This window comes from Bufo gargarizans, chromosome 3 (assembly GCF_014858855.1).
Source record: "Bufo gargarizans isolate SCDJY-AF-19 chromosome 3, ASM1485885v1, whole genome shotgun sequence".
Classification (NCBI taxonomy): domain Eukaryota; kingdom Metazoa; phylum Chordata; class Amphibia; order Anura; family Bufonidae; genus Bufo; species Bufo gargarizans.
Genome location: NC_058082.1, coordinates 32,873,201 through 33,008,353, shown reverse-complemented (window position 1 = coordinate 33,008,353; position 135,153 = coordinate 32,873,201). Strand labels below are relative to the sequence as shown.

The following is a 135,153-nucleotide window of genomic DNA, read 5'->3' as shown; positions in this document are numbered from 1 at the left end:
CCTGAGCAGGCGTCCTGTTGCCATGGGAACCTTCCCCGTCTGCCACAACTTCGCAGACGGGGAAGCGTGAGGACGGGGCTTCGGGGGGCTGTCTGGGGGCTCTCTCCCTCTCCCATCGGGGGGCTGCAAAGGCACAGCAGCCCCCCGATCGGAGAGGGAGGGAGCTCCCTGCGCTGTTAACCTTTTCCATACAGCGGTCCGTACGGACAACTGTATGGAAAGGGTTAAACGGCTGACATCGCATCAACGATCTCAGCCGTTTATACCAGGGTGCCAGCAATGTGCTGGCACCCTGGTATAACCCACTAGACGCCAACGATTATTCAAGGGGAGGCGGGCGGGGGATCGCCTCCCGCAACGCCCCCACCGCCTGCGACACCCCCCCTGCACCACCCGCCGCCATCAAATCGTGCAGGGGTGCAGGGGGGGGGGGTGAAAATCTAATTTAGGGACTCTAAAGTTTCTGATCCCCGCGGGGACCGTGGGGATCAGAAACTGCAAAAAGCGCAGCAAACCGCAGGTCTGAATTGACCTGCGATTTGCTGCGATCGCCGACACGGGGGGGTCAAATGACCCCCCCCTGCGTTGTTACGGGATGCCGGCTGAATGATTTCAGCCGGCGTCCCGTTCCGATTAACCCCCGTGGCGCCGGAATCCCGATTTTTAAGTCAGGACGTACCGGTACGTCCTGTGTCCTTAAGGACTCGGGAAACGGGGCGTACCGGTACGTCCTATGTCCTTAAGGGGTTAAAGGGGTTGTCATATAGGTGCAGGTCCCACTGCTGGGACCCGCACCTATATTGGGAATGTAGCCCCGCAAAGTGGTGGCGGGAGGACTTCGGTCCAGCCACCACCAAGCGCTCTCCCCATAGAAGTGAATAGAGCGCACTACGCACAACCGGCCACCACTCCCATTCACTTATATGGGCCTGACGGAAATAGCCGAGCTATTTTCGTCGGCCCCACAGAAAATTAATAGAGGGCGGTTTTGCATGCACAGTGCGACCTCCACCACTTTCGAGGTTCTGTTCTCGATATAGGTGCGGGTCCCAGCGGTGGGACCTGCACCTATAAGACAATGGGGGCATATCCTACTGATATGCCCCCATTGTTTGTGATGAGACAACTCCTTTAAAGGGCTTTTCTGGGATTACTATGGTCTTTAACAGATAATTGCTTACATCATCTTCCCATGCTTTTTTTTCCAGTTTGGACTCTCCTGACCTGTTTTCACCATGTAAACCAATCCCTCTGGTTTGTTTCCATCCTGTATGTAGCTGTCACAACCAGACAGCTGAGAAGCTCTGACAGAGGCCTTTCAGAACCTCCTCCTTGAGTTTCTGTGTTGTGGTATTCAGCTCCTCCTCTCGTTAGCCTCTCTCAGCTGTCATGTGTTGGACTAATTGCTTCCCTTTAAATTCTTCCCCAGAAGGCTTTTCTGGGCGGCTTATACTACTTCCTGGAGTGTGTGTGCACGCTGACTCTGTCCTCCTGTTTGCTTCAAAGCTAAGTGTTGTACCTTTATCTGTTATTTTCTGTTTGCTGGATCCCAGGTGACCCTGACTCCCTCCGTATCTTGTGTAGGGAGCCGGTGGTCGTGTCCCCTCACTATTGTAGGGTGCTCAGGGCTTTATAGTCAAGGTTCGTGGATATGCAAACCTCCACCATTCGGATCTTTGCATAGGCTGAGCAGCCAGGGAAAGTGCCAGGTCTTCTGCAGGGGTCTCCCTTGGTTCCTTAGTTTTTGGATCCAGCGAGTCGTTTATACATGTTGCTTTGCCTTGTTTCCTGTACACCGTCCGTGACATTATAAGCCGCCATAACCGTCTCAAGCATGGATCCGGTTTCACTTTTGGCTGAACGCTTCCAGGGTCTTTCATTGGAGGTAGCTGATCTCCGTAAGACTTTTTCTCAGCTTCAAGTGACCGGTTCAGCTTGCGTTCATGGAGTTTGTTCTGAGCCTAAGATCTCGCTCCCGGATACGTTCTCCGGGGGTAGTGAGAATTTTGTGCGTTTTAGAGAGGCTTGCAAACTCCATTTTCGCCTTCTTCCCCACTCCTCTGGTGATGAGGAACGGAGGGTGGGGATCATTATATCGCTGCTCAGAGGTAACGCTCAGTCCTGGGCCTTTTCGCTGCCGGAGGGGGCACGGCCTCTCCGTTCAGTGGATGAATTCTTTTTAGCCCTGGGTCAGATATATGATGATCCGGATCGTATTGCTCTGGCTGAGTCTAAACTACGTCTATTATGCCAGGGTAAACAATCCGCAGAAATATACTGCTCAGAATTTCGGAGATGGGCAGTTGATACTGGTTGGAATGATGCTGCGCTCCGAAGTCAATTTTGCCATGGTCTTTCAGAGGGATTGAAAGATGCATTTGCCTTTCATGAGAGGCCTATTTCTTTGGACTCTGCTATGTCTCAGGCCGTTCGTATTGACAGGCGTCTTAGAGAGAGAGGAGAGATGTCCCCTTCCTGTCATACTCAGTCCCAGGACAGTGCAGCGGTCCCGTTCTGTGCGCAGGGGTCTCAGTCGCCGTCAGCCCCTTCTGAGCAGGAGCCCATGCAGCTGGGGTTGATTGCTTCTGACAATAGAAGATTCAGCTCGCATGGGAGGGTTTGTTTTTGTTGTGGAGGTATAAATCATTTGGCAAATATTTGTCCCTCTAGGAGATTCAGGCAGTTTTCTGGGAGTAATAAAGAAACAAACAGGAAAAAATCTTTTAAAAATGTTCCGTCTGTTACTATTGGCAGGGTTGAGGCGGAAATTGAAGGTTTTCCATTTGCTTGTAGTTCCCGTTTTGTCCTGCCGGCTAGGGTGGCGCTAGAGAGCAAGAACATTTTTTGTGAGATTTTTGTGGATAGTGGAGCAGCGGTTAATCTCATTGATAATCAATTTGCGATAACTCATGGTTTCCAGGTGCGCACTTTGGGAAAGGATATTCCTGTTTTTGCTATCGATTCCGCTCCACTTTCTCAAAAATCATTAAAGGGCATAGTTCACAATATCCGTTTAATTGTGAGTGATGCTCATGTTGAGGATGTGTCATGTTTCGTCCTTAGCGGTTTACCCACCCCTCTGGTGTTGGGGCTGCCCTGGCTCACTAAGCATAACCCCACCATTGATTGGCAAGCGAGGCAAATAAATGGTTGGAGTGACTTTTGCAGAGAGAATTGCCTCATGACATCTGTTTCTGAGGTTGCTACTAAGACTGTACCATCTTTTCTCTCTGAATTTTCGGATGTCTTCTCTGAGAGTGGAGTTCAGGATTTGCCCCCGCACAGGGAGTACGATTGCCCTATTAATCTCATCCCAGACGCCAAGCTGCCTAAATCTCGTTTATACAATCTTTCCCAACCTGAGAGGATCGCTATGCGTGCTTATATCTCTGAGAGTCTGAGAAAGGGACACATACGACCCTCGAAGTCACCTGTTGCCGCTGGTTTTTTCTTTGTTAAGAAAAAAGATGGTTCTTTAAGACCTTGTCTGGATTTCAGGGAGCTGAACAATATCACAATTCGTGACCCTTATCCGCTTCCTCTGATCCCGGACCTATTTAACCAGGTTGTTGGGGCTAAAGTCTTTTCCAAATTAGATTTAAGAGGGGCATACAACCTGGTCAGGGTCAGAGAAGGGGACGAATGGAAGACGGCCTTCAATACCCCTGAGGGCCATTTTGAAAATTTGGTTATGCCTTTTGGTTTGATGAATGCCCCAGCCGTTTTTCAGCATTTCGTGAACAGCATTTTTTATCATTTGATGGGAAAATTTGTATTGGTGTATTTGGATGACATTTTGATTTTTTCTCCCGATTTCAAAACTCATAAGGAACATTTACGTCAGGTCTTGCTCATCCTGCGGGAGAATAAATTATATGCGAAACTGGAAAAATGTGTGTTTGCGGTTCCAGAAATTCAATTTCTGGGGTTTCTTCTCTCCGCTTCTGGTTTTCGCATGGACCCCGAGAAGGTCCGCGCTGTGCTTGAGTGGGAGCTTCCTGAGAATCAAAAGGCGCTGATGCGTTTTTTGGGCTTTGCCAATTATTACAGGAAGTTCATTTTGAATTATTCTTCTATTGTTAAACCACTCACTGATATGACCAGAAAGGGGGTAGATTTTTCTTCTTGGTCAGTAGAGGCGCGTAAGGCTTTTTCTGATATCAAGGAGAGTTTTGCTTCCGCTCCCATCTTGGTGCAACCTGATGTTTCTTTACCCTTCATAGTTGAGGTTGATGCTTCTGAGGTGGGTGTGGGGGCGGTCTTGTCTCAGGGTTCCTCTCCTGCCAATTGGCGACCGTGTGCCTTTTTCTCAAGAAAACTCTCCTCCGCAGAGAGAAATTACGATGTGGGAGATAGGGAATTGTTGGCCATCAAGTTGGCTTTTGAGGAATGGCGCCATTGGCTAGAGGGAGCCAGACACCCTATTACCGTATTTACTGACCATAAAAATCTGGCCTACTTGGAGTCAGCCAAGCGTCTGAACCCGAGACAGGCCAGATGGTCGTTGTTCTTTTCTAGGTTTAATTTTGTTGTCACGTTCCGCCCTGGAGTTAAGAATGTGAAGGCAGATGCCCTGTCACGTTGTTTTCCGGGAGGCGGGAATTTTGAAGACCCGGGTCCCATTTTGGCTGAAGGTGTGGTGGTCTCTGCTCTTTTTCCTGAATTGGAGGCAGAGGTGCAGGCAGCCCAGTCAGAGGCTCCTGATCTTTGTCCTCCTGGGAGGTTGTTTGTGCCTCTCGCTTTAAGACACAAGATTTTTAAAGAACACCACGATACGGTCCTTGCTGGGCACCCGGGGGTAAGAGCCACACTGGATCTCATCGCTCGGAGATTCTGGTGGCCTGCGCTTCGTAAGTCGGTTGAGGGTTTTGTGGCAGCCTGCGAGACTTGCGCTCGTGCCAAAGTCCCTCATTCACGGCCATCAGGTCCTCTCCTTCCCTTACCCATTCCTTCCCGTCCTTGGACACATCTGTCCATGGACTTCATAACGGACCTGCCTCGTTCCTCGGGGAAGACTGTGATTCTGGTGGTGGTGGACCGTTTTAGCAAAATGGTGCATTTCATCCCTTTTCCTGGTTTGCCCAATGCTAAGACGCTGGCGCAGGCATTTGTTGATCACATTGTCAAATTGCACGGTATTCCTTCAGACATAGTCTCTGATAGGGGCACGCAGTTTGTTTCCAGATTCTGGAAGGCTTTCTGTTCTCGCTTGGGGGTTCGGTTGTCATTCTCTTCTGCTTTCCACCCGCAGTCGAATGGCCAGACAGAGCGCGTCAATCAGAATCTGGAGACATATCTGCGTTGTTTTGTGGCGGAGAATCAAGAGGATTGGTGTTCTTTTTTGTCCCTTGCTGAGTTTGCTTTAAATAACCGTCGTCAGGAGTCCTCTGATAAGTCACCATTTTTTGGTGCATATGGGTTTCATCCACAGTTTGGGACTTTCTCGGGAGAGGGGTCTTCTGGTTTACCTGATGAGGACAGATTCTCCTCGTCTTTGTCATCTATTTGGCAAAAGATTCAAGATAATCTAAAGAGCATGAGTGAGAGATATAAGCGTGTGGCTGATAAGAGACGTGTGCTTGGTCCGGACCTGAATGTTGGTGATCTGGTGTGGTTGTCTACCAAGAATATCAAATTGAAGGTTCCCTCCTGGAAGTTGGGTCCTAGGTTTATTGGGCCTTACAAAATCCTGTCTGTCATCAATCCTGTTGCATACCGTCTTGATCTTCCTCAGACTTGGAAGATCCATAATGTTTTTCATAAGTCCTTATTGAAACCTTATGTTCAACCCATTGTACCCTCGCCTTTGCCTCCTCCTCCGATTATGGTTGATGGGAATCTTGAATTTCAGGTCTCTAGGATTGTGGATTCTCGTCTTGTCCGCGGTTCTCTTCAGTACCTTGTTCAGTGGGAGGGGTATGGTCCTGAGGAGAGGATGTGGGTCCCAGTGACGGACATTAAGGCCTCTCGTCTCATCAGGGCTTTCCATAGGTCCCATCCTGAGAAGGTGGGTTCTGAGTGTCCGGAGTCCACTCGTAGAGGGAGGGGTACTGTCACAACCAGACAGCTGAGAAGCTCTGACAGAGGCCTTTCAGAACCTCCTCCTTGAGTTTCTGTGTTGTGGTATTCAGCTCCTCCTCTCGTTAGCCTCTCTCAGCTGTCATGTGTTGGACTAATTGCTTCCCTTTAAATTCTTCCCCAGAAGGCTTTTCTGGGCGGCTTATACTACTTCCTGGAGTGTGTGTGCACGCTGACTCTGTCCTCCTGTTTGCTTCAAAGCTAAGTGTTGTACCTTTATCTGTTATTTTCTGTTTGCTGGATCCCAGGTGACCCTGACTCCCTCCGTATCTTGTGTAGGGAGCCGGTGGTCGTGTCCCCTCACTATTGTAGGGTGCTCAGGGCTTTATAGTCAAGGTTCGTGGATATGCAAACCTCCACCATTCGGATCTTTGCATAGGCTGAGCAGCCAGGGAAAGTGCCAGGTCTTCTGCAGGGGTCTCCCTTGGTTCCTTAGTTTTTGGATCCAGCGAGTCGTTTATACATGTTGCTTTGCCTTGTTTCCTGTACACCGTCCGTGACAGTAGCACTTCCTGTTCCTGTATCCAACCAACCCCATGATGCACTTCTTTCTCTGCCACACCTCCTGCCCCGCCCCCTGCTTATCTAAATTATAGCTCCTTCCACCTAGCTAGTTATATAAACCCTCCCCTATCACTCTCCCGTCCATGGACAAAACATCACAGGAATTATGAGAGAGCTGCCTGGACATGGTCATGTGACTACAGCCGGTAAAGAAAGACAAGAGCAATAAAGGGAACAGAAATACATTTGAAAATGACAGCGACCTTCGTAAAGAATTATTTCAATGGATGTTGATGCCAACCAGAAAACCCCTTTAAATGGAGATTAACCCTATTGTTTATGGATTTGATCCCTTAACAGATTGCATGTAAATATCATAAAGCAAAACTGTACGGCACACTATTATATTTTAACACCTCCTATTGCCTACGTTTTTGTCTTTTTTTTATTTTTTATAGTGGGGTGTTAATGTAGACTGAACGGTAGGTACGATAAATTCAACCACTGGCCTCACTGATCACTTCTGGCTTAAGGGACATGGTCATATCTGCCGACAGTCACCATTTTCGCGAAACTGTCCTGCGAATGGGGCCAGAAAAGAGGCAGGGAATTTGGGGCTGTTCCCAATTGGAGCAAGGCTTAAAAATATTGGTTTTTGGTGCAAATGTGTGCGTGTAGAGTCATGACCATAAGACTGACAGTCCTGAGTAGGGTGATAGCATAAATATTCAGAATTCAGGGAAAGAAAGTGGATTTCAGACTACCTCATAATTCAACGGACAGTGCATCACTGCTGGAGTCACTGATCAGTACTGTACCCAAATAGAAGCCAAGTTGCCATCACTGAGGAATAAATTTACAGGTAATTATCCTTGACTAACCCATTAGGGCAACCATTAAGCATATGCACATCACAGAGGAAGGGGTGTCCCCCTATTAGTGACCCCAGCTAGTATGGAGAACCACCAGAGGACTTGGTAGAGCTGTAGTTGGGCCTTTCTTTCCTTTAATGCCCTAGCTCTGTACCTAAAATACCCTGGCCTATACAGAGTGCCCCCTCGGCCAGACAGCACCATATGTACCAACATTGCAGTTGGTACATTCTAGGCAAAAGCTCCACCCATTTTAGGCCTAGAACAGCCCAAAATTGGCCATCACATACCTCTTGCGATTAAGTGGAGAGGGGCTCTACGTTGATCCCCTCTCAAGAGGACTTGCAATGGAATGAGGCCCCCACACTTCTGTGTACACGAGTGAGCAATGTAATTACATATGGGGTCATGTGAAATCAAAACCTAATAGGTGTAGATTTTGCACATATACATGGGAATTGGTATGTCCAACACCACCTTATGGTTTGTGGATCACTAGAGGTAACCACCCTAACCATACATAAGAATGTGCATAAAAGCCATAAAGTAACAGTAGTCATTAGTAGAACTATTCTAGTTTCTCCATGCTTTGGTTTAGGTTCTTCTGCTTTAATTTTCACCTAATGTTGTGATTTGGGTTTGAGTTTATGCAAAATATATATAAAGAATCCAGCTTCTAATACACAGTCGAGTCACATTATTCTGACCACCAACTAATCTCCAGAGTAACCGCCGTGTGCAGTACATACAGAAGCTAGATGGGCTGGAAGTGACTTCCTTAGGTCATGGTAGGTTGTCACAGGTATGTGGAGCCATGCTGACTACAGTGCATCCCACAGCTGCTGGAGGGGGCATGGGGGGATCCATAGAGTGAATACGACCATCGACGTGGTCACAAAGATGCTCAGTTGGTTTCAAGTCTGAGGAATTAGGGGGCCAGGGTAGTACTTGGAAGTCTTGCTCATGCTCTTCTAACCAATGTCGGACATTTCTAGCCATGTCACATTGTCTTGCTGGAAGATCCAATAGGTCTCAGGGAAGACCATCAGCATGTATAGGTGTTTGTGATCTGCAAGGATGGATTCATACCCAAATTAGTTGAGACTGCCTTCCACATGGATGAGTGGCCCAGAGCATGCCACAAAAGCATTCCCAAGACCATAACGCTATGACCACCAGCTTGTGTTCTTCCAGCAATGGTTGCAGGGTGTTTGTTCTCTGATGTTTCTCGCCTGACACGCCAACAACTATCCGTTTAATGAAGCAGAAAACGTGATTCATTAAATGTGAGAAGGCAACACTTTGGCAATCAGTGGAGGTCCAATTCATATACTGCCGTGAAAATGGTTTGGTTCACGCTTGTTTTATAATATTCTAGGGGAGCTCTGCACAAGATGTCACTCCAGGAAACTCCCAGGCGGTAGCCTTGTTCACTGAGCTACCGGCTACTCAGGACAGCTCCACTCCTAAACCTAGTGAATAGTTTCCTAATCAGCCACAGTTTGGAACCTCCTATATAAACCAGACCTTGTCACTCCCTCCTTGCCAGATTATTGTGCTTCCTGCCTCTATCTAGCTCCTGAGCGTCCTCCTAAACTGCTGCATTTACTTGTGTACCGAACTTGGATTGTTACCTGACCATGCTTCTGCCTTATCCTAAAACTGCTGTGTTTACCTGTTACCAACCCGGACTGTTATTCTACAATGCTTGCTTCCGTTACTCCAGTGCTCCAGATTGTCTCAGCCATTGGACTTCTTACCTACGGTACCTTCCAGGCCTAGATGATTCCTCATTTCAGGTGAGCAATTGTGAAATCACTCTTACAGTTGGGTCCTCTAGGTGTGGGGGGCTCTATAGCTTCTACACAGGGCACCCTTAATGGTAGGTTCAATAAGATCTTGTCTGCAGTCCTCATGTTGAGAAGATGTGGTAGTCCATATTAGTACACACCACCAACACTTCAAAAAAGAAGTCCATTAGGAACCATTCGCTGGATGTTGCTTCTCCCTGCCAAACTTTCTGTTTAATAAAATGGGCAGAAAACAGGTTAAGGGATAGTGGACAAGTAGGTGAAGATTGGTACAATGATGACATAGCTGTAATTATCTACCTGACACATTTTTGTTTGGCTTCCCAGGTACACCTAGGTCAGATCACTGCGTACTACATATCCAGAGCGTAAAACCTGCATTCTGTTGTGAATTTGCTGTGGGGTTGAGAAAGTGATGATGATTTGTCGTGGACAATATTTTCCTCCACAGGTTGATCAGTTCTTACAAAATGTCATGGGCTGTAACCTGTAGAAGATGGCATAGGCTATAAATGTCTGGTAGATGAGTGTCCTTCCACTGAGCTAGTCAGGTATTGAACAGGAATCCCCAGACTTGTAAAATACGCAGCCCCTGATGGTCTCTTCAAGTAGAAGGAGAAATTGGGAAGAACTGGCCATAATCTTTAGCGTTGAGCGAATCGAAGTTCATGAAGTGGCCCTCGATCCGAATTTCAGGAAAAATTTGATTCACTGTGAAGCTGAATTTCCTTGTACTCCGTGGTAACAAATTGATTTTCCATGAAATGGTGGTAAAAATAAAAAGAAGAAAGTTAACATTTGAACGCGAAGCGGCAGCCACAACCATCTTGCTTGAAGATCCCACACAGAATTTCGTACGCGGTGACGTATGCTGTCACTACACCAGCCGATGTGATGAAGTCATCACACGCCACGTGATGACTTTAAAGGGAACCTGTCATGTGGATATTTGATTATAATCTAACTAATTATATACAATCATTAACTACTAAAAAGTACCTTAGATGTATTCACTTACTAGTGTGACAGATGGTTACCTCATAATATACACACAAAGATGCCACATGCTAATGAGCTGATTTGAGTCCAGCATGATGTCAGTGAGTCCAGCGTTTATTTAATTCAGAGCTATAGCCACTCCCCTGCCCATCTGCTGCTGATTCATATGGAAAATAACTGTCAATCAGCAGCGGGTGGGCGGGGAGAGTCAGGAGCTCATGAATATTCATGACTCATCATTATCAGCTGGAGTTTTTCAATACAAGATGTTGGCAGATTGACGGGGTCAATTAAAGAAAGTGACCCAGCATTTTGCTAAGAGAATCAGTCACTTATTTATGTTGCCCTTAGTTAGGACACCATAAAACTGGTGACAGGTTCCCTTTAATAGGATGTTGGGCTTGACTGAAAGGAGAATAAGCCTCTTTCAGATCTCTCTGAAACCACTAATGACCACCATAGCTTGAGATCCAACATGCCCGATTCTTCCTCCCCTATGGTCTGCTGTCAGGGGACTATCGGGCTGCCCGTGTGTCCTAATATCTGTGTCTAGCTGGTTCCCTGTAATAACTGTGTATGGATTGATTCCAATCTCCCCGCCTGCTGCATGAGATCTCCTAATTTCCTAACCAGTCTGACCCGTCCTACAGCATTGTCTGTCTGAGTGTGAGCTGCAGCCACTGACTCAGGCTTCTCTCACCCCCCGTCAGTCACTAGAGCCGCAGACATGTGGCTGACTGAGGGGGAGAGAAGCACCCCGGCTGCTCCCAGCTCACCTTCCCCTCAGAAAGTTCTTCCCTCTTCTTCCAATCGTTTTTTTAACAGCCGGTGATCGGGGTGGGGCTTCACTAAGCAGAGGGCGTGGTTTATCTGGGGGCATGGCCGGTGAGGTCCGGCTTTCTGGGGTAAAGCCAGGGCCACCCTACTGTACGGATATGGCGTTCTTTGCTAATTTGCTCATCTTAAAAATTGCATTGATTCATGCTGAATAAAGTTGCAAGTACTTCAAAAATACACATAGGGGGAGAGGTATCAAACTGGTGTAAAGTAGAACTGGCTTAGTTGTCCATACCAACCAGTCAGATTCCTCCTTTCACTTTTCACAGCTCCTTTGGAAAATGAGGTGGAATCTGATTGGTTGATATGGACAACTAAGCTAGTTCTACTTTACACCAGTTTGATAAATTTCCCCATAGTGTTTTATGCCATGCAGAAAAATAAAAAATTGTCTTTTTTATTGTGAATCTTTTGGTTGCAGATCTTGGACAGGAAAAGCAGGTTAAAACAATTTCATATTTATCTACCATCTATCTGTATCATGTCTATCTATCTGCAGTGGTGGGACCCGCACCTACGCTGAGAACAGAGCAGGGCGAGTGGTGGCTGGAGGACCCTGGGTTTCCCAGGGCCCCGCCACGGCCAAGCATTCTCCCCATACAAGTGATTGGGAGCGCACCACACTTGCGCAGCCACTACTCCCATTAATTTCTATGAGGCTGACAAAAATAGCAGAGCCAGCGCTCGGCTATTTTGAGTGGCCCAATAGAAATTAATGGAGGGCGGCTGCGCATGTGCAGTGAGCCCTCCGCCACTTTCCCGGCTTCGTTCTCGGTGTAGGTGCGGGTCACACCTCTGGGACCCACACCTATCAGACAATGGGGGCATATCCTAGCAATATGCCCCCATTGTCTGTGATGGGCACATATGTCATACATGACCCAGGGCATTTCAGCTGCAATTCTTATTTTGGTCAGCAGGCGGCAGGCCAACATAAGAAATTAGCAATTCTGACCATTAAATGGATGTAAAAAATCCATGAATGTTCAGAATTAAAAACAAAAATGGATTTTGTAGGCTTAAATACGAGCTTCAAAATCATAACAAAAAAGTAAAAAAACTGTTTGAAAATATATATAAAAAAAAAAAGAAAGTTTAAATCACCCCCTTTCCGTAGAATAAAAAAATAAATACATAAATAACAAAATATAAACATCATGGGTATCACCGCGACCGAAAACACCTGTAATATTAAAATATGGCAAATGGACGGAAAAAGGGTCAAAATTGCCAATTAGCCATTTTTTTCATCACTTCTCAAACAAAATGTAGTAAAATGTGAACAAAAAGTTTCACACACTCCAAAATGGTATCAATAAAAACTACAGATTGTCCTGCAAAAAATGAGCCCCCACACAGCTCAGTAGATATAACTATAGTTATGGGGGTCAGAATATGGTGATGTAAAAAATTTTTTTTTTTTAAGTTTACATTTATTTTTACACTATTTAGACATTAAAAAACCATACATATCATATGTGGTATCGTTGTAATCATACTGACCCAGAGAATGAAGGCCACAGGTCAGTTTTGCCACAAATGGAACGCCGTGGGAACAAAACCCGTAAAACGGTGGCATTTTTCTTCCAATTCCCCCCCCCTTTGGAATTTTTTCCCCGCTTCCCACTGCAGCAAAGAGAAAGGTCCCACTTTGGAGAGAGAGAGATCCTGATACCAGGAGGGTCTCTCGCCCTCTAGTAGGAACAGCAAGTGCGGCCCCTGAGACACTGTATAATTTAGGGCTCATGCACACAGCCGTTGTGCGGCCGTTTCATGCATTGGGGACTGCAATCTGTGGTACGCAATGCACGGGCAACATCCGTGCGGCGGCCGGGACGAATCGAGACCTATTCAACTTGAATGGGTTCGTAAACCGTCTGCACCGTAAAAAAATAGAACATGTTCTATTTTTTGCGGTGCCGAGGCACAGACAGAAACACCACGGAAGCATTCTGTAGTGCTTCCGTGGGCTTCTGATCCGTGCTTCCGTTTCACACCACATCTCCTGTATTGCGGACCCATTCAAGTGAATGGGTCCGCATCCGTGCTGTGGGGTGCACACGGCCGGTGCCCATGTATTGCAGACCCGCTGTATGAGGGCCACAATACAGCCACAGTCGGGTGCATGAGGCCTTAAACCAATTCCACAGAGACTGTAGAGACACCCTCCCTGCTGTCAACTTCAGTTTCTTAAAGAGTTCCTATTGAATATAAATTTACAAGTTTGTTGCTGTACTGCAAAATTTCAAAAGTTCTAAAATTTAGTAAAGCTGTTCAAGTGTTCCTCAGTTGTCGTTCTGATTTTGTCGCCATCCACCTGCGTACCTTAGACCGTCATACCATCATTGGCTGCCAAGGGACCCTTCCTTGCACCTTACTATTCATCACCATCAAGAGCACCCCGATCTATCTAACCTTCCTGCATAAGAACATTCCCCATTAACACCTTACTTATGGGCAGGGTCAGGATGATGGGTAGATAAGGGTAAGTGCTTGCTTAGGGCGTCACCTCACTACCCATAAAGGGGGGTGCAATCATGGCCGCATTTGCGACCATTTAACTTAACAAGCCTCAGGCCGCTAGGCCTGACGCCTGTGAGGCAGTAGAACAGGGCAAAAAGTCACGATGATGGTGCCGGTGGAACGGGAGTGAGGTAAGTGTTTGCTAAACGTCAGTACTACTGGGGGCACCAGGAAAGGGGGGAGGAGGAGCATTATATATACCTGGCACTACTGGGGGCACCAAAGGGGAGGGCAATATATGGACCCGGCACTACTGGGGGCACAAAGGGGGGAGAATTATATATACCTGGCACTACAAGGGTAGAATTATCTACTAGCATAACAGGAGGAATATTATGTGCTGGTACTATAGGAGGCATTATAAATATACGGGTTGGCACTAAAGGGGGGATTATATATACTGGCACTATGGGAGGCTGGAGGAGCATTATATATTGGAACTATGGGGGGAGCATTATATAGTGGCACTACAGGGGGCATTATAACACAGGGGGGCATTAGAACTACAAGGGGCACTGAAGGAGGCGCTTTCTAAATACTGGGGACACTATGGTTATATTACTATTGGGGCATTGTAGGGGCAGTATTATTATTGGGCACAAACTGTAGGCATTGCTACTTCTGGGGCACACTTGGGGAGAATCATCACCATTGGGAGCACTTTTGCTAATGAGGACAGTCAAGAAGCCCTATTGCTGTGGGAGGACTATTTGTATTACACTGGTTTTTCTGACAGTATATAGTTTTTGGACATGGGGGAACACAGAGGGCACGGTATTGGGAGTAGCAGAAGGATGACAGTGGCCTGTATAAATAAGGAGGCAGATCTGGGATCTGTATAAACTTGATTTCTGAGTTGCAAATCTGTTACAGCCCCCAATCTACCATGTGCCGTATAATAATACTGGTGTCTTCTTATGTCGCAGAGGAGGCAGCAAACCCCTGACCAAAGATGTCTGCCCGTGATGTTCTGGACCAAATGGAAAAAAGAAAATCCATGGAGACGTCACCTGTACTGGATCTGCCCTGGACTGCGTCTTTTTATCTGTCCTTTACACTTACTCTCCTTGACTCCTCCTGATTTTGGCTTCCAAGAGATCTGTCTGCATGGCCATACCCTTAAAAAGTAGGGTCACTTTAAATTGTTTTGGGAGGGGGTTGGACTTGGTGCAACTTGCCTGCTCCGCCTAGTGCACCGACATACTTTGTCCCAGCCCTGGCTATGGGCACCAAGGAATGACTCTTTCTCCTGCATCTGGAGACCAGTGTCATTACTACACTATGATGCTGAGAAGGGGACAGTTGGTCGTCAGTTGCTGATGAAGCTCATGTAAGTATTCCGTGGAGTGATGGCTCTAACCACCCCATAGGCAGGTAAAGTGTATTGCCCTTGCCCTCTGCATTGTCTTCTCACATTTCTATAGCGCTAACATATTCCACGCCGCTGGCTGTAGCTCGTCGTTGCTTACTGTCCACATTGGGGCTCGCCTTCTCAATGGAGATGGCCTTGCGGTTCTGCGAACTTTGCTCGTTCGCGATTTGTCAAACATGCGAACATATGGCGATATTCGCATGCGCCATTTTTTTTGCATAGCGCCGAAATTTGACCCATGATACCATCAGGCGGGACAGGACAGCCAATTGAGACGTTTCAGCACATAAAAAATAGAGTTAGGTGGTCACTTGGACCTTAGCGTGTCTCTGCAGCCTCTCTGACCAGTATTACTAAAACTAAATCTTTATTATAAATGCATTAAAACACATATAAACTTCTTGGGAACAAATTGTTAAAACTCTCAGGAATAGGTTAGGTCCGGGATATGATAACTTGTGCTTGTGTGTAATTCACATGTCATTCCATGTTGACCCAAAAGGGTTAACTGCTCTCTAAGATTCTCGAGCTTCTTAGATTAGGATTCCCTATCTACCCTTCCTGACCTAAAAATTGAAGAGCCTGTATCCCTACATGTTTCGCCAATCGATTCGGCGTCTTCAGGGGATACTACACCTGTGAATCCTAATCTAAGAAGCTTGAGAATCTTAGAGAGCAGTTAACCCTTTTGGGTCAACATGGATTGACATGTGAATTACACAGAAGCACAAGTTATCATATCCCGGACCTAACCTATTCCTGAGTTTTAGTAATACTAGTCAGAGAGGCTGCAGAGACACGCTAAGGTCCAAGTGACCACCTAACTCTATTTTTCTGTAATAAATAGCGTGGCAACCTCCTGTGGGATCCTATCATTTGTTATATTAACCGTTTCAGCACATGGACACACCCCCAACCTCATAACAGAACCCGATCTGGCAGCCATTTTACATTATGTGTTTTGCCAGTGTAGGGAGAGGTTGCAATTTGGAGCAGGGACAGTTAGGGACACCAAACGCTAGCTAATATGGCCACAAAAGTCCTTTTAAGGACTGGTATAGGTGTGCTATCGATAGGTGTGATATAGAGGGGTGTAATATACTTTAATATAATTACTATGTTAGAAAGTATATTATTAGTGTATTTGTATTGTGCAGCAGTTGTGTGCGGTTCTGCTGCGATACTGCAGCTAGATAGAGGGTCAAACGCTATTGCAGTAACTAATTGCAACGGGTGTGATATACTTGAGGGCTGCGATATACCTTCTTTCACAAAATCCTGATTGAGGGGTGCTATATACCTGTTTCCGCCAAATACTAATTGAGGGCTGCAATACACCTGTTTCCACAAAATACTGATTGAGCGGTGCTATATACCTGTTTTCGCAAAATACTGATTGAGGTGTGCCATATTCTTTCTTCCACAAAATACTGATTGAGAAGTGCTATTGCTATATACCTTCTTCCACAAATACTGCTCTTCTCTACGGACTTAGGCAGAGGGTCATTTAGAAAATGACAGGAAGAGGCAGACCGTTCCGCAAGGAGGATAGGGGTCGGGCAGGTGCACCATGCCGGAGTGGGAAGTTGGAGAAGGCGCGTGTGATAACTTCAAAGGACGCACCAGGGTTGGTTGAGTGGCTCACTCAGCCTTCCGCTTCGGCACCCTCCTAATCCTCTGTATCTGCACCCTCCTCACTCTCTGCTGGGTGCACCCACAAAGACACCACCACAACCATAGCCCCTCCACTCGAGTTAGAGGAATTATTTTCCCATCCATTCCCAGACCTTACCGATGCGCAGCCATTCTTAGCATCGGGTGAGGAAGAGGAGGTAGCAACGGCTGCCAGACAGCGGTCTGATGACAGTACCCAGATGAGCCCAAGGAGGGTTCTCCCCGCTGTTGCTGTCTACTCTGAGATCTCTAATGTCAGTGGTGAAGGTGACGATGATGTGTCGATGGACGTCACTTGTCGATAGACGCCTACAAGAGAGGAAGAGAAGGGGAGTTCAGAGGGAGAGACGGAGCAGCAGATAGGGAGGAGAAGGAGGAGAAGCAGGCAGAACTCGCAGTGCACAGGAGGCAAAAAGCAGACTGCAAATGTATCTGGAGCGAGCCATCCACCATGCACGGTCACATCTTGCGCTCCCAGGACGCCGGCACATGGCTCCGCAGTGTGGGCTTTTTTTAACGTGTCAGCTGCTGACAATAGTGTTGCCATCTGCAGACTGTGCTGTTAACGCATAAGTCGCGGTAAGCCCAACACTCACCTAGGGACGACCGCCTTATGAAGGCACCTGGCCTCCCATCACCGAGCCCAGTGGGAGCTCAGAACCCACAAAGCCACACTCCCAGCGCTCCACGTCCTGCCTCTTCTCCTCTCTCCTCCCATTTGTCCTCCACTCCACCTTCCACCGTGCTGTCGTCGCGTTCATGTGGCACAAGGCAGGCTTCCGTGGCCCAAATGTTCGAGCGTAAAAAAATGATGACGCCGGATCCTCTTGGCCAACGGCTGACCGCCAGCTTGTCGGAACTGCTAGCCCTCCATCTACTGCCAGATAAACTGGTGGACTCGGAGGCCTTTAGAAAATTTGTGGCCATTGGCACACCGCAATGGAAGGTCCCCGGAAGGAAATATTTCTCCCAGAAGGGCATCCCTGAACTATATGGCCTTGTTCAGCAGCAAGTTAATATATCTCTGGCACACAGTGTCAGTGCCAAGATACATCTGACTAAAGACATGTGGTCTAGCAAACACGGGCAGGGAAGGTACATAACTTTTACTGCCCACTGGGTGAACCTTCTGACGGCCATCAAGCATGTAACCCGTGGCTCCCGTGTGGAATTGGTGTTACCGCCACAGATTGCATGCAGGCTGGCCTCCTCTTCTCCTCCTCCTACTCCATCCTCCATCTCCTGCTCAGCTGACTCCTCCTTTTCCACTGCTACCGCCTTTCCCGCTGCACCCCCCCCCCCCCCCAAGCTCCCCAGAACCTATTCGAAGCCAAGAGCCATACCGGTCCTGCACTCCTTTCAGCTTTGCGGTCACAGGCCAATCATTGGCTAACCCTGCTCAATTTGACAGTTGGTAAAGTGGTGTGCGACAACGGTGCCAATCTGCTGAGCGTGCTGAAACAGGGCAAAATGACACATGTGCCGTGCATGGTACACATCCTGAACTTAGTCGTGCAGCGATTCGTGGCCAAATACCTTGGGGTCCAGGACGTCTTGCGGCAGGCCGGGAAAATATCTGGCCATTTTAGAAGATCTTACACGGCTATGGCTCGCCTTGTTGATGTTCAGCAGCGACACCACCTGCCCGTCAGATGTCTGATTTGTGACTGCGACGCGCTGGAATGCCACCTTGTATATGCTTGATAGGCTGCTCCAGCAGAAACATGCCGTTAACGACTACCTGTACGAACACTGCGGCAGGACAGGTTCTGGGGAGCTTGGTTTCTTTTCACCGCGCCAGTGGCTGCTCATGCGCGACGCATGCAGACTTCTGCGGCCATTTGATGAGATCACTAAACTGGTCAGTCGCAACCAGGGCGCCATCAGTGACATCGTACCTTATGCCTTTTTTTCTGGAGCGTGCATTGCGTTGTGTCATTGATAAAGCCGTCGAGGAGCAGGAGCTGGAAGATGAGGAAGTCGCAATACTGAATGAATACCCAGGGGGCTACTCCATCTGAGACAAGTCAGCAGGAATCTGAAGAGGAGTCAGAGGAGGATGGTGGCTGGGCGGAGGAGGAGCAAGAAGAGGAGAGCACAGGCTTTAAACTTTTTGGGGATCCCTGGTGTTGTCCGTGGCTGGGGGGAGGAGACTGGCGCTCCACCGCTTCCAATTTAGTGCAAATGGGACCCCCTTATAAAAAGCCTAAAGGGCAAGGACCTATACTGGGTGGCAACGTACTTAGACCCCCGGTACAAACACAAAATGGCGGACATGTTACTAGCATCACAGAGGGCTGTCAGAATGCAGCATTTCCAGGCCTTGCTGCATTCTGCTGTTGCGGGCACTGGCAGAGGAATTTCAACCCACAGCGAAACAGGTGTGGGTACCAATCCTACCACGCCTGCAAAAAGAGGGCGGTTTGAAGATGTGTTGGTCACTTCGGATATGAGATCATTCTTGCAAACAACCCATCGACAGCCCCCCTCCGGATCCAGGGAACACCTAGACCGGCAGGTGTCCGACTACATCGGGTTAACGGTCGATGTGGATGCTCTAATAAGCGAGGAACCTCTGGACTACTGGGTGTGCAGGCTTGACCTGTGGCCAGAGCTGGCACAATTTGCCATGGAACTCTTGGCTTTCCCCTCATCGAGTGTCCTGTCCGAAAGGACATTCAGCGCAGCAAGGGGGACCAATAAGCGCACTCGCCTAGCTCACGTCAGTGTGGAGTACCTAACAGTTTTAAAAATGAATGAGGCTTGGATCTTGGAGGAATTCAACACCAGCCCACACATATCCACCACCACCCAGAACAAAGAATGGTCCTTGCCTTATGTATATACAGCGGCATAAAAGGCCTTTTCTTTCAGGTGAAAGCCTATTTTTTGGGGCCTGTACTCGCCAACATTTACATATTAATCCTGTGACCGCCTAATGTACCTCCAGTCACAGAATCCAAAGTTCTTTGCTCTCAGGTGAATGCCTATTGCCTAATTTTTGGGGCCTGTACTGGCCGACAGTTACATTTTTTATCTCTAGCCGCATAATCACACCCCTGTCTCACCCCTCTACCTCTCAATATGGTGGCGTATGAACCGCATTCACTATAAGGACCTTCTAATGTCACAGGGTCATGTGACTTTGCCCCCCACCCCGTACTGTGCCCCCTTATACCCTTTTATCCAGTCCCAGTATGGCGGTGTTATCCGGTCACTGTACAGAGGTGTTATCCGGTCAATGTATGGCGGTGGTATCCAATAACTGGATGGCCATAACTGTATCCCTTTCCCTGCCCACAACATCCTTTTTTAGACCTGGCATGAGCAGGCAAAATATGTAGATTGCGGTGCTAAGGACCTTTGCGCAATAATCTGTGTCAGAAATACGCCTAACATAGACGTATTTCTATATAATAAATGACTCCCTAATTGTATTATTATTTGGGGGTAGAGATAATATCTTTATATTATATAGATTCTAGTGTATTATACTGGGCCCTGTATTTCCCAGTAGATAAATGATCCTTGGGAAGCACAGTCCTCACCCCTGACCACCAGGACCAGGTAGCTGTCAGTATATGGCGGCCTCCCCTCTCCGCCACGCTGCTCCGCTGTGTACTGGTGCTTATTCTGACACTAGGGCTGGGTTCACATCCTATTTTTGCCATCCATTTAATACCTACCAAAAATGTATGCGCTAACAGATGCCTCAGACTGATGCCGTACAGTGGGGTCCGTTCACCATACAGTTCCATGGTAACGTATGCATTTTTTACTGGACTCTGCAGGATACAAAAACGTGGAGTGCTGCACATTTGTATACATCAAACCGATAGGAAATAACATTTCTCTAGGCTCCAGCAGGGCACATTTTTGAGAGTTTCCCTTTAAGACGCATAAAAATGGCCCCTGATTAAAATACATATTTTTTGTAGGAATTTTTGCCAAGGATCCCCCCCGCCCGGTATATCACTGTCCATGATGTGGGACTATTTGTGTACTTCCAGTAAGTGTTTGCTGGCTGCAAATATGACCTGAAGGATTTTGAGGTTCGCCTGCCATTAGAGTAAAAGGGGCCCGCCACGAACGCGCGGTTTGCGAACATTTGATCGCAAACGCGCGTTTGCGAATCGTCCCGGCCGATGTTCGTCCATCAATATACCTGAGTGCTGCAAGGCTACCCTGCTTACCACTGAGCCGCCATGCTGCCCCCTACAGGCTGTCATTTTCCTGTTTCTATAGAGCTGAAGTCGTGTATATGGATTGATCCCAATGTGCCGACCTCTTCTGGAATCTGCAAACCAGTCTGACCAGTCCTTCAATGGTGTGTCCTGCAGTGCAGGACTATAAATCTGAGCGCACAGGCAGCCTACCACTGTAAAGGTGATTAATCCCTAATTATTAGCTCCACCCCGGACAGCTGCCTCATCCTGGGAACTGCAATGATCTATGCTACGTCAAAAATATCCTGAAGAAGGTATCTGCACCGTAGCACACACCACTTGGACAGGTGAACGGAGGTTGTTCCAGACATCTTGGAGACGTAAGCACAGATCTTCTGTGGAGGTAGGCTTGCTCAAATCCTTGTGTCTCTTCATGAAATCCCAGACAGACTGGATGATGAGATCAGGTCTCTGTGAGGGCCATATCATCACTTCGTGGACTTTTTTACGCTGAAGATAGTTCTTACTGACACTGGCTGTATGATTGGGGTGGTTGTCCTACTGCAGAATAAGGAGCCAGGCACCTCCCTGATGGTATTACATGATGTTATCTGCCTGTATTTTGCAGCATTGAGGACACCAGTAATCCTGACCACGGTGAAGACTGTGGACACAATGCTTGGCCAAGAAAAAAGTGCATAGTGACGCAGTATCAGACACCTGCTTGCTACACAGTGAATACATTAGTTGCACATCAGACAATCAGGATTTCTATACTATGGGTGCCTCATTTAATGCATACTTTACAATATTGCTACGTTCACGATTACTCATAGATTTCCCCAACATAATTTTTGTACGTTTTCAGAAAAGCTGCACTGATTTATTAAAAAGGGTTTTCCAGCTTTCCGCACTTTAGTGCAGAGGACCTGTCACCAACATGCAGAGCCGTCTGAAGGCCTCATGTTCTAGAGCAGGAGGAGCGGAACGTGCCGATATATAGCTTCATGGGAGAAGATTCAGTAAAACTTGTAACTTATACATTTATATCTCTGCTCTCTCTGACTTCCGCTGTACATGGGGGATTGTTATCGATGATTGGTAGCATTCCTTGTGTAAGTGTGTATAGAGAGAGCTGTCCGTTACTGATAGCTGTACACGGGGCTGACAAATGTCAGAAAATTGCATTTATCATGTAGAGAAAGTTACTACAAGGCACTCACTAATGTATTGTGATTGTCCATACTGCCTCCATTGCTGGCTGGATTCATTTTTCCATCACATTATACACGGTTTGTATCCAGGGGTTACGACCACCCTGCAATCCATCAGTGGTGGCCGTGCTTGCACAATATAGGAAAAAGCTTCGGCTTATGTGGACTCCCGCTGGCCACTAGAGAGGCTGGTGCCTTTTTCCTATAGTGTGCAATCATGATTCACGACCACTACTGCTGGATTACAGGGTGGTCGTAACCCCTGGATACGAGCAGTGTATAATGTGATGGAAAAATGAATAAAGTCAGCAAAGGAAGCAATATGGACAATCACAATGCATTAGTAAGTGCCTTGTATTAACTTTCTCTGCATGATAAATACCATTTGCTGAAGTAACACAACCCCTTTAAAGGGGTTCTGCAGGTTTTTTTTTAAACTGATGATCTATCCTCTGGATAGATCGTCAGCATCTGATCGGTGGCAGGTCCGACACCCGGGACCCCTGCCGATCAGCTGTTTGAGAAGGCAGCGGCGCTGGCAGTAGTGGTGCGGCCTTCTCGCTGTTTACCGCAGGCCCAGTGACGTCACGACTAGTATCCAATGGCCTGGGCGCGGCTAAGCTCCATTCAAGTGAACAGAGCTTAGCCCCACCCAGGCCAGTAATACTACTTGTGACATCACTGGGCCTGCGGTAAACAGCGAGAAGGCCGCACCACTACTGCCTTCTCAAACAGCTGATTGGTAGAGATCCCGGCAGACTTTAACGTCCCCCCCCCATCACTACAGAAATACAGCGCCCCATGCCTCTTACATCCAGTGACGTCTCCTTTGATGTAGATGTTCTCTGTCCTCGTCTTCTCCTTCTCCTTTCAGACCAGACCACCATTTTGTCGCCATTTTCCATCTCTGCAGTTTGACAAAAAAAAATAAAAAATCTTAGGTTACTACTTTTCCATCATCCTCCCATCTTCTGGAGAAATCATCCTACCACCAATACTGTACTGCAGAAACAGATAATACCCCAGATAATACTAGTACCACACAGAGCCCCCCATATAAAATACCCCTTCTTTGTGGCCCCAGTTGAAGCTCTGATAGTGCCCCATAATAATGTGACAGTATCAAGTGCCTTTCTTCCCCCCCATGTCCCCCATGTGCCAGTACATGTGCGAACCCCCCATGTGCCAGTATCACGTGCCAAACCCCCCCATGTGGCAGTATCAAGTCCCAACCCCCACCCATGTGCCAGTATCAAGTGCCAACCCACCCATGTGCCAGTATCAAGTGCCAAACCCCCCATGTGCCAGTTTCAAGTGCCAACCCCCATGTGCCAGTATCAAGTGCCAACCCCCACCCATGTGCCAGTATCAAGTGCCAACCCCCCCCCCCCATATGCCAGTATCAAGTGCCTCCCGCTCCCCCCATGTGGCAGTAACATATAGTCCGGTATTTAAAAAAAGAAAAAACACACTTATACTTACCTCCATCACACAGAGATGCGATGTAGGCCTCTTCCGGCCTGTGTTCCGCGCTGTACGGCTCAGGCGGTGCGATGACATCATTGCACCGCCTGCACCGGCTTCTGATAGGCTGCAGGCACAAGGCTTGCAGCCTATCAGAGGAACAGGGAAGGGACACGCCTCTCCCTCCCCTGCCCCACAGCACAGCCATCTGTATCACTATCCTGAGGACGGCGATACAGATGACTATGGAGATGAGCGCTTCCACAATGAAAGCGCTCATCTCCCTGTGCCCTGCCGTTAGTTGCGGGCCGGTGTCGGGTGGTGGGCTTGGGGGCCTCAAAGGACTCAGGGGCCCGGGGGAAATTGCCCCCCTTGTGTATATGGAAGCGCCTGCCCGGGTGTCGGACCCTTTCCGATCAGATGCTGATGATCTATCCAGAGGATAGATCATCAGTTTAAACAAACTGCAGAACCCCTTTACGTATAGAAAGAGCAGAGATATAAATTAATAACTTTATAAAACTATGTACAATTCTGCTCAGCTCCTCCTGCTCTATATCATGGTGCCTGCAGATGGCGCCGCCTGTTGTGGTGACAGATCCTCTGCAGATCTCCGCCCCGGCTTGCTGTACCTGTTGGAAACAAAGACGTACTTACCTGCTCTCTACCGGCCACATGGCTGCAGGGTCCCAGGTCACCAGCTGGAGCGCTGCATGTGACCCTGTCCATATGGGTGTTTATAGGAAGGGGACCACCAGGATCGGAGGAGCAGGGCACAGGTCAGTATGGATTTTTCAATAGGTGCAGCAGGTGGGAATTATACAAAGTGCACACGGCTGGACACCTGTTGTAGGGATTATACAGAGTAACGACGATGCACAGTACACGTCCCATACAGTCGTATCTTTACAGCAAGATAACAGACAATTACCGACCGCCCTTCACAACAATAGAAGTGCATTGAAATACAATGGGTTTCAATGTAAGAACCCAGGAGCAGAGACGGCGGGATCACAATACACCTAAACCTAGATAATCCCCGCTGGTTACAGGCAAACAGCCGGCGCCCATCCTCGTCCTGATAATCCAACACAGACCGTAAAATACCGTAATCTGGACTCTCACAATATCAGCAAACGGAGGTTAGACATCCAGCTAGAGGCGTGTAGAGAAATCGCAGGGCCCCATAGGAAGATAAATCTGTCCGGCTAACCACATAGTAAGGCCTCTTTCACACGGCCGTATGGCTTTTTCAGTGTTTTTCACGGATCCGTTGTTCCGTTTTTTTGTTTCCATTGTGTTGCCGTTCCGTTTTTCCGTATGGCATATACAGTAATTACATAGAAAAAAAATTGGGCTGGGCATAACATTTTTAATAAATGGTTCTGCAAAAACGGAACGGATACGGAAGACATACGGAGTACATTCTGTATGTGTTGCGTTTATTTTGGCGGAACCATTGACTTGAATGGAGCCACGGAACGTGATTTTCGGGCAATAATAGGACATGTTCTATCTTTCAACGGAACGGAAATACGGAAACGGAATGCATACGGACTTTCCTTTGTGTGAACGAACACTAAGGCTGAGAAATGTCGCTTTGTTTTTTCTGTGTGAATAAACACTGAAGTTTTGTTTTACAAACTGTTTTTTTGCCTCTGTTCTGCTTCCGCTTACCCTGCCTACCAGAGCACCATATAGTGACTGAATAATACTGCCATACAGCAATTGAATAATACCGCCATAAAGTGACAGAATAATACCGCCATATATGGCTGAATGATACCAATATATATTGACATAATAATACCACCATACAGTGACTTAATAAAACTGCCATACAGTGGCTGAACCACATCACTATACATTAATTAAATAATATTACCATATAGTGACTGGATAATAAAACCATACAGTGACTAGTTCTGAATAGTACCGCCATACAGTGACTGAATGATACCACTACAGAGTTATGGTACGGCTGGATGTATGGAGGCTAAGCTCTGTCATTGGCTGCCGTGTGTTGCCACTCGTGCTGTCTGGCCATACCCTTAGGCCTCATGCACACGACCGTTGTTGTGTTCCGTTCCGCAAAATGAGGTTCCGTTGTTCCGTGATCCGTTTCCGTTTTTGTTTCCGTGCGTCTTCCTTTATTTTTGGAGGATCACCAGACATAAAGGAAAGTAAAAAAAAAAATGTAAGAAAGGTTTGCCATGCAAATGAAAGGAAAAAAATGGACGCGAACGCGGATGACACTCTTGTGTGCCTCCGTGTTTTTTCACGGACCCATTGACTTGAATGGGTCCGCGAACCGTTTTCCACGAAAATAATAGGACAGGTTATATATTTTTGACGGACTGGAACCACGGATCACGGACGCGGATGACAAACGGTGCATTAGCCGAGTTTTCAACGGACCCATTAATAGTCAATGGGTCCGCAGAAAATCACAAAAAACGGAACAACGGACACGGAATAAAACAACGGTCGTGTGCATGAGGCCTAATACTACCAAACAGTAACTCAAAAATATCAGCACAGGTGGACCTAAGAATACCACCATTATGTTGGTGAATAAGACCGCCATGCAATGACCATATAATACCGCCATACTAGACTGAATGTCAGTTGTACGCAACACAGCTTCCCAGAATTAATTTAAGGGTGGGTTCACACTAGCGTATCACTAACAGGGTTATAACGGAACATAACGGAATCCATAAGACGGAAGGGCGGATCCGTTCTCCTGCCCATAGACTTACATTATGACGTTTGCTCTCCGCCCTAATAGAAGTCTATGGGAATCAAAACGAATCCGTCTGGTTCCCGTTATGCAAGACGGAAAACAAAGTCCTGTCGACAGGACTCAGACCGATCTGTTATGTTTTCCCATAGACTTCCATTAGGACGGAGCAAAACGGAATGCCTCTTAAAAGCTTCCGTTTTGCATTCCGTCCTATGGATTCCGTTATGTTCCGTTATAACCCTGTTATAACGGAAAGCCATAACGCTAGTATGAACTCACCCTAACACTGTCAATGACATTTGATAAGACAGAATGTTTAATAATCTGCTATTTGTAATGTGTATATAGCATTAATTATATATAAGTTCTCTTGTGTTTTTCTCTTCATCCAGGCTCCAGACCTTATCCACCTGCTCCACTTTATAGTAACGAGCTGTCATGCTCCGCTGCAGACGCTAGGTGGCGCCGGTATTCACGTTCTGCAATAGAAAACAAAAGTTTTAAAAGTTCTTGAAGTTCTCCCTCCTTCTCAGAAGGTTTTCTGATCTCTCGGGAGCAGGGAAGAAGACGATCCGGGGAGGTGAAGCTCGTCATGCCGAGGAAGAAGGGAATAAAGCGAGCCTGCCTGGTGGTCATCATGTCCCTGGCTGTGCTCTTCCTCCTGGGAGTGCTTGTAGGTGAGTCATATCTGAGAACAGATGTTACCGAGTTCTGGTGTCCAGCAGGCTGAAGTCGCATGCTCCTCAGGTGGTCAGGCTATGGTCAGGGGGGTGTGATGGGGAGCAGGGGCCACTTCTGAAGTTCTGAGCTAAAACGCTGAAGTGCACAGAAGCAGGTGCCACATTAGCCCCCACTGTGTGCGCTGACTGCAAGCTGTTTAGTTAGGCTAGGGGTGAAAAAGTCTTGCAACATTTTTTAGAATGATAGTCAGGCCTCTTTCAGACTACCGTATGGCTATTTCAGTGTTTTGCGGTCCGTTTTTCACGGATCCGTTGTTCCGTTTTTTGTTTCCGTTATGTTTCCGTTCTGTTGTTCCGTTCTGTTTTTCCGTATGGCAGATACAGTATACATTCATTGCATAGAAAAAATTGGGCTGGGCATAACATTTTCAATAGATGGTTCAGAAAAAACGGAACGGATACGAAAGACATACGGATGCATTTCCGTATGTGTTCCGTTTTTTTTTTTGCAGACCCATTGACTTGAATGGAGCCACGGAACGTGATTTGCGGCCAAATATAGGACATGTGCTATCTTTCAACGGAACAGAAAAATGGAAATACGGAGTACATTCCGTTTTTTTTTTTTTTTTTTGCAGAACCATTGAAATGAATGGTTCCGTATACGAAATGCAAAAAACGGCCCGCAAAACGGAAACAAAAAACGGTCGTGTTAAAGAGGCCTCAATGGTGTCGCACTGAAACATGCGACGTAACAGTCCCAAAAAATCCATCCAAGTTGGATTTTTGTGTCACTGTCGCGACACCGTAGACTATCATTACAACACATGTCGCGACACCATAGACTATTATTACAACATCATTACCACTATTGTCACTGGGTAGCCCCAGCCTTATATCGCCTATTAATTGTGGGTATTATATGTTATTATGTTAAAGTAATAAGAAATAATAAAAATAAATAAGTCATATATATTACACAAATTAAATTAGCATTTATATAATAATTATAAATAAATACAAATATACTAATAAAGTAAATGTAATTTTAAAATATATACCAAGAAAATAACTAATAATATTTTACTAATAAAATAACTTTAATGTGAAATCTAGGAATAAGAAATGAATATACTAAAATAACTTTAAAGGGTTTCTACCACTTCGGTTTCACATATTTGGCTGTCAGACACTAGCGATCCGCTAGTGTCTGCTCTGGCCAACCATCCTAATATAATTGCTTTTGGGGCGGTGGTTTGGCTAAAAAAACTACTTTTATTAATATGCTAATGAGCCTCTAGGTGCTATGGGGGCGTCATTAGCACCTAGAGGCTCCGTCTACCTTCAGAAACTGCCGCCGCCGAGCGCGTCCCTCCAGCCCGCCCATCTCCTCCTGAATGCGATCCTCGTATGTATTCTGCGCATGCGCAGTGAATGTCTGACCGCTTCCTTGCTCAGACATCTCCACAGCGCCTGCGCGATGACGCCATAGTGCTCCGAGGAACAGGCGCAGTGGAGATGTCTGAGCAGGGAAGCTGTCAGACATTTACTGCGCATGCGCAGAATACATACGAGGATCGCATTCAGGAGGAGATGGGCGGGCTGGAGGGACGCGCTGGGGGCGGCAGTTTCTGAAGGTAATTTCTGAAGGTAATGACGCCCCCATAGCACCTAGAGGCTCATTAGCATATTAATAAAAGTAGTTTTTTTAGCCAAACCACCGCCCCAAAAGCAATTATATTAGGATGGTTGGCCAGAGCAGACACTAGCGGATCGCTAGTGTCTGACAGCTAAATATGTGACACCTAAGTGGTAGAAACCCTTTAAGAACATTAATGATAATAAAAAATATACTAAAAAAATTATTACTTTATTAATCGAATAATAAAATAATAGCTTTATTAACTATACTGGTAATCATAAAAAATAAATATACTAATTTAGTAATTGCTTTACTAATAATACAGTAAATATACCGTAATAAAAATATGAACTAATCATCGTAAGGCCTCACGCACATGACTGTATCCGTCCGCGAATTGTGGATCCATCCAGCCATGTGCGTCCTGCATTTGCCCTTACCGCACATCGCTCCCTATGTAAAAAAAAATATATTCTTCTTTGCAAAATGGATGTTCTATCTCTATCTATATATATATATATATATTATGTATGTATATGTATTATAATCTTTTTTTTTTTTTTTAAGGAACGATGGAACAGACATATGGATGCAGACGGCATGCGGTGTGCTGTCTGCATTTTTTGCAGCCCCATTGAAGTTAATGGGACCTGCAAAAATGTAGATCTGATGTGAACCAAAAATGCGTCCGTGTGCGTGAGCCTAATACGCGATGTTTTAGAGAAGGGGTGAACAACCTTTTCTTTTTAGTTGGGGGACACATTGTCAGACTGAAGAAATCTTAAGGCCTCTTTCACACTTGCGTTGTCCGGATCCGGCGTGTACTCCACTTGCCGGAATTACACGCCGGATCCGGAAAAACGCAAGTGTACTGAAAGCATTTGAAGACGGATCCGTCTTCAAAATGCGTTCAGTGTTACTATGGCAGCCAGGACGCTATTAAAGTCCTGGTTGCCATAGTAGGAGCGGGGAGCGGGGGAGCGGTATACTTACAGTCCGTGCGGCTCCCGGGGCGCTCCAGAATGACGTCAGAGCGCCCCATGCGCATGGATGATGTGAACCATGCGATCACGTCATCCATGCGCGTGGGGCGCCCTGACGTCACCCTGGAGCACCCCGGGAGCCGCACGGATGGTAAGTATGCTGCTCCCCCGCTCCCCGCTACACTTTACCATGGCTGCCAGGACTTTAGCGCCCCGGCAGCCATGGTAACCATTCAGAAAAAGCTAAACGTCGGGTCCGGCAATGCGCCGAAACGACGTTTAGCTTAAGGCCGGATCTGGATCAATGCCTTTCAATGGGCATTAATTCCGGATCCGGCCTTGCGGCAAGTCTTCAGGATTTTTGGCCGGAGCAAAAAGCGCAGCATGCTGCGGTATTTTCTCCGGCCAAAAAACGTTCCGTTCCGGAACTGAAGACGTCCTGATGTATCCTGAACGGATTTCACTCCATTCAGAATGCATTAGGATAATCCTGATCAGGAGCCCTAAGGGTCAAAAATAAAAGCTAAATCGGTATTACCAACTGAAATACTGTATGACGGGACGAATGTATGTTCCGTGATCACTCAAAAACGCAACCACAGATTTCAAAGATCCCTTACTACCTGGAAATAAATCTTGTGAGGGTCTCCGCTCTCTAGGACGTACCGTTCCTGAGATATTCCCCCCAAATGACCTGCATTAGCCAATACAAGCCTGCAAGTCTTTCTCTTCATATCCCGACTGCCATACACACGGTCACATGACCCTTATCAGCCAATAGAAGCTCGCAGGCCCTTAGTCTCCACATACACACAGTTTTACTGCAGGTTTCCATAACAACCCAGCCATTTTTTTTCACTGCTGTAGGTCAGATTTAAAGGGGCAGGGCGCTATAGATGACACTATTAAGGGAGTAGAGTGGCGTGCTGTGGAGGTCACAGTTCAAGGGGCAGGTTGGGTGGCTATTCAGGCCACCCTCAAAAGATGGACTTGAAAACCCCGCCCCCAGGTCCCACTAAGCCACTCCCCCGATCTGGTTAGGCCGCGCCCCTCCCACCCTCAGCCGACAGGGATTGACAAAATCAAAGTAAAGATCAACTTCTGTCAGCTGCAGGGGTGGGAATGAGGGTGACTTTCTTCCTGCAGCTCACACTCAGACAGCACAGTGCTGCTGCCTGAGAGTGAGCTGTTCAAAAAGACATCCCTGTGTCCGTCCAGGCCCTGTGCTGGACAGAGGACAGGGAGTCTGAAAGCTGTACTGTCCTGCCTAAAACTGGACCTCTGCCTACCCTAGGGGCAGGCTGCTGTGGAGGTCACAGTTAAGGGGACGGTCCGCTATGGGGGTCAGTGTTAAGGGGCAGATTGCTGTAGAGGCCACTGTTAAGGGGACGGAGTGTTGTGGAAATCACTGTTAAGGAAATGGGGTACTGTGGAGGTCACTAATAAAGGGGCGGCCGCTGTGGAGGTCACTGTTAAAGGAGCGGGCTGCTGTGGAGGTCACTGATAAGGGGGCAGGATGCTGTGAAGGTCACTGTTAAAGGGGCACGCGCTGTGGAGGTCTCTGTTAAGGGGACAGGGAACTGTGGAGGTCACAGTTAAGGGGGAGGTCCGCTATGGAGGTCAGTGTTAAGGGGGCGTGGTGTTGTGGAGGTCACATTTTAAGGGAATGGCGCACTGTAGAGATCACAGTTAAGGGGGTGGGTTATTGTGGAAATCACTGTTAATGAGACTGGGTACTGTGGAGGTCACTAATGAAGGGTCAGCCGATGTGGAGGTCACTGTTAAAGGGGCAGGACATGTCACTGTTATTGTGGATACTGTCGATATGTCCTAACGACACACACAAACATTAAAGGGTTTCTGTCATCAGAAAAATCGCTATGTAGCTGGCTGACCTAAGCGATGTGCTAATGTCAGCAGAACATAACGGTATGACTTATATCTCCCTGCCTGCCGCCGTTCGCGCTAAATAATGACTTTTATAATATGCAAATGAGCCTCTAGGTGCTAGTGGGGCGTTGCTGCAGCACCTAGAGGCTCCGCGAATCTCGCAGTTTTTATTTATTTATTTTTTCTATGTTTTTCTTTTTTATATATTTAAATAGTTTGGACTTTTTGGACATGGCAGTATGTCATATGTTTATTTATTGTTTATATATTTTATAAAATGTATACTTTAATAATTTGTTTTTTACTTTTTATTTAATAACTATTTCCCCCTTAGGGGCCAGAACCTGGGATATTTTCATCCCTTGTCCTATTCACCCTGATAGAGCTCTATTAGGTTGAATAGGACCTCACACTGTCCCTGCTGCCCTGTGCATAGTGCACACAGCAGCAGGGAGGTCACTGCTGGGGCTCCGATCAGAAGCTGGCACTGCCACCAATGAGGAGGAGGGGAGGGGACCCTGTGGTCACTGCCACCAATGATTTTAATACTGGGTGGGTTGAGGGGGGGCACATTGTGCCACCAATGTTTTTAATACTGGAGAGGGGGGGCGGATGCACTGCGCCACCAATGATAATTACCTTTAATACAGGAGGCGGGTGTCGGCAGCAGAATCACATAGCCGGCACCCTGCCCCTGCAGCTAACCCCTCAGTTGCGGTACCTGTATTTGTATTAACTCTTTAAGGACCCAGGACAAGACTGCTCGTCCTAAATGGCCGGTACTTTGTGCACCAGAACGAGCATTCTCGTCCTGTGATCCTGTGCGGTGCCGCGATCAGCAGCAGGAATCCGACTGTTACTGACAGCCAGATCCCTGCTGCATCCACCAGCATCGGTGATGATGCCGGTGTATTAACCTCTCATATGCCGCGGTCAGCGCTGACTGTGGCATATGGGAGGTTTGCGCTCCCTCTCTTTAGCCATCGTAATTCCGCGCTGCGCTGGCGGGAACCCGATGGTTTCCATGGCAGCCCCGATGCCTTACACAGGCATCGGAGCCTGCCGGCTACGGAAGCCCAGGAGATCCAGCCTGAGGGTTAGGTCTCCTAGGTAACTGTCAGCGTCTTAATGTGCAAGACGCCGACAGTTCAATTCAGTTCAATACCGAATGTGAAAGGTGAAGTCCCACAGTGGGACAAATATAAAAAGTGAAAAAACAGTTTTGTTTTTTGTTATAATAAAAAAATAAAAAGTTTCAAGTAACACCAAGGGATCAAAAAGGCGTATGCCCCCAAAAAAGTACCAATCTAACAGTCGCGTCATCCTGCAAAAAATGCGCCCCTACCTAAGACAATCGCCCCAAAAATAAGACTATGGAGACACTAAAACATGTTATTTTTTTGTTTCAAATATAATAATTTTATTGTGTTAAATGTAAAAAAATAAAAAATGTAGGCATATTAGGTATCGCCGCGTCCGTAACAACCTGCTCTATTAAAAAAAATAGCACATGACCTAAACCCTCAGGTGAACACCGTAAAAATTAATTAAAAAGTGTCACCTTATATTACAGAAAGTGTAATACCAAGCGATCATACGCACCCCAAAATAGTATGAATTAAACCGCCCAAAAAATAAAATTAAAAAAATATGGATTTCAGAATATGGAGACAAAAATGCATTATTATGTAAAACTGAAGCAAACAACCAAAAAAAGTCATATCTGGTATTGTCGCGTCCGTGACCACCTGCTCTATAAAAATACAACATGACCTAACCTGTCAGATAAACATTGTAAATAACAAAAAATAAAAACGGTGCCATATAGGGCTGAAACGATTATTCGAATAACTCGATTAAATCGAGTCAAAAAATTCATCGATGCAGTTTCCCTGCATCGAGTAATCGTTACATCACATGATCACGGAGCGGGAGTGAAATTAAGCGTCTCACTCATCGCTTCCGTGTCCTCCGGAGGCCAGAGAGGCAGGACTTTGCGTAATGCGCAGTTGTGCTCATACATCATCAGCACGCTGGCTAACGATGTGCGTCTGACGTCACTTAAGGTCCCAGTTAGGGGTGGGCGGTATAGGCGATATAGGAGATATGCGATATGAATTTGGGCCACGATATGGATTTTTGCCATATCGCCTATATCGCCGGAACGCGATATGATCATTTTCTCCTGAGCTGGCCGGCACAGCGGAGGGAGTCTCTCCCTCCCCACTGTGCGCGGCTGCCGCTGAACACCAATGAGGACAGAGTAGGAGGAGGAGGGGAGGGACTGTGGCCACTGCGCCACCAATGAATGTGCCGGCCATATCCCACAGGGTCCCCCTCCTCCCCCCCCCCATCATTGGTGGCAGTTTGCAGTGCCGATAGGAGCCCCAGCAGTGTAATGCTGGGGCTCCGATCGGTTACCATGGCAGCCAGGAGTCACGCTACTGAAGCCCTGGCTGCCATGGTATGTAAGTGAGCAGCATTATACTCACGTGCGCCGTGGCCGCCGGTCGCTCCTTCTTCTGTCTGTGCGGCGGATTGCTAATGCTTACAGCATTAGCAATGCGCCGCACAGACCTATGAGAAGGAGCGACCGGCGGCCACAGCGCACGTGAGTGTAATGCGCTGCTCTCTGCTCACTAACATACCATGGCAGCCAGGACTCCAGTAGCGTGACTCCTGGCTGCCATGGTAACCGATCGGAGCCCCAGCATTACACTGCTGGGGCTCCAATCGGAACTGCAAACTGCCACCAATGATGGGGGGGGGGGGGAGGGGGACCCTGTGGCCACTGCCACCAATGATTAATACTGGGGAGGGAGGGGGGGTTTGCGTTACCAGAGGGGGCAGATCAGAGGCTGGGGGGGGGGCAGATCAGAGGCTGGGGGGGGGGCAGATCAGAGGCTGGGGGGGGGGGCAGATCAGAGGCTGGGGGGGGGGCAGATCAGAGGCTGGGGGGGGGCAGATCAGAGGCTGGGGGGGGGCAGATCAGAGGCTGGGGGGGGGCAGATCAGAGGCTGGGGGGGGGGCAGATCAGAGGCTGGGGGGGGGGCAGATCAGAGGCTGGGGGGGGCAGATCAGAGGCTGGGGGGAGGCAGATCAGAGGCTGGGGGGAGGCAGATCAGAGGCTGGGGGGAGGCAGATCAGAGGCTGGGGGGAGGCAGATCAGAGGCTGGGGGGAGGCAGATGGAGAGAGAGTGGTTAATGGAGGCTGCAGGCACCACCTTGGCATGTATAAAGTTATTGGTTTAGAGAGGGGTTAATGAAGGCACCTCCAAGGTGCTTTCATTAACCCCTTCAAACCAATAACTTTATACATGCCTAATGCCAAGGTGCTTCCATTAACCCCTCCAAACCCAAGGGCATGTATAAAGTTATTGGTTTGGAGGGGTTAATGGAAGCACCTTGGCATTAGGCATGTATAAAAGTTATTAACCCCTTCAAACCAATTACTTTATACATGCCTAATGCCAAGGTGCTTTCATTAACCCCTCCAAACCCAATGGGCATGTATAAAGTTATTGGTTTGGAGGGGTTAATGGAAGCACCTTGGCATTAGGCATGTATAAAGTTATTAACCCCTCCAAACCAATAACTTTATACATGCCTAATTACGTATGTTATTTTAAGTAGCTTTTTCTTAGTGGATTACTCGATGAATCGAGAAATCTAATCGATAGAATACTCGATTACACAAATATTCGTTTACTGCAGCCCTAGTGCCATATGGGGAATATAAAGTAATAACTATTTTTGGAGTTATCACTATCTATTATAAAAGTAGAGAAATTGAAACTTTTCCCAATTTTTCCACATTTTTGGGAAATTTAGTTTTTTTTTATAAATAAAAATGATTTTTTTAAAATTAAATTTAACCACTGTCATAAAGTACAATATGTGATGAGAAAAAATCTCAGAACAGCTTGGATAAGTAAAAGCGTTTTAAAGTTATTACCACATAAAGTGACACATGTCAGATTTGCTACAAAATGGCCTGGTCCTTAAGGGGTAAAATGTTAACTTTCATTGGTGGCGCAGTGCGCCTGCCCCTCCTCCTCCAGTAGTGCAGCCTAGTATCAATAAATGTCAAATCCCAGTATCTTATCGATACCGGGACAAAAGTATTAATTGGGTATCGATATTTCGATACCTGCAACAACCCTACTATAAATGTCTGGTTACACCTCCAGGATTCCCATCTAATGGGAGAATACATAAAAAATTGCATGTGAGCAGCCACATGAAACACGACATACATGTCTGTCACCAGATGGTTAGGGGAAGCACAGAATGAGATTGAGGGGTGCATGTGGCCCCCCTGGGCCGCAGGTTGTGCACCCCTGTTTTAGAGGCTATCACATAAGACAGACATCCTTTATATCTTCACCCTGCACCCTCTTCCACATCATCATGATAAAGATGGACATGCAGGACATGAAGGCTGAATGTTAGATTTGGGAAGGACTGTTGTGATCACTGGGGGTAGAATTGCTAAGGAGGCTTGTTAAGGGTAAAAGTAGAATTGGAATGGACTGAGGAGAAAGTTGAGAGCAAAATTTGGAAAGACTGTTGTGACTGGTGAGTATAGCATTGGAAAGGATGGGTAGAATTGCGAGGAACTGCAGTGGGTAGACCTAAGAAGGACTGTTGTGATTGCTAGAGGTATAATTTAGAAGGAGACTTGTGAAGGTTGATGTTTGAATTGAAATGGACTGACAAGAAGGTTGAAAGCAGAATTTGGAATGACTGGTGTGAAGGCTGAGGATGGATAGAATTAGAAAGGCTGGTGAGGGGTGAGGATAGATCTGTGAAGGACTTGTCAAGTCTCTGGCCTGAATTAGTAAGGATTAATGGCAAAACTGAAGTCAGAATTGTGAAGGAACGTGTCAACCAATATAAAAGCAAATAGTCCAGTATGAAATTTCTGTCACTTCTGGGAATTATGGGTCCTTGAGGCTTGAATAGTGGACACATAAAGAACATCTACATATTGACTTTACTCCCATATCTCTATCATCATGGATAATAACAAGTCTTAAGAATTAGGTTCCTCTTAGAAGGGCCAATTAGGTGTTAATCTAAAGTGCCTTTCACATGGCCCAATGCCAAGTGAAACAACCACAAACTATCTTCCCCCAATCATTTTGCATAATTTTGGCAGCACATCCCTTGTTCTCACCTGTTACCTGAGGTCAAAGGCACAAGTTTAACTGGCAAGTGGGTCAAGTGTGCTGCCATATAACACATTTTAGAACAAACCTCATGTGATTATATGTTTACAAAGTGTACTTACCCTACGAGTGATGGATCCAAACACAGTTTCCATTCCTTTTTGTTATGATTTGAAACCAACCCTTTCACTGAATAATTATGTGATCCTAATTATTATTGTAACCAGCTATTTCATAACAGTCTATTACAGAGTCACATGTCATCCTATTATGTGTTTGGGCTAGATACAAAAACATTAAGTTCTTTGATAGAAACATTTTAATAATAACTAGATAGGGCGTGCACAAACCCATTAGATGACTTAAGTCCCCTAATTGATTTGTACAACCCCCATCTAGATATTATTCAGATTTATTAATTTATTTATTTGAAAAAAAAGGGCCACAAAGAGTTAAAAATAAAAGGTAAACCATACTCCTCCTCCCTGATCCCCCGTCACTCCCGGTTATTGGTACTGATTGGCTGAGCAAGCTTTTCTTGCCGTATCTAGAATTTCAGGCCAGGACCAGGAAGTGAGGAGCATCAGGAACCAGACCAGTGTTAGAATGGTGAAGGCGAGTATGGCTTTTTGTTTTTATCTTTAACTTTTTGTGGCCCTTTAAAAAAATGGAGGATTTTAAGGGAAGCTAGAATCTAGATCTACCAATTGTCAAACCATGTCTGTCTTAGAGATAGGTTATAGCAACATGTATGAGTTGTGACCTTGCCAGGCACCCCACACACTTCAGAAGCCATCTGGCTTAATGGGTACTACTAGTGGAGCTCTAATATTATTACAGCTGGGATAGGGCTACTGCTCCACCGGCTTGATCTTTCTTATTTAATACCATTCACTAGAGATGAGCGAACTTCTGTTTTAAGTTCGGCGTCTAAAGTTCGGGTTTGGATTAGCGGAGAATCCCGATCTGGAACCGGATATGGATTCCGACTTCCGTTGTGGTCCGTGGTAGCGGAATCAATAATCGGCCATTATTGATTCCGCTACCACGGACCACAACGGAAGTCGGAATCCATATCCGGTTCCAGATCGGGATTCTTCGCTAATCCAAACCCGAACTTTAGACGCCGAACTTAAAACAGAAGTTCGCTCATCTCTACCATTCACCCATTCCTCAATATTCCGAGGGGGAAAAAAATTATGGAGGGTCCAAAACTGCATTCTTTCATGGTCATCAATATATGGGATGTGGACATCTTGGCATCACTCAGAAATATTCCCATTTCTCATGGCCAGCTATCTAAAATCAAAGAGAAAGATCAGTAGAAACTGAACCCATTGAAATTAGTCATTAGTGTCTCCCCACTCTAAGGAAGATGATGGCTAAGACCTAATGGCAAGACAATATGTTCCTGCTAAGTATGTATTCATTTCTAATGGTGTGGTATATGTTGGGGGTCCACAATGGGGATTGGGAAGGGCGTTTGTGTCTCCCTGACAGAATTCTCAGTTAACTATATTTTTAGGTAATATTTTTGAGATTCTTTAGACTTCTATTTTTCAGGTTGGCTTATTAGACCATCACAGGGACGTTACGGTGTCTCTTATCAATCTCGAAATATTCAGAAAGAACTTATATCTGAAATGAAGGCAGAAAACATAAGAATGTTCCTGCGGTAAGGAAAATAAAACAAAGTTGATCCCTCCCAAAACAATTACAATTTGTAAAAAAAAAAACAATCTATTCTACTTCGTCTTTCAGAGATTTCACTAGAATTCCCCATTTGGCTGGAACAGAACAAAACCTTTTGTTAGCCCAAAAAATCCAAGCCCAGTGGAAAGATTTTGGATTGGATAAAGCTGAGTTAGTTCACTATGACGTCCTCCTGTCCTATCCCAATGAAACGAATCCCAACTACATCTCCATTATTGATGAGCACGGCGCAGAGGTGAGACCAGTTTTTTATTTTAAAGTTGAAGATCAGTTCTAAATGTGCCTCAAGGTTTACTGTGTAGCCATGAGGTCACCCATGTGAGACAACCAGTTACCCTTATAGTTTTTTCAGCTTTGCTGTGTAGATTGAGATAGTTTTAGCAGAGTCATCTCAGTTTGATTAGATAGTGATTGACAGGGGAGAGTCATCTCAGAATTAATGGCAGTTCTGTTGTATTACTATGTAATATGTAATACTATACACACTTTATATAATGTTTTTTTTTTAAATACCCTTTCATCCAACTGGACCTGTCAAAGGGAAGCATATTTACCTACTCCCCGATGCACAGTTCTGACTCCCTGGCTCCAAGGCAGTCCTCACTGTGCTTCAGTCCCTGCATGTAAACTTCTTGCATGAAAGCGGTCACGTCGACAGTGGTGAAGTGTCCCCCAACCAGCACATGACCCAGCTGTGATGTTCCACTTGGGAACACGTCACCGCTGTGGCCAATCATTGACTGCAGCCCCTCACATGTCCCTGTCCATTCCTCAAGATTACATCTGGGGACCAAAGTAAAGTTAGCAGTAAACCCATGGAGCCAAACCGAGTGTCTGGGAGCAGGTTCCTTCTACAGTTTCTCCTGGTTGGGAGGTATTTAAAAGAACTATATAAAGTTGGACAACTCCTTTAAGTTGCCATTAAAAATAAAATGATGTGAGAAGGTTGACGCTGCTGTAGACTTCCTCCGAGCCATGGATCAGTCTGAAATGCAGTTGCTAAGTAAAAGGGCCAAATAAATGGGACATATAAGACTTGTACAAAGCAAATGTTGAATACAGAGGGTAGGCCACGAAAAACAGACCCTGTTCCAATGTGAGGATGATGCTCATTGGGTCTCATTCATCAAGACTGTCTTCGTTGCCCATAGTGACCAATCCGACCAATCAGCTTTCATGGTGGAGGGCAGTAGTGTTGTGCACATGGTGTATTCGATTCAACAAAGAATTAGTGGAGGGAGAGGTACGCACAGGCCTCTTCAAACAAGGACAGGTTCTGCTGGTCAATTATCAGACTTTCCTGTTCCAGCAAAAAAAACTGTATACATGGTTTGTGTTTTATTTATTTCTTCAATAGCAACACAAACAAATAAATTGGGGTCAGCAAATCTTTTATTTCCTGTCCCAGGGTAAAATGAGAATTGTTGAGTATTGTAAGTGTTCATCCACGTAATTATAAGAGCTGAAGTCAGATTATTGACCCATGAAGACAACTCTGCAAATGGCTAACAAACCCAGGAGAAGGCTTCACGATGGGTCCTTGTAGGGTCAATGGGTCCACTAGAGATCTGTACATTGCATGTAGAAAATGGTATAACCTTTCCTATCTCAGAGAAGGTTCTTGATCCTCCTTTGCTGTCATTTTACTTTCAGATATTCAATACTTCCACGTCAGAGCCACCACCAGAAGGATATGAGAACTTCACTGATATCGTCCCTCCATATAATGCTTTTTCTGCTAAGGGAGAACCTCAGGTAAGTGGACCTGACCTAGTGAGCACTTCCCTTTGTGATCTATCTGACTTGTGTTTCGGTGACTATATGGTTCTCGTGTTTCTTAGGGATGCATAGGAGGTGCATGAATTCTACTTTGCCCATGATAGCTTACCAGGATGGTGCCGCTACCACCCAAAGGTGTCATGTGCTAAAGTGAGGTTTTAGAGCCCCAAGTTATGGCCCAAAGCTACTGTGAAAGCATTTTCATCAATTCTCTATTAAATTAGGATTTATGATGATTATGACCTTGACTCAAGTCTTATTCATCCCCATAAAACGTAACTTTTAATGTTAATTATAAACCTTGTTACTGACCATTAAATTATAGCCGTTAAAACTATCAGTTGTGTCGCCTGCTGAGATTCCTGTCGCTCCTCCCATAGCCAACATCTCCATCTTACCAACGCTATTTCCATATTCTCGCGTTAGCTTCTTTACGTTCTGCGCATTTCAGTGGACTTTGGCTGATTCTCGTAGCGGGAACGCTCGGGAACTTAGGATTTCAGCTCCGATATTTGCTTCACTGCGCTTGCCTACCGTCTTAGGTTCCGAGCTCCATTCTAATACCACTGCGCCTGTCTGGGATCTTTAAAGCTCGACTGATTCTCTCATTATTCCATATTGGATTCCATGATTTAATATATGAATAGGTATTTCAACATATGCTATTTTGCATTTATAAGTACTATAATTATTCATTACCTCATAACCCTACCATTTATTTATATTAGCCGGTTCCACATGATTATATATACAGACATGGTTGGTGGCATGAATTATACATTAGTTTGTAATCATGTATTTACAAATAGTTTATAATTGCTCTACATTAGAGATTTTATTTTTCAATAGCTACTTCCAATCATGTATTTACATGAATTATAAATAATAAATAAATATCATATTTCAATTCATATGTCGCCTCCCAACGGTCTTTTTTTTTTTTTTTTAAATTGATGTAAATACATGATTAGAAATACCTATTGAAAAACAACATGATTGGTATATTTAATCAGGATGTAAATACATGATTAAGAACAACTTAATCAGACTGTTGGGATGTGACATTATGAATTGAAATATGATATTTATTTATGAATTATTTATAATTGATGTAAATACATAATTGGAAGTGGCTATTGAAAAATAAAATGAATGACCGTAGTAGTGATTGTTCATCCCCATACAGCAGTGATCATTTCTGCATCTACAATGCAGGTATAGCGAGTGAACAATGATCAGGAATGAAAGTTTCTCATTCCAGATCATTGTCCGTAGTGATAAGCGAACCCGACGTGTTCTGGTTGTGGTGGAATTCCGTTATTCCGGAATATAGCAGAATTCTATGACGGAATGCCTCTTAAAGGCTTCCGTTTTCCATTCCGTCATAGAATTCCGTAATATTCCATGATAACGGAATCCATAAAGGAATTCCACCAGAAACCGAACCTGAAAATGTCGGGTTCACTCATCCCTAATTGCCCGCTCTGTTGGCCCCTATGATTAAATCCCAAAGGCTGCATGTAGTTGTTACTCTCCACCTGCCTGCTCCATCTCCTCCAGTCCATTGGTTTGAGTAGGATTTCCGTATCATACTAAATTTAAAAGCTCAGTCAAGGTTGTGGGGTTTGAGGGCCCAAGATTTTTCGAAAATGGCCTCTATTGGTATCCCAAGTCCAAAACTGGTTGTTCGTGAGAGCAGGGTTCATCGAGCCGTGCACTCCAAAATCCTGACTTCAAAAAGTTGCAAAAATTGGGCTTTGCATCTTTTTGGGTTCATTTTGAGCAAAAAATAAATAAAAATTGCAACATTTTGCATTTTATATGACTTTATGAACTGTGAAAAATTGTCACAATCTTACCCCAGTATAGCGGTGGCATAAAAAGCACATCTCAAGACAGGAGACCTAAACGGGACCTGTCACTTCTCCTGACATGTCTGTTTTAGTAACGACTTGCATCTCCCATGTTATAACAATCCTGGAGGATCTGTTCTTATGGCTCTATGTTGTGCCATTGCTTTATTATTCCTGCCAGAAGAATTAATTACTAGCAGTTTGCAGTGAAGGTTCAGCTGGGTGTTACCAGTTGGGTGGTGTGTCTCTGCACAGTCTGATACTATCCAATCAGTGCTCCCAGTGTCAGACTGTGCAGGGACACACCCCTAAATGGTAACACCCATCTGGACCTTCATTGCAAACTGCCAGTAATTTATACATAACTTCCAGCAGGAATAATTAAGGACTGGCACAACATAGAGCGATAAGAATAGAGGCTCCAGAATTGTTTTTACATGGGGAAGGCAGGTAGTTACTAAAACAGACAGGTCAGAAAGGGGAGAGATTCTCTTTAAAAATGTGATAAATTTGGCACGAATTACAACAACAGGCTTAAAAAATTGACATTTTGAGGTTTTTTTATTAGAACCTTTATAGGTCGTCTGTCGAAAAGCTGACCCCCCACCCCCTTCCCCTCAGGAAACCTGTCACGCTGAACTTGTTGCCATATCTGGGGGCATCATGTGATAGAGCAGAAGGAGCTGAGCAGATTTATAGATTCTGCAGAATTTGTATATTTTTTCATTGAAATAACTTCTCTCTCTATGATTAGGAGTCCAGTGGGTGGACACATTGAGTAGGACCGCCCACAGGACTCCTAAGCCTGGACAGAATAAGTAAAATATATGTTTTACTGAACATTTCCCAAGTAAGATAAGTTCTGCTTACTCTTTTCCCATAAATCTATATATCCCTCTGCTCCGCTCCTCCTGCTCTATAACCTGCTGCCCACAGATGGGTGTCCTGAGGTGTTTCAGGATTGGGAGAGTTCAATGTGTTCATGAGCTTCTCGTACAACCTGGTTTCTTCTTGCCTCCTGGATGCCCTCAGTGAAATCACACGCCAATTAATAAGCTGGAGGCTGAGGATACGGGAGAATGTGCTAGAGGTGAAGGAGGAGAGGACAGGGTCCATTTAATATCTACTGCCCAAGGTTCATCTGCTTCCACTACGTAGCCCCCTCTCATTGGGTGGGGAAGAGGGAAGGTTGGTCTCCAAACTTATCCACATTGCAAATAAGAAGGCTGCACCCTCCAGTCTGGGCTCACGTTGGCCCCCTAGAAAAGGAGATTCTTATATAATATAATACAATACTCCTATATTATTTCTTGCAGGGAGATCTGCTCTATGTGAATTACGCCCGAACAGAGGACTTTTTTTATCTTCAGCGAAACATGAGCATCAATTGTACTGGAAAAATTGTCATTGCCAGATATGGAAAAATCTTCCGAGGAAATAAGGTAGGAACGTGATCAATTTATTCTGCATTTTTTTGAGGTAACCAATAGATTGAGAATTCATGCACAATCGCGACTTCAGTGCACGAAGAGGGCTGCCATTGCTCAGGGTACTGCAAACATGCGCACAAAATCGGTACGTTTAACCCCTTCGCCTCCTAAATTGTGACCTACGGTTACGTCATAATGCTTCAGGGGATGTCTGCAGCGGGCCCGCTCCATACACGGCGGGTGCCGGCTGTATCATACAGCCGGCACCCGCCTGCACTAACAGGAAACGGGGAGGGATGCGGCTCCCCCGAATTCACTGCAGGGGCTCCGATCCGTTGCCATGGCTGAAGCGCTCCAGGCCTGCACGAGGCACAGCTCAGAGTAAAAATCCTATTCAGGCCTCTTTCACACTACAGTTTTTTTTTTTTTTTTTCGTTTTGCGGGCCGTTTTTTGTGGTCCGTATACAAAACCATTCATTTCAATGGTTCCGCAAAAAAAAAAAAACGTAATGTACTCCGTATGCATTCCGTTTTACTGTTCCGTTGAAAGATGGAACATATCCTATTATTGCCCGCAAATCACGTTCCGTGGCTCCATTCAAGTCAATGGGTCCGCAAAAAAAACTGAACACATACGGAAATGCATCTGTATGTCTTCCGTATCCGTTCCGTTTTTGTGGAACCATTTGTTGAAAATGTTATGCCCAGCCCAATTTTTTCTATGTAATTACTGTATATACCATACGGAAAAACTGAAAGGAAACGCAAACACAACGGAAACAAAAAACGGAACAACGGATCCGTGAAAAACAGACCGCAAAACACTGAAATAGCCATACGGTAGTGTGAAAGAGGCCTCATAACGATCTATTAGGATGAATAGGAGAGGGGATCAGAAGATTCCGTGTACTAGGCCCCTAAGGCACCTTTCACACGAGCGAGTTTTCCCATGGGGGTGCAATGCGTGTCGTGAACGCATAGCCCCAGCACTGAATCCTGACCCATTCATTTCAATGAGTCTGTGTACATGAGTTTTTTTTTTTTTTCACGCGTCAGTTCTGAGTTGCGTGAAAATTGCAGCACGTTCTATATTCTAGGTTTTTCACGCAGCCCTGGGCCCATAGAAGTGAATGGGCTTTAGTGAAAAACACATTGCATCCGGAAGCAAGTGCGTTTTTCACTGATGGTTGCTAGGAGATGTTGTTTGTAAACCTTCAGTTTTTTATCACGCGCGTGAAAAACGCATTAAAACACATTGCACCCGCGTGGAAAAAAACTGAACGCAATTGCAGACAAAGCTGACTGAACTTGCAAAGTGGTCCAATTTTTTTCTGAACGCATCCGGACCTAATCCGTCAACCTCATGTGAAAGAGGCCTAAGGGGTCTATGGCCTCTTTCACACGGCCGTTGCAGAAACATGTGCAGGTGTGTTGCGGGAACACCCGCGATTTTTCCGCGCAAGTGCAAAACATTGTCATGCGTTTTGCACGCGGTGTTCTGTAGATTGTATTATTTCCCCTTATAACATGGTTATAAGAGAAAATAATAGCATTCTGAATACAGAATGCATAGTATAATAGTGCTGGAGGGGTTAAAAAAATAATTATAATTTAACTCCCCTTAGTCCACTTGCTCGCATAGCCGGCATCTCCTTCTGTCTTCATCTTAGCTTTGTGTAGCAACAGGACCTGTGGTGACGTCACTCCGGTCATCACATGATCCATCACCATGGTAAAAGATCATGTGATGGATCATGTGATGACCGGAGTGACGTCACCACAGGTCCTGTTCCTCCACACAGCACAGAAGACAGAAGAGATGCCGGCTGCGCGAGCAAGTGGACTAAGGTGAGTTAAATTATTTTTTATTTTTTTTAACCCCTCCAGCGCTATTTTACTATGCATTCTGTATTCAGAATGCTATTATTTTCCCTTATAACCATGTTATAAGGGAAAATAATATTGATAGGGTCTCCTAGCAACCGTGCGTGAAAATCGCACCGCATCCGCACTTGCTTGCGATTTTCACGCAACCCTATTCACTTCTATGGGGCCTGCGTTACGTGAAAAACGCAGAATATAGAGCATGCTGCGATTTTCACACAACGCACAAGTGATGCGTGAAAATCACCGCTCATGTGAACAGCCCCATAGAAATGAATGGGTCGGTATTCAGTGCGGGTGCAATGCGTTCAACTCGCGCATCGTATCCGCGTGGAATACTCGCCCGTGTGAAAGGGGCCTAATAGTTTAAAAATAAAAAGGGGAAAAAAGTTTAAAAAACTAACAATATATTAAAAGTTTTTAAATCCACCCCCCTTTCCCACTTTTACATATAAAAATATATAAAGAATAAAAAAATAAACATATTGGGTATCGCCGCGTCCAAAAATTTCTGAACAATTAAAATAGAAAAATAAATAAAATCCTGTACGGTGAAAAAAAACTTAACGCGCGATTCGCCATTTTTTTTGTCATCTTGTCCCTCCCAAATTTTTTATTAGTGATCAAATGTCGTACATACCATAAAATGGGTACCAATAAAAAATGGTTAGTTGCGCAAAAAACGCACCCTCATACAGCTCTGTAGACCGAAATATAAAAAAGTTATGGCTATCAGAAAATAGCAATGGTGGTTTTATTTTTTTTTAAAGTAGTAAAACAAAAAAAATAATATGCACGTTTGGTATCGCCGCATTTGTACTGAGCCGCAGAATAAGGACGTCAGGTAATTTTTACCGCACAGTGAACGCTGTGATGTCAAAACCCCCAAAACCTTGGCAGAATTCTGTCTGTTTATTTGTTTTTGTTTTTTCAATTTTGCCACACAAAGAATTTATTTCCCATTTTCCAATACGAGATATGGTAAATTAAATGGGGGCTCACCCCAAAGAGTTCAGTGACTTTAGCATCTATGTTACCGTGCCGCGCTGTGAAGAGGTGATCACAATAAAAAAAAAAGCATCTTGTCCTGCAAAAAATAAGCCCTCGTATAGCTATGTGACCGGAAAATGGTTATTGGCACGTGGGGAGGAAAAACCCAAAATGCAAAAATGAAAATAGGCCTCGACGCCAAAGAGTTAAGCCCCACCCCAGAATTGCCCACTTTTTGGTTAGGGTTTCTGCTAAACCTCACCCCTTTTGCAGAATGGGTGTATAAATATAATTTATCATTTATTTATTTATTATATAATGTCGTTTTTTTTTTTTTGTGTTCGCCAAAAGTCAAAAAATTGTCCTTGGCAGTGAAAGGGTAGAGCGAGAGCTGTAATCCCAGGGTGGAATTTTCTTCTACTCCATACCCTTTCATCAGCACCAGTTATGTGGGGAATGTGTGGAGATTAATTTATTTAGTGAACTCCCACCATGTAACGTGTAGCGGGGACCTGTCGGTGATTGGTCCCTCTCTTCCATGGACCAGATGGAAGATCTCACCTCTTGACTTTTTGATGGCTCTACCAAGGCTCCAGGTCTACAACCATTGATCCCAGTCTGCTAATTACTCCAGGAATGTTGTAGTCAGCAACTTGTGGGAGGCGGAGGGGGAGGCCGGTCAGCACATTGCTTGGTTGTGCATTAGCCGGTCCAGCGGTTTTGTGTGGTTAATGAATATCCTAATACTAAAGGTACTTTCACACAAGTGTTTTTCTTTTCCGGCATTGAGTTCCGTCCTCGGGGCTCAATACCGGAAAAGAACTGATCAGTTTTATCCCTATGCATTCTGAATGGAGAGCAATCCGTTCAGTATGCATCAGTTCAGTCACTCTTACGGTATTTGGCCTGAACACTTGCCTGAATGCTGGATCCGGCATTAATTTCCATTAAAATGTATTAGTGCCGGATCCAGCATTAAAATTGCCGCATTGACTGACTGATCCGTTCTTCCGGTCCGCACATGCGCAGACCTTTTAAAAATGTGAAAAAAATAAATCCGGATGGCAACCGGAAAGACTGATCCAGCATGGCAATGCATTTGTCAGATAGATCTGCATCCTGATCCGTCTCACAAATGCATCCGTTTGCGTCCGGATTACCGGATCCGGCAGGCAGTTCCGGCCTAGAAAGATGCCGCAGCGCTCCATTGATCTGTGGGACCCACAGAACGGGCCCCTGAAGTGGAAAGCACACACACGCCATTCTCTCTATTAAAGGGGTTGTATCATTAAATAGCCAAGTGCCACGCTTGGCTATTTTGGGAAGTACCATTGAACTGAATGGAAAGTGCAGCCGCTACTCCATTTGCCTCTATGGGGCTTACAGAAATAGCTGAGCCAGCGTTCAGCTATTTTTGGCACTCCCATAGAAATGAATGGAGGGCGGCCGCGCATGCGCAATGTGCCCTCCTGCACTTTGCGGGCTCAGTTCTTACCATTTATCATATATTGGGGACATATCTTATCCTAGTGATATACCCCCAATGTCCAAGATGATGCAACCCTTTTAACTGCTATGGGAAGTCCCAAATTCCCATAGCGGTGAACGCAGAGCGCACTGCGAATGGACGACCACCTCTCCATTCAACGCTATGGGACTTCCGAAAACAGCCGAGCCGGGGCTCTCAGCTATTTTTGGAACTCTCATAGCAACAAATGGAGGGTGGCCGCGCTTCTTCACTTCAGGTGGCCCTTTCTTGAGATGGGAGCTGTCCCAGTGGTGGGACGTGCACCTATATGACATTGAGATATTCATTGAGACTCCATGACTTTCTGTAGGTGAAGAATGCTATGCTGGCAGGAGCCAAGGGGATCATCCTGTATTCAGACCCGGCTGATTATTGTGCTCCGGGCGTTAAGCCCTATCCTGATGGCTGGAACCTGCCGGGTGGTGGTGCCCAACGTGGTAATGTCCTCAATCTTAATGGAGCCGGAGACCCTCTAACGCCTGGCTATCCTGCAAAAGGTGAGTGAACATGAGAAATCTAAGGTTCACTGTGGAGACCTTGTGTGGATCCAAGTCACCATCCACGACCACGTAAATCACATTCGGACATTTAGGTGGTCATTTACTAACAGAAATTCATCTATTTTTGGCGTATTTATGGCGCAGATTGCGGCACAGAGGTTATCTGCGACTATTCCCCGCTCTGCCAGGTCTGAAAAAAAGAAAGAAAAGGGGGACGGGTCGGCAGGCCTGTCTTATTTATCATTTTCTACACCCGTTTTAGGTGGTCTAAATATAAGACACCAAGGAAGCTGGTGTAGATTTAGACCGGCGGTCAAAGCACCGAAATTGGGTAGAGGCCGGTGCCTTTCCATAACTTCGGTGCATCCAGCGCACGGGGTTATTAAGTTTTAGACGCCGGGCTTAATAAATGACCCCCTTAGTACTTAAGTAAATGGGATTTTTTAAAATTGCACTGGAGAGCAGCAATCCCTGACCTGTCTCGTCCTGCATTACAGAGACTGCCCATTGTTTTCAATGGGAATTCTGTAATACCTTATTTCACCAGTGATCGCTGGCGGTTTCAGCAGCCCCTTTAAATCTGCAGCATGTGAATGAATGGGGAAAAGACAGTTACAGTAGTCGGCATGTGATTTGGGGAAGCCGTTCTTGCCTCTGCCTATAGAGGAACCCTACAGGCAGCAAAGCTGAGAGATGTCTAATATGTAAGGGGGACGCCCCCACTATCTCCTCTCTGCAAATGTTTGGGGAAAGAAGGGTCCGGCAGTTGGCTTCACTCTCTCCCACTCAGAACACGTGCACACTTGGCCGAGCATGCATGTGTATGAGAGGGTTGGAAAGAATAGCAAAAAATGTGTATTGGCAGCCTTAGTATTATTTAGTACTATGATGGTAGGAATGTGCTCACCCCCCCCCCCCTAAAAAATAAAAAATACTGTAGAATTGGGATTTTACCTGTTCAATATGATGTATATAACACTGCAGCCATTGGAGGAGGATGCGATCACATGACAATGGCCTACAGCCGTGAGAATTACCGGACAGGGGCCAAGCACAAGTTTTTTTTATTTGAAAACGGATACGCCCATGTCCAGAAAAAAAACTTTTTTCAGTTCTGGGTGTTCACAAAAAAAATCACAATATGATCTGTCAACAGCAGTTAACCTACTTGCTGATTGTTTCCAAGCAGCTGTAGATTTTTCTCCACATTTTGCACAGAACAAAATAACTAAAAAATAAATAAAATCGGCAATAAAAATAAAAAAATTATTCATTATGGGAGGCTTGGGCTTGGGCTTGGTTCACATCTGCATCATGTCTTCCGTTATAGACGACGTGCTGGATCTGTTGTTCGATGGAGACCACAGCTGGCAGATCCCATTGTCTTATAGTGAAACCTGTGGGGGATCCATCAGGGCACCTGTCTTTTTTTGACAGCAAGAACAGCGCTGCATGATGTGTTATTCCTCCTGTCAAAGTGACGGCATTGCAGATGGAGGCTCCGACGCAGATGTGAACAGAGCCATAGAGGAGGCTCCCGTCCCATGTAACACTCTCCTGACATATACTTAGGTGATAACAATTCTGGAACATCTACTCTTATGACTCTATGTTCTGCCATTCCTCTACTATTCCTACTAGAAGTCAGGAATGACTTACTTGCAGTCTCCAATAAGGCCTCATGCACACGACCGTTGTTGTGTTCCGTTTCCGCAAAATGGGGTTCCGTTGTTTCATGATCCGTTTCTGTTTTTGTTTCAGTGTGTCTTCCTTTATTTTTGGAGGATCACCAGACATAAAGGAAAAAAAAAAAAAAAGTCTAAGACAGGTTTGCCATGCAAAAAATGGACGCGGACGACAATCTTGTGTGCCTCCGTGTTTTTTAGCGGTCCCATTGACTTGAATGGGTCCGCGAACCGTTTTCCGCGAAAATAATATGACAGGTTGCATTTTTTTGACGGACTGGAACCACGGATCACGGACACGGATGGCAAACGGTGCATTAGCCGAGTTTTCAACGGACCCATTGAAAATCATTGTGTCCGCAGAAAATGACGAAAAACGGCGCAACGGACACGGAATAAAACAACGGTCGTGTGCATGAGGCCTAAAGGTCCATCTGGGAGTTACCAGTTGGGGAAAGGGGGTGTCCCTGCACAGTCTGACACTATCCAATCAGTGCTGCCGACATCAGACTGTGCATGGACACCCCCGCTTCCCAGCTGGTAACACCCAGACAGAACTTTATTCGAGACTGTAGGTAAGTCATTCCTAACTTCTAGCAGGAATAGTAGAGGAATAGCATGGCATAAGAGTAATGCGAACAGATGCTCCAGAATTGTTTTTACATGGGGGATGCAAAGCGCATGTGTCAGGGGTATTACATAGGATGGGACCCTATGTAAGACTGTTGTAGACTGCTGGTAATTTAGTCATACATTTCTAGCATGAATAATAGGGGGATGGCACAACATAGAATAATAAGAATAGATGCTTCAGAAGTGTCATTACATGGGGGGTGCAAGTAGTTACTAAAACCGACATGTCAGGAGAGGGGAGATCTCCTCTTTATTGTACTTTGTGGATCCTACTCTTTGTGACGTATTATCCTTTTCCTCTCCGGCAGATTTTATGTATAGATATAAGGCAGATGAAGGCGTGGGACTCCCCAGCATTCCCGTCCATCCCATGGGATACCACGATGCTGAACAGATACTAAGGTATGTAGAAGCCAAGTTATTCAATTTTACAAAGGAATGATAGTTCTTGCCTAAGTCTCTCTTAAGAAAAATCTGATTAATAGTGCCAGATGAGCTGGAGATTAGTATGGTGTGACTGCCGACAAGTCCAGCTTAAAGGGGTTATCCCATGATTATTGTGAGACATCATATAGTACAGGACAATCTTTCTAACAAAGCTAGAACCAGCCCTGTACCTCACATGGATCCAGAGATCTCCCCATTAATTGTTCTGCTAGATTTATATCAAGCTGACAGCTCAAGGGGAGTGTCTTTTCTGCTGCAGCTCAGGAGGCGTGTCCATGTTCTCCCTATCACAGCTCAGGAGGCGTGTCCATGTTCTCCCTATCACAGCTCAGGAGGCGTGTCCATGTTCTCCCTATCACAGCTCAGGAGGCAGTTGATGGATGAAACTGAGCATGTGTGGCCATCTCAGTGAGCAGGACATAAAAATAAGAAAAAGTACAAACAGCAGGTGGCGCTATACAGACAGATTTCCGTGAATAACTAAATTTTTAATTACATGCAATTACAAAACTATTCAGATCCAGGAGCTGGTTTGAAAACTGTAGAATATTTTTTTTGTGGGACAACCCTTTGAGAGCCAAGTTATACCCGACTGTTAGCCAGGGATGCTCACTTCATTTTCAGTAGGTAAAAATTTTTTGGGATTAGCTGGGATTTTCCTATTGATGGCCTGTCCTCGGGATAGGTCAGCAATATCAGATCGGTGGGGGTCTGACTACCAGCACCCCCGCTGATCATCTGTTTGAGGAAGCCGCTGCTCTCACTGGAGTTCCAATGAGCGCTGCAGCCTCCTAACAGCTCCCCGAGCGCAGCGCCGTCCATTGCATAGTGGCTGTGCTCGGTATTGCAGCCCAGGAACATGCCCATGAATGGGACTGAGCTGCGCCTAGGCCATGTGACCGATGTACGGTGACATCACATCGCCTAGAAAGAGTCCTAAGGGCTCACAGACTGCCATGACCTCACTGAACAAATCCTCTCACACTAATGACCTATCCTGGGGATTGGCCATCAATATGAAAACCCCGGAGAACCCCTTTAATACAGACTTCCAAATGAAATCGCCAAACCTTGGTGGCACCGCATGAGCGGCAGAATGTATCTGGCTGGAATTTTTGTCTTTTTACTTAATTTTTCTTTTATAATCATAACATTTGATTGTTTCTATGTTTTTTGGGGGGGAGCAGAATCTGGCAAAAAAAACCTGTGTGAACTAGCTCTTAGATAGTTTTCATATTTCTGCCTCATGTTTTAGGACTTTGATCCTTATACTGCAACTAAAAGAAAACTCCAGACAAGGCCGAGGCAGATATATGCAGCCCCCATAGCAACCAATCACTGCTCAGCTTTCATTTTTCAAGAGCACTATAAGAAATGAAAGCAGCACTGGGATTGGTTGCTATGGGTAACCAAGACCGTGTTTATTCTCTGCAGTGGTCACAAATCTCCCTGTGTTTTCCAGGTGCGGGGCCTGAGGGGGCAGAGCATGACACATGGGTTCAAAGAAATCCCTGTGTCATGCCTAGGGTTGCCACCCCGGCACGGCTGGTAATTTAGTGGCAGTATTTTCCTATATGGACTGTTACTCATGAGCGCTTCCATTGTGGAGCGCTCATTACTACAGCCTTTACTTCCACACTTGTGTTAATAAAAAAAAAAACACCTCCTCCATTTGCTCGAGCTGCTCACTGGAAGTCCAGGACGGGACCTGCCAGACGTCATCACACGCTGGAGTGCAGGTCCTGTCCTGAGCTTCCAGTCAGCAGTGAGCCTTTGCAGCGGTGCGGGCAAATGGAGAAGGTAAGTGGTTTGTGTTTTGTTTTTTTGTTTTTTGTAGAAGCAGAGAAGGGGGCACTAATGGGTGGCATTATTCTACCTGGGGGCACTAATTGGGGGGCATTATTTTTACTGGGAGGCACTAATGGGGCCATTACTCTTACAAGGGGGCACTAATGGGGGCATTAATTCTGGGGAGCACTAATAGGGAACTTACTATTACTGGGGGGCACTAATGGGGGCATTGTTATTGAATATTAATTCTGGGGGCTCTAATGGGGGCATTAATAATGCTGTAATGTAATGCTGGGGGGCACTAATAGGGGCATTATTAATGCTGGGGGGCACTAATAGGGGCATTATTAATTCTGGGCAGCACTAATGGGGGCATTAATATTACTGGGAGCCACAGTATGACAGCGACTTAACGCCTAGTGTTAAGCCACGCCCCCATAACCACACACCCTTTGGGGTGTGGCTTAACTTGGCCGCTATTTTTTGTTGGGAAAGGTGGCAACCCTAGTCATGCTCCACCTCCTCATGCATGCAACAGAGTTTGAGGTTTGCTCAAAGTGTTCTTCTAATCTTTATTCACATAAAACAGGACAGCTCCTTTAATCAGTGAACATGTGTAACAAAGGGTTAAAGAGACCTAAGAAAGCAGAGGAAGGACCCCCCTGGGTGACCCCACGAGGGGTAATTATGACCAGCAGGAAGTTGAGGCCCGTCTTTTATAAATACCTCTCCATTTTCACATTGTCTTCCTCCAGGTTGATGGGAGGTCCAGCTCCACCAGCTTCATGGAAAGGGAACCTAAACGTCTCGTATAACATCGGACCTGGATTTTTAGGGACCTCCTCCAACCGGTAAACTGTTCTCCTATTCATTCTTTGTACTTTGGACTCCAAAATTAAAAGGGACTCCCAAGAAAATCATCCTCTGATCGCAGACACGTGTGATCATTCACATGGGTCTTTCTGGTTGTAGGCTAAGCTGCAGTACCATACACAGCCACACGAGGAGGAATGGCGCTGTGTTATGGCACTGCAGTGCCAGGGTTCAAGCCCTCTGCTGATCGTTGGAGGTACCAGGGATCGGAATCTCACTTGTCCTCACTGGAGGCGTGCATTAGAGAGCGTCCGTTAGTGTTACATTCTGGAAGACCCCTTCAAACTATATGGTCTTTAAGAGCAGATATCGCTAATTAAGGCTAGCTGAAGAGGGTGGCGGCAATGGACAAGAACATACAGAAAAACAGCCGCTATCATGGTTAATTAGCACAGTTCTGTTTTTCTGGGGACACGTGCACCCCATTAATCACCTTTATTTATATAAAATTCCAGAACCCCTTTATTGTAAATCAATCAATCAGACCCTAAATATATTATAGGGGGGGGGTCTGAATAGAGCAGATGGCGGATGTCCCCTCAATGTTTGTCTGAGGAATACATTGCATTTCCAAGGGGTTGCCCATTACTGCTTCCTTCCAGAAACAGCGCCACCCCTATTCATGGGTGGTATCTGGTATTGCAACTAAGCTGTATTATAGAGCAGCTCTCCCCTCTCCTGACATGTCTCTTAAAATAACAATTCTGGACCATCTATTCTTATGATTCTATGTTGTGCATTCCTCTGTTATTCCTACTGGGCGTTTATACATGAATTGCTAGCTGGAGATGTGTCTCTGCTCAGTGATTGGACAGTGACAGATTGTGCAGGGGGGACGCACCTCCAAGTGGCAACATCCAGTTGTCAGTTCACCCAGTCTTTTAGTGGGAATAACAGAGGAACATCACAACATATGAGTCATGTAAAAAGATGAGGAATACAAGTAGTTAATGTCATTGGAAGTGACGGGTCCTTTTAAAGGGCATCTGTCAGCAGTTCTGTACCTATGACACTGGCTAACCGGTTACATGTGCGCTTGGCAGCTGAAGGCATCTGTGTTGGTCCCATGTTTGTGTCCGCATTACTGAGAAAAATGATATTTTACTATATGCAAATGAGGCTCTAGGAGCAACGGGGGCGTTTCCATTACACCTAGAGGCTCTGCTCTCTCTGCAACTGCCGCGTCCTCTCTACTTGGGTTGGCAAGACCAGACAGTGAAAACATCATCACACCTGGTCCTGTCACCTGTCAAAGTACAAAGGGTATGGCAGTTGCAGAGAGAGCAGAGCCTCTAGGTGTAACGGCAACGCCCTCATTGCTCCTAGAGGCTCATTTGCATATATTAAAACACGCGGGCACAGATGCCTTCAGCTGCCAGGTGCCCATGTAACAGGTCAGCCAGTGTCATAGGTACAAATCTGCTGACAGATGCCCTATACAGAGACTGAGCATGAGCTGTAATACCACACACAACCTGTGCACAAGTGTGGCGCTGTTTTTTTAATGTATAAACAGTAATCTTTTTTTAACCCTGTATAACCCATTTTATGTTGGCCTTCCACCATTTGCAGTCCAGAGGTCTGTTACTGTGCAGATCTCTGCAGACCTCGTGCACATGACCACATCCCCCTGGATCCGCAAAATACAAATATTGGCCCGTGTGTCCTGCTTTTTTTTTCTACTAGAAAAATCTCTATTCTTGTCCCCAAAATGGACAAAAATGGGACACGTTCTATAATTTGCGGAACGGACATGCAGATGCAGACACATAGAAATTAATAGGTCCATGTGGGATCTGCAGGGGAAAAAAAAAAAATCGGACACGGATCCAAAATATGGCCGTGTGTAGAAGTCCTCAGTCAGTAGGACCACATTGTCCCATTTCTCTGCTTGCCTATGGCATCCATTATGCGGCCAATGCACCTCGTGTGACTGAGCCTCAATCTGAACAATGTTCGGCGATGACCAGCAGTGTTCTCCCGGCCTCCATCAGTCCGACCTTACGAGCCGCCCGTATCCGTGTAAATGGCTCCTCGCCTCCATTCAGACAGATGAAAGCAGCCGACTTAATTTCCTAATGGAAAGTAACCTTTGTGCAAATGTCACCTCTTCTCAGTGCAGACAGATAACCGCGTACCTGCCGTGTGAGAACCATTTATAATGAGGTCGCCTTCAGAGCTGGAAACGTTAACGTGACAAGTGTATAGAAGCGGAATTAAAGGGAAACTGTCATCAGGTGGGGAAGGGGGGGGGGGGGTGTTGCAGCGCTCGGGCTCAGAAGTGTTGTCTCAGTTTTCTCTCTGCCTCGTATGATCCAGAGGGAACACGTAGGGGCCAGGGGCCACATCTACGTGTAGCCTGCTCTGCGTTTATTGGCACCTCGGGTTATTTTAGTGAGTGAGGAGCCCGCGCATCGGGTTACCGCCGTGCCATCGGTTTTATACGCATGGAATGTCTGTGTGAAGTGTTCACCTTGTGTGTAATTATGTTTTCACTTGCGTTAATGAATATTGTATATAACTTCAGACAAGTCAGGATGCACGTCTACAACAACAATGAGGTCACCAGGATTTATGATGTCATCGGCACCATTCGGGGAGCAGTAGAACCAGGTGTGTACCTATAAGAAGAGATGGGATGCTGGGCAGCAGTTAGATCTGGCAATGATGTCCACATAGTGCAGGGCCCTGGCTTTAAGTCTGGCCTAGATCCTTGGTGCACAGCGGGGTCCAACATTGGGACATCGACTGGCGGTTTACATATAAAAGTCTACATAAGCATTTACTACAATCTATACATTCCCTGCATTATATATTTTGTATTTTTGCTGGGTTACATCCTGTATTATACTGCAGAGCTGCACTCACTATTCTGCTGGTGGAGTCACTGTGTACATACATTACATTACTTATCCTGTACTGATCCTGAGTTACATCCTGTATTATACTCCAGAGCTGCACTCACTATTCTGCTGGTGGAGTCACTGTGTACATACATTACATTACTTATCCTGTACTGATCCTGAGTTACATCCTGTATTATACTCCAGAGCTGCACTCACTATTCTGCTGGTGGAGTCACTGTGTACATACATTACATTACTTATCCTGTACTGATCCTGAGTTACATCCTGTATTATACTCCAGAGCTGCACTCACTATTCTGCTGGTGCAGTCACTGTGTACATACATTACATTACTTATCCTGTACTGATCCTGAGTTACATCCTGTATTATACTCCAGAGCTGCACTCACTATTCTGCTGGTGCAGTCACTGTGTACATACATTACATTACTTATCCTGTACTGATCCTGAGTTACATCCTGTATTATACTCCAGAGCTGCACTCACTATTCTGCTGGTGGAGTCACAATTTACTTACATTATTTATCCTGTACTGATCTTGAGTAAATGCACACAGCAACTCCACCAGAAGAATAGTGAGTGCAGCTCTGGAGTATAATACAGGATGTAACTCAGGATCAGTACAGGATAAGTAATGTAATGTATGTACACAGTGACTGCACCAGCAGAATAGTGAGTGCAGCTCCGGAGTATAATACAGTATGTAACTCAGGATCAGTACAGGATAAGTAATGTAATGTATGTACACAGTGACTCCACCAGCAGAATAATGAGTGCAGCTCTGGAGTATAATACAGGATGTAACACAGGATCAGTACAGGATAAGTAATGTAATGTACACAGTGACTGCACCAGCAGAATAGTGAGTGCAGTTCTGGAGTATAATACAGGATGTAACTCAGGATCAGTACAGGATAAGTAATGTAATGTATGTACACAGTGACTGCACCAGCAGAATAGTGAGTGCCGCTCTGGAGTATAATACTGGATGTAACACAGGATCAGTACAGGATAAGTAATGTAATGTATGTACACACTGACTGCAACAGCAGAATAGTGAGTGCAGCTCTGGAGTATAATACAGGATGTAACTCAGGATCAGTACAGGATAAGTAATGTAATGTATGTACACAGTGACTGCACCAGCAGAATAGTGAGTGCAGCTCTGGAGTATAATACAGGAGGATGTAACTCATGGTAAATAATGTACTTACAAAGTTAACACTTCATGTAAATCAATTCTATACATAAACTGTACGATGGTTTTGGGCCTCTAAGTAGTGACGGGTGAATACACCTGCCGGCAGGGAGAGCGGCAGCACCAGTTAACGTGTCAGAGCCCACTGATTTCCTGGGGGGTCCAGCACATGTTCCTCACCAGTGTTGTCCCCTTACTTGTCAAAGACCCCTTAAAAACGAGTCATTAGCATTTATTACAGTTATTGTGGTATCTTCTCCAGATCGGTATATTATTCTGGGAGGTCACCGTGACTCGTGGGTGTTCGGAGGAATCGATCCAACAACCGGGGCCGCAGTCCTCCAAGAAGTTGCAAGGAGCTTTGGAGCAAAACTAAGACAAGGTACAGATTTTAGAAACCGCATCATGGAAATAAGTGCAGTGGTAGGTTGTGATTGGCGCCAGCCCTGGGACCTCAGATAGTAGGTGAGTGCGCTTACTCGGTGAATGCAAACTCATTTTTGGGATTGGAGTGGATCACAGAGGTGGGACCTGCACCTCCTGGGATATTTATGGCAGATGGGACAGCTCCTTTATTGGGGACCTCTCCCCTCTCCTGACATTCCCCATGTAGTAATAACTCTAGAGTCTAGGATGTATCGTTCCTTTATTATTCCTGCTAGAAGTTTATAAATAAATTCCAAGAAGTCTGCTACAAAGATCCAGAAGATGGGTGTTACCAGTTGGAGGTGTGTCCATGCACAGTCTGCCACTGGTAGCACTGACTGGATAGTATCAAACGGTGCAGGGACAACCCCCAACTGGTAACAGCCATCTGGACCTTTATTGCAGACCGCTGGCAATTCATTCATAGGCTTTCTAACAGGAATAATAGAGGGACAGTGCAACATAGTCATAACAATAGATGCTCCTGAATTTTTATTTCATGGGGGATGCGTGTAGTTACTAAAACAGACACGTCAGGAGAGGCGACAGCTACTTTTTAAAGGGGAAGTGTAGCATGCCGCCGCCGTCATTGCAATGAACAATAATATTGTTCTCCTATAAACCTTCAACATAAAATTCTTTTGGACCCTAAGGCCGAGTGCCAGGTGAATAAGACATCTGGACAATGTAGTGTGGTGGAAGCCAAGTCTGTCAGGAGATGTTGGCCGGTTGGCATCGTTTCTCACTTGGCAGTGTAGTGGACACGCGCGGAGCTTCGTCAGGTTAACCCTTTGTGGCCATTCTGTAATCCCGAATGAAAAACACAGATAGGATAGCAGTGAAGCAATTCCAAGATCAATCCCATTATAATTAATGAGTTGAAAAGTGTAAAAAAAAACACAAACAAAATAATTGATTGCACTTATAATTGCACCTAAGGTACTGACAGTATATTATATACCAGACTGTATGATGCCCTTAATGGGGTCCTGGTCAGCTATAATGGTATAAACTGAACTGTCTTACCGGATGCAGATGCAAGTACTGATGATCCGGTACTGGTCCTTAAGGAAAAGGTCCCAGACTTGGTTTAAGGAAATCCTCATGAGGTCGGGTGTCCGTATGATAGGAACTGCTTCAGGAAGTAACTGTCCCTAGATAACCCTATGATAAAAGGTGTGTGGGGGGGGGGGACGACGACTAATATATCTATCTATACAGAGCACCCGCCTCGACCCCATTGTCCGGAACCTGCTCCTGCACCGGCCAATTCCATATTCGTCCCTTAATCCTAGGAAGTTCATAGGTGACATGTTTCATGAATTACCAGCCCTTTAAAGGGGTTTTCCAAGAGGTGTTTTTTTTTTTTTTTTTTTTACTAATGAGCTATGCTCTGGATAAGTAATCAGCATCTGATTGGTGGGGGTCCGACACCCCACCAATCAGCTGTTTGAGAAGACACCGGCACTTGCAGTAGCACCGCGACCTTCTATCAGCTCACCTAGCACGGCGCCATCCATTGTAAGGTGGCTGTACTTGGTATTGCAGCTCAGCCCAATTCTCTTCAATGAAGATGAGCTGCGCCTAGGCCATGTGACCGATGAACATGGCGTCGCTGGCCTAAGCTAGGACTGCGCTGCTACTGTGAGCGCAGCTGCTTTCTCAAACAACTGACTGGCGGGGGTCCCCTACCGATCAGATACTCTCAGCAAATCCCTTTAAGCCAAAATCAAATGTCTATGCAGAGGATTTGGAGCTTTGCATCAGAAAAACAAACCTCCGAACAATGTGAAGATGCATCGATCGGCGCAACTGGCTGAACCTGTACAGGTTAAAATAAACAAAATTGCATTTAAGCGGGTGGGATTCGCCGCAGGTTACGTAATACTTTGGGGCACCGAAGTGAATCGTAGCTTTGGATGAAATTAACGGCTAGCTTAATCCTGGACAAGATGCTCCTAAAGAGTTAAAGAAGTGGACAGGAAGAGATCAGACCATACAGCTCGCCGAACCAGATTTACCGGAATGGAAAGAGACTACTCCCAAGGAGTGTGGTGTCAAACAGTGACGCAACCGCCGCACAGTGCCGGTGCCATGTTTAGGCTCCATTCACACATCCGCAATTCCATTTCGCATTTTGTGGAACGGAATTGCGGACCCATACATTTCTAAGGGGCCGCATGACGTGCGGCCCTGATCGGAATTGCGGACCCGCACTTCCGGGTCCGCAATTCCGATCCTGAAAAAAAAATAGAACATGTCCTATTCTTGTCCGCAATAGCGGGCAAGAATAGGCATATTCTCTTAGTGCCGGCAATGTGCGGTCCGCAAAATGCGGAAAGCACATTGCCGCTGTCCGTGTTTTGCGGATGTGTGAATGGACCCTAACAATAGAAAGGAACATAAAGGGATCTCCCCACAAAGACATGGGGTATTTTTTACATTTGCACCCAGTTCTATGCTGTATTAGGACGGGCCCTATTTTAGTGTAGTCCCCCCAACAATAGTTCCCCCCCCCCCCCCCCCCCCCATGTTGAAATCAAAATTTTATTGGTCAGGTTGGTTGATTTCAGAAATGATCAGGATCTGTGTGAAGCTGTCCAGCTTCCTCCTGACACTGAGCAGACAGATACTTAACACTTGCATTGAACATTCAGAGATTTACTACATAATGAAAGTACTAAATCCAGACACAGAATAAAAATAACAGATCCGTCAACAGCATCTTGTTGATGGTTTCCATGGCCACGGGAAAATAAAATAAATAATTGAAAACACCAGAAACCTCTTTACCGGCTGTTGTCCTGGGTCACGTCAGGTGGAGGAGTAGATCTGGCAGGTTGATATGTATTTTGCCTGCGGTCCTATAGTGAGGCGACGCACTGTGTAGTGTTTGTGCCGGATTTACCTTATAATTAGTCTAATTAACCCTCCATGTTTCATAATAAACAAGCGGTGAGAACAAAGATTCCACTGGGAAATCGCGGAAATTTACAGAACGAGAGTAGTGCGAAGGCTGAAATCAAGGCCACGACCGGAGGATAGCCGGGGACCAGCAATTTACTTACACCGCAGCAGCCATTTTGTTGTCGAGGCATGGGTATAGCAGTGACATTTCTATACACAAGATGTGAGGGTAATACATGTTGTAGGAAGGCTCAGGGCTGGATTATATAGAGGGCACATGAGGCGCTTGCCCCCGAGCCACAACAAGCCCCTGCCAGTCACTGCTTATATCAGTCTGGCCAACTTTGAGTGAGGACATCCTAGAGATACTGAAAGGGGACGTATAAATGCAACATTTGTGGTCTGTACCCCATCCATTTACGTAGGACACACCTACTACCTACAGTATTTGGGTTCCAAAAAGTGCATAGGACCCCCTTCATTACAAACTAAAACAATTAGAGATCACCAGACCCCTAAATAAATATAGACCCCAGACCAGACCCCCTAACTAAAAGCAGATCTCAGGCCAGACCCCCTAAATCAGGGATCAGCAACCTCCGGCACTCCAGGGGTTGTGAAACTACATGTCCCATCATGCACGCTTGCTTGGCTCTTCTCTGAACTCCCACAGAAGTGAAAGGAGCATGCTGGGAGTTGTAGTGTCACAACAGCTGGAGTGCTGAAGGTTGCTGACCCATGCCCTAAATAAATACAGCCCCAAACCAGACTCCCTAAATAATACAGACCTCTGATCAGATTCTTCAATACTGACCCCAGACCAGACCCACTACATAAATACTGACCCAGACCAGACCCACTACATAAATACTGACCCCAGACCAGACCCACTACATAAATACTGACCCCAGACCACACCCACTACATAAATACTGACCCCAGACCACACCCACTACATAAATACTGACCCCAGACCACACCCACTACATAAATACTGACCCCAGACCACACCCACTACATAAATACTGACCCCAGACCAGACCCACTACATAAATACTGACCCCAGACCAGACCCACTACATAAATACTGACCCCAGACCAGACCCACTACATAAATACTGACCCCAGACCAGACCCACTACATAAATACTGACCCCAGACCAGACCCACTACATAAATACTGACCCCAGACCAGACCCACTACATAAATACTGACCCCCCAGACCAGACCCACTACATAAATACTGACCCCAGACCAGACCCACTACATAAATACTGACCCCAGACCAGACCCACTACATAAATACTGACCCTCCAGATTACCCCAAAACAATGAAGTCTCAAACATAGATTACTCCAAATACAGACCAAAAACCAGTTTCCCCTAAACACAGGCCCCAGATCAGTTGTACAGACATCTTTCTGTCCCTCTCAGTCATACGACAGTCCCAGGCGCCAATGGTCATCTGCCAAGGTGTCCATGAGTTTGGAGGACTGCACGAAGAGATGAGTGTGTTGTAAAGAAGCGGCACCTGGAGAATTGCCTACTCTTTTGGTAATTGTCTATACACTGCTCACCCATTAGGTCTTCTGATGTTTGGTGACCCTATCCAGCTAAAAATGAGTGGCGATGTGACCATAAATGTATGTGGCACTGGCAGACCATGTGCATGTGTGGTCACCTCCTATTTGTGGCTGCGATAGGGGGTCAGGTGAGATCCCATGAAACTCTGTCCCAGAACTATTTAGGGGTGGAATACAATCTGAATACTACTAGATGGACATTCTGGGGGTTGAACACACAGAAGGCTGAAGCAACAGTGATGAAGCAATGTTCAACAATATTCAAGCATCACTATAGTTGCTGACAGTCACAAATTTGATGGGATTGTCCCCATTTTTTGGGGTAGGGCCATAAACTACACCAGCAGAGATCTGAATTTTGGGGCCTGGTCTGGATTCTGAATTGCAAAATCTGGTCTGAGGTCTTTTTTTTTTTTTGCGCCTGATCTGGGGTCTGAATTATGGGGTCTGGTTTGAGGTCTAAATTTTGAGGTCTGGAGTTTTGTTTCTGGAAACCTATTCACAGGTTAGAGAATGTATCTGATCGCTGTGGGTCCACCCACTTGGACCCTCAGCGATCATGAAAACAGAGGGAAGCAGTGGTGTGCATGCATGTCCACAGCTCCATTCACTTTGATGAGACTGACGCGTACAACGCTCTATGCGATTTCCTTCAGTCCCAAGTGAACGGGGCAGCGATCACATTTCTGCACCACCACTCCATTCTCATAGAAAACTCTGGGCCTTCAGTTTCGGCGACTGCTGAGTGTCCCAGTGATCGGGGCACCAGCATTCAGACGCACATTCCCCATCCTGTGGATAGTGTTTTTAGTGGTATACATCTAACCAGACACGGTTTGGAGCGTTATAAAAATTTGTAGGTGTATACCACTAAAAACCACTATACCACTAAAAACACTATCCACAGGATGAGAAATATGTGTCTGAATGCTGGTGCCCCGATCACTGGGACACTCAGCAGTAGCCAAAACTGAAGACCCAGAGTCTTCTATGAGAATGGAGTGGTGGTGCAGAAATGTGATTGCTGCCCCGTTCACTTGGGACTGACGGAAATCGCACAGAGTGTTGTACGCGTCAGTCCCATTGAAGTTAATGGAGCTGTGGACATGCATGCACACCACCGCTTCCCTCTGTTTTCATGATCGCTGATGGTCCAAGTGGGTGGACCCACAGCGTTCACATATATTCCCTAACCTGTGAATAGGGGATAAGTATTCTCAGTGGTAGAACCTCTTTATGGCACCTGCACTCACTGCTATATTTCACCCTGGGCTCTGGTACTGACCTCGTGGCAAATCGATGTGTCTTTCTGAATCTTTCCCAGACTAGCTTCCTCTGAGCTTCCTCCCTAAATCAGGATGCCACCGTACTAGTACTCCTAGGGTTAAGATTCCCATGGATTTACTCACTCACTTCACACACACAACCAAGACAGAAGCTGGCACCTTCAACTTCACGCTCCCAAGCAAAGCTCACCCCTACGCAGTATATACACTCTGGCTCCCACGTCTGGGCTGCCAGCTGGGACTAATCCACTGCCGCCTCCTAAGGGGAGATCAATTAAGATGCCCCAGTCCAGATCCTGCAGGTCTGCCGCCTCCTAAGGGGAGATCACTTAGGCCTCTTTCACACGGGAATTGCAGGAAAATGTGTGGGTGTGTTGCGGGAACACGCACAATTTTTTCCCGCGCGAGTGCAAAACATTGTAATGCGTTTTGCACTCGCGTGAGAAAAATCGGCATGTTTGGTACCCAAACCCGAACTTCTTCACAGAAGTTCGGGCTTGGGATCGGTGTTCTGTAGATTGTATTATTTTCCCATATAACATGGTTATAAGGGAAAATAATAGCATTCTGAATACAGAATGCATAGTACAATAGCGCTGGAGGGGTTAAAAAAATAAAATAAAATAAAATTTAACTCGCCTTAATCCACTTGATCGCGCAGCCGGCATCTCTTCTGTCTACATCTTAGCTGTGTGCAGTAACATGACCTGTGGTGACGTCACTCCGGTCATCACATGATCCATCACATGATCTTTTACCATGGTGATGGATCATGTGATGACCGGAGTGACGTCTCCACAGGTCCTGTTACTGCACACAGCTAAGATGAAGACAGAAGGAGATGCCGGCTGCGCGATCAAGTGGATTAAGGTGAGGTAAATAAAAAAAAAATTTTTAACCCCTCCAGCGCTATTTTACTATGCATTCCGTATTCAGAATGCTATTATTTTCCCTTATAACCATGTTATAAGGGAAAATAATAATGATCGGGTCTCCATCCCGATCGTCTCCTAGCAACCGTGCGCGAAAATCGCACCGCATCCGCACTTGCTTGCGGACGCTTGCGATTTTCACGCAACCCCATTCATTTCTATGGGGCCTGCGTTACGTGAAAAACTCAGAATATATAGCATGCTGCGATTTTCACGCAACGCACAAGTGATGCGTGAAAATCACCGCTCATGTGAACAGCCCCATAAAAATGAATGGGTCCGGATTCAGTGCGGGTGCAAAGCGTTCAACTCGCACATCGCATCCGTGCGGGATACTCGCCCGTGTGAAAGGGGCCTTAAGATGCCCCAGTCCAGGTCCAGCAGATATTTACCGTAGTCCCCCTGGGCTACTCCATCTGCCACCTCCTAGGGCAAGATCTGTAAAGATGCCCCAGTCCAGGTCCAGCATAAATCAACTGTAGCCCCCCCCCCCTTCCCCGCCAGGGGAAATCTCTTGCTTTGCTTAACTGTTAACTGTGAAGGTGCCTGACACAAACCACACAGACAAACACACACAGTAGAGCAAACTCAAACTTTTCGGATTCTAGGAACTCAGGATTTTACATCAACCGAAGTTGCTACTACATAACGTCAATAGCAGAACAGATCGTCACAGCACAGTGGAGAGGTAAGAGGCAGATGAGATAACCAAAATGTTCTCACCTTGTCTCTGACGCTGCAGTCCTCCTCCTCAAGCGTGGTCCACCCAGCTCTGGGAACCCCAAAACTTCGGCTAGCGACGTTTCTTTTCCTGAGCCCCGCGTATTGGGCGCCAACTGATAAAGATGCCCTCAATCGGGCTGATTACATTTGCTCTACTGCTCCAAATTAATAGTAACCCAAGGGTTTTACGTGCACGGAATAAAAAAATTGAGACACGCACACTGGGGTCAAAGCAAATTTTTGTTTCTTACAGGAAGTACAGCAGTTTTGTAAAGTCATCAGAGGGGCATTCCCCCTGAGGCATGTGGCATTGTTACATCGGCGAAAATATGAAAAGAGATGACACTTGGTATCTGCCCATTGTGCATTGTTTTACTAACTGTGGTATGTGAACTATGTAAATATCTAGCTATAGGCGCCATCTTGTAATGGCGTTTTCACTAACAGCAGAACAGCATATTTGACGTAGCAAGGAGTCGTGTTCTCTTCGGTAGGATGGAACCTTTTTGCTCTGGAGAAGATAAGGTGTTGTCTGAGAGCTAAAGTACGTGGGATCTTTCTTAGCTGAACCAAAGAATGTAGTCCAAATCTCTATCAAGACCATTGTTTGACATTGTGTTGATTACACCTTCATGTGAGGAGTGAATAATTACTAACACCGTTATTATTATCAGGCTGGAGGCCCAGAAGAACAATCATCTTCGCCAGCTGGGATGCAGAAGAATTCGGGCTGTTGGGATCTACAGAATGGGCTGAGGTGAGAGAATTTAGTCTTTGGTGCCAAAAGCTCCAGTTCCATGGACAGGGTCGTAGCTATGGGGGGGGGGGGGGGGGGGGGGGGTACAGAGGGAGCAGTTGCACCCTAGGCCTGGGGCCAGAGTTGGACTAAAGACAGCTCTGCTACATGAGGAGACACCAGGCACATTGGCATAGGGAAGTGGGCACAGCCACTCTTCACACAAGTATGTGTGTAACTTCAGTTTCTATGGCTCAGCAAAAGAATAAAATATTTAAAGGGGTTTTCTGAAACTTTAGAACTGATGACCTATCCTCGGGACACCCGACACCCATAACAGGAGCCCCACCGATCAGCCGTTTGGGAAGGCAGTAGCGCTGCGGCCTTCACTCTGCTTTTCCTAGACCAAATGACAACAGGTTCATATGGCCTAGGTGCAGCTCAGCCCCTGTTGGTAAGCACGGAGAAGAACACGACGCTCACAGGACCACTGGTGCCTTCTCAAATAGCTGATCGGCGTGTGTCCCGGGTGTCAGACCCTACCAACCAGATACTGTTATCTAAAGTCTTGGAAAACCCTTTTAAGAGCTTAAAAGTTACGTCATTTAGCGTCTACAGGGGACGATTACCTGCATCTTGCTCAGATTTTATTGTTTGGCTACGTTTTTACTCAGCTCTATTAGGACAAAGCTGTGATCTGTGACTACAGTTTAGCTGCAGAGACTACAGGGAGCCTGAGGTAGTCTCAGACACACCCCCTGCAGCATCATTGGTTCAGGCTGCTGCTCTGTACCTCCTCCTGCAGCTTGGCTTCCTCTGATTGGCTGCTATGTATAAACACAAACCTATCACAGGCTCAGCAGGAAGTGCTGATTTCTATTACAGCGAGGACAGTAGAATTATCAGGTGACTGATGATTATCAGGTAACTGCCGCACTTGTGCTTCATAAATGGGAGCCTGGTTTTTAAATAGGATTGCTGGGGGTGGTATATAGTGACCTGAGTCAGCAGGACTAGAACTTGCAGCCAATCAGACTTTTCACGAGAATGGGGGCACCATACCCCGTGTGACCCCCTGAAATGAATGGAGCGGCATGTCGAGCATGAGCACTGCCGCTGCTTTCATCTTCATAGGATTGCTGGTAAAAGCAGAGCACTGTACTCCCATAGTCTTTCATTTCGGAGGGCCCCTCGTGATTGGTGGGAGTCCTGTGGATAGTGTGTAGTGTAGTGTAGTGTGACAAGTGTACATAATCACAGTACCGCTTTAATTTCTTGTGCTTGCACCTAATGAAAGGGGCACTGGAGGCGAAACTGATGGCACCGTGTTATGCATAGTGCAGGGCCTGAGGAGATTGAGCACCTTAACGTAGATACATGTCATACCCCACCCTTTGGACCTTATACTAGGCGTAACACAGGGAGTGTTTCTGCACCAAGACAATATACAGGTCCCCACATGGCAATAAGCTGGTTCCTTATTTTTTTTGTGGAGGAGCCCTCACCGCGGCGGAGCGTCTGCAGAGATGTTTAGTATGTGATACACACAATAGTACCACCCTGATCTTGGCCTGTGGACAGTTGTCATGGTATGAGACTCCGCAAGTAGGAATATTCAGACGAGACTCAAGGGTTCTCCTGCACTCCTCGCTGATTATCCTGGCACTTCTTCAAATTAGTATACAGACATAAACAGGTAAAAAACATCCAAAGAAAAAAAAAATCCACTATGGGTGCTGAAAGCCCCACCACCTTCACAGGTTGACCCTCTCAATTCATCACATGGATATCGGTTCAACTTGTGGAGATCCAGCAAAACGTAAAAAAGACTTTCATGCAATGCTTTCTGGGTAAAATACCCCATCAGACTCACTAAAGCGGTGGCTGTAGGAGGTTACCCTGTACGTCAATCGCCGAACTTCCTCCGAATCTTCTCTTGTTGGGGCTTTGGTGAAGTTCGTATTCATTACAGGGGTGTTCATAGGATGTGCAATTGTCACGCTTCGGTGTGGGAGGGAAACACCACACCGAGCATAGGAGGGAAGGGGGAAACGGGGAATCAAGCCTGAGAACTAGGGAAGGAAAATGGACACCTCCTAGTGAAAACCCTAACCAAAATCCTGACTGACTACCAGTATGAACAGACCCCAGAGGTAGGCGAGTTCGTACGCAGGAATACCTAGAGTCCTATCTAGCCATATAGGACCCTGGTACTAATGGCAGGGACGAGACCACCTGTTCCTCGAAAAGGAAGCACGAACTGGAGTCTCCTTCAGGCCTAATACAAACAATAGGGAAATGCAACACACAGAACCCAAACAAAATGCAAAAGGGAAAGGAAAGACTTAACTTCAAAGGAGCAATGGAAGCACCAGGAACTCAGCCGAGATCCAAACACAAACAATCCAAAGGTCCAAACAGAAGCTATAAACCGCACAGCATTGTGGGAGAAGCAACTATAAATAGAGAATGTTAAATGACCCTAATTGGGCAGACTAGATGGGCCAAATGGTTCTTATCTGCCAACACATTCTATGTTTCTAATAGCCACACCTGGGGAAAGAAGGTGTGGCACCCACCACAAACAACACAGACGTCATTTGATCCAAACAGAAAACATGTCAGATCAATCCACGTGTTTCCAGTCTCGCTGATCTCCTGCCACCTGTCGTGGGAAGTCCGTGACGGCAATAAATGCTTGATAGATGGGGGTCTTACTTCTGGGACCCCGCCGTATCAGTCACAGGAACCCGTTCTTCTACCATTGACCTATTCACAATGGATGCTTGAGCTCAGCATAGAGGTGGTGGCTGTTACCAGTCTATGGCAGGGATGCCCAACCTGCGGCCCTCCAGGTGTTGCAAAACTACAACTCCCAGCATGCCTGGACAGCCTACAGCTATTAGTGCATGCTGGGAGTTGTAGTTTATTAACAGCTGGAAAGCCACAGGTTGAGAACCCCTTACAGAAAGAACCAAGTTCAGTGGGGAAAGCAACTACAGTGAACTGGAATCACTGGACCCCAGTTCTCCTTATACTTGCCAACCATGTTGCAGTTGATAAATTAGGGACATGTATCCCCAGGAAGGCCCCAAACCATATGGCACCATCCTTTTTATGGGTGGGGTTTATAAAAGACCCACCCATAACTGTCTCAGAAAATTAGGGACAGTCGTTGCAAATTAGGGACTGCTGGCAGCTATGTGTGAAAGTGGAATAGCCCTTTAATTGTCTATGTGAATCCTTGGACACGCTATTCCACAGGTACATTGCCGTACAGCAGGGATCTGCAGCCTCCGTGGTGAAACTATCACTCCCAGCATGCACACTTCCTTGACTGTTGTCAGAACTCCCATAGTACTGAATGGAGTATGCTGGGAGTTGAAGTTTTACCACCGCTGGAGTGCCGGAGGTTGCTGATACCTGCCTTACAGGATAGCCACATGTAGGTGGCGCTAAGAAGACCTTTTGTAGGACTTTTTGTATATTTTATTAGGTTGCGCCAAAAGTAATTTCTTTTTAACTGAAAAAAGAGAATTATTGCGCATATATGGTTCCCGTCTCGCCATCCCTTTTATATTCTTGTTCACGTGTGTTTATTTCATCTGCAGGACAATGCTAAAATTCTTCAAGAAAGAGGCGTGGCCTATATCAATTCCGATTCTGCGATCGAAGGTAATTACTCTTTACTTCTACCCTAGGACTATCTACAATGTTTGTCACATCCAGCCTGCTGAGCAGGAGCGCCCATGGCTGGTCAGGTCTTAAGTGATTATATTGCCTCCTTTCTGCCTCCCATTCTGAAGATCAGAGTGGTGGTTTAAACCCGCAACTGCCCTAAGAAGGGACATGTCCGTTGACATCGTGGCCGTGGCTTTACACCGCTGCTCCGCGTTCCTCAGCGCTGTTTCTCATCCAAATGAAGGGGACGCAGACCTCTGCAGCCAATTACTGGTCTCAGTGATCGCATGAATTATATGTGACTGCTGAGGCCAGTGATTGGCTGCAGTAGTCATGTAAACTATAAGTGCTGCAGGCCTAGCAGGGTTCAGAGGAGCGGGGAACAGAGTTTTTTATGACGGAATTTCGCTGAAATCCTGCCGGCAGCTAGATCACAGAGTGATGGTTTAAACCCGCGACTGCCCCAAGAAGGGACACATTTGTTCACAACGTGGCCATGGCTTTACTATGCCGCTCCGCTATAATCAGTGCTGCCTCCCATTGAAATGAAGGGGAAGTAGAAAGCACAGATTTTGGCAAAATTTCTGCCTGGCCGTCAATGCCAAAATGCAGTGTGAACTTTCCTTTACAGCTGTCTAAATGGAACACTGTCTGCAACCAATCACAGCGCAGCTTTCATTTTCCCATTGCAGTTTAAGAAATGAAAGCTGAGCTCAGATTGGTGGCTGTAGGCCCTGTAGACAGTTTTGATAAATCTGGGTGTTCCCGAGCAAGGGGCGTCCGTTTGCTGTAACCACGGCATTAACCCTTTCTAGAGGTTCCTGTCATAATTACCAACATTCTTGTTGAAAAATGTGGGGGGATTAAAGCTCTTTCCGGGAACGCCCCACGTCTGACTAATGGGTGGAGCCTTTTTATTTTTGGCCCAGAAAAGTCAAAATTTGAGGGACACTCCCTGCACTGTTGGCAGCAATGGCTCCTGCGCTTCCTTTAGAACTCCCGTGTAGGCCGGACATGTATGCGCTCGGCCTATTTATCACAATGTTTCTCACATTTAATTTAATATATTTTGATTTTCAGGCAACTACACGTTAAGAGTTGATTGCACCCCGTTGTTATACAGACTTGTGTATAATGTGACCAAACAGGTGAGTCTTAGAGGGATGTTCCAGTTGTGCGGCACGCCGGCCCACAAGGGAGGCGTGGTGGTTGCTGGAGCGGGGGGATGGTGACAGGGGCAACAAGGGTGGTTGTAGTGCTTACAGTGGCTAGTCCTGGCTTCGACACTCCCTGCGACGCATGTGCAGTGCTTGGGGGAAGTGGAGGGGTGCAACTGTTCTTTCCCTCAGGGCACAGCCTGGACTCTGTAATCTCCCACCTGTTGGTGGCTGGGGGGACCTTGACAAACGGGTAGCAGGGTGCAAGGCAGGAGAACAGGTGAAGAGGGACAGCAAATGGTGGAGGCAATGACCAGGCCCACTTGCTTATAATAAATAAAGTCTCTCTTTATGCGTAGATGATGGGGTTGTAGTACAAATACATGCAGTAGGTACAGTTCTGAGGTATACAACACTGCAGGTTTATCCAAAGGGCTGTATATAGGTGGTGGATGTAATGATGGTCCTCCCTTAGCCTCACTGTAGGTACTAGCAATAGGTGCAGTCATAAATCGGATTGCCAATCCGTATCCAAATTGTGGCGGGTGCCAGAAGCAATTAACCCTAACCACATGCAGCAAAGTCCAAAGCCATAAACGTTCGTTACTTTTGTTGACGCAGTCCAATCATGGCCTTTATTGTCCATTGCCTTCTATAATAATTCAATGCTTCCTTCTCTCACAGGTTAATCCTTAGTAGAGTTGCTTTCCTGGAAGCTTTCCATTCTTAGGAATGGCGTTTTCCTGGATAAAAATCTTTAACCCTACTTGGCTGCAGCAAACACCAAACAGGTCTTTTCTCTAGCTTGCTCACTATCAGACTGTCTAACCAGGCGGCAGGACCAGCCTACTGCAGCCCAGAACTGCCAGTTTAACTATTTCTACCTATACATAGCCTTTGGGACACACAGTGCATAGTTCAGTCAGCATCGCAGTAGACAGTTTAAAGTAATAGACCTGAGAATTAACCCTTTTGCAGTGAATCACAATATTAACCCCTTTAGCAATGCATCACAACATTAACCCCTTTAGCAGTGATCCAGTGGGCCACCGAAGATGTAGCTTGTATCCATCAGTGGAAATTAATATCAAAATCGCCCTCCAAAATAGTTCTTTAACTTCCACACGTCGGTCAGATCGTTATAATGGGGGTATTTCTATATTCACATGATATTCCATAAATGTTTTAAAAATGTGGTTCCCAGCTCTGAGACCCACACCTTTCTCTAAATCGGGGGGGCCCCCCCGCCTGCCCAGGGACGTTTACAAAACTCCCATTCACTTGTATGGGGGTTACAGAAAACTGTGACAGAGTTGCGTTTTTTTTCCCATTCCACCCCATTTGGAGTTTTTTTTACCCGCCACACCTTGTGATATTGCAGCTTGGTCACATTAACTTCAGCTATGCTGAGCTGCAGTACCTGGCACAGTCCAGGAAAGGTGTGGTGCAAGTCCTGGGAAAAAAAAAAAACAGCCCTGTTTTTGGAATCCTGTATGACCTATTACTATGACTAACAACGTTTTTTGAAATATGTGAAAATTGGCTGTGAATGGTTCATCTAGGGCAGGCATGTCCAAACTGCGGCCCTCCAGCTGTTGCAAAACTACAACTCCCAGCATGCCTGGATAGCTTACAGCTATTAGGGCATGCTGGAAGTTGTAGTTTTGCAACAGCTGGAGGGCCACAGTTTGGACATGCCTGATTTAGGGGAAGGTTTCTGCAAAGGTTTGAAATGGAAGACAATATGCAGGATCTGCTCTGTCACTGCTGGAGAGACTACAGATTGTGAGGCAAACAAGTTTTACCACTTCATGTTTGTACTGAATACTATTCTATTATATCTGGCTCTTTCCTCTGGCCTGTGCCTTGTTTATAGTGTATACTGCCACCTACAGGAAGATGAAGCTACTGCAGGAAATCGACTGAGTATAACGAGTTACAATTGCACTGTGACCCTTTATTTCTGAGAGGGCCTTGTATGGAGCTACACACACATATACAAAGATACTGTGTGTGTGTATATACACACTGTGGGGACTCGCTCTGGTAGACGGGATTAGCGGACGCAGTATAGAGGCAATAACAAGTTCTTTGGATCAAACAGTTCAGTGTTTTATTCACACTTTAGGCAAGCGACAAAACAAGCCGTCATAAGCAAGCAAAAAGTCACCTTGCGGTGTTGGTGGTAATTCACACCATGTGGCAATTCTGCTTCAAAGAGTCCTTGCTCATAGCAGCACCAACCTTTTTTCACGCCAAACAGGTAGCAAGCCTTCATCCAGACACAAGGCTCCCAGATCCCAACACAGAGACCTCACTTCTGAGCCCATCTGCCTATTTAAGGACAGCCAGGTGCTGCCAAAACCTGGACCGGCACTTAAAATCCGGTCCGGTATTTGACCTCACCTGGCTGTAAATCAGCTTAGCAGCACCTGCTGGGAGGAAAATACCTGTTTTCCCAGACAAAACCTCTCACTGTGTCACTATACACCCCAACAATAAAATACTGCACCCAGATGAAAATGTCGGATTGCTGTAAAACATGGCATGCAGTTATGTCTTAAGGCTGATATGTAACTGATTACAGGTGTGGTCTGATTGAGCATCAGGTCTTGCCACAAGAGGGCATAAAAAGGCTTTCCCTGCTACCCTATCAAAAGACTCTCAGAGGCTACTTTTGGGTAGTGTATCTCTTGGTGAGACATGCCTCTGCGACGCACTCAAAGACAGTTGACAGACTTTGAGAGGGAGCGCTTTGTTGGACTAAGAGCAGCAGGATGGTCGTTTTGACAGACTGACCACCACCTAGGCCGTTCTGACCTAGCTGTTAGGAGGTGTTGGGAGCAGTGGTTACTCTAGGGCGCACACACAGCAAACAGGCTCCGGATGGCCAGAGAGATCAACAGCAGAGGGGATCTTTTGATCTGTCAACAAGAACGAGCAGCTCCCACAGTTTTGTTGTCCACCATCCAGACACAGGTGGCTACTTCATTACACACCCGTCTCTGCCCGGATCACTTCCAGGCAGGTACTTTAGCAGAAGGAGATTTAGTGTCGTGGTGCCCATAACATGTCCTGCCATTAACAGCCAGCCACCGCCACCTTCGTTTGCAGTGGTTTAGTGAACGAGAAACCTGAACTGCTATGGACTGGAACCATATTGTCTTCATCGACGAACCCAGGTTTTCTTTGGGATCTAATGGCGTTTGGATTAAAGCATGGAGGCTGCATGGTGAGCGCTTCAATTCTACCTTTGCTGTGGAAGCGAACTGATCTGGGGACCATCACATATGACATACGTTCACCCCTGGTAGTGATATGAGGGACATTAACAGCTCAGTGATGTCCAAGAATATCCGCCGCCACATGTGTTCCTCTCATGGCAGGGCTTCCAACCGGCATTTTTCAGCAGAATAATCCACATACAGCAAGGGATTCCCAGGAATGTCTCCTCCAGATTACAACACTTGCTCAGCATTTATAGGACCAGCTGGGACACCAGCTTCAGCAACCTACGGGTGTGCAGGATCTACAGGCTAAACTAGGAACATCTGTGGGAAAATGTGCAGCAGGATATCATACAGAACTTGTATGCCGTCCCCCATCTTGTATCCAGGCCAGAGGCCGTCCCCCATCTTGTATCCAGGCCAGAGGCCGTCCCCCATCTTGTATCCAGGCCAGAGGCCGTCCCCCATCTTGTATCCAGGCCAGAGGCCGTCCCCCATCTTGTATCCAGGCTATAGGACGATGTACACAGATCACACCTGTGTATCTACAGCACATGTTCGCAGAGTCACACTGGCTCTTTCCCCTCCCAAATCTGTGGAGAAAAAAAGGTTAAGGGCATATACAAATCATACAGTACAATACCTAGGCTTTCTAAACTACCACAGGATAAAATGACCATTTTGTGCGTTAGAGTCCATAGAGGCAGTCCATGAGAGCAATGAGATGAGGGCATTTATCGAAGTGGCAAAGTGGAAAATGTAGCCACCAACTCTGGTGCGGGAAATCTCTCTGGTTCTCCAGGTGCTTTCTTCTGCAGACACGCCTGTATCTCCCTTATAGCCTGTGTGACACAGTGAGGGGTTGTGTCTGGCAAGGCAGGTATTTTCCTCCCAGCATGTGCGGCTGGGCTGGTTTCCAGCCAGGTGAGGCCAAATACCGGACCAGAGTTTAAGTGCCGGTCTGGGTTTTGGCAGCACCTGGCTGTCCTTAAATAGGCAGATGGGCTCAGCAGAGATGTCTCTGTTTTTGGGATCTGAGGCTTTGTGCCATGCTGGAGGGCTGAGATCCGCACGCTGGGGAAGCAGGCCCCCTAAAGCGTGCTGTTGGCTACTTGAGGCAGAACTGCCAGCAAGGTGACTTGGGTTATATGAATATTCCATTGTGTGTGAATTAACACCAAGACTGAAAAGTTACATGCTGTCTTGTGCAATTGCCTCAAGTGTGAATAAACACTGACGTTTTGAGTTGAGAACTTGTATTTTGCCTCTGTACTGTGCCCGCTTACCCTATCTACCAGAGCGAAACCCCACACCGGAAGCACTTCAGGCTCATTGCCCCACGACATTCCACCCCAATCTGGCTAACACGACCTGCTGCTCACCATCGCTGATGCTTCTGTGGCGCAGTAAACAAATCTGGGAGATGGCGGATCCTGGCGGGCAATCTCTCTTTTCCTGCACTTGTCTTGGCGGATCCATATTTTCCCACGCTTGGAGCGGGACGGCAATATAAGCGTGACTTGGCCAAGATGGCCGATTAACCCCTGTTCTGTCGGTGCACGTGATGGCACAGTTTCACTGGTCAGAACAATAAGAAAGTCATTCTCTAGGAGGGTCATTAGTGACGTTGTGGGCATTCTGTAGTAAGGCACAGAAGTATATATCCTGTTCATGATGCTAAATGCAGCGCGCTGATCCCCAGGGGAGTAGTCCCTGTGTGTAGGATGCGAGTGGTATACTGTGGCCTAATGTTTGTGTCGCAGTGCTCCTACCTTCAGACTGTTGCTTCCTGGGGGTCAGTCTCTGTTGCAGAGATTGAGTTGGAGCGAGGAATGAAATGAAGTTCAGACTTTGTGAAGTTTAACTTTTCTTTACTTGAAATAGACTTGCAGTAATAGTACTTGATATTTCTCTTTCTTGGTTCCAGCAGTATGCACAGTTCTAGCAGATGGCCTTGACTATTTATTCTGTAATGCTGTTTTTAGCTTCAGGTTTTGGTTACTGTCTAAAACAGAGTGGGGTGTCTTGGACCCGTTGTCCCCCTCTAAGATTCAAAGTCCTATTAATATCAGTAGTATGATGCTCTATGAGCTGCTTTCCCAAAGCTCCTGCAGCAGGAGGGGAAAACACTTCCCTCATAGTGCCTTGCCAGGTTTCTTTGGGACATAATGTAATGGTTAGTTCCATTCTTTCTAAAGGAATCTGCCAGAACATATCCCAACTGCTGGAAACCCAGATACATCACATGTAAGAACAGTTGCATAACAATAGTAAGGCACTAAATGAGAAGACCTTGCAATACTTATACTGATGGGATACATTGCTAGACTTGGGAACCTATAGCCAGGTGACAAAATGGTAGTGCCCCGCTCTGGGCAACTACGTATGTTCATACAGGCAGCATGTCAGTGGTAGCGTTGACATCACTATTAGTGGATGACAACACCATGGATGTACACTATAGGGCTCTGTTCACCTTGCAGTTCAGGGTTCCATCTGGAGCCTCCAGGAGCTGTTTCCTCACTTTGGGCGTCAAGGTATGTCACCTAGAGATATTTAGTCTATGCAGCTGAGCTGGAGGTGATGAGTGCAGGGTAAGTGGGCCTTCCTATATCTGAGACAGGCTCGTCCCCTTCATCTCTGCGTTGTTCCTAAGTAGTACAGATCTATGTCATGTTACTTCCATGTGGTGAGCTGAGAACCAAAACACCCCATAGGGCTCATGCACATGAACGTATTTTTTTTTCTGCATCATACATTTTCCCGTATGAGGAATCATTCAGTTCAATAGGGCCGCAAAAAAAAAAACGGAAATTATTCTGTGTGCATTCCTTGTCTGTATGGCCATTCCGCAAAAATAAATAGAACATGTCCTATTATTGTCCGCATTATAGACAAGGCTAGGACTGTACTATTAGGGGCTGTCCATTCCGTTCTGCAAAATGCAGAATGTGCGCGGCCAGTATCCGTGTTTTGGACTGCAAAACAACCAACGGTCGTGTGCATGAGCCCTAAGGCAAATAAATATAGCATTGTCATAGAACAGTAGGCATTGCATGCCATGACTTCAGGTTATGCACATTTTGCATGTAACAATCATAGCATTCACTAGGTGGCATCAGCGCTCCACTGTCAGTATATAGTGATGTCCATATGCATTTAGAGGGACTGGCTCTACAGTGCATCAGCTTTGCAATTTCTCTACAATTTTCTGTGTTCAGTAAGTAAAAGGAAATCCTTCCTTGTCCTCCTCTGCTGGAAGATGCCTCATTGTAGTATGCGATGGTGGGAATCTCAGGAAAATGCTGGTAATTCTCATAATTGTAAAGCTGGGATAAAAATCAGACCTTGTTGGATAGTTTAAGGGCATTTAGTAACATTTCAAGTGCATTTCTTTATTTAAAGGGGTTGTCTCAGCAAGTCAGCCCCATCCTTGTCCCCTATTAGGGCATATAGATGTCATACAGTAAGGACCACCTAGTGTAGCAGCCTAAAAAAGACTTCTCCATCCATCCGTGTAACACACAGATGCTCATCTAAATGGACATTGTGTAATACTACACGTCACCAGTAGTGGCCGCTGCAGGGAAGATGTTTGGCTGAACACAGCCAGACCCGCAGCACTCATTTGATCGCTTGGATGTTTTCAAGGGGTTGATGATTAAACGCCTTAAAACTATATGACCTACCTGTATGTAATATACATTAGGCTCACGCGCTAAGCTTGCTACATACACAGAAGGTATAATACAGCAGGCAGCCGTCAGCAGTGACCGGGATCGGAGATGGCGCTTATCATTACCACTGTCAGTCCTCCCATCAGGGCCCCTGTGGCGAAATCGCAGGCTTTAATCGGTTGTTAAGACAGCCTGGCACCTTGTGAAGGCTTCCAGGTCTGTTATAGTCAGCTGCCTGTAAAGCCACACCCAAGGCACAGCCTAACAGGCAGCCTGTGAACATCCCATTGACTGCAATAGTATTCTATTGCAGTCTATGGTGCAAGTGATCAGAAGATCACATGTACAAGTCCCCTAAGGGAGTAAAGAGTACTGTTAAAAAAGTAAACATAACATATCATTTTTTTAAATGAAAAACAAAAATATAAATAATTCAAATCACTCCATTTCCCAGGTTTACATACAAATAAACAAGCAATAAAAAAATAAACATCATTGCTACCGTTGTGTCCGAAAACATCCAGACTGTAAAAATATTGTTAGCGGTAAATGCCGTAAAAATTTGCTGTTTTATAGTCATGTTGCCCCCGAAAATTTGTATGTGGTACCAATAAAAACTACAGCTCGCCCCACAAACAAAATGAGCCCTCATGCAGCTCTGTAGACGAAAAAGTAAAAGATAAGAGTTATGGCTGTCAGATTTTTTTTCTCTTTTTAGAGTAGTAAAACATAAAAGAGAAACTATATAAATTTGATATCGACATAATCGTACTGAACCCACAGAATAAGATTGACGTGTCACTTTTAGTGTCTAGTGAACGCTATAAAAAAAATTAAAAAAATGGAATTTTGATTTTCTTTTTTAATTTTACCCCACAAAAAGAATTTTTTTTTTTCCCCCCCGTTTTCCAGGGCAAGCTATGGCAAATTACATGGTGTCATAAAAAAAATACAACCTGCAGAAAGTAAGTAATTTAGTAATACGGGAATGGAAATCTTTAAACGTTATAGCTCTTGGAAGGAGGAATAACATGAAAATGCAAAAACAAAAAATTGTCTGGGTCCTTAAAGGGGTTTTGCCATAACAGACAATAGGGGCATATCGCTAGGATAGGTGTGGGTCCCACCTCTGGCATCCCACACCTTCATAGAGAATGGAGCAGAGGAAGGTGGTGGAGGGCGCACTGGGCATGCGCATCCGCCCTTCATTCATTTCTGTGGGGCTGCCAAAAATAGTGGGGCCGCCAAAAATGAATGGGAGTGGAGGCCGCGCATGCGTATGCGAGCAGCGCTTGGTGGTGGCCGGACTCCGGGAAACCCGGGATCCTCCAGCCGCAACTCTCCCCGCTCTGTTCTCGGTGTAGGTGCGGGTCCCAGAGAACCATATGTTCAATTTATGCTCCTTCCTATAGTTATAAACTTAGTCAATTCTAGAGGGTGAAATAAAATGAGATTTATACGTGAGAAGTAAGTACGTCTTTACATAGAATTACAGCACAGGAGGCAGCCGAGTATTTGTGCTCTGAGCATTAGCTGTACATCAGACAGGAGGCCTAATAAAGATGTTCTCTCTCCAGCTGGTTGGCACAATAAATCCACTCTCGCTGCCTAGAACATGCTGTAAGCACCACACACCCCCAGTCAGCAATGGCCACTTGTCATCTTATTCATACATTTCCAGGAGGAATAACAGAGGAGTGCCACAAAATGGAGTTCTAATAGGAGATTCTATAGTATTTACTTTAAAAAATAAAAATAAAATCAGGGATGGTGACATGACCTCGTTAAAGAGGACCTTTAACGGGTCCGGACATTATAATATAACTAGTGGATTCTGCGGGGCATACTTATGATATATTACAGCTCTTACTATTGTCGTTGTGCGCTGCTCTGTTCACCCGCTGTGCCCCCCGTTTCCGCCTGGTATGTAAATGAATACCATGGCTGTGATTCATACCTCCCTGGCTGTGATTCTCTCCGCTGCGATTGGACCGCTCTACAGCAAGGGAGAAGGAGACTCCTATTGAAAAACAGGACCGTTACCTCCTCCCTGTTCCGATGGTATGAATTTACATACCAGGCGGGAAAAGTGAATGGGGGGCACAGTGGGCAAACGGAGCAGTGCATATCGAAAATAGTAAGCTCTGTAATATGCCATAAGTATGTCCCACAGAATCCAATAGTTGTATTATAATGTCCGGACCTGTGAAAGGTCGTCTTTAAATGATAAAATTCTGATTACCTGTAGCCACCACTAGAGGGAGCTCCCATTGGAATTTATTTGAAATTGGCCATATATATATAGTTTACGATTTGTTAAAATTAGGGAATTTTTTTTTTGTAAGAGGTTTTTTTGTAAGAGGTGCAGGTGGATAAGGGTAACACGGTCTTTTGGAAAATCACATTATTTGCCTTATAAACTGGATATATATCTGAGGCCGCATTGGCGGTCCTAGACCAAAAACTGTTTGACATTCTGGGCATGGTGCACACATGTCTTAAAATAACCCAGAGCCTGAAAGGTTTCACTTTTATCTCGCTCTTCACACTGTCGGGCCTCCGTGGTTACTTAGGCAAAAAGATAAGATTTATTGGAAGAATCAGTGCAGGTTCTCTACACCATAGAGTTCAGAATACAGTATTATCTCTTCTTTCCTTCTATTTTTATTTTCTCTTTAATCCAAATTTAAAACAAAATTGCATAAATATATCCACAGGAAATGCAGCCCATAACTTACTTGTCTCCGTAACCTGTGGACCTTTCAACTGATTTATTTTTTAGTTTGAATATTTTGAAACCACGCCCCTTGTGGACAGGTTGGGTACTGACAACATAGCCATGAGATACGCTTTAAAATAAACAATAATTATAATAAATGCCTTGTTGTACAAAACCATTCTAAGCATTTTTATTAAGAATTCCATCAATTGCAGCCGTACATTGGAGATGAGGGGTAATGTGACATATATAGGATATACTGACATATATAGGATATACTGACATATATAGGATATACTGACATGTTGGTCTTTGCAGATTGCTAGTCCGGATGAAGGCTTTGATAATCGGTCCTTATATGAAAGCTGGCTACAGAAAAACCCTTCTCCGCAAAAGAAAGATCTACCAAGGTATGATTATTATCATCATTAGTGTTGAGCGAAACAAAGTATGAGAAGTGGACTTCGATAAGAAGTTCAGGGAAAATGCGATTCTCCGCAAAGCCAAGTTTCCTTGTGCTTCGTGGTAACAAATCAATTTTCCCTGAAATGGCAGTAAAAAAAATATATAAAACTCGTATTCCCCTTATGCATTTGCCGCATAAGGTCTTCAGTCAAGATGGCTGCAGCGGCCTCTTCACTCTCAAATGCATAAGGTGAGTATTTTGAAAAAATGAATCCCTGAAAGCCATCATTTTTTATCTCGGATGCCGCGATCAGAGGTGAACGTGGCATCTGAGGGGGTTCAATGACGCCCGCTTCGTGATTAAATAATTTGTCACAAAGCGAATTCCTGCGAAGCAGCCGAATCAAAGTTTTTGTAAACTTCGCTCATCTCTAATTATCATTACCCGTATTAACCCTTTCAGCCCTGGAGTTTTTTTTTTTTTTTTTTTTTTGCATTTTCATTTTTCACTCCCTGCCTTTCCGAGGCCATAACTTTTTTATTGTTCCATTCACATAGCTGTATGAGGGCTTATTTTTTTGCATTTTCTTATTCCACCATTTAATATTGCATACGATGTAATGGGGAGCTGGAAAAAAAATTCCAAATCGGGTGAAATTGGAAAAAAAAATACAATTCCACAACAGTTTTATGGCGTTTGTTTTTACTACGTTCCCTATACGGTTAAACTGACCTGTTACTTGTTCTCCAGGTATGTTTCTTGTTGTCACCATATTGTGACCTCCTGTAACTTTTTTTTGTAGTTTTGTGTACGGAACTGTGCCAGGGCTTGTTTTTTTGCGTGACGATCTGTACTTTTCATTAATACCATTTGTGACTTTTTTGATCACTTTATATTACTTTTTTTTGTGGGATGTGAAGTGACCCAAAAAACGGCGAATCGGCCATTTTGATATTTTACTACCCATACGGCATAAATATTACTTTTGTAATGTGAAAATTAGCGTTGCTCCTGCTCCTAGAGGCTTCGTTCTCCCACCTCATTCCACGCCCTGCCATCCTTGATTGACAGGCCAGCATTTGTCTTCTGCCGGGCCCTGTGTGCTGGGTAAACGGCACTGCGCAGGCGCGAGATTTACCCAGCACACAGGGCCGGCAGGAGAAGACGAACGCTGGCCTGTCAATCAAGGACGCACAGGCAATCAAGACTGATGTATGGGAATGCCAGTCTTGATACATTTTTCCCCAGTGCCTTACTCTCCTTTGCATACTCCCTTCACCGATTCGCCGCCGTTCCCATTCGGATGCGTCAAGGTCCCCTACCAGTCTCTACTTCCTGGTCCCTGTCAACAAGCAGGCAATGATCGCTCAGCCATTGATTGGACCAGGAAGCATCGAAACGGGATCAGCGGGGAATTTGTAAGGCAAGTATGACTTATTTTATGAGGAACCTTTTTAAAAAAATATATATATATTATATGAACAGACAACCCCTTTAAGACCTAGAAATTCTGTTGTGGTCCTGGTGGGATGGAACAAAACCCTCTAGAAAAATGTATGAAGTATGAACCATATGATGATGCCCTGGACCGGTTCACATCTCAGTGCTGACCACTGAGCCACCATACTGATTGTCTCCTGTGTTCTGCAGAATAAATAAACTTGGATCCGGCAGTGACTTTGAGGCTTATTTCCAACGTTTGGGAATTGCTTCTGGAAGAGCTCGTTATACCAAAAACCCGGTGAGTATACGGTTATTCTGTCATCCGGATGAATATGCATGGTGTACGTCCCTATGTAGGTGGTCAGTGGTCTTTCTAATGCAGTGCACTACATATTAAAGGGGTTATTCAGGAATAGAAAAACATGGCTGCCTTCCTCCAGAAACGGCACCACACTTGTCCACCAGTGGTGTGTTTCATTGCATATCAGCTCCAGAATTATGAATTATTCCAGACCTCGCTCTAGGTTAGTCAACCACTCGTGGAACCTCTCATGGTGTTTCACACATGAACAAAAATTTCAAGCGACTACCTAAGTGACGGGGTGAGACTGTTTTTGAGTGTTTTTTTTTCTAGAGCTGACACCTTTCTTTGTGCCCTCAATGCCGATAGGTCTACATGTGGTAGAGGAGGTGCCATGAAACTAACAGAGATAGAACAATATATGAGGTGTATGATGATGACGGCAGCAGGAAAAGAGTGTGTCGTAGTGACCTGTCCATTCATGGGGCTAAGTTAGTTATGGCAGATCTACTTAAAGGAAATCTGTCACCAGCATAATCGCAATTCCAGTAAAACCATAGCCTAATAGCACTTAGTACCTTATTTTCAGATGTCCCTTTGTTTCAGCAATAGATGTTTTCTTTCTTCTGAAAATCCAGTTTATTTGGTACGCAAATGAGCCAGTATGGTGGCCAGAGGGTGTCACTCTTGTAGGAAGGTGCCCAAGCCCGCCCTCATGCTGGGAGCAGGGAAAAGGGGGGCGGAGTTATGGCTTGAATGTGATGTAGGAGGGGTGGTTGGACACATTGTGGCAGGAGGCGTGTCTGGGCACCTTCCTACAAGAGTGACGCCCCTTCGGGCACCTTACTGGCTCATTTGCATACCAAATAAACAGGATTTTCAGAAGATAGAAAATATCTATTGCTGGAACAAAGGCACATCTGGAAATAGGGTACGAAGTGCTATTAGGCCATGGTTTTACTGGAATAGCGATTATGCTGGTGACAGATTTCCTTTAAGTAGATCTGACATAACTTACTTAGCCCTATGAATGGACAGGTCACTACGACACACTCTTTTCCTGCTGCCGTCATCATACACCTCATATGGCTTTACTTCAATAGCAATTATCCTGGGGACAGATTTCCTTTAAGATGGAACCAATGCCCTAAAGTTAGCATGGATAGATTGGATGGTTGGAATAATAACAGCAGGAGGAGAGGAGTGTGCTGATCTTTTGGGAAACGCTGACCCATACATTCCTGTGCAGTTATGATAGGTCTGCGTGTGGTAGAGGCAACGCAATGGTGTGAACAGAAATAGAACAACTTGTAGATGATTGAGTGATTGGAATAATGACAGCAGCAGGGGAGGAGTGCGCTGACCCTATTGGAGGCAGTGACCTTTCCATATGAGTTGGAGGTAGTTATGACAGGTTTACATGTAAGTGAGGCAGTGCCATGATGTTAGCAAGGATAGAGCAATGTGTATATCATCGTATTTGAGAATAGGGACAGCAGCAGGGGAGGAGTGCGCTGACCCTATTGGAGGCAGTGACCTTTCCATATGAGTTGGAGGTAGTTATGACAGGTTTACATGTAAGCGAGGCAGTGCCATGAAGCTGGCAAGGATAGAGCAATGTGTATATCATCAGATTTGAGAAAAGGACAGCAGCAGGAGAGCAGTGTGCTGATCTTGTGGCAGAAAGTGACCTGTCTTATCGGTTGATTATGCAGTGCATCTCATTTTTAACTTTGCCTTGCTCTTCATAACTGTACCATTGTTGAAATTTGAATAAATCACTACATGTAATTAAAGGGGTTATCCCATAATACAAATCCCCCCCCCTCAATGCCCAGTCCCCTCCTATAGACGATTCTTACCCAATCCCCTGCACCCGCGTCCCCTCAGATCCCTGCACAGCCACCACTGCATCTCCCTGTCTCGCAGATCAAAACATCCGCGGGTGGTGCTAGGGAGGCTGGTCACCATCACGGATTGCTATTGGGTGCTCCAAACCAGCCCCGGTGCGGCTCGGGAATTGTGGGGGTTATTTGTACAATTGGATATTAAGCACATGTGCACATGCAACATGACCGACTGGACGTTCAACATTTCTATTTCAGAAAACCGACAAATACAGCAATTATCCCATGTACCACACAGTCTATGAGACTTTCGAGCTGGTGGAGCGTTTTTATGACCCATTGTTTAAGAATCAGCTTGCAGTGGCCCAAGTGAGGGGCAGCATTGTGTACGAGCTTGCAGACGCCGCCATTATACCCTTTAACGTCCTGGATTACGGAGAGGAGCTTAAGAACTATGCCGATAGTATTTCCAATTTGGCCAAAAAACATCTGGATGAAATGGAAACCTACAATGTGTCTTTCGGTGAGTAGCCACCACAAACCAGGCAAAAAACACAACCGCAGGCAGGTTCCTGACGCAGGACGTATTGGTGCTGGGATTGGAATAATCGGAATGAGTTTTTTTTCATGAGATATTAGTCTTGGGACGTTCTTGCAATAGAGCATGGGTGCACAACCTCTTCTGGTCCAGGGGCTGGTCTATAGACCAGTCAAAGTAACATGTTGAAAATGTAAGCAAGAAATGTCTCATAGGTTGGGGTTCCATTAGTAAGAGAATGGGGGCTACTTGCTCCCCTATTTCGCACTCTAGAGAAGAAGAAATGAAGTGGCCGCACATGCATGTAGTAATTTTCATTTGTGGCCTCTTACTTGGCCTGTGACCTTACATCCATCGGTCACTTGACCTTTCTGTAGCTCAGTCCTCTTCAACTGAATGGGATTGAGCTGCAATACCAAGGACAACCACTATACAATGTATGGCGCTGTGCTTGATTTACTTGTCTACGTGGTACAGCCTTTTCAAACAGCTGACTGGCGAGGGTGCTGGGAGTTGGACCCCCACTGATGTGATATTAATGACCATGGAGATAGGTCTTTTAGTATTTAACTGCTGGAAAGTCCCTTCAAAGAGCACCCAAGAGGATACTAGTAATGGTCTACCACATAGTACCTACCATAATTGTGCCATCCACCCAGTGCCCCATTTAGTGTTTTTTTTTTTTCTCTAACATGGCATAGACACATGAGCAGCCACTAGAGGGCGCTTCCTTTATTGCTATCTATGGTAAGTGCAGGAAACATATGCCGTCTAACGATGGCGCTTCATTCTCTGCATCAGTAGGATTGTGGTTCTCTTCAGAGTGCTGCGTCCATTTTGCTCCCATTGACCCTTCCCAACAGCGTGTCTCCAACTGTAACCCTAAGGGCTCATGCACACGGCCGTTGAAGGTTTTGCGGTCTGCAAATTGCAGATTTACAAAACGCGAATATTGTCCGTGGCGCCCCTTAATAGAACAGTCCTATGCTTGTCCATAATGCGGACAATAATAGGACCTGTTCTGTTTTTTTGTGGAACGGCCATGCGGACATATAGACACAGAATGCACACAGTCATTTCCATTTTTTTGCAAAAAAAAAAACACTGAATGGACACGGGAAAAAAAATAAGGCCTGATGCACCCGGTTGTTCCGTGCATTGGGGGCCGCAATTTGCAGTCCCCAAGGCACGGGCACCATCAGTGCGGTTGCCGCAGACGGATCCAGAGCCCTTCAACTTGAATGGGTCCGTGATCCGTCCGCACCACAAAAAAATCGAACATGTTCTATTTTTTTTAAGGTGTGAAGGCACAGAGAGAAACCCCACGGAAGCACTCCGTAGTGCTTCCATGGGGTTCTGTGCCTCCGTTCCCCACCGATCCTTGTAGACTGCGGACCCATTCAAGTGAATGGGTCCGCATCCGTGATACGGTGTGCACATGGCCATTGCCTGTATATTGCGGACCCACTGTTTGCGGACCGCAATACGGGCACGGACGACCAACGGTCAGGTGCATGAGGTGCTTAGAGTCCAATCTGAGACAAAGATGCAAGGAACTTTTGGCTCTCTTATAGTAATTGACTGCAAGTGTCAACATCTATACTTTCATACTACCTTGTGATGTCATACAATGACATTCACGCAGTCTTGTGATGTCATACCATGATAGATAAGACTTTATTGTCATTGTAATTTCTTACAACAAAATTAGTTTTGCAGCTCACAGAATTGTGCAAACAGCCATGTATACTATTTCACATAGAAGTATATTTTATTTTATTCTGTATATGCTATCTCATAATTACAAAAGTGCGTCAGTGCACTCCCACTAATCGTAACCCATCCAAGTCTATCAAAAATAAATAATAAATCCCATACTTCCAACCATCCCCTATATCCCCCGCTCCAACTTCAACATCTCAATTATTGCTGAGCGAATCGAAGCCAAACAAATTAACTTCAGTACAAATTTCAGGAAAAATTTGATTTGCCGCGAAGCTGAATCTCCTTATGCTTTACAGTTACAAATCTATTTTTCCTGAAATGGCGATAAAAAAAAACCCCACCTCATCCATTTGTGCAAGAAGAGGCCGTCGCGGCCATCTTGACAAAGTACCGGTAATTCGTCACAAATCGAATTTCTTTGTGAAATTCGGCAAAGCTGCCTAATTGAATTTGTCATAAATCCGCTTATCTCTAATCTCAATCAATTGATCCAATCAATTTCAATTTTTCAATTATTATTAAAGTGCATGTGCATTAGTGCAAACAAATGTACATGCACTTTAATAATAATTGATGTTCATACTATGTTGTGATGTCATACAATGACTTTCATAATGTCTTGTGATGTCATGCTATGACAATTATACTGCCTTGTGATGTCGTACTGTATACTACTATGACATGACATTCGTACTGTTTTGTGTTGCCATACATTGACATTTTATAGAATCTTCTTCCAGCTTTGAGGAAGATCTGTCCAAAGTTAGGGTTGATTTGGAAGAAGTTGACAGAACCGCAAAGGGCTCCAGATACAACGCCAAGGAACATTTGAGATGACTTTGAATAGTAGAGGGAGTCTTCCCACAGGAATGGGGGCTGTTATAACAGCAAAGTGGAGAAAATTCTTCTATAACACCCACATGGATGTAATGGTTCAGGGGTCCACTTCCATTTGGTGCCGTAGTGTGGTCTCTTACATGAGGATCCATGTGGCTTGTCAATGTGCTCAATATTAGACGAGTCCTTGGCAGAATAGTAAGTGTACTGTATAGACCTTATTGGCCCCCAGTGATGTCACATAAATGTAGTAGAAGGCCAGTAGATGTGTGGCTATTGTGTACACCGTCTTTGATCTGTATGCCTTCTAACATTTTCCTTTGCTGTCTTGCAGACCATTTATATTACGCCATTGATAATTTTACCAACTATGCTGTAGGACTGCACCAACGAATTAAAAACGTAGATCATAAGAAGTAAGTTTATCAGTACGTACATTTATATTATCATTTATGTCATCACTGGTGAAGTCTGTGACCTCAGACCAGCTCTGATCTCCAGAACGAAGCAGTGGAGATCCCAGCTGTTATACCACCATCAATCCCATATATTATTGTCTTGTCTTTACACTGTTCAACTGGAAAGCCCCTCTAACCTCTGGGCAGGTTCTCCATAAGGTGTAAAAATGTTCTTGGAGAGGCTGGAGGTGACCTGTGGAGGACTCGCCAGGGAGACTTAACCTTACAATTCATCTTTCCCTGTACTTTGATTACAATGTATATCAGCGTCATATTGACTTGAGGCTTGCAAAATTGTAGTTTTATTATACTCAACTAATTTAGTGACATCAGAAGGTGGCACCTTCCATAGGACAGGTAATACAATGACAGATCCTTCACATCCCACCGGTGAAGCCACAGATGCACATGCAATCTTCATACATCTTAAAAAGTTACATCCTCTGTAATTATCTGCTACTAAATGGAATTGTCTTCCTCTAGTCCACTGGCTGTTCGCATCCTAAATGACCAACTGATGTTCACAGAAAGAGCATTTATAGATCCTCTAGGTCTCCCAGGAAGACCCTTTTACAGGTATGGTCAGCAAAATGGTGAATTGTATTATTTGTATTTTCAGTAGAAGATAATCAACTTGTTCACAATCTTTAGAGCGCAATACAACGAAGATCTCAGAATAGAAGGTGACAGAAATCAGATGTTGGCCAGGGTTTCGTTGTGTTCATAGCTTTAAGGTGGTGCCTGGTTTTAAGAAGCCATTTTCAAATATTGAAACCTCTCCAAAACATGCCTTCTTGGACAAGACCACCTCTTTACCTAGATCAGATTTTCTTTGACTCGCTTTCAATTCCTTTATATGCACATTGGCCTCATCTTTGAGAGGACCATTCCTCTTGAAGACCATTTGTCAATTCGACTTTTGGTGGTTATCTCAAAGAAGGTTTTAATGTACTCTATTTAAAAATGTTTTACTTCCTCTAGAGGACCTGGCATATTTACGCATTACGTAGTCGACACATTGGTTTCAATGGGGATTGTTTTCCGAGATTTTTATACTGATGACCTATCCTCTGGAACCACCACCCGGGATCCCCGCCGATCAGTTATTTGAGAAGGTACAGGGTCCTGTGATCGTCGCGGCCTTCTCACAGCTTACCAAGCTCAGCACTGTCCATTATATAGAGGCTGTGCCTGGCATAGTAGCTCAGCCCCATTTACTTCTTTTGGGCTGAACTGCTCCTAGGCCACGTGACTGCTGATGTGTCGTCACTGGCCTAGGAAAAGGTGAGAGAAGCCCCCGGTGCTCACAGGAGCGCCGGTGCCTTCTCAAACAGCTGATCGGCGGGGGTCCAAGGTGTCTGCCCCCCACCGGTCGGATGCTGATGACCTATCCAGAGGATAGGTTATCAGTAAAAAAAATCTCAGAAAACCCCTGTAATTTGTCCTATGGTGGTGATGTGTTCTTGAACAGTTTCTCCTGGAACTGATGTCTTGGGATTCATGTGGGACACCTCTTTATCAGGTTGCCCTCAATGGATTGTGAAAAGTGGGAGACCCCTTTCATTTACATAATTGAGGTATCCAGTGGTGGGTTCTCTACTCATTGTTGGTGTCTTTTATTTATAGGACGGATCTTTGCAAACAGAAATGTCCAACGCTATCCAGTATAAATACTACACTCAGATATATCTTAGACTAGATGGTCTTCTACATCATCTGGAACTGCTATTCCCAAATAGTGGAGCGAACCCCAACAAACTGATTGTGGAGAGCAATGCTTCTCTACAACACACTAACACCCTGTTGTGTAGCTGCTCTGCCAGTGGGAAGATTAGCCATGCCTGGCTTCATTCAGGTTGGGCAGGGGAGGACCTTGTGTGAAAGGTCTGAGAATATCTGGTTGAGAACCTACTTTGTACCTTTCCTCTCACCAGTGTCTTGCAAAATGGTAGTGACCATTTCATTTCTGTGCTCTGAGCTGTCATGGGTGACTCTGTGCCAGAGATGTACACACATTTCCGGACCCCATACAAAATTCAGAATAGGCCCCACTTTCCAATAGGACCTTTACTCAACATGCAATGATATTTCATTTATTATATTATTTATTAATTATTACCCACTTTTATTTTGCAACATATTTTATAAGATATGAAGCTCAGTTTTCCATATTTAAAACTTCCAATTACCTGCTTCCCTTTATAGGCCTGGGGTGAAATGATAAACGTTTGCTCACAGCATATAGATATTTACAGCTGCTATTCAATGGGGGAGCTCACTGCATATTGATTTATACAGCTACTATTGAATTCAGCAGATGTACAAAATCTCTGCCTGCTGCTGCCGCCACTAGGGGGAGCTCACTGCATAGAGAATTTCCCAACTGCCAAATTTAATAGTAGTGTAACAGCGGCTGCTGTGCGCCGCTGTTCCCCTGCTTACCGCTGCAGTCCTGGGCTCTGTCTGTGTGGGTGCTGTTGTTCTGGGATCCACTCCACAGTTTGCTCTCAGCCCTGGCCACAGCATGCTTGCTGCTTGTTCCTTGCAGCACTTCCTTAAGGGCCGGCGCACATCACTTCCTGGGCTTTATGGGTGAGGTCATGTGACCTCCCTGACCTATCCTAGCCCTCCTGCGCATATATAAGTGGCTCAGCCACCTTCCCAGACCGCTCAGTGTTAAGATCCTTGTGTCCTGCTAAGGTGCCTGATATCTGCTTGTGTTCCTGACTCGTATCTATAGTCCTGGACGCTGCTACCTGTTATATCCCTACCTGCTTGCCTTGACTCTCCTGTTGCTGACCCGATTGCCTGACATGTTCCTGTGCCACCTGCCCTGACCTTTTGCCGGTCTGACTACGCCTCTGCCTCATCCTTCGGTCCTGCACCTCTGGTACCTCCTGGACCAGCTGCCTGGTGTGCCGATCCTGCTCTAGAGGTAGCGACCTGGTGTTCCCCTCGGGAAAGTCTATCCCCCACCATCAGGGGTACTGTGAAGATCGAGGGGTTCACTTAGACAACGCCCTTAGAGGAGGTAGGACACGTGGCACAGTGGGTTCACACCTGCTGGTTCGTGACCAGTAGCTGTATAAATCCATATGCAACCTCCACCTAGTGGCAGCCGCAGGAAAACCCAGTATTTGTGTGCCTGGAAGCATGCAGTACAGAGCTGGCCGTGGGCCCCTTAACAATCATAAACTGTCTCTATGGAAGCCATCGACATACATTTTTGGTTATTGCATGATCTGAGTGGATTATGGGACTCTTTAAGAAACTCTTTGTTATAATTTTTATTTTATTTTTTACAGACACATCATCTTTGCACCAAGCAGCCATAACAAATATGCCGGAGAATCATTTCCCGGTATTTATGATGCGCTATTTGACATCGAAAACATGGAAGATCAGAGAGCGGCCTGGGAAGACGTGAAGAGACAGATCGCCATTGCAACATTTACCATACAGGCGGCGGCAGAGACATTGAGAGAAGTTTAGTGTGAAGTGCGTTCTCCGCTTATCTACGGGCACAGGTTCAATAAATCTGGCATCCTCCTGGCCCATACATCTCTTACAGTCACATGGATCTTGACTAGGGATGAGCGAATCGACTTCGGATAAAACATCTGATTCGCATTAAATTTTGTTTCACTACTGTACGGAGCGAGCGCTCAAACAGTATTAGAATGTATTGGCTTCCATGAGCCGAAGTTATTACTTTGGAACCGAACCTGAGTTCGGGAAATGTTTTTTTTTTTTTTACAGTAGCAATTAATCTATGAAGTTATTACGCAAAGTCTCGCAAGACTCCGCAAAGTAATAACTTCGGCTCATCGGAGCCAATACATTCTAATACTGTACGGAGCTCCTGCCCCGTACAGTACTAAAAACGAAGTTTTGTGTGAATCCACGCCAAGCTGGACAAGAGTTCGTATCGGTTGTCAGTGACCAATCCATTCAGATCTAGATCCATATTCTTGTCTGTAAGGGCAGTATTACAGTACTTTATTCTTGTCCATAGGGGGCAGTATTACCGTACGATACTCTGTTTTATTAGTCAGAACTTTGCCCAGATCAGTCGTCACTTAGTTTGAAATCACTCTTCACGACTCAGCAGGGGGCGACCATGAGCACAGGAGAAAGCTCCTCCCACATTAACGAGACTATGCTCTGTCCTATGGCATGGTGGCAGAGGATTTTTTATTTTATTTTTTTAAACTTTCACACACACCTACAACATTTAACTTGGAAGTCATTGCAGCATCATCGCTGTTAATATCCACGGCTAATGGAGTTTCCGTTTAAGGTTGTGTAATTATTCACACTTTACTTAAGATGAAGGTTAGAGTTTCTGTAAATACTCGAGTGAAGACTGTACCGCACCCATACTTGAATCATTTTAATCCTTGAAAAAATGTTTGTTTTTTTGTAAGGCCCATTTTACGGGTACATACTGGGGGCAGGGACATTACATAGTATAAGGCCTCATGCACACGACCGTATTTTTGGCCCACATCCGATCTGCATTTTTTGCAAATCGGATGCCGACCCGTTCATTTCAGTGGGGTCTCTAAAAATGTGGACAGCACCAGTAAGTCTGTTCCGCCATCCAGCAAAAAAATAGAGCATGTCCTATTCTTGCCCATTAGGCATTTTTACACTAGTGCTGGAGGTGCGGAACAGAAAGGTACGGGACGCACACGACCTGTATATGGGTTTTGCGGATTCAAGGTTTGCAGACTGCAAAACGGATACGGTCGTGTGCACGAGCCTTACACAGCAACCAACAGCTGTCTCATTAGGTAGGTAACAGCACCATCTGTTAGTTAAAGGGGTATTCCGGTAACAAGATCTTACCCCCATCTAATGGATCAGAGAAAACCATCAGTCATGGATCCCTGTCCTGTTTGACTGGAGCGATGGTTAAATATGTTGTCCCATCTCTGACAATAGGGGCTAAACGCTACGATATGACCCCATAGTCTGATAGGTGCAGGTCCCCACCTATGCCAAGAACGGAGCTAGGAGAGTGGTGGCTGGAGGGTCCAGCCACTGCCAAGCACTCTCCCCATACAAGTGAATCGGAGCGCACAGTTTGCACAGCCACCGCTCCAATTCATGTCTATGGGCCCGACGGAAATAGCCGAGGCAGCGATCGGCTATTTTTGTCGGCCTCATAGAATTGAATGGAGGGGGGCTGCGTATGTGCAGGGCGCCCTCCACCACCTTTCCCGCTCTGTTTTCGATGTAGGTGCGGGTCCCTAGAGGTGAGACCTGCACCTATCAGACAATGGAGGCATATCCTAGCAATATTCCCCCATTGTCTGTGATGGGAATACCCCTTTAAGCTTGCACACTGCCACGCCCGTCAAAGTCCGTGGGACTGCTGGAGATGGCGGGATACAAGTTTGAATTGAACGGTGGGCCATCTTAGCACTAACTTAAAGAGCCACAAAAACATACAAGAGGTAAAAATCACATCTTTCAAGAAACACATTTAAAGGGAGTCTGTCAGCAGTTTTGACCACGCTAAACTGCTGACAGGGCTAGTAAGAGGGTGGGGTGAGCAGTAAAAACATACCTTATATGGAGCCTTCACCATCAGGAGTAGTGTTAATATGACGTTTTTTTTTGTTTTTTTTCCAGCCAGATTCTGCTCCTGCAAGTGCCCAGGGCAGTTCTTCATTGTGAAGTGCTCTCTGCATTGATCTACTTCACAACCCCTCACCTTTGTTCAGGGGCAGATGTAGTGGTCTCCTGGAGGGATGCTACAGCTGTAGTGGTAATGCAATTCGGTGCAGACAGCACTTTATAAAACTTCATATTCACACTACTCCTGATAATAAAAACTTCACAAAAGGTATGTTTTTGTACCGCTTTCCCCAGCCCCAAACTAGGGCTATCAGCAGTTTAGCATGATTGTCAAAACTGCTTACAAATTCCCATGAAAAATTATGTACTTTTGCTGTTCATTCTTGCTGGCACAAGTTCAAAAACCCTCTTTAGTCTTCTCCAAAATCCATTAGAGCAGGGATGCCCAACCTGCTGGCCTCCAGCTGTTGTAAAACTACAACTTCCATCATGCCTGGACAGCCTACAGCTATCAGGGCATATTGAGAGTTTGTGATGATGTTGGGCATCCCTACATTAGAGTTGAGGCATCATGCACACAACCGTGTCCTTATTGCCATCTGAAAACCACTGATCCATGAAATATGGACACCTTCCATGTGCCATCCACATTTTTCTCACTCCCATTACAAAATATGGACAAGTATAAGATTTTTTTTTGTGCAAACCCCTAGAAATGAATGGGTCAGTGTGCGTTCCACAAAAACTGTGGATCAAACACGGATAAAAAAAAATACGGTTGTGTGCTTGAGGCCTAACAGAGTACATAGAAGATGAGAGAGGAGGGGGGATGCAGCTGCAGCATCTCTCTCTTTGTGGTAAAAACATAGGGAGAGAATGGGATGTATGAGCAGTGGGAAACTACACTGGAGAGCATGCCCACTAAGGCCTCTTTTACACGGGCATTCTGGATTAGCTTCGGATGCGTCGCGTGTGCATTGCGGGAAAACTGCGCGAGTAGGCACGCAATTGCTGTCAGTTTTGACTGCAATTGCGTTCTGATCAGTTTTTTCCGCGCGAGTGCAATGCGTTTTGCACGAGCGTGAGAAAAAACTGAATGTGGTACCCAGACCTGGACTTCTTCACTGAAGTTTGGGTTAGGTGTTCTATTCAGGGTTGATCAGGACTGATGTTCTTTAAGAAAAAATACAGACAGTGCTGTTTGATGAAAATGTAAATTATTGTACTAGAACCACTAGAGACCAAGGTTATTTGGTTTATTAATTAAAAAAAAAATTCTTCTACTTTTTTTGTATTGTTTTTCTTTGCTCACCATATATTACATCTCTCTATTAGATCAGGCATGTATTTTTTATTTATTTATATAACGCCAAAATATTCATCACCTGCTGTCCCCCTGTGGAGCTCACAGTCTAAGGGCTCATGCACACGACCGTATGTATTTTGTGGTCCGCAAAAATTACGGATGATGTCCTGTTCCGCAAAATACGGAATGCGCATGAACAGCTGGCACCTTTATAGAACAGTCCTATCCTTGTCTGTAATGCGGACAATATTAGGACAATGTTCTATTCTTTTGCAGAACGGAAATACAGAAAATAAATGCATACGGAGTAACTTCCGCAAAAATAAAAAAGGTATGGACACGGAAAGGAGGTTTGTTTGTGTGCATGAGCCCCAAGTTCCCGATCCGTATGTCTTTCAAGTGAGCAAGTGGGGGGGAGGGGGAACAGAAGTACCCGAAGAAAAATTTGAATTGATACTGTACGGAGATTCGTCTCCATACAGTATTAGAATGTGTGGGCTCTGATGAGCAGAAGTAAGTTAGTCGTGAAACTTCGGTTATTGATTTTTAAAGTGGAAAACCACTTTAAAGAGGACCTTTCACCGATTATGACATTGTGAACTAAGTATACAGACATGTAGAGCGGCGCTCGGGGATCTCACTGCACTTACTATTATCCCGGGGCGCCGCTCCGTTCTCCCGTTATGTCCTCCGGTATGTTCGGGGACTTGGTTATAGTAGGAGGAGACTTAGGGGACTTGGTTATAGAAGGAGGAGTCTGCCCTTGTTCTGCTGGGCGTCTCCTTCTCCCAGGCTGTAGCACTGACCAATCGCAGCACAGAGCTCACAGCCTGGGAGGTTTTTTTTTTTCTCCCAGGCTGTGAGCTCTGCGCTGCGATTGGCCAGCGCTACAGCCTAGGAGAAGGAACGCCCAGGAGAAACAGGGCAGACTTCTCCCAGTATAACCAAATCAGCGAACATAGCGGGAGAACGGAGCGGCGCCCCAGAATAATGGTAAGAGCAGCGAGAACAGGTTTTCTGGGGGGGGGGGGGGGGGGGGGCGCTCTACACAGCCTGATTGTAAGATAACTATGTTTGGACCGATGAAAGGTCCTCTTTAAAACCGAACTCCGCTTCAGTTCCGACTGGTATCTCGGAGCCAAAGCCAAGTTTGGTTTGAAGCTTTGATGTGGTTTTCCACTTTAAAAATCAACTACTGAAGTTATTCAACAAAGTCACGCGCTACTTCGTGAATAAACTTCGGCTCATCAGAGCCCATACATTCTAAATACTATACGGAGTCGAATCTCCATACAGTATTAATCCGAAGATTTGAATGAAGCGACTTCGGATGTAACATCTGAAGCTCTCTTCGCTCATCACACGTTATGATTGGTTTGTGTCAGTTCCGTCAGAGAAGAGTTATTTTTGTGCATGCAGGATTTTGGCTACTTTCACACTGGCGGCAGGAGGGTCCATGCTAACGCTAGCCACCGTGCCGCCGGAAGTCCGCTCCGGCCCCATTCACTATAATGGGGGCAGGCCAGAGGTCCGGCTGCAGCACGGCAAAGAAGCCAAGAGGCGGCCGGACAAAACGCAGCATGCTGTAGTTTTTGTCCGGCCGCCTCTCAGCCGGAATAGCCAGCCGGACCCTGCTGCCACCAGTGTGAAAGTAGCCTTTCTCTGTCAAAAATAACTGATCTCAGACGGAACTGATAAACTGATGCTCAAAAAAATTTTGATGTTTTTTTTTCTTCTGATGGATCAGAAGAATGGAAAGCTACGGTGATATGAGCTCCGTTAATCTGGCAGCTGTACATTAGTCAGTTTCATCTACACAGACACCAGCTGAGAGGCGCACATAGATATGTTACAGGGACAGCGCCACTCTTGTCCATGGGCTGTGTCTGGTATTGCATCTTGGCTCAATATGGTACCAAACAGTCCATAGAAACCCATGAATGACGTGGAGAATAAAAAGTGCTGCTGACGAGACTTGAGTCATCGCATCTTTTATTAAACAGTCAGAACGCTCGGAGAGGCACAGTACATGTAACTGGTTCTGCAAACACAGTCATACGGCAAACAGGTGGAACACAATCCAGTTGCTCAGACTGGGTCTCAAGAGTTAACTTTTCATTTAAAATAATTTACATCTGATCTATATAAAAAAAATAAAAATTCCTTCCGTGGCAAGGAAGCACCGTTGTGTAATGCTGGCCCTTTCAGAGGAAATTCCTGATGGCCCAGTTACCTTCAGAGTTTTTACAAATTACAGATGTAGCAGAGCTCAACAAGATACAGACCATGCCCCTTGCAACACTTTAAAGGGTATTCTGGTCCCCTATGCATTTGATAACTGCAAGAGCAGTAGGGGGGCCCCCCATTTGGCGCAGCCCTGCATAGGGTTGAGCCCCCTTCTTGCAAGCGGTGGGTATCCCGGTGATCATACCCATATGGATCTACCAGTTATCACCTATCTAGTGAATAGGGGATAACTTATCAGAATACCCCTTTTAGTTAAGTGCCATAGCTTTATACATTTTGGCTGCATGGTTTCTGCATAGTGATAACCTGCAGTCCCATGTAAAACTATAGACCACACATTGTGACTCTAGCTCAATACTCATTCCAGCACAGTATCCCCCTATGTACACACCAGACTATTGCAGGCCACACACAATGGATAAATGGGGGCTGGTGGATTTCAGTATGTACAATCCTACTGTTCTCAGGAAGATGAGCTCTTGCCAACTGCACAATTCTGGGATAGGGAGGGATCGCTGCCATAAAAAAAAATATAATAATAATTCTATGTGAATTATATATATATATATAAAAGTGGATCATGTATTGTACTTCCTGTCCTGGCTCGATAAAGAGGTATTCCGGTTTTAATGACTACATTTATTCATGTAGAGAATAGGATGTTGAAAAGATTTCTAATACGCATTTAAAATTTTGCTCACAGACCTTTATTATATCCGTATGGCCCGTTTTAGTCGTGGAACATTCATTCATAGGAGAGCTGGATAAGACTTAACATGGCGTCAGTCGCGTGACCCCTAAAAGTAACATGTGACCTGGCTTTCAGTTAACTTCCCAGGGGAGGAATAGTGTATTGAGGAGCTGTACATAGACTATTACTACCTGCAGTATAGCCATCATTTCTGTAGTTTTTTTTTTACATTAAACTTTATTAACATGACATCACCTAGAGACTGGCTGCCATTTTACATCACCTACGGACAGGACGCCGTGTAAATACAATAAAGTAGTTGCTGTATTAACCACAAGAAAAATCAGGATTCCACCACTCGTCCTATTTACTTAACACATGAATGTGTCCCGTGTGCTGACCCCGCACACGTAAGTCACGTAACACTGCTGCTTACTGAATGTCAAAAATGACATGATGTGTAGGGTGTCACATGACTGATGCCATGTTTCAGTTAGGCCTTAGATACACAGGACTGATACATGGGCTAAACCATTCTACTCTGCATATAGGGGGGTCAACCACCTGATATAAGAAAGGTATGTATACAGAATTTTAAATACATGTACATTAGAACATTTTATGATTTCCTATGATATAAACAAGTAAAAAAATAAACTGACAATCAGGAGAGGTCCTCATTATAACATCAGTGGGGGTCCAAGTCCCAGCATCCCCCTGGAGCTGGGCTGCAACTAGGCCATGTGACTGGCCTGGGAAGTGTCGCACCCCGTAGATGTGATACTAATGACCTATCCTGAGGATAAGTCATACATTTCTCTTCCTGAATAACCCCTTTAACTTCCTCTTTGCTTGGACTTTTAGCACAGCAGACAGTCTGGCTTAACCCCTGAGCGTTTCTGAGATGCGCGTATTTGTAGCGCTTTTTTTGCAATAGTAAACGCGCGTTTGTGTGATTGACTGCAGTATTGTCCAATGAGTCTATGGGCCAAAACGCGCGACAAACGCCTCAAAAAAAAAAGCTCAAGAACGTGTTTATGCGTCGGGCGTTTTACAGCGCGTTCAAACGCGCTGTAAAACGCTCAAGTGTGAACCAGGGCCATAGGGAAGCATTGGTTTTCACGTGTTGAGCGTTTTACAGCGCGTTTGAACGCGCTGTAAAACGCTCAGGTGTGAATTTAGGGTAAAGGGGTTTTCTGGGATTTTATTATTGATGGCCTATCTGCCGCTCAGCTGGTTGAAGAGAAGTCTGCGCTCCGTTCCAGCGCAGCCTTGCCTTCATTGTTTACCTGCTCACCGTCGACATCGCAGCAGTGATCAGATGTATTTACAACCTGTCCCATTCACTTCAAAGTGACGGCATCTTTCTATTCAAGTGTAGACTACACAGCTGTCCCATAGAAGTCAATCGGGACGGATTAGCTGTAATTACCCCTGATCACCACTGCAATGTTGACGGCGAGAAGGTAGACAATGAAGGGAAGGCTGCGCTGGAATAGAGCGATGTCTTCTCTTCAAACAGCTGATCAGTGGCGGTGCCGGGTGTTAGGTCCCTGCTGATCTGATAGTGATGACCTATCCTGAGGATAGGTCATAAATATTAAAATCCCACAAAACCCCTTTAACTCCCAGATACTTAAATATTACTTTATTATAAATATATTTTCAAATACCTTTCATTATTTATAATGGCTCGTTTTGTCTGGTGAAAAATAATCAGGGGAAATAAAATGGCCACCGTCCTATTGGTTCACACAGAACCTGTCCTGATCACACAGGAGGACAAGTTACTTCACCACAATGAGCCATAGAGTCGCCTAATCCTCCTCTCTGCTCTGCTTGTCAGGGGTTATGATCCTGAATACAGGTGATAGGAACTTTAGCTGAATCTCTGGGGAATTTAGTTCATGAGGAGACATGAAGTACAGAGAGGACAGACTATGGTAATGGAGACTGTAAACAAGAGCTGCTGCTTATTATCCACATCCCACCTCCTCTCTGTACTTCATGTCTCCTCATGAACTCCATTCTCAGAGATTCACCTGTATTCAGGATCATGGTTCCTGACAAGCAGAGCAGAGAGGAGGATGAGGCGACTATGGCTCATTGTAATGAAGTAACTTGTCCTCCTGTGTGATCAGGACAGGTTTTGTGTGTACTGATAGGACGGCGGCCATTTTATTTCTCCTAATAATTGCTCCCCAGACAAAACAAGCCATTCTAAGTAATGAAAGGTATTTGTGAATATATTTATTATAAAATAATATTTAAGTACCATATTTTCATTTTTTTTAATTCCTGGAAACCCATTTATGGCGGGCGCTACATAGATTTGGGGCATACAACAAACTGAGGCGGATAGCCCTGCCTGAAATGAGCTGGGAGAGCGCAGCTACATTCACATTACATCATTTAAAGGGGATCTGTCCTAGTAAAAATTCACATTCTCCATAAAATAAGGCCTCCTGCACACGACGATTTCCCCCCCCCCCCCTCCATTCAAGTCAATAGGTCCGCAAAAAAACTGAACACATACGGAAATGCATCCGTATGTCTTCCGTTTCTGTTCTTTGCTGAACCATCTATTGAAAATGTTATGCCCAGCCCAATTTTATCTATGTAATTACTGTATACGCCATACAGAAAAACAGAACGGATCTGTGAAAAACGGATTGCAAAACACTGAAAAAGCCATACGGTCGTGTGCAATAGGCCTAACTCTGGGAAATTTTTTCTTATAACTACAGTTTGCTGTCCCTCTGCTATTCCTCCTGCAAAAATTACCGGTATATAAATTGACAACTGGGTGTGACCATTGCTATCATGACTACACGCTGACACCGTACACAATGCTGTGATGTGCAGGGACCCACCATACTGACAAGACGAATGGTAGCGCCCATATATTTCCACTAGGAATAACAGAGGAATGGTGCAATGCACAGGTGTAAGAAAAGATGCAGATTTGTTAGTTTATAGGGAACACCCATTAATGTCAGGAGAGAAACCAGATCCCCTTTAACCCGATACTGGCTACAATGACGTGTCAGGCAGAATTCGGAGGGCCCAGTGCTACACGATTCATGGATTACCAGTGCATTTACTTGGAAAAGGGAAGATTTCATTTAAATATCTGGTAAAAGGGTTACGGTAGTAGGTGGTTCTGATGCCATCTTATGGATGAAAAGGCAATATACAGCATAATATATATAAAAAATTACAACCAGTGACGGCTGAAAATACATTTTTACACATTGTCCAAGGCTGGACAGCCTCAAAAGATTGGAGGCAGGAATTATCAATTTTGCATATAAAAAAAAAAAGGTCAGGAGGGCGAGAAGTTACAGTACACGGAAACCGGAACAGATAAAACGTGACAGAAACTGGATGTCCACCTCAAACAGGTTAAAGAGGTCATCCACAATTAGACATAGGTCTCATGCCACTCGCCAGAGACAGCGCCTCCTTTGTCCATGGGCTATTACTGCACTTCAGCGCCATGAGTGAATTGGGCTGGGGTGCAATACTGGGCACAGCCCATGGACAAAGGTAGCGTCAATGAAACATCCGAAGTCGTTTCGCATTAAAACTTTGTTCTAATACTGTACGGAGCAGGAGCTTCGTACAGTATTAGAATGTATTGGCTCCGATGAGCCGAAGTTATTGCTTCGCAAAGTCTCACAAGACTTCGCGCAATAACTTCATAAATTAATTTGTACTGTAAAAAAAAAAAAAAAAACTACATTTCCTGAACTTGGATTCGGTTCCAAGTGGCACCAATACATTCGGTACGGAGCTCCTGCTCCATACAGCATTAGAACAAAGTTTTATGCGAATCGACTTCGGATGTCGATTCGCTCATCCCTACTGATGACCTTAGCCAGAGGGTAGGTCATCAGTATAAATATCTCAGAAAAAAACCCATAAATAAAACCGGTGCAAATGAAAAGACGAGCACTTATCCATAGCAATCTACCAAGCTGCAAAACCTGATCAGCAGCTATGAGAGGCTGATCTACGCCACCTTTGAACCGGAATCTACCCCTTACGTGTCTTCTTTTTGGTCATGGGCTATTGTCATGTACAAGTGAATGGAATGTCAGACCGACTTGGATAATTAAAAAAAAACGAAATGCTATAACTACGGTAGGACTCATGCACATGACCATGATCGGCTCTGTAAACACAGTCCGTGTGCCGCCACCTCTCCCGGACCGGCTGCGGTTTCCCTTGACCAGAACTGACGGTATCAGAGTAATTTATGGCAAGGTGCTATTGCTGTGCACCGACACGATGAGGTGAGCACAGTACAATAGCCCCGGACTGTGTCATAAATTACTGTGATGCAGTCCGGTTGGGTCAGAGGGGCCGCGGTCGGCCCAGGAGATGCAGCCAACATATGGACTGTGTCGGGTGCATGAGCCCCAAGTGGAACACAAGTCTTTGCTTGAAATGAGTACTAAGAGGCAGGACTTCCTGCACGGTCATTCTTGGGCCTCCGGGCTGTTCTCCTGTGGCAGCTTTGGAGGGACGGGTCGAGGTAGATCTAGCCGGGCCCAGGTCATAGGCTCAGCCTTTCTCATGAAAATCTCCACCTTGGTTGCAGTTAGGTTCACGTAACTTTTTTGTACGTCGATGACCTGGAAGGAACACAATCAAGAGTCAGTGATTTAATGGAGCAAAAAAACCAGAAAAGACTGTGGCAAATAAACGGTTTGTCAGTCTGCAGGAATTTCTGCAAGGTTCTGAAACAGAAATTCTTGTAGAAAATCGCAGGGGTTAATCTCCTGCTGATCTGTTCCGTTCCTCTGCTGCGGAAGAGCTGAGGAGTCTGGGATTAGCAAAGGGGTTGCCTGGGCGTTACTAAGTGAAGTCAATGGGAGCAGCGTTGCACTGAGAGTGCTGTCCACTACATGGCTGACGGAGCTGAGTAGTTCCAGTGCCAACCTCCGGCAACAGAGCAACACCGGAACAGTCGGTCGTTTTGGGTGCAGGGTGTCAGACCCCTGCTGATCAGCTAGCGATTGCCTATCCTGTAGATAGGCGATCACCTAGCAAGGTCAGAACAACCCCTTTAACAATCTTATTGTCCTACTGCAGACTGGGCAGAGAGGGGGGCTCATGCTGCAGCCAGCTGTCTTACAGCCAGACACAGAACAGTGATGAGGAGAAGGGGGCATGGCTGATCTCCTGGGCCACACTGAACATTTCTTTGCATATTTCAGTTTTAAGTGCAATAGTAGAGAAATGGGAATAAAGGAATGGAGGAGATTAGAGAATATGCTGGATTTTTTTTTAATTATGCACACTTTCTATTTTAGTATTCTCTTTTAAATAAAATTAAAATTGTATGAAGTTTATTGAAATACCGTATTTCTATAAGTATACAACCATTTGACAAATAACCGAGCCAGAGCATATCGGACAGAGAAGCAAAAGAAAAGAAAAGAGGAGATGTACGTAGGAACAAACGTCCAGGCCGTTCTCATGGTCCGAATAATGAAGATATTTAAAATGTCCCAAAATGCCCTGCTGCAGGCTGACCAGGAATGCTGGGAGTTGTAGGTTTGCAACAGTTGGAGGGCCACAGGTTGGGCATCCTTAGGATATATCATCTGCCAAGACTATGGTAACTGGGACGCACCAAAAACGTCCTTCACCAAAGTCAGCAAAACATCCAAGTGCAGAAGAAAAGGACATACGAGTTTCACTCATCAGGAGCTACTTACCCCCCACAACTGTAGGTTCTGCTGAAATTCCTTCTCGCCATCAAATATGATCTGAATATTAACCTAAGGAGGAGATAAAATAGGAGATGTTCCTGTAAGTAGGGTGGATGAGGAATTAGCTCAGACTCACACGAACCTGCAACGCGTGTCAATGAGAGGTCCTGCTCTGACCTCCCCTCTTCTACCAGGATCACACAGCATTATACTGATTTTTAATGCTGTGTAACCCTTAGGGTCCTGAAATCTACTGAATAACACTGACATAATGCTGTCAGTGTAATACTGCAGATTTCAGAACTCTCAGGGTGAGGGCCTGGTTGCGTGGTTTGAAGGACAGAGCAGAATCAAATGTTATCCCCCAAAGCATCGGACCTGCGAGACCGGAAATAGTGTGGAGCCATTAGCTGTGATTGATAGGTCTGGTGGGGGCCGAGTGAGATGATGAAGTCAGTTTTCTCCTTGTTTAGGTTTAGAAAGCAGCAGCAAGAGGATAAAACCGATAGGCATGCTGGAATATCTGGAAAGCAGGGAAATGACATCTGGACCAGAGAGGTAAAGCTGAGAGCCATCAGCATAAAGGTGGTACAGAAAGCCAGGGGAGTCTCATGAGCTGTCCCAGGCTGAAGGAGCTCCCAGGACAGAGCCTTGAGGGACACCGACAGGGGGAGGAGATGGTGTCTGAGCACACTTTCTAAACCAGACAGCCTCCTTAACCCTGGGTTCACACCTAAGCGTTCCTCAAACGCGCGTTTTTGTCGCGCGTTTTTTGTAATAGTAAACGCGCGTTTGAGTCATTGACTGCAGTGTCCTATGGCCACAAACGCGCGTCAAAACGCCCCAAAGAAGCTCAAGTACTTGTTTGAGCGTCGGGCGTTTTACAGCGCGTTCGTACGCGCTGTAAAACGCCCAGGTGTGAACCCTTCCCATAGGGAAGCATTGGTTTTCATGTCTTAAGCGTTTTACAGCGCGTTTGAACGCGCTGTAAAACGCTCAGGTGTGAACCCAGGGTAAAGGGAACCTGTCACCGGGATTTTGTGTATAGAGCCGAGGACATGGGTTGCTAGATCACTGCTAGCACATCCACAATACCCAGTCCCCATAGCTCTGTGTGCTTTTATTGTGTAAAAAAAACGATTTGATACATATGCAAATTAACCTGAGATGAGTCCTGTCCCTGACTCATCTCACATACAGAAATCATCTCAGGTTAATTTGCATATGTATCAAATCAGTTTTTTTACACAATAAAAGCACACAGAGCTATGGGGACTGGGTATCGCAGATGTGCTAGCGGTGATCTAGCAACCTATGTCCTTAGCTCTATACACAAAATCCAGGTGACAGGTTCCCTTTAAGATATACCTGTAACAAATCAAACTAAACCCATCTGATCAAGACTGAGAACCGTATAAAACCCGATTTCCAGGCGCTACTCACCACTGTGCTATTGGCCTCCACGTAGCTCTGTTCTGGGATGGAGTTCTTTGCATAGATTGAGATGGTGACTCCACTACCAGTCTGGTGCCAGTCGTGTCGGCAGGGAACCACCTTCTTACCCTGCGAAGCAAAATCATACAGATCAGGCAAAACGCTTTATATCCAAGTAAGGCCTCATGCACACGACTGTTGTTGTGGTCCGCATCCAAGCCGCGGTTTTTGCGGCTCGGGTGCGGACCCATTCACTTCAATGGGGCCGCAAAAGATGCAGGCAGCACTCCGTGTGCTGTCCGCCCCATTGCTCCGTTCCGTGGCCCCGCAAAAAAAATATAAAAAAAAATATATAGCATGTCCTATTCCTGTCCGTTTTGCGGACAAGACTAGGCATTTCTACAATGAGCCGCCCATTCCGTAAATTGCGGAAGGCACACGGGTGGCTTCCGTTTTTTTGCAGATCCGCGGTTTGCGGATGGAATAGAACGGACGTATGCATGAGGCCTAAGGGCCAGTACTTCAACGCAACCTCAAACTTACGTCGTCTTTCTTAATCCATAAATGCGTCCCCTTAAAGCACCCCTCCTGGGACAAAAATGTATTGAAATCTGAGGTTTTCCTCTTACAGCAGCTCCAATATTTCATCCTAAAAAAATAAATAAAAAAGATTTTAAAACGAGATCAAGAAACACAAAGCTGTGAAATAGTCGTTTCTGCTGCCACCGTGCTCCTTGTTGGTTGTAACTAGGAATGAGCGAATCGACTTCGGATGACATAATACCGTATTTTTCGCCGTATAAGACGCACCGGCGTATAAGACGCACCTAGGTTTTTGGGGAGGAAAATAAGAAAAAAAATATTTTTAACCAAAAGGTGTGCTGTGGGTTTGGAACTAGGTGGTCTGTGGATGGCACTATTACTGGGGATCTGTGGATGACGGACACTGTTATGGGGGGATCTGTGGATGACGGACACTGTTATGGGGGGATCTGTAGATGACGGACACTTATGGGGGGATCTGTGGATGACTGACACTGTTATGGGGGGATCTGTGGATGACGGACACTTATGGGGGGATCTGTGGATGACGGACACTGTTATGGGGGGAACTGTGGATGACGGACACTGTTATGGGGGGAACTGTGGATGACGGACACTGTTAGGGGGGAACTGTGGATGACGGACACTGTTAGGGGGGAACTGTGGATGACAGACACTGTTATGGGGGGATCTGTGGCTTTCACTGTTACAGGGGGATCTGTGGCTGGCACTGTTACAGGGGGGGATCTGTGGATGGCACTGTTATACATGTGTCATCCACAGACCCTCCCAGCCCATAACTGTGCCATCCACAGATCCCCCGCCGCTCCTGTATACTAATATCATATGTCTTATTCAATTAATAGTTTTTAAATATGCCTCTTTATTCCTAAAAGTACCTTAAATCCGAAGCGCTTCAGTACAATGCCGGCAGGCCGGGCAGCCGGCGCGGCGCGTCACTCACTGACGTCACTTGCCTGCGCCGCCTGCTTCATTCATAAAGTAGGCGGCGCAGGCACGTGACATCAGGGAGTTACGCTGCCGCCCGCCCAGCCTGCATACTACTGAAGCGCTAAGGATTTAAGGTACTATTAAGCATAAAGGGGCATATTTAATAACCATTCATTGAATATGACATATTTTATTAGTACACCGGAGCGGCGGGGCGGGCCTTTAGTACAGTGACTGCACCGCCCCGCCGCTATTGCCGGCCCCAGCTCCTCCTCCCAGTCCCTCCCCGAGTCCTCGCTCTCTTTACATCGCTGCCAGCGATGTAAAACTGACTGCATTCGCCGTATAAGACGCAGGGGCATTTCTCCCCCATTTTGGGGGAAGAAAAAGTGCGTCTTATACGGCGAAAAATACGGTACTTTGAATACTGTAAGGAGCGAGCTCTCCGTACAGTATTAGAATGTATTGGCGCCTGTGGGCAGAAGTTATTACTTCGCAAAGTCTAGCGAGACTTTGCATAATAACTTCATAAATTAAAGGGGTTGTCCGGGATCAATTAATTTTTTTTTTAATATACTCAGTTAACAGGTGATTCTAGGTGCCCCCCCCCCCATGTGTTTTAAGGTATTTTCGCCATTTCTACACGGCTCCGACGGTCCCCCACGCACTGTTTACATCTCTGTTTATTTTTGTCTAACTTCCTGCCGCTCTGCACTGTGGGTCCCAGCGAGGCATCACGTGCTTTCAGACGGCTCTCTTCTCCGCTGTGACCCCGGCCCCCTCATTGTTATTCCTTCTTCTGCCGCACATTGCCACGTCCTCCATGCATCTGCCCCCCTCGAATCATATTCCACATAGTTCCCTTGCCTCCTTCACTGAGAACAACACGCTCTGCCCGGTGACGTCACCGGACCGGAGGGTCGTGGCTTAGCGCAATGTGTTGCCGCCAAGGTACTGCCCCTCCGAGCGCTCTGCATAATGCCTGCGGCTGATGGTGACGTCACCGGGCTCCCTGCGAAGCGGAAGAAGCGGCTTCGCTCTGCAGAAGGGACCCGGTATGTCACTGAATTTGACAAAAGACTCACTTTTCGACAGTCATGTAGGAAAGATTTATGTCCCTAATCCCAGACAACCCCTTTAAGTTCTACTGTAAAAAAACATTTCCCGAACCAGAGTTCGGGAAATATTTTTTTACAGTAGAAATTAATTAAGTTATTATATTCGGTGACACAAGTTTGGTCCATTTTGTATTTTCTACTTACCCCTCATGGAAGATGGGCACCCCGGAGTGATACTGACAAACCTCTTCATTACTCTGGGGTCCTGTAAACGTCTACAAGAAACACATTAAGGTTATACAATGGCACGAGGCAGCCATCAGCAGTCCTTATGATTGTCATTTATCCACCAGGAAGGGTCCATTCATATGGAAATCAGGCAGATTAGCCCGGCTGCTCAGTACGGCGCGTTTCTGATAGTTCTTTAACCGTTTATGTGAAGTTATCCCCTATCCACAGGAAACGGTATAAACCATTCGCTTTGTGGAGGTCCTACCTCAGGAACCCCCCACTGATCATTAAACCAGAGAGCATGTACACCCCACAAACGAACTGAGCAGCTGGTTATACCGCTCCATTCATTTCGATAGGCGTTCCGAAGACGTACAAGCACAGCGTCATCGACTGTTAAACCATCAGTCACCAGCTTTACTGGTCCCTGATGCCCAAGACTGTCCGCAGCAATCTGGGCATCACTTTATGAAGCGCTGCTGTAAAAAGGCGGCACACATCAAGTGTCATTCAGCAGGCAACCAGACAGCGAAGGGCATCCGCCTGCAATAAAGAAGAGGTTGTTACTTACCTGACCGATCTCGCGCCGCCGCTCCAGTTCTCTCAGCCTGGCTCCGTTTACCATCGACAACACGTGACTGCTGCAGCCATTCACTGGCCTCGTCGGCGAACGGGTAAACAGAGCCCCGGCCGGGGGAAATCGGAGCAGCGGCGCGGGATGTCAGGGACGTAATCTATTATTTATTGTTGGCAGATCATGTGTCGTTCAGTTTCCTCCTGAAACCAGGTAATCCATTTAAGGGGTTAATCTCTTTCACATTCATAAAAAACAACCGTAATAAAAACAGCAAATACAAAGACACCTTTGTTGCATTTTTCCCCTCACTATAACTAGAGAGTCTAGGTAGTCAGGATACGGCTGGATTCATGTAGACTGACGGCCCAGGAGGGACACAGGGTGCCGATAGGGGGCCGCTTGGTGCAAACTACCCGGCATGAGAGCATTACTGCTAAAAGTAAGGAAACAAATCCGCAGAGACATAGTTTGATACATAAACCCATTCAAATGCATTAAAGGGGTCATCTAGGTTTTTAAAGGGGTTCTCTCACTTCAGCAAGTTGCATTTATCAAGTTAATACAAGGAACTTACTAATGTATTGTTATTATCCATATTGCCTCCTTTGCTGGCTGGATTCATTTTTCCATCACATTATACACTGCTCGTTTCCATGGTTACAGACCACCCTGCAATCCATCAGGGGTGGTCCTGCTTGCACACTATAGAAAAAAGCACCAGCCTATGAGCGCTCCCACGGTCCCGGGCACACGAGAGAGTGATGCTTTTTCCTATAGTGAGCTAGCACGACCACCCCTGATGGATTGCAGGGTGGTCTGTAACCATGGAAACAAGCAGTGTATAATGCGATTGAAAAATGGATCCAGCCAGCAAGGGAGGCAAAATGGAGAATCACAATACATTAGTAAATGCCTGGTATTAACTCTCTACATCAGGGGTGTCAAACTCAAATTCATCGGGGGCCGCATCAGCAGTTTGGTCACCCTCAAAGGGCCGGGGGCCGGCATCTGCTTTTATAATGACAGCGGGGCCCGTGCAGTGACTGTATTCTACTACACGGGCCCCGCTCACTGTATAATCGTATCTCTAATAGTTAATGGTTACCGTATGTATATAATCGCATAAGGAGCGCTGTGTATTACCGGTACTTACAACTACAATCGCTCGCCGAGAGGAGGGAGGAGGCAGGCCGGGAGGACAGGCGCTGGCAGCGTGAGTCATACGTCATGCGCCCACGCCGCCTGCTTCATTCATAAAGTGAGCGGCGCAGGCGCGTGACGTATGACTCACACACTGCCAGCGCCCGTCCTCCCAGCCTGCCTCCTCCCTCCTATCGGCGAGCGCTTGTAGTTGTAAGTACTCCGCTCATTATGCGATTATGTACATAACTATTTACTATTAGACATACGATTATACAGTGAGCGGGGCCCGTGTAGTAGAATAGTCACTGCACGGGCCCCGCTGTCATTATAAAAGCAGACGCCGGCCCCCAGCCCCTCCTCCCTCACAGCTGATACACCCACCGCGCGGCATCGCGGCGGGTGTATCATTGAAAATCGCAAAATAATTTGCACAAAAAATTCGCGCGGAAATTCGCAAAATAAGCTGCATTCGCCGTATAAGACGCACTGCTATTTTCCCCCCACTTTTGGGGGGGGGAAAAGTGCGTCTTATACGGCGAAAAATACGGGTATGTTTTTAGGAGAATCTACTGAACCAAAATGATATATAACATTATGTATTGATAAATCGCAGTTAAGGATTATAAGTAGCCCAAAAAAAATATAAAAGACTTTAGTGGGGTGACACTGTTACAATACACTTCAAATGTTTTATATTTATACCTTTTTAGAAAAAACACTGCTGCACTGTCTGCAGGCAGGGCACAGTGGGCACTGGGCTGGGCACTACTTGGGTGCTGGAGCTGGACTGGAGAGGAGAAGAATGATTTCAATTCTCCCTCCCTGCCTCTCTCTCTGATGTCACTTCCTGTATGGACCTGACTTCCTTATCAGAGAGGAGGAGGGAGGGACTAGTCTGGGAGGAGCGAGGAGGAGCAAAGACTGGAGACCGGAGACTGAACACAGTGAGTGAGCAGCTGCGCTGCCTGGAATCATTCACTGTGTAGACTAGAGGAGGGAGGGAGGGACTCGGGGAGGCTTGGGAGGAGCGCTGGCTGCGCTCAGCTGATCACCCGGCCCGGCTGCCGCAGTGAGTGACGGCGGCTAGCTTATTTTGTGTAGACTAGAGGAGGGAGGGGAGGGACTCGGGGAGGCTTGGGAGGAGCGCTGGCTGCGCTCAGCTGATCACCCGGCCCGGCTGCCGCAGTGAGTGACAGCAGCTAAGCTTAGGTCGGACAAACACTGTCTGCTACGCGGGCCACATGACGAGGTCTGGCGGGCCGGATTCGGCCCGCGGGCCTTGTGTTTGACACCCGTGCTCTACATGATAGATGCCACTTACTGAAGTGAGACAACCCCTTTGACAGGTATGACCCATCAATTATAGATCAATGGGGGTGTCCTACTCAACATTCCAGCCAACTAACTGCTTAAAGGGGTTATCCCAGAACTAATGTAAAACATGAAAATCAGACATCATATAGTACATGACAATCTCTTTCTAACAAAGCTAGAACCAGCCCTGTACCTCACATGGATCCAGAGATCTCCACATTCATTGCTCTGCTAGAATTATATCAAGCTGGCAGCTCAGGGGGCGTGTCCCTGCTCTCCCCATGGCAGCTCAGGGGGCGTGTCCCTGCTCTCCCCATGGCAGCTCAGGGGGCGTGTCCCTGCTCTCCCCATGGCAGCTCAGGGGGCGTGTCCCTGCTCTCCCCATGGCAGCTCAGGGGGCGTGTCCCTGCTCTCCCCATGGCAGCTCAGGGGGCGTGTCCCTGCTCTCCCCATGGCAGCTCAGGGGGCGTGTCCCTGCTCTCCCCATGGCAGCTCAGGGGGCGTGTCCCTGCTCTCCCCATGGCAGCTCAGGGGGCGTGTCCCTGCTCTCCCCATGGCAGCTCAGGGGGCGTGTCCCTGCTCTCCCCATGGCAGCTCAGGGGGCGTGTCCCTGCTCTCCCCATGGCAGCTCAGGGGGCGTGTCCCTGCTCTCCCCATGGCAGCTCAGGGGGCGTGTCCCTGCTCTCCCCATGGCAGCTCAGGGGGCGTGTCCCTGCTCTCCCCATGGCAGCTCAGGGGGCGTGTCCCTGCTCTCCCCATGGCAGCTCAGGGGGCGTGTCCCTGCTCTCCCCATGGCAGCTCAGGGGGCGTGTCCCTGCTCTCCCCATGGCAGCTCAGGGGGCGTGTCCCTGCTCTCCCCATGGCAGCTCAGGGGGCGTGTCCCTGCTCTCCCCATGGCAGCTCAGGGGGCGTGTCCCTGCTCTCCCCATGGCAGCTCAGGGGGCGTGTCCCTGCTCTCCCCATGGCAGCTCAGGGGGCGTGTCCCTGCTCTCCCCATGGCAGCTCAGGGGGCGTGTCCCTGCTCTCCCCATGGCAGCTCAGGGGGCGTGTCCCTGCTCTCCCCATGGCAGCTCAGGGGGCGTGTCCCTGCTCTCCCCATGGCAGCTCAGGGGGCGTGTCCCTGCTCTCCCCATGGCAGCTCAGGGGGCGTGTCCATGCTCTCCCTATCACAGCTTAGGAGGCAGTTGAAGGATGAAACTGAGCATGTGCGGCCATCTCAGTGAGCAGGACAAAAGAAACAGGAAAAACAAACAGCAGGTGGCGCTATACAGATAGATATTATTGAATAGCTCAGTGGCTATGCTAAATTTTCAATTACATGCAATTACAAAAGTATTCAGATCCAGGTGCTGGTTTAAAAACTGTAGAATATTTCTCGTGGGACAACCTCTTTAAGTGGGCTGTGGCTCTTAGGCATGCGCTGCAGCCGCTTCGTTCTTCACATCATGTTTTATGCTGTCTGGCATTGCACACGCTGTACTTTTAGTATCGCTTGTGCAGAGTATCTAAGTGACTGTGACAACGCTGTAATACCCAGCGCAGCCGCTACAGAAGGTTCGGCATGTGTGGTAGAAACCAGTGTAAGAGCCAATGCAAGCTATGAAGAGGCTGCGGCGCCTGCCTGAGCAACGGGGCTCATTTAACCAGTTGGCTGGCGAGGGTGCTGGACGTCTGACCCCTTATATTTTAGGACCTTTCCTAAGGATAGGCCATCAATTAAAAAAACAGGGTCTTAGGATAAATGATGAACATCTACTCTTACCTTTGTGCAACCGCCATTTTTACAGGAGGTTCCGATTTTGGTTTCTCCTGTGTCCTCATCTGTAAAAAGAGGAAAAAAATAAAAAAAAAGTCAGCGAAGTCTACTGCCATACAACGTGTACGCCTCATCCAGCAAGAAAACACTGGCCGGATCTCCCATTAGGCCATATTCAGACATCAGTGACGCACGACAGTATAAGTACCCATTGATTTTAATGCGAGTATTATCCGTGATTTACCACAGTCCGGGCTTACACTATGGAAATGTCCTATTTTTGTCTGTTTACGGATCCATCAAGCCCATTATAGTCTATGGGTCCGTGAAAAAACAGGCACAACAAGGATGGCATCTGCATTTTACCCATGTAGCACAAATCGTTACTAGGACATGCCCTTGAAATAATTTTTTGGGGTGAAATACAGATGACACACGGAGGCCAAAAAAAAACGGACACATAGACCAAACACGGATCCTTCACTGACGAACTAATTGTCACTAATGTCATCATGGACGCAGACGTGTGAATGAAGCCTCAGTAAGGCCGTGAAGCTGCACAGCAGTTGCCCTGTGGGTGATGACACAGGCACCATTGCTGCAGGGTGGGAAGGGGTTAAGGACGTCTATCAAGCACTGAACGGTCACCTCTCAGTTAGGCCTCTTGGACATGAACGATACGGATTAGGTCCGGATGCGTTCAGGAAAACACACCATTTCGCAAGCAATTTCAGTCAGTTTTGTCTGCGATTACGTTCAGTGGTTCAGGTTTTTTTTTACCGCGCGGGTGAAATGCGCATTGATGCGTTTTTCACGAGCGTGATTAAAAAATAAAAATAAAACTGAATGTTTACAATCATCATCTCCTAGCATCCATCAGTTAAAAAACGCATCGCATCAGCACTTGTTTGCGGATGCGATGTGTTTTTCACGCAGCCCCATTCACTTCTGCGTGAAAAACGCAGAATATAGAACATGCTGCGATTGTCACGCAACGCAGAACTGATGCGTGAAAAAAAAAAAAACTTGTGCACAGCCCCATTGAAATGAATAGGTCCGGATTCAGTACGGGCGCAATGCGTTAGCATCACGCATTGCACCCGGGTGGAAAACTCGCTCATGTGAAAGGGGCCTTAATGAAGGCAGCTAGTGTTACGTGAGCATCTGTCAGCAGCTCCCGCCGTGGTCACTCAGGCTCAACAGCGAAAGCTGCCAGGCGTTTGGAAAGAATTTATTTTTCCGCGTCTTTCCTCCGGCCGATAATTAGACCCTGGGGCTTTTTATAGACGAGGTCGGCGGCGCGGCATCATTGTGTTACAGCACGCGGCGTACTGAGGGCGACACAGAAAAGCCCCAGAGCACAAGACCAAGTCTGTGATACACGCTGGAGGGGATCGGTCTACGAGGCAGATGTGAAAAGGGCAACCAGCAAGGGTTGTACAGAAGAAAAAACAAACATGGCCGCCTTCTTTCCAGGGTTGTCACTTGTAGTGTAGCTCAGCTTCATTGAAGCGAAAGGGGCCGAGCTGCAATACCACATTCATCCTGTGGACAAGTGTGGAGTAGTTTCTGAAATAAACAGGCCATTGTTTTTTTTTCTAATCCTGTTCACCCTGGAAACAACTTCTCATATCGAGGGTCTCACATACTACTTCGATAAAGATGTTATTGTTGCCAAAGATATTGCATTCCCCCCCCCCCCCCCCCCCCCAATAGCTGCCACGCTCAGTCTTCCAACTGTTACAGGCCACAAGCAATCATATTATTGTGCAAGGAAAGAAAATAAGGATAATACAAAACAAAAAAAATTACACGGTCGCAGCGAAGGGGGTTTTCTTTTCCAGATTTTGCAATTTTGTATATTTCTGAACAGTTGCTACACTTAATAAAGTGGAAATATACACTAAAGAGATGGTAAAAAGTCTGGGTTTGGGTGAATTGGTGAACACATTTATGTCATGGAAGCGGGGTATTGAGACAGAACTCTTAAGGGTGGATGTATTTTGAAGATGCAACAAAAAAAATGTGGGTTTATTTTATGCACTTCTATAGCGCTGACATATTCCGCAGCGTTTTACAGACACTAGCATCACTGTCCCCAGTGGGGCTCACAGTCTAAGGTCCCTATCAGATGTCTTTGGAGTGTGGGAGGAAACCTGAGAACACGGAGGAAACCCTCGCAAACACAGGAGAACATACAACTCCATGCAGATGTTGTCCTTGGTCGGATTCAAACCCAGGACCCCAGCGCTGCAAGGAGACAGTGCTAACCACTGAGTGAATGGGGCTAAGCGGCGCCCAGGCCATGTGACATCACTGTGTGGAAAGAAGCAGCCGGAAGGCTGCGACACTACTGTCTTCTCAAACAGCTGATCGGCGAGGGTCCTGGATATTAGACCCCACCGATCAGATGCTGATGACCTAGCCAAATAATAGATCATCAGTAAGAAAAAGGTGGAAAAGCCCTTTAAATACTTTCGTGCCTAATAAAAATTCTCCCTGCAAAAGAAAACGTCATCCACACGATGCTGAAATTCCCCAAAAGATATCGATACTGTGAGCAAATTGGTTTATAAATCAGATATAAGACTGAAGAAAAATCCTTTAAAGGGGTTTTCCCATCTTAGACACTGGGGGCATATCACTAGGATATGCCCCCATTGTCTGATAGGTGGGACCCGCACCTACAAGGAGAACGGAGCCGGGGAGAGTTGTGGCTGGAGGACCCTGGGTTTCCCGGGGTCCGTCCACCACCAGGCTCAGCTCCCCGCCTCTCTGACGTAAATGGGAGCGCACCGCGCATGTGCGGCCACCGCTCCCTCATTTCTATGGAGCCGACGGAAATAGCTCGGCTATTTTCGGCGGCTCCATAGAAATGAATGGAGGGCGGCTGTGCATGCACGGTGCGCCCTCCTCAACTTTCTCCGCACCGTTCTCCTTGTAGGTACTGGTCCCAGAGGTGGGACCCGCACCTATCAGACAATGGGGCTATATCCTAGCGATATGCCCCCACTGTCTAAGATGGGACAACCCTTTTAATTTTAGTGTTGGAGTACACAGACCGGGTCAGCTCGGGGCTAGGATTACTGAAAAGGAAGCTGCTGACCGAACTACAATGACTCTAGGTCGATTATACCGAGTAGGAACACCGACCTCTGCAAAGGATTGGAAAACACAGGGTCAAGGATATGGAGAAAGGGGGATTTAAATTACATTACAGGAAAGAAAAAATAGTTACCGGGGGTAAATCAAAGCCAGAGTTTTGTGGGGGAGGGGGATGTTTATATATTGTGTATGCTGTAAAAGTTTAATTAAGATAGAAAATCTGAAAAAAAAATAAAATAAAAAGTTTTGCAAGATGGCTCATTATTCAATACAGAAAAAAATAAAAATAAATTATATATATATATATATATATATATATATATATATATATATATATATATATATATATATATAATAATGTAATGCAAATGCACCCTCCCCATTGTAAGCCAAAAGGGAGATGACTTGGGACACTTTGGGTCCAGATGGATATGAGCATTTTATTAGGGGTCTCACAGTTAATAGATGGGGGTCTTCTGTTCAGGATTCTCATCTCTTGGTCAGAATGTAGAACGGCTACAAAGAACGTCTCTGGAGGACGTGTCCTGCATTACACTGACAAGTATAGGCGCTGCACAACGCTTAACTTCTCCAGTGGTGGCGCTGCAGAGAAGTTAAACATTTGGGGTTGATACACACAACCGCGCTTGATCCGGGATAGATGAGCCGTGTGTTGGCGACATATCCTGGAGCGACCACGGCTCCCCTTACCCGAACTACCTGCAACATAGTAATTTATGATACGGCGAGTGTCTGTCTGATCGCGGATCTATTGCGCTGAGCGCCCATCATCATGGCAGTACAGCACAATCGGCTCGCAGTCAGATAGGAACAGACTTTATGATAAAGTACTATGATGCAGTCAGCTCGGATCAGGGGGGCCGCCAGCACATGGCCTATGTATCGGCAGTCATGTGAATGAGCCCTCCTGGGGTACACTAGCACCATTACCTGCTACCGTCTGTTCCGTTTCTGCAGAGACTTTCAGCTTATCCAGTGCTTGCTTTAAAGACGCCGACACCTTCAGCTGTAACCGAGTTAAAGGCTCGTCCGCACTAAAACGCAAGAGAAGAAGGGATTGTATGTGAGTAATGGCGTCTATACTAGAGGTGCACCAGGTATCGAAATACCCAGTCTATACTTTTAGACCCGGATCGAGCTGATACCGGGTTTTAACGATACAGCGCAGCGGAGGAGGAGGGGGGGGGGGGGAGGAGGAGGGGGGGGGGGGGGAGGGGAGGAGGAGGAGGAGGGGGGGGGGGAGGAGGAGGAGGGGGGGGGAGGCAGGAGGAGGAGGGGGGGAGGGGCTGTGGCCACCAATGGGGAGATAGCAGGGAGGAGGAGGGGAGGGGCTGTGGCCACCAATTAATATAAAACACATTAATTCAAGTATAGGCTGTGGGTGCCGGTATCACATATCCGGCCTTAATAACAGGGCAGGGCGATCCGCAGCAATTAACTCTTCAGGTGTCACACCTGAGGGGTTAGGCTACTTTTACACTAGCATTTTGCTGGATCCGGCAGGGTTCTGCAAAAACGCTTCTGTCACAGATAATACAACCGTCTGCATCCGTTATGAACGGATCCGGATGTATTATCTGTAACAGCCAAGACGTATGCGTCATGACCTCCATTGAAAGTCAATGGGGGACGGATCCGTTTTCTATTGTGTCAGAGTTAAACGGATCCGTCCCCATTGACTTGCATTGTGGGTCATGACAGAGTCTTGCTCCGCATGCCAGGACGGAAAGCAAACCGCAGCTTGCTGCTCTCCGGTATGAGAACGGAATACATTTTGGAGCACTCCGTTCTGTTCAGTTTTGTCCCCATTGACAATAAATGGGGACAGAACTGAAGCGTTTTCTTCCGCTATTGAGCCCCTATGACGGATCTCAATACCGGAAAACTAAAAACACTAGTGTGAAAGTAGCCTTAATTGACGGGGATCACAGCGCCATGTCAGAGGCCGGGTGCCAGGTATGCGAAACCGCCGCCGGACTCCCACAGCCTACACTTGAACGAATGTGTTCATTATAACCATTGGTGGTGCAGTGGCCACAGGCCCCCCTCCCCATCTTCATTGGTGGCAGTGGCAGCTTCCGAGCCCTAGCAGTGTAATCCTGGGGCTCCGATCGGTTACCATGGCAGCCAGAACACTACTGAAGCCCTGGCTGCCATGGTAACCTCCCTGCTGCTGTGTGCACAGAGCACAGGGCAGCAGGGAGAGTGTGACGTCCTATTCACCCTGATAGAGCTCTTTTAGGGTGAATAGGACAAGGGTAATAGTTAGTAAATAAAAATAAAAAAAATAAAAAACACACCAAAATACTAAAAGTTTAAATCGCCCCCTTTCCCAATTTTACATATAAAATAAAAAAATTAGTCATGCCCGAAAAAGTGAGAACTATTAAAATAGTAAATGTTCCATAAAATGCGGAAAGCGTGCAGGTTTTATGTTTTTGGCGTGGTATCGAGTATCGGAATACTTTTTTTATGGTATCGAAATCGAATCAAAAAGAAGCAGACGGCCTTGGCTTTTCTCCAGACCCTGCCTTTCGTGAGCTGTTCGGAGCAAGATGTTACACATAAGGGGGAAGAAAAAAAAACCAAAAAAAAACAAAAAAAAACACGGAGGGCATATGTCTAAAGAATGCCACAACATCTGAAAGCAATACGTCACCCAGGTAAAAAAAATATAAAAAAAACATTTACTGGACGGCTGCCTCACACCGCACATTCCCTTGTCATTGTCCTGGAGTATAGACCCCTCCTCCCCCCACAGCGTCCACTAGAGGACAAACGTGGCCTTACGTGCTGGCCACCCAATACATCTGCCCCCCGCACTCACCTGGGTCTCTTTATGCATTCTATAGGCTTTGGTGCTTGGATGATGAATTCATTAAACTTTGGCTTCAGGTCGGCCAGCTCTTTCTTCTCCGACGTGGTCTTCACCTCCGGCTTCACGGGTTCGGGGGGCTTCTCGTTGCTGTGTAAACCCTTAGTGCAGCCCTGCAACCACAGTGAGAGACAGCGCTCAGTAGCCTTACACACGAAGCTTCCGCCGAGGTCCGTCGCCCTGTTGTGTCCGTCTGTCTGTCTGTCCTGGAGGACTTCTATAGGCCTGCTCCGAAAACACGTACCGCAATACTGAGGAAATCGGAGAAATCCGTCGTCCGCCTCTTGCAGCACGACCAGCCCTGAAGACCACAGAGACAGGTTACACACGGCCGCGCGCCATAGTAATCTAACAAGAGCCTCGCTATAACGTAAGCCTCACACCTACCTTCAGAGCGTCATGAAAGACGGGGACCCCCGGGTGATGGGTGCAGGAACCTACAAGACAAGGAGAAAGTTACCCCAGCTATTCCTATCTCTGCACGTCCTGTTACTTCAGCGGTTGCAGAACTACAACTCCTAGTATATCCGACCGCCAGGGTATGTTGGAAGTTGTAGTTCTGCAGAGCGACAGCCAGGCTGCGTCGTACGATATATCAGGGAATCAGGGGGTCGGACTGATCTTTGTGGATTAAAACGCAAACAGATTTTTTTCACGGACGTCAAACAGACAGGGAACCAAGAGTCTTCTTATTCACTGACTGCACTCAGAGATCTTGAAAACGGTGCAGAACGTTCCATTTCTAAAAGGATTACGACTTATTTCCATATACAAGGTCTGCGTCCAGACGCTACGTGAATGTGAACAGCGCCCATTCCCTTCTATGGGAACGGCGGAGCAAGTGCGCACGCTGGGAGTTGTAGTTTCACAACGGCTGGAGGCTGCTGCTGACCTCTGATCTTATAACGATTACTCACATATTCCCATTGAAAAGTATTTTCCGCTCTCGGCTCGTCAGTTTAGGATTCGCCACAAGTGCAGTGAATGGAGAGCCGCGCGTGCGCAGCGCCCGTCGTCGCCGATCACCAACGCCACGCCATCCACTTACGTTACCTGTGACGCAGGGTGTGCTACACCACGGCCTAGGTCGCCGTATAGCCCACGTCTAGGACCTGGACCACCCTGTGGCACTGATTACGCCTGTGCAAAAAATCACACGCGTGTAACGTGGTCCTATAACACCCCAGGCCTTATAACTACTGCTATAAGAGTATACAGCGCCCCCTCCGTACTAGGCAGGTACTGCACCCCCTGTAATCGCATATAAAGCTGTTCGCGTTCGGCACAGTTCAGAACGAGCGCGGTACCGGACGTCAGCCTCTCACCGTCCGTGTTGGTCTCGGCGTCGTAGCGCTGGCCGCAGCCCCGGTTGTAGCACAGCATGGACATGGCGACGAGCAGCAGGCACAGGTGAGACAGGAACCGCAGCGAGAGGACGAGAGCTCACAGGACGTGTACACACACACCGCTCACACTCCTTCCGGAAAACGCCGTTTAGCAGCACTCGGGAACTTTCGCGAACCTTCCGCGCATGCGCCCGCCGAAGACTCGGAACTACTGCGCATGTTCGGAGGACAGCCGCAGCACAGCGTCTTTAAGGCGCATGCGTGGCGCCGGACGGGCGCCTGTGAGGGCTGCTGGGCTCTGTCAGTGGAGGGGAGCTCCTTATGTGAAGAAGTCTGGAAGTCTTCAACGGTTTCAGAGGGTGTGAATACTTGTGCAACCGACTTTTAATTCCTGCAGTGCACTAAAAATAGAAACAAATGAAGTCAGGTTGCAAAAGGGCTTGGTTAATGCGACCGCGCCACTTTCACGTGCATGCATTGTGGAGAGCGCGCTTCGGGGGGTAATGTCTGCAATGGTGGACGTTTAACCTTTAGATGCCGTGGTCAAATGTGAGGATAAAAACCGTGAGTGCGCCATTCTCCAGCTCCCTCTGGATCAATGAGCCCCTGTCCAGAGTGATACCAGGATGCCGCACATTAGTTCCTTTGGCAGGGTTCCATAGGAACTTAGGGGGCAGGGCCGGCTCCAGGTTCATGTGGGCCCTTGGGCGATAAATCTCAGTGGGCCCCCTTGTGGCATCCGTCAAATGTCACCACGGCATCTGTGAAAATACAGGGTGCTTTCTCCCGGTCAGGACGGGAGCTGCGATGCGAGTCTGGGGCGTGACACACGCTTGTCTGCAAGCAGCCTAAGAAAGATTTTGCAGCAGATTTATCTGCCCCATGTGGCCTTACCCTTAGGCCACCTGTACACAGGTGCGGGTTTAGGCCTCATGCACATGACCATATTTTTGGTCCAGGTCCGATACACATTTTTGGGTGATCACACACTGATCCATTCATTTCTATGGGTCTGCAAATTAAAAAAAAACAAAAAACGGACAGCACACGGGTGTCATCCATGTGCTGTCTGCATCCGTGCAAATTATAGAACACGTCCTATTCTTGTCGGTTTTGCAGACAGGAATAGCCATTTTTACAGTGGTTCTTACGAAGATTGCCGGATGCACACGGACCACATACGTATTTTATGGATCCGTCATTTGCGCACCACAAATCAGATACAGTTGTGTACAGGAGGCCTCACAAACAGAATTTCCATACAAATTTCTCCGCCTTTCCTCATGAAATGAAATGTGTCACTTGTGGATTTTCATGCACATTAGATTTTTTTACAGGGAGAAATCCACACTGACAATTGACGCTGCAGATTTCAATTTCTGTACGGAAAAAATACGCCGTGTACCTGAGATTTGTCATTCACTTTGCTTGTACTGTGCATCACTGCTGTTTTTACACATAAAAATTTGCGCAGAAAAACTGCACGTGATCCGCATTGTGTGTAGGTAGCCTAAGGGTAGGTTCAAATCTGCAGCAGGTAAATCCGGTAGTCTGTTCTGGCAGAGGATTAGCCCACCGGGGTTACCATATCCGGTATAGTCAGATGCCGCCTGATCGCTATGAGATTCGGCGCATTTCCAGCATAAATGCTGGTATTATCCTAACAATCCACTAGTCTGTGTTGAAATAATAGGGCACGTGAAACTGGAATTAGTTCAGTGGTTGCACCATATTCCCGATAGATGTGCGCCGTCTTGTGGAATATAGTGCACAGTACACTGTAACCACATAGAGAAGTCCTGTGTGTCTGGTTCTGACTAGGGATGAGCGAACCCGTGGAAGTTTGGGTTCGACCGAACATCAGGTCAAAGTTCGGGTTCAAGACCCGAACTCGAACCCCATTAAAGTCGATAGGGACCCGAACTTCACTTTATTATTTTCTGTTATAACGAAAATAATAGTATTCTTAAGACAGAATGCTAAATAAAATGGACATTGAGGGGTTAAAAATAATAAAAAAAACTTACCTCATCCACTTGATCGTGCAGGTCTTCTTTCTTCAGGACCTGCAAAAGGACATGTGGTGACGTCACCGCAGGTCCTGCTGAATGAAGATAGAATGAAGATTCTGTCTTCATTCAGCAGGACATGTGCGGTGACGTCACCTCAGGTCCTTTTGCAGGTCCTGAAGAAAGAAGACCTGCACGATCAAGGCTTTTATTGTGTAAAACGTAAAAAATACACATATTTGGAATATCACATGATCTACCCCATCAAGTGAACGGCGCAAAAAAATAAGATAAAAAATGGAAATCTGCAAAAAAAAAAGTAAAATTTCACCTATATTTTGCATTAAAGTATAACTGTCATATTTTATTTTTATTTTTTGGGAGTATTGGATTGTGGTGATTCAATTACCCCTTAATTCCACAGTTTTGTTCCCTGTACTGCCTACTTTTACCTCTGCTTAAAATAGGGTTGCTAGAAAGTGGACCAGCTTTACAGGTTTGAAGAGATATCTGCATGGGAAATGCGCTCAATACATACGTTTAATAGTATATGGCCTAAGTGGAAGGTCTTCAGAGAACATCCTGTCTCTTAATGCCTGGACCATTTACACCCCTACACCTACCTCCTTAGGTACCTTCTGTCCTTGCGCCGGTCCTGCTCCAGATTAACATGCTCCAGAATATCATTATCATGCTCTAGAGTACTTATCACGCACCAGGGTACTCAATTCCAGCCTGTACTCAGGTAGACGCTCTAGTTTATCACGGTAGCCCTTACAATTTAGGCCATACTAAGAACCACAGCAAAGATCCATGATCACTTGATCCTACATGTCACTATGCTTACTACATGTTACTTTTAGGTGGAATTGGACCCTCCAGATTGGGTACTGATATTTAAATTACTTTTAGCTCATGCTTTGATAGATGACCATGATCACTACGGTGGTCTCCCCTAGGTTAAGCTTCTCTAAGAACCACAACGGAGATCCTAGTTCACTTGAACTGTTAGATTAATATGTTTATTACATGTTACTTTTACGAGGAACTTGATCCTCCATTTTGTGTACTTTAATTATCGTATCTGTGGATACGCAGCATAATACTGTATACTGCTGCACATTGCTTCTTTACTTTATATGTACTATTGAATTACCTTTTCAATAAAGCATTGAAAAAAAAAATATTAAAATCAGGTTGCTATGCAGGGTCCGTCTATCTGTTGCTATGCAGGTCCGTCTATGTGTTGAAGGACGGAGGACGCAGAAGCTCGCAGTGTGCAAGGTCAGATTACTGACAGGCAGGGACTGTAAGTAAATGATTAAAGCCAGGTCCTCCCCAGCAGCTGATAACAGTGCCTGCGCTGTGTGCACTTCTCCCTGTCCCTGCGCTTGGCAGACGCTCCCTCACTCAGCAGAGCTGGAGAATGCAGAGTTGGTGCAGTGCAGACCAGGGAAGGGAGATCCGCCATCTGCTCAGTGTATAAATGAAAGCCACATGTGGTAAGAGGACCCCTTTGTGCTGCAGGAGATTAACCCTTTAGGGGGGAGGGCTCTGGTTACTGACACTTTTGGGGGGCTATTGTTACTGGCTAGTGAGGGCAGGCGGGATTAGCCTCAGGGTGAGGGCAGTGGCGGCCATCTTAACTGAATAGTCAAATTGCAGTTTAAGGCTACTTTCACACCTGCGTTTAGGTGCGGATCCGTCTGGTATCTGCACAGACGGATCCGCACCTATAATGCAAACGCTTAGATCCGTTCAGAACGGATCCGTTTGCATTACATTGAAAGTCAATGGGGACGGATCCGTTTGAAAATTGAGCCATACTGTGTCAACTTCAAACGGATCCGTCCCCATTGACTTACATTGTAGGAGGACAAACGGTGCCAGACTGATGCATTCTGAGCGTATCCGCATCCACTCAGAATGCATTAGGGCTGGACGGATCCGTTCGGGGCCGCTTGTGAGAGCCTTCAAACGGAACTCACAAGCGGAGCCCCGAACGCAAGTGTGAAAGTAGCCTTATGTAGACTGGTTGCTAAGGGCTGAATCTTATAAAATATGGGGTAAGTCAGTCTAATAGTAACTGATTCTGGAATATCATGTCATTAGTAACTACATATATGAAAGCTGAAATTAGGGTCTAAGTGTGACAGTTATCCTTCAAAGGCTATGTACACCTTTGGAGTCAATTTTTTTATGATTGCATTTGACTTATTTTTGGCTAAAAATCATATTTTCAATTGGCCTTTATTAAAAATATTAAGCTGGTCAGTCACAAAGGGTTAACTGTTTTTCTAACTGTGTGACTGGTACTTTCACTTTCACTTTGTGCTGGTCATCTAATAAGCCTTATCTGTAAACTACTTAGAGGTCATAAACACTTATTTCAGCCACATTCTCATCAGTAAGATAACAACTGAGCTCTAATGAGTGTTTATAATGTCGGAGATAAGGAGTCCGTCTGCTCCGCAGAGGATGGAAAAGATAAAAAATCCATAGGCAGCTACTAGAGCATCTCAGCTCTGTACAGAAAAAAGGATTCCATATTTTTTTTAATAAAGACCATTTGAAAAAAAGACGTTTAGCTCAAAATAAGTACAATGCAATAATAATAATAAAAATTGCCCCCAAAGGTGTACATAGCCTTTAATTCCTGTGGAATACTTAAAGGGTTAACATTTCTAAAACCAGTTTTGTATAGTTTGAGGGGTGCAGTTTCTAAAATGGGGTAATTTATAGGTGGTTTCTATTATGTGAGCTACTCAAAGTGACTTCGGAACTGAACTGGTCCTTAAAAAAATTAGATTTTTGGAAATTTTCTTGAAAATTTCAAAAATTGCTTCTAAAATTCTAAACCTAAACTAGACTTCTTACGTCCTAAAAAAATAAAATGACATTACCAAAATGATGCCAACATAAAGTAGACATAAGGTGAATGTTAACTAATAGGTATTTTATGAGGTTTTACTTTCTGTCTTAAAAGCAGAGAGATTCAAATTTAGAAAACTGCATTTTTCAAAATTTTCGGTAACTTTGGGATTTTTTTTATAAATAAAGGTAAATCAGACTCAAATTTACCATTAACATGATGTACAATGTGTCATGAGAAAAAAACTCAAAATGGCTTGGATAAGTAAAAGCGTTCCAATGTTATTACCACATAAAGTGATACATGTCAGATTTGCAAAATTAGGCCTGGCAGGAAGGGGGCAAATGGCCCGGTCTGGAAGTGGTTAAAGGGGTATTCCAGTTATGTAAACTTATCCCCTATCAACTACTCCTTCCTGCAGCTTGTAGTCCTTTTCGCCTCTAGGTGCCACCACAGATGGTGCTAGAGCGGGCATCGGTATGTTGTCTATGTTGGTGCTCGAGAGCAAATAGGACTACAGGAACAAGAAGAGGTAAGTACTTAGGATGCGACAGCAGGTCTCCTCTTTATTCAGGAGTCTCGGACATTTTGGAAGAGTTGCCACGTAAGGATATTTTTTATATTTTATATCAATTTATGATTCGATAATTTGAACAGAAAGAAGACGTCTTTCCGGATTATTTGACCCGTCATTCCTCAGACATCCTGTAGATGGCAGCAGAGTTCTCTATATGTTCAAATCCTATACATCTAGCCCAATTCCGAGAACTTTAGTACTGCTGAAAACTTTCAGATTTTATCAACGGTGCCACTGCAGGCGTCAACATATAATTCAGAGGCTACAATGACAAAGTGCGCTACTGACAATGGAATTTTTTTATTCGCCTGTTTGGGTGTCTCTAATAACTTTTCCATTATGATATACATCTCAAAGGATCAAAAAGCTGCATCACACTTTGCATGCAGAGGAAGGTCATATAGGAAGAACAGGAGAAAAAAAAAGTACAATTACAAAACAGGGGCGACATGACGGAAGAAACACAAAGCAGAAAGTGAACCGCCATCCGTTGTGTCCTCGCATATTATAGTCTGTCTTTCAATATAGCCAGGAAAGTGGATTCGAAAGGAATGAGAAGTATAAAGGAAGGACGTAGGAGGCATTCACACACTGCAGATTTTGTTGCAGAATTTTGCGCAAGTAAAAATCTGCTCCTTTCCCCTGAATGGTGCTTGTAGAAATCCACATGGAACTAATTTTCAGTCACAGAAAATTCTGCAACAAAATCTGCAGCGTGTGAAGGCACCCTTATACTTCTCTTTCCTGGAGTATTCACTTCTGTATTTTGCCGAATATCTTACATCCAGATCTGCTTCAAAACCTTGTCAAAAATACTTTGTGTGGCCATTCCCTAAGGGCACATTCACACGACCGTGCTGCCGTTGTGTGAACTCTTCAATGGGTATGCAAGATAGTGAAATATGGGACGTGTTTTGCGGCGCAGAGACATGGACCAGGATCACAAGGAAGGGCTTCCATGTGTTTCCGTGGACTTCCAGGTCCATGCCTCTGCACTGAAAAAGATAGCACATGTCCTGTCCTTTGCCGTAAGACCCCACTAATCATGAAAATGGAGATCTCTGATGGGCACACCATTCCAGAAGAATCTTTGTAGTGTAGCCAGGCATTATCTTACTGAAAGAGGCCACTGCCATTAGGGGGCACTACGGATTTGAATGGGGGGACTTGTCTGTACGTACATGTCATACCCACATGATGCCGGGACCCACCTTTTCCAGTAAAACGTTGCCCAGAGCATCACGCTGCCTTCACCGGCTGGTCTTCTTCCCATATTGCATCCTGGTGGCCTCTCTTTCTCAAATAAGTGATGGGCACACACCCGGCCATCCACATGATGTAATGTGATTGATCAGACCATGCCACCTTCTTCCATGATCCAGTTCTGATGCTCACAATACCATTAAAGGGGCTTTTTGGTGGTGGACAGGGTTTAGCATGGCGCTCTGAATGGTCTGTGTCTACACTGCCCCGTACACAGCAAGCTGTGATGTCCTGCGTGACCTGATACTTTTCTGCCATAGCCAGCAGGAACTTTTCCAGTTATTTGCTCTACAGCAGCTTCTCTGTGGGATCGAACAAGACATGATAGCCATCACTCTCTACGCACATCAATGAGCCTTGAGTGGCCATGACCCAGTCACGGTTGACCTTCATTGGACCAATTTTGGCGGGTACTAACCTCTGCATACCAGGAACATCCCACAAGATTTGGTGTGTTGGAGATGCTCTGACGCAGTTGTCTAGATATCACACCTTGTCAAAGTGTCTCCAGTCCTACAGCTCTCTCATTTTGCCTGGTTCTGCAGTACCCCAGAACAAGGTACCTACAAACTGTTCTTTTTATGTGATGTTATTTAATTATATTTTATATGTTAATGCCATTGTAATTTACCAGCATATCTCTGTATGGATCAATCAGGGTTTATGTTCCTGACTCAGCCCCTGCAGGTAGTTAAGTGTGGACTTGGGTCCAGCCCTAGCTCAGAGTTGGTTGGTCTAGAGTTAGCAGAGGAAGTAGTGAGAGCTGTGACATGTGCTCCACTCCTCACAGGACTAGGCCAAAGTTCCAGAGAGTCAACATTTCTGAGTATTGCTGTAATGCTTCGGTGTGGGAGGGAAACACCACACCGAGCATAGGAGGGAAGGGGGGAACAGGGAATCAGGCCTGAGAACTAGGGAAGGAAGATAGACACCTCCGAGTGAAAACCCTAACCAAAATCCTGACTGACTACCAGTATAAACAGACCCCAAAAGGTAGGTGAGTTCATACGCAGGAATACCTATAGAGTCCTATCTAGCCCTATAGGACCTTGGTACTAATGGCAGGGGCGAGACTACCTGTTCCTCCAAAAGGAAGGACGAACAGGAGTCTTCTACAGACCTCATACAAACATTAGAGAAATGCAACACACAGAACTTAAAATACAAAAGGCAAAGGAAATACTAAACTTAAAAGGGGCTATGGAAGCACCAGGATCCAACCACAAACAGCCCACAGGCACAGAAGCTATAAACCTCACAGCATAGTAGAAGAAGCAACTAATAATAAGGAAGATTAAATGACCACATTAGCAACACCTGGAGGCAAGGGGTGTGGCCATTACCAGAAACAACACAGACACCTATTGGTCCACAAGGAAAACCTGTCAGATAAAACCACGTGTTGCCAGTCTCACAGATCTCCTGCCACTCACTGTCGCCGGGACGTCCGTATGTCTCGGTACATCCGTGACAATTGCCTACTGAACAAGAAATGGGGAGAAAGAGAAAGGGAGAAACTAAGAAGGTCCAGAATCTGCACGGCCAAGCACTGGAGTCAGTCAGTAAGGTATTTTCTGTTTGAAGCTGCATAACAAGATAACGTGGTCTTAAGAGGCAGGAAATGCTCCACCCCATATGCAGTTGTGCATCTATACCTGGGGGAGCAAATCCTACACATGTGGTCCGTTGCTAATGGTGATCCCCAGCAAAAAATGCCTACAATGGAGGATCCTCGCAGCCGACCACAAAGACTCACAGCCTCCTCCCCCCTCCAATTGCATGTGTGGTTTCACACTGGAGGCAACCGGGAGCTGTTTGCTGTGAGTCGGCCCTTACGCTTCTGTAATTCGGCCACTGGCCCCTGGTACTGCCCATACGTCACAGGTAGGTTAGCGTTAGGTTCCGTGCCACTTGAGATACCTTGACGGGGTGCGCGGGCTCCGGTATGTCCTTAATACAAGGCTATATCGGCTAAAGTCTCTGTTTAACATCAGGGTTTAGTCAGATTTTGTTGATTGCATCCACTACAGTAGTGCACCTATCCTTGTAACTGTTTGAAGCTGATAGACTTTACTACAGTGAGAGGGACATTGTTAATATACCCAGACACGGTCTGGCCCACCATATTTTAATCTTGTAGCCCTCAGCTGGGAATTACAGCCACCATTGCAAGAGTAATATTGCCAGCCATAGATTGGGCAGAGAGACTTTAGAGAGTGTATGAGGGTTCAAGGGATGATCGTGGATGATACATATGTGTCACCGAGGTTCCTGGCCTCGGTGAAGTAAGAGCCAGTTTCATGTGTTAGCAGCAGTTGCTGTTTGACACGTTGCTATTTAGTATGGCTGTAATAGCTGATCCAGGATGGCTCTTACTGGGTGGGCGACTACTCCCCAAGTTCCAGGCCGGGCCTTGGTTTTGGGCTATAAAACACAGGAAGCACTGTCAGGTGGTGTGGATTACTCCTCTCTGACAGTAGAGCTCTGTCAGTCTGTGTTGGGACCTGGGAGTTTGGGCCTGGATTAGTGCTTGCTACCTTGTTGGTGTGAAAGCAGGTGTATTCTGCTTTGTCCAAGAACTTCTTCTTTGCTGCATGGTATGAACAAACACCAGAATCACAAGGTGACTGTTTTCCTTGAAACAGACTTTTTGTTTTGTCATTTACTTAACTTGTGAATAAACAGTGAACTGTTTAATTCAAAGACTTTGTTGTTGCCTCTATACTGCGTCCGCTAATCCTGTCTACCAGAGCGAATCCCCACAATTGGTGGAGGATGCGGGTAAGCGCAGTGAGGCTGGCCTGAAGACCAAAATTTTTTGTTTTTCCGGGCAGAGTTGTATGTCTTACATCAAACCAGTGAGATTACAACTCGTGTCCCTTGACAAAATGGAACCTGTCGTGAAAGCCCTCATGGAGGCTAACTTGCAGCAGTGGGAAGCTAATAAGCAGCAGCAGTAAACCAACCAACTTCTATTGCAGCATGTGATAGCTTTAGAAGTGGCAGGAGCATCTCAGAACGTCCACGATGCTTGGAAAGCGGTCCGTGCGGCGATCCCTAAGATGACCCCCTTGGACGATGTCGAGACCTATCTGGCGGTGTTCAAAAAGGTGGCCGTGAGGGAGAAGCTTCCCCGAGACCAATGGGCTAAGGTCGTCGCTCCTTTCCCGGCATCCGGACTCCAGCAGGTGTTTTTCGACTTACCGGATGACCAAGCGGCCGATTACATGACCGTAAAGGGTGAGATTCTGGCAAGACTGGGGGTGAATGTGTTGGGCCAGGCCCAGCGGGTGCATCAGTAGGAGTTTAACCGGTTGAACCCGCAAGACCTCAGTATTATGAACTGTTACACCGGTTGCAAAAATGGCTGCAGCCTGACGTGCTGAGTTACACTGCTATGCTGGAATATCTGTTGGCTGATGTATTCTGGAGGGCTTTGCTGTACCCTCTCCAGCACTGGATCGGCCAGGTGTCTCCTGGTAATACCCTTGAGATGGTCGACCTGGTGAAGTGCTATGAGGCTACCAGGAATAAACAGGGAGGCTCTTTTGGGAGGGGGCAGTCAAACCCCGGAAATCCCCAACCCCAGATCCAGCGGCTGGTGCCGGCAAAACCTGCCCGGGATGTACCCCCTGCAGACCCAGCTCTGATGGTCTGCTGGCGGAGTCAGGAGCCTGGCCACATAAGGGCCAACTGTCCCCATCGGGGCCAACCCATGGATACTAACTATGGCTACCGCCACTCATTGTATGCCAGGAAGCTGTGTGCAACAGGTACCCCCGAGACTATAGACAATAGCCACCTGTGCCAGGTGGAAGTGGGAGACACTCTAGCGGTGGCTCTGCTGGACTCGGGGAGTCTGGTGTCCATGGTAAGAGCTGCCCTGGTGCTGCCCGCCAAGTATACTAGCCAAAAAGTCTGGGGTCGTGTGCATCCATAGAGACTTAAAGGACTATCCCACCGCCCTTGGTGTTCTCTGTCCAAGGTGGCGGCAGGTGGACTCACGAGGTGTCCAGTCGCCACCAATTTACATTATGAACTTATAATTGGAGAGACTTCCCGGGTTTCCGGCCCTGTGGCCTGATCCGAAAGTTACCGATACCGTGAGACAGGTGTAACCCCAGGTAGAGTGGCCTTGCTCAGGGGGGAAACCAGAACCCTGGGAACCTGAGACCGAAGGGCCAGCTGTAGGGGTGGCCGCCACTGCGGTAGGAAGAGGGGAAGCACAACCCCACTGATTGTAATGGTGGGAGACATGGAGGATTTGCCGCCGGGTCCTGAGTTGGCAGACCTCAACTGTCTCCGGGGAAAATTTCGGTACAGCACAGCACCGGACCCAAACACTATCTCGGGCTTGGGAAAATGTGTCAACTAGTTGATGGTGAACCTCAACAACCGGGGGCCGAGTCAATATTTCCCCGTTTTGTGGTTCATCAGAAGATGTTGTATCGGGAAAACCAACTACGGGGTGAGCATATTGAACAGCTAGGGATGCCCAAGGCGTATCGCTAACTCGTGTTGGAACAAGCCCACAAACATGTTCTTGGGGGACACCTGGGATGGCAGAAAATGCAGGACCAGAATTCTACAGCGGTTTTACTGGCCTAGATGTGTTAAGAGAGGTGGAACAATATTGTAAGTGTTGCCCAATCTGCCAGATAACTAGTCCCCAGCTACATTTCCGTAGTCCCCTGGTACCTCTCCCGATTATTGAGATTCCGTTCGAGCAAATCGCTATGGATCTCATAGGCCCAGTACCGAAGTCTGGTAGAGGGCACCAACACATCTTGGTTGTCCTAGAGTATGCCAATTGGTACCCGGAGGCGGTGCCCCTGCGACATACATCGGCCAAACTCATAGCTAAGAAGTTAATGGAGATGTTTTCCCGAGTGGGACTACCTAAAGAGGTTCTGACCGACCAAGGGACCCCTTTTATGTCAAAGGTCTTGAAGGAACTCTGTAAGTTACTGCACATAAAACAGCTACAGACGTCCGAAAACGGACAGCCTGGTAGAGGGGTTTAATTAAACATTAAAAAAACATGTTAAAAAGAGTGGTATCTAAGGATGGGAGGGATTGGGACCTTCTTCTGCCCTATCTCATGTTTGGCGTGCGAGAGGTGCCCCAGGCCTCTACTGGGTTCTTGCCCTTCAAACTGCTATATGGCCGACATCATCGGGATCTGTTGAACATTGCCAAAGAGGTGTGGGAACAACAACCCACACCGTATAAAAGTGTAATTGAATGTGTCACTCAGATGCAAGAGCGGATGGAGACAGTGTGTCACGAGGGTGTCAAGAACCACACCTGACTCCGTTATACCCGGGGTCAGGAAGTCGCAGCGGTTGGCTGTGCGCTCTATGTAGTAAGATAGGGCTGTTTCCTTATGGTAGCTTTCTGGGTTTGCTTTGCAACCCTTATTGGATCACTCAGGGATCCGTAGCTCCTTCTCCTCAGCTGTTCCTTGTCTAGCACTCCCAACCTCCTTATATTCCCCTCTCACACTTCTCTGGTTGCCAGATATAGAGCTTCCTGCCTGGACTTCTATACTGACCCACTGGAGCTGTGTTGCTGCGTTCTCCGGTTGTTGGTCCAGAACGTTTCCCTCCGGATCCCTGTTGGACCTTTGTGGTCTGCTGTGGTCGCCCACCTGGGTTTATGTGTTTGTCTGTATTGTCTGTCCTCTCCCTGGTGTTTTCCTCTTAGTGTCAGTGGTGCGGACTAGCGATCCCACCGGCCCGTTCACTATCTAGGGCTCATTTTAGGGAAAGCCAGGGTTTAGGCACGTGATCGCCGCACGGGTGAGGAACCCGTCTAGGGACGCCAGGGCAGTCAGGTGCCAGCCGCAAGGTGAGTCAGGGGTCACCACCTTTCCCTCTCCCTTGGGCAGGGCTTTCCCTTTTCCCTCCTTGTGCGTGACGCCGGTCATTACACAGTGTTGCCGCTTGTTAGGGAACATATGGAGGCAGCCCAGCAAGTCCAGAGTAGGGTCTATAATCGGCAAGCTCGGGTCCAGATCTTTAATCCGAGAGATCGGGTTTTGGTTCTGGTACCGACGGTGGACAGTAAGTTCCTAGCTAGGTGGCAGGGACCCTACGAAATACTCAAAAAAGTTGGTGAGGTAAACTACAAGGTACACCAACCAGGGTGGCGTAAGCCGGAGCACGTGTACCATGTGAATTTACTTAAACCTTGGAAAGATAGGGAGACCAGTACGGACGACAGCCCGTGGCTGGGTTTTCTAGGGGAAGAGTTTCCAGACCCACGGTCTGATACAAGGGAAGTGGTTGCCACAGTGAAGATTGCTGACAACCTTTCCTCTAAACAGACTCGGACCTCCCTGGACGCACTTCTACCATCCAACATGACATTGTCACTGAGCCTCAGGCCAGAGTCGGGTTGAAACCATACCGGGTACCCGAGTCTCGGCGACAAGCCATCTCGGAAGAAGTGCAGCTAATGCTACAACTAGACGTCATTGAGGAGTCGAAAAGTGAATGGGCCAGTCCGATAGTCTTAATACCCAAGCCGTACGGGACGTTACGGTTCTATGATTATTTCCACAAACTAAATGAGATTTCTAAATTTGATGCATATCCCATGCCTCGGGTGGATGAGCCTATTGAGAGGTTATGCCAAGCCCGGTATTTTTCTGTTTTGGACCTCACAAAAGGGTACTAGCAGGTACCCTTGACGGAGGCTGCCAAGGAGAAAACTGCCTTCATCACACCAGAGCGGCTGTACCAATATAAGGTGTTACCCTTTGGTCTGCATAGCGCCCCTGCCACTTTTCAACGGCTCATGGACATTGTGCTATGTCCACATCGTCGGTACGCTTCGGCTTACCTGGACGATATTGTCATTCACAGTACCGACTAGGAAAGTCACCTAACAAAAGTATAGGCTGTAGTGGACTCCCTTCGAAAGTCTGGACTAACAGCTAACCCAAAAAAATGTGCAATAGGGTTAGATGAGATGAAATACCTGGGGTATGTCATTGGGCACGGAGTCATCAAATCCTAAGTGAACAAAATAGAGGCGAAATGGAATTGGCCCCGACCTGCCACCTGCCACCAAGTAAAGCCATTCCTGGGAATGGGATAGTATATGAGGTTTGTTCCCCACTTTGCTACGGTGCCCACACCATTGACAGGGCTCTGGGATGATCAGGCGGAAGAGGCTTTCTCCGCTTTGAAGTCAGCCCTGTGTGGGTCCCCGGTTTTGGTGACGCCCGACTTCGAAAGGGAGTTTATAGTACAGACCGATGCCTCCGAAGTAGGCCTCGGTGCTGTACTGTCTCAGGAGGTCAACGGGGAGGAGCATCCCATTGTCTCCGCATTGTCTCCGTGTGCTGTCCGCATCCGTTGCACCGTTCCGTGGTCCTGCAAAAAAATTATAGCATGTCCTATTCTTGTCCATTTTGCGGACAAGAATAGGCATGTCTACAATGGGCTGCCCGTTCCGCAAATTGCGGAAGACACACAGGCGGCTTCCGGTATTTGCGGATCCGCTGTTAGCGGACCGCAAAAAACAGCACAGTCGTGTGCATGAGGCCTAAATCTGTGAATTAACACTGAACTGTTTAATTCAAATACTTTGTTGTTGCCTCTATACTGCGTCCGCTAACCTGCCTATCAGAGCGAATCCCCACAAGAGATGGAGGGAAGGAGTACTACAACCCCCATTCTAGCCTATATCCATACATTGCTTTCTGTGAATTATTTAGGACTGTATTTTGATACCGTTGGATGTATTACAACTCCCATTCGGCACTCTAGTAAAGATCTACGTTTATTTTCTGTAACTGGCCTGGTTACTGATTCCAGCACCATTTGCCGGCCACTGGACCCTGCCATGCACCCGCACCAAACCTATAATGTCAAGGGCACTCCAACTACCATCAAGCAGAAGCCCCAATATCAGGGTGTGTCTCAGGGGAAGAAGGGGTGTGCATGCCTCCTATCCCTTCCCTGGCCCTAGGGAGCATCGATGTGAGGATTGCCACTGAACAATCATTGCAGCCCGAGCCATTGCCACTCCCATCCTCCACTCTGCTCCTCCTGGATTTGTAGGGCTTTCAACACATCAACTTCAAGAACTGACTGTTCACTTGCTGCC

General features: G+C 46.2%; 2 protein-coding genes across 2 annotated transcripts; one reads left to right on the top strand and one right to left on the bottom strand.

Annotated features, from left to right (window-relative positions):
- Positions 1-24,166: 24,166 nt before the first annotated feature.
- LOC122932638 (N-acetylated-alpha-linked acidic dipeptidase 2-like) lies at positions 24,167-92,165 on the top strand. The gene is made up of 20 exons (XM_044287163.1): positions 24,167-24,293; positions 26,653-26,937; positions 38,190-38,301; positions 38,388-38,574; positions 39,993-40,094; positions 43,288-43,413; positions 48,114-48,300; positions 50,930-51,023; positions 53,615-53,710; positions 56,260-56,345; positions 58,060-58,179; positions 66,330-66,412; positions 70,003-70,066; positions 71,153-71,220; positions 81,171-81,262; positions 82,909-82,999; positions 85,108-85,372; positions 88,284-88,365; positions 88,891-88,983; positions 91,713-92,165. Exons 2-20 carry the CDS (start codon positions 26,853-26,855, stop codon positions 91,897-91,899), a joined length of 2,220 nt encoding a protein of 739 aa, XP_044143098.1. The 5' UTR covers positions 24,167-24,293; positions 26,653-26,852; the 3' UTR covers positions 91,900-92,165.
- An 8,677-nt stretch (positions 92,166-100,842) lies between these two features.
- Positions 100,843-120,489, bottom strand: CHORDC1 (cysteine and histidine rich domain containing 1). The gene is made up of 11 exons (XM_044285246.1): positions 120,294-120,489; positions 119,356-119,405; positions 119,213-119,269; positions 118,921-119,081; positions 117,024-117,127; positions 112,974-113,032; positions 108,151-108,221; positions 105,938-106,043; positions 105,404-105,523; positions 103,967-104,029; positions 100,843-102,877 (listed from the first exon to the last, which is right to left on the bottom strand). The coding sequence occupies exons 1-11, from the start codon at positions 120,355-120,357 to the stop codon at positions 102,722-102,724; spliced, it is 1,011 nt and encodes a 336-aa protein (XP_044141181.1). The 5' UTR covers positions 120,358-120,489; the 3' UTR covers positions 100,843-102,721.
- Between the last annotated feature and the right edge of the window lie 14,664 nt (positions 120,490-135,153).

Excerpts from the sequence above, each read along its gene's own strand:
- CHORDC1 (XM_044285246.1), bottom strand. The coding sequence starts at position 120,357 with ATGTCCATGCTGTGCTACAACCGGGGCTGCGGCCAGCGCTACGACGCC. Across the intron at positions 117,128-118,920 it reads GAATGCATAAAGAGACCCAG|TGCGGACGAGCCTTTAACTC; the intron begins GTGAGTGCGGGG and ends CTTGCGTTTTAG. Across the intron at positions 105,524-105,937 it reads TATGGATTAAGAAAGACGAC|GGTAAGAAGGTGGTTCCCTG; the intron begins GTAAGTTTGAGG and ends TTTGCTTCGCAG.
- LOC122932638 (XM_044287163.1), top strand. The coding sequence starts at position 26,853 with ATGCCGAGGAAGAAGGGAATAAAGCGAGCCTGCCTGGTGGTCATCATG. Across the intron at positions 85,373-88,283 it reads AACCTACAATGTGTCTTTCG|ACCATTTATATTACGCCATT; the intron begins GTGAGTAGCCAC and ends GCTGTCTTGCAG. Across the intron at positions 88,984-91,712 it reads CCAGGAAGACCCTTTTACAG|ACACATCATCTTTGCACCAA; the intron begins GTATGGTCAGCA and ends TATTTTTTACAG.